The sequence below is a fragment of the Selaginella moellendorffii genome, unplaced genomic scaffold, assembly GCF_000143415.4.
Source record: "Selaginella moellendorffii unplaced genomic scaffold, v1.0 SELMOscaffold_52, whole genome shotgun sequence".
Taxonomy (NCBI): Eukaryota; Viridiplantae; Streptophyta; class Lycopodiopsida; order Selaginellales; family Selaginellaceae; genus Selaginella; species Selaginella moellendorffii.
Window position 1 is genome coordinate 850,186 of NW_003314313.1, and position 129,875 is coordinate 980,060.

Genomic DNA, 129,875 nt, shown 5'->3' on the forward strand with positions numbered 1-129,875 from the left:
TCTCTTCTTTTTCCTCTAGGCGATCTTGGTTGGATTAGAGGGAGAGAAACCAGTGGAGAGCACTGGTGGTGATATTCTCGCTGAACTGGGAAGCAGCTGGAGGCTGGAGAGCATTGGGGAACTTATGCAGCGTGGAGCTTCACGCAGTGGCACCGAGTTTGCATCTTCAAGCTCGGGCTTTTAGACACGGCCAGAAAGCTTATCAAAGGGTGAGTCTTCGTTCCATCTTTATCCCTCCTGTGTGGTGAGCTTCCAGGTTTTTTTGAAAGCTTGAGCCGGGACTAAAACTTCGTCATGAATCCAGGACGTTTTGTGTGTTGTCGATCGATCCATACCAACAAAACGACAAGGTAATAATCGAGTTTTCTCTTTTCTTCTAGTTGAGGTAAACCAATGGCAAAGTTGATGGCTCGAAACAACGATCTAGCCAGGGAAGATCTGTGATCTCATCACCAAGGGACAGGTTTACTCCAAGATCTTCGCAAGCGACGCTCACTCGAAGGACATCTACCTATTGAACTTGGCTGTTCTCATGTTTTCTAAGTGTTCTAGCGTCAAAGATGCCCGCATCAGCATGCTGGGAGCTATTAACTGTATGATAGATGTTTCAAAACTAAATGATACATATCAGTCTCATTCACCTGAGTCAGCTGATTAGATGAATGATAGCCAAGAATTGAATTTAGACGGGGCGTTGCCGCCATTGCTCAGAGCGCCTTCCGGGCAGTGTAAGTGTGAATTTGTTTGGTCAAACCAATATGGTCAGGAACATCGCATTGGTCGCAGCCATCATCCTCCCTCTGTTGGTAACCTTAGCTTATATCAAGCTCGAGTCTTAAGAGACATCAGCTACTAAGGCATGCACAGCAGCCAGTTCTGGAGTGGTCCTCTTTGATTGGAACCGAGCCAATATCCTGGAAAGGATTACAGGCGGTTCGTCTACTTGTCCAGGTAGATGGTGACCAGCCCCACCAAACAGTCGACTAAGTTCGTAAAACTTTTCCAAAGAGTTGCGAGCAACCTCAAAGATTTTGCATCAATAATTCTTCTTTCGCAGCGAAGAGTTTCCCTCGTCACAAAGCCCACCAAAGCTCCCATAGCACTGCTAACGTTGTTCCTCCAGAGCAAGTCCGGATGGAAATCCCCAGTACGGAGTTTGGGACTTGGATTTAATGGATGTCCAGCAGCAGCCAAAGAATCCGAGGCCTCGAAGTAGCACCAACGTCAAAGGATAGAAAGACGAAGAAGAAAATAATGGAATATGGAGGGACTGGTTGGCCTTGTCAAGAATCGGCCTGGGATGAGACAGGTCAGCTTTGGCTTGAAACAAACGAAAGACCTTACACGATGCTGATTCATGTGTACATGCACTTTCGCAGAACGTCTTGGTGGAATCAGGTACAAAAAGAAAAGAGTCATGGTCGCGTGGGAAACAATTGCCATGATTTGTGTTAGACACGGAGCGTAAGATCGTCGCCTTGAGCTCGGCGACACTAGCAGCATCGGGAATTTGGAGCTTGTCTTTGTCAGAAGCGCATAAAACCCAATCCCATTTGATGGAATCCCAGAATGAAAGCAAAATGTGGGAAGAATCCAGAGGCCTACTCTCGAGAGACACGCAGCCAGAAGAGCCGAAATCGCGCCTAAATCTTAAAATCAGGACGTTTAAATTTAAACTAGGGTATTTCGTACAAGTAGTATCGTACATCGTTAGCGAACGATTCTAAGAATATGCTCTATCAAGTGAGAATTTTTTTTTCTTCTCTTCTGGAGTTGAAACAGCGAAACCAACCTTTTGCCAAGTTATATTGACGGCGAGGAGAATGATCCACCATAGCTTGAAACGGAAATCAAAGCTCATAGCCGGAAAAGGCTGTCCACCATATGATTTAGTTGTGGAAAGAATGAGAGGGTTTCTCATGGAAAACCAGGAGCTTGGCCATGGAAGATGTTTCTGTCATCTTATTATGCTTGAGGAAGCGGGCCTTAAAACTCATCATCATCAATGGGCGTTGCAGCCATACTTCCCTGAACTCCTTTCCAAGCTTTGTGACGGCATGACATGTGGCAAGTCCATGCAAAACAATATCATCAATTCTTTGGCCACCTTCAAGTGATAAAACTGGTCCAAAGGAGTTAGTGACGACACTCTGAACTCCAACAAAATCGAGTCCCTAGTTTGTCAATGTCCCGGTTTTGTCAAAACAGAAAATTCGTATCTTCCCAGCGATGTGCATTGGAGTTGGATTGAGCCAAAACACTCCACGCTTCTGTAAGAAAAAAATTCAAAGGAACTGGAAACAGGAGGTCTGCTGAGCGTACACCATCGCCGCGAGCAGCACCGCCATGACGGGGATGACCACATCCCGACCCGCGAGTAGAAATCCATCCTCAAGAAGGCGTGCCTTTAAACTCTTCAGAGCGTGAATCTGTCCAACTTCAAGAGCAACCGCCAATAGTGGCGACATTATCTAATTTATGATGAACATACAGTAGATCACTTTGTTACCCAAATACCCTGCTGTCCGTTCATGTTCTGGTCCACAATAAACAGACAGTTTGGAAAAATGATTTCATATAGAGAATCATGAATATATACCTGAAACTTTATGGACACACCAAAGCGTACAGCTCCAAAAATCCAGCAGCATCGGTCATGTGGGTTGAAGTTAACAAAGTGTCCAGCACTCCTTTGCCGCCCTCATTCACATTGCATGTCCGCAGAGCACCGCCAGGTAGGTGGTGGTAGAGTTTGATAGTATCTTGATGCTAACTATGCTTGCCACTCAGCTCCATCATCAAGTCCATTGAGCTCAACTTTTGCCAGCATTAGCAGAGATGCGGTATCGATGGCTGCCGAGTTGATAAGCTCTTATGGTGTTCATGGAAAACATAAGGTTCTTACACTGGAGGCGCTCTCCATGATGCACGTCAACGGGGAAGAGTTTTCGAAGTATCCAGCTTTGACACTCATCCGGTCGCTTGCCTTGGGCTATCACGACAGCCATGCCGCTCAATACTACATTCAGAACCTCAGGGATGACAAAGATGTCCATCAGGTGATCAAGATCATGTGGAAGATAGTTCGGGGTGATAACAACAGAAGGCTTTATCTGGTGCTGGACGATGGTCTGAGATCTCTGCTGAGCATGCGGTTTTACTCCGGCGTATTGTTAGTTTTGGTGCTGTAGTCTTGTGTGGGAAGTGGCAAGAGTTTCTGAAGGAGGAAGATCGCGCACTTTTCGTCAATGGCGGATTCAACGTAAGCTTGATCTTCACATGTGAAGTTGCCTGTACTAAACTCTATCTGTTTGATTCAGGAGGTTGAAATAACAAACTACTTGGCGTTCGTGAAGGCCGACGCTAATACTACGAAAGAAAGTATTTGGTGGAAGACTGGCTGGGTTCCGGGGTTGGTTGCCACCAGGAGCGATCGAAAGTACCGTAAGGCTCTTAAAGAGTACATCCAGAATCTGCCTTCGGAAGATTGGCCTCGTTTCTCCAAGCTCCTTTCGAAAGGAATTGTTGAGGATGACGAAGATGATGACAATTTTTGCAGAGCAAGCTGCCGGGCTGTTCTACAGGGGTGATGACGGGATTGCGAGATGTCTCTCAGAGCAGCTTCGTTCCTACGCAGCAAACCAGTTCATGCTGGTGGCAAGTCCGGTGGATAACTTGGACCAGACCGATGAGCAGATTCGGTTATGGACACCAGTTATCCAAAGCGACCATCGCGGTATTTTCTCACGAATTGGTCTGAAAACACAGCAGGCATGCATTCTTGTGACGCGGTACAAGCAACCCGTCATAAAGTATGACCAAGAAGGCTCCGTGACTATAACTCCGACAGCAGTCTGCAATTTTCGTGGGAGCTTTACAATGGCGATGACCAAAGAGAGATCTCCGTTTCGACGCTTTTCATTCCTATTCATGGGACTGAGAAAGGACTCGGTTGCTACTATGTTGCAGATTCGCACTTCGTAGTCATCCAGTTTGCAACAGGGGCTTGGGCGATTGAGGATCACGAGCATGCCAGGTCGAGAGCACGGGAATTGTTCATGTCAGATGACAAGTCGAGGTCTCACGTCCTTGCGTGGGTGGTGTACTGCATGAGTCCTTGGTTTGAGACAAGGAAGTTTGATGTGGCGGGAGGTGGTGAACTAATCTACCAAGAGGCCTATCTTAATTTCAGGTGCTTTGACAAGATCTTGGCCTGTATCGATGAGAAGCTGGGGAAGCTGAGGGATGGTCGGTACGGTGGAGAGGTAATCAGCTTTCGCTTTCAGTTTTATAATTTATTTTTTGATGCAGGCAAATCCTAGATGTTGTATTTGTAATACTCCCGAGGACACGCTGTGGGTGCAATGTGAATTCTGTGAATGCTGGTATCATCAGGCTTGCGAGGATTCGAAAGACCATTGCTCACAAGGAGGCAGTGAAAGCCAAGAAGGTAGCCCATCTAGAACAGGAGGCACTCGAGGCAATTGTTGAGGCAGAAGTGCATGCAAGGGATGGCAGAGGTCAGCTTCATACATGGGCATGCTCATTGCTGTTCAAAGCTCTTTATGCAGCCACTGAAAAGCTCGTAAACGACGTCTGGGTTCGAATCTCGCAAAAGTTGGCAGCCCGAGTTTAAAAATTAGCGCGATCGAGGTTCCGAACCAAGCTTTGATTCCAAGACACGATCTCGATGCTGGAGAAGAAGAGAAGAACCCATTTGAGTCCATCCTTCTCATGGCTTTCCAGCTAAACTCCGGGCTGTTTGGTTTAGGGTTTTACATACGCTGCTCTGGCGCGTTCTCCGTCTCCATCCAGCCGCATTATTGAGCGTGACAAGGTATGCTCTGCTTTATTGATCTTTGATCTTCTCTGGGCCTGGGGCGAGTTACTGCTCTGCGGGGCGCCAGTTACGGGGGCGAGTTACTGCTCTGCGGGGCGCGAGTTACTGGGGCGAGTTACTGCTCTCCAGGGCGCGAGTTACGGGGGCGCGAGTTACTGGGGCGAGTTACTGCTCTCCGGGGCCCGAGTTACGGGGGCGAGTTACTGCTCTCCGGGCGCGAGTTACGGGGGCTAGTTACTGCTCTGCGGGGCGCGAGTTACTGCTCTGCGGGGCGCGAGTTACTGCTCTGCGGGGCGCGAGTTACGGGGGCGAGTTAGTGCTCTGCAGGACTGAATTTTGGCGTAAGAAAGTGGTGATTTTTGGCAAGACCTTTCATATTGCTTTCAGATTTTGCTCGTGGATTCGGTCGTTGTTGTTTACTGCTTGAACAGAAGGCTCGTTCCTGGTTCTAGCTCCTCGATGTCGATCGTTCTTCTTGTTGAAATGCTTTTCCCTATAAGTTTTCTGTGCCTCCTCCTCCTTTGGATTGTTGTGACTAGCTTGCAGCCCCTGTTTCTCCAGTTCGCAGCGATGGTGCGACCGGGGTGTGCGAACTTGGCCGGACAGGAGCTTTTGCAAGTGTTGCCCTCCACGGAGCAGACATTGTTGCACACGGTGTAAAGAACACAGCAGCGCAAAGCTTTCCCAAGTTCGCGTGTCCTGGAGGGACTGCCGGCCTCATCAGCAGCATGGCAGAATACTCCAGCAGGGTGGAGCTCCATGATCGGACAGTGGTGTAGAGCTGTCGAGGCTTTTGCAGGAGATTGGAAGTAGCAGGATTTCCTGAAGCTCGAAGAATTCTCGGAAACTCTTGAGCTCTAAGTTCTCTGTGCCTCCTTCTCCCTTGGATTGTTGTGACTAATGCCGTGCTCGCAGCCCCTTTTTCTCCAGTTTCTGCTTAGCGACTCCAGTTTCTTTTCCTTTTACAGTGACTACTTTACATAGATCCCTTTGGTAGCCCTCTAAGGGTATTTCCCTTTTCGATATTTAGGGTTCTTGGTTTTGCGCTTAGGGTTTGCGGCGATTTCCGGCGATGGCGATGGTCGGAGTTTACCAGAGCGCGCAAGGGACTGCTGCTCCACCGCATGGCAAGGAGATGCTACGCAGCGGGCAAGACATCAAGATCGTGGGCGGGAGGGCGTTCAACGTTTATCCCGGGGAGGAGTATCTTCACATCCTCCCCGAGGATAAAGAAAACAAGTAAGGATTCTTTATTGTCTCAGAAATTTTTCTCAAAAATCTTTGTTATACTCAGGGGGTTTCTCTTGAGGAAGGATGGCTTCCCTGACGAAGCAGTTCGCCATGCTGCAGCGATGGAGTACATCGCAGTGGAACTAGCAGACCAGAAAGAGAACCTGGAAAGGTATTTCTCCTCTTTTGTGGTTTTTCTCCTCTTTGTGGTTTTTCTAAACGGTTTTTCTGATGGTTTTTTATTTTGCAGGGTGGTTGGAGCTCAACGAGGCATACAGGTGCGACTCAGCCGTCAAATCGACGAGGGGAGAACCAAATGGCAGGGACAAATGCTGGAGAACATCCGGCTAAACGCGAGTAATAAAAGGCTGCAGGAGCAAATTCACGTCCTTCAGGCAAAAGTCGACTTCCTCGAAGCCGAAAACAGGGATCTGCAGGCGAAGAATGTGGGTCTTGAGAAACGCGTACTTGACCTCGAGAACGATCTCTCCTGCATGGGAGCTGTGCAGAGAGAGATCCTTCTGAGTCTTCAGAAGCTGCACTTGGCTAGTGGCTAGATGCACGAAAGAAGCGGGGAAAGTATTCTAGTGTTTGCTATTTCTCATTTTTTATTTTTTTGCAGGTGGCACTTTTTTTGTAACCTTTGCGAGTTTGAGTAAAGCCATAATTCGAGATCTCTTTTGTTTTTTGAGTCATTGAGCTTGCCTGAAAATCACTGCAGGCCTGCATTGCAGCGGATCTCTGACCAGGGTTTGTCTCTCTCGCGTTTTGCTGATGCAGGGTCCTTTTCTTGTGAGTTCCAAAGCTATGCTTGCAAAAGGTCCATAGCAACGAGTATAGCAACGAGCATCGTGTAAGGTACTGCACTGACTTTGAGCTTCTTCTTTTTCATTTCCTCTAATCCCAGCTTTCCTTCTCGTGACAGCATCCCGAGATGTTTGGCGAAACTGTGACAGACGTGAACTTCCAAGTTGGGGAGAGATACTCAGATTTCCTCAAGGTTTTAAAACTTTATTTATATTGTACTGTATGGGTGCGTCTCAATGATTTTTCCTTTCCATTGTTTCCGGTAGGAAGCCAAAGGTCTTACTGAAGGGGAAGCTGAAAAGCGTTTAGTAGAACTTGGTCCAAATGAAACGCCGCTCATGATGTTTATGGTGGCACTGGGCGCTGCGATAACCATTTACAATCGACGTCGAGGCCAGTTCATGATAGCCAAGGTAAAGCGTTGTGAATCAGTTTCAGATGGTTGGGAAACGTCCTTTCTTGTTTTCAGATCACTGAGTATGATACGCACGCAAGTTGAAGCTCTGCAAAGCCGTCAATGGATAAACCTTGCTTCGCGAAACTTGGTACCCGGCGATGTGATCAAGCTGAAAAGCGGCCGGGTGCTTCCGTGCGATCTACTGATCATCAAAGGTTTGAAACCGTCTGTTTCTCGGTTTTTAACTAGCTTCGAAAAGGCTCCTGTGTTTGTGACGAGAGTGCTTTGACTGGTGAGCCCATGCCAGTGCAAAAATACGCTGCTCCCAAGGCCGACGTGATTCGAGCAGGACAGGACCATGATGATGCTCTCGCAATCGTCGTGGAGACAGGTATATGCTTTTGCCATGGTTTTTTTCTTTTACTAAGGAACGTATTTACGCATTTTTCTGTGACCCGGTATGCAAAGGCGAACTGCTTGCGACGATTCTGTGCCCTCAAAAGCTCATCTTCAAATACGATGAGGAGCTTCCCTGCCTCCATGTTATCTACGCTTTGGTGTGTCCATAAAGTGTCAGGTATATATTGATGATTCTCTATATGAAATCATTTTTCCAAACTGTCTCTATTGTGGACCAGAACATGAACGGACAGCAGAGTATTTGGGTGAGAAAGTGGATCTACTGTTGATGATATTCTTTTCCTGGACTGGCCACATGTCATGAAAGTTTGGAAAGGACTTGGTTGGAAACCAGGTTTAGTAATTTTCCCCAGAAAAGTTTGGATGTTAAGTCTCTGCCTTTTGTGACAGGTGGTAATGTTCTCAGCTGTGGGATGGAATTTGATAGAGTCCGTAAACAGTCCCCCAGTCGTTTCAGATGGTTCCGGATCACGGACCTTTAGAATCGTGAGACGAAACGAGTTTGATCAATCGAGAGCAATAATGTGTTGTTGTGGAGGACAACGCTGGAAACTTTCACATCTACTGCAAGGTTCTTGCGTCTAGCATTCGCAAGCCTTCACTCATCAATATTTCCGTTCAAGCATGGCAGGGTTCTTTCCAAAAGATTAAGGAGCTGAGCGACGCTCAAAGGACTATGAGGACAGAGCACGGCTCCAAGCTCTGCGCGGTTGTTATGTTCTTGGTTTAAGCTACAGGTGCACGCTGTTTCCTCAGTCTTTCAGGCTTTTTATACTGTTTTCTTCCAATGGCTTATTGCTGAACCTTGCAGATACGTTGGCTGATATCTGGCATTTGAAGATATGTAAGGAATGAATACCTGAATTTTATATCTCTGGTCTTGTTTAGGAACGAGCTCAAGCCGGATAACTCTGCAGCTATTCAATGTCTCAAAGCTGGAAAGGTACGTTGTCTATATTGATTATGCTGGAAAACGAAATGCTCGTGGTCGATAGGTTCGTCCCGTGATGGTTACCGGTGATAATGCTCAATGCGGCCACTATATTGGTAAACAGGCTGGTATGCTCTCATCTGACTGTAAGATACTACTGGGTGATATAAGGGACGACAACAGATAGCTTTGTCTCTGTAGCGTGGTATGGTCTCCTCTGGGTGGTAGTAAAGTGACTACGGGTATAAGCCGCATGTCCACCGAAGAATTACTTCAAAGTAGAGCGAGCTCACTTGAGGACGGGACCTTGGAACTTGCGGTTACGGGTAAAGCGTTTATCGCTTACAAGAATCCAAGGATGGACGACCTACTTCTTTACACACGAATCTTGCAAGATTCACTCCTTCCGATGAGGTCCAGTTTGTTCTCTTATTATAATAGTCTCATGCGGTTGTGGACTTGCAGGAGAAAGTGGTAACTATGCATAGAAACCGTGGCCTAATCGTGCGAATGTGTGGTGACGGTGGAAACGATTGTGGAGCGCTAAGGGCCGCTCACGCCGGCATTGCTTTAAGTGCTGCAGAAGCATCGGTGGTGTCTCCATTTACTGCCAGAACAAATCGGTCAGTTCAAGCTTTTTTTCTCAAGCAATCGCGCAAAGTTGATGTTTTCTTTGTAGGTCCAAGCCGTGGTATATTTACTACGTGAAGCGCGAGGTGCTCTCCATACGTCGTTCGCATGCTACAAGTTTCTGATTATTTATGGCCTCCAGTTCTCAATATTTAAGCTTTGTTGTTATTGGTAAGCTTGGACTTCCGAGATCTTAACGCTTTCAATCCAGGTTTGGGATCATAGCCTGCCGAATGGACTTCATATTTATTGATGGCGTAGCTGTGCTTAGCATTGGTTATGCCAGGTCTCGGTGCAATGCTGAAAAAAATACTCAACAAGGTTCCTACTCTTCTCTCACCTTGAGTCTATGAAATGTTTAACCGTAGTTTGCTTGGGCCTTTGAATGTAGCATCGGTGTTGGGGCTCTGGGGAAGCAGTGTTCCTGGTGGCTTCAATTTTTTTCATGGCAGGCCAGAAGAATTACGTGAAATGGCCAGCACAGTAGGTGATTGGTGTTGTAAAGTTCGTGCTTAAAGTGTCGTTTGTTTCAGATACTCTCATGGTGCAAGCTGGTGGATGCTGACCACAGCGTTGCTCTTCACAATGTATTTCCAGTTCATCACGTCCGCATTCGTGGTCTCGTTTGGCTCCCAAGTTTCGAAAGAACGTATTCAAAAACTTGTCTTTGATGATAAGTCTTCTAATTTCAAGTAGTTTCAAGCACTTAAGTCTTTTCCACGCAGGTTTCGTACTGATCATGCTCTTGTCTGCTTCTTCCTCACAACAAGTTCAGGGAAGTATGGCTGCAACGCCCATTGATGATGATGAGTTTAAGGCCCGCTTCCTCGAGCATAGTAAGATGACGGAAACATCTTCCATGGCCGAGCTCCTGGTTTTCCATGAGAAAGCCTCTCATTCTTTCCACAACTAAGTCATATCTCTGTGTTTTCTTCCAGGAAAATGGTGGACAGCCTTCGTCGGCTATGAGCTTTGATTTCCGTTTCAAGCTAAAAGCGGCCTGAGCATATTCTTAGAATCGTTCGCAAACGATGTACGATAGTACTTTAACGTCCTGATTTTAAGATTTGGGCATTTTGCTTTCGTTCTGGATTGGATTTAGCTAGGTTTTCTTCTGCGCTTCTGACAAAGACGAGCTCCAAATTCCCGCTGCTGCTAGTGTCGCCGAGGTCAAGACGACGATCTTACGCTCCGTGTCTGACACAAATCGTGGCAAGGTGAGATTTTCTTTCCCACGCTTCTCTTTTTCTACCTGATTTCACCAAGACGTTCTGAGAAAGTGCATGTACACATGAATCAGCATCGTATAAGGTACTGCACTGACTTTTTTCTTTTTAATTTCCTCGAGAACTTCCCTCGCTAATCCCAGCTTTCCTTCTCGTGACAGCATCCTGAGATGTTTTGCTCGTGGAACTTGCACTCCCGACTTTGATTCGCGATCCTCGAGCTTGATTAATCTGGGAAGGAAAAGAAAGAAGAAAGCAAAACGGTGAGTTCTTTCGTTTGTTTCGAGCCAAAGCTGACCTGTCTCGTTCCACAGGTAAACCGATTCTTGACAAGGCCGACCAGTTCCTCCGTATTCCATTATTTTCTTCTTCGTCTTTCGATCCTTTGACGTTGGTGCTACTTCCGGGCCTCGGATTCACTGGCTGCTGCTGGACATCCATTAAATCCAAGTCCCAAGCTCCGTACTGGGGGTTTTCCATCCGGACTTGCTCTGGAGGAACAACGTTAGCAGTGCTATGGGAGCTTTGGTGGGCTTTGTGACGAGGGAAACTCTTTGCTGCGAAAGAAGAATTACTGATGCAAATCTTTGAGGTTGCTCGCAGCTCTTTGGAAAAGTTTTACAGGCTTAGTCGACTGTTTGGTGGGGCTGGTCACCATCTACCTGGACGAGTAGACAAACCGCCTGTAATCCTGTCCAGGATATTGGCTTGGTTCCAATCAAACATTACACTGAAGTTACCTGTCCCGACTGGATCGTTTATATGCGTTGAAAACTATGCACGCCCCGGTCGCAGCATCGCAGCAAACTTAGAAAGTGGACCCACGGCATTAGTTGTGACAATCCAAAGGAGCAACACAGGACCAAGGCACAGAGAACTTAGAGCTCAGCGTCTCAAACGCATTTTAGATCAAGAGAAACAAGCACAGATGACTGTGGAAATGCATTTAGACAAGAAGCACGATCTACATCGAGGAACTAGAATCAGTAAACTAACCTTCTGTGCAAGCAGTAAAGCATTATAACGAACGGAAGGATCTCCATTTCTTTCTGCCAAAATGTTCGACAACACACAAAACGTCCTGGATTCATGATGAAGTTTTAGTCCCGGCTCAAACTTTAAAATAAACCTGGAAGCTCACCACACAGGAAGGATAAAGATGGAACGAAGACTCACACTTTGGTGAGCTTTTTGGCCGTGTCTAAAAGCCCAAGCTTGAAGACACAAACTTGGTGCCAAGTTTCTTCTTGTTATTGTAAAGTCTGCTAAGGATATCATCATCCTTTGAGTACTTCATTTGGAGTTCCACTCCCACTCTCGACTTTCCAAATCAGAACCTTAGATCCAAACATATTACACTTGTTGGACTTTTGCTTTAACCACTACTAATGTCTCAATGGAGTCTCTAAAAAAGGACATAAAGACTGACACATGATAAGTGTTGTGACACAGGAAAGTGTCAAAAACAAGTCTAAAATGGAGTCTGAGATGAAGTCCGATATGAATTCAAAATGGTCTTAATATGGACTTGAGATGGAGTCCGAGATGAAGTCTAAGATGAACCTGAGATGGAGTCCAAGATAGACCTGAGATAGAGTCCAAGATAGAGTCTAAGATTGAGTCTGAGATGGATCTGAGATAGAGTTTGAGATGGACTTGAGATGGAGTCTGAGGTCGAGTCTAAGATAAAGTCCAAGGTCAAGATGGAGTTTGAGGTCAAGACCGAGACCGAGACTGAGACCGAAACTAAGACTAAGTCTAAGACCAAGTTTGAGACCGAGTCCGAATCTAAGTTTGAGTCCGAGGGTGAAAGCCTAAAGCGTTTGTCTCGTAGACCCTGAGGGGTTTGGTGAGCTTCAAAAGTATGGTAGGGGGAAGACTCTAGTGGAATTAATTTGGCCAAGAAAAACCAATGTGACCAAAGAAAGCTATACTCATATGTTGGGTGATGATAAAACCATTAAAGAGTCCAAGGTTAGAGTGAATATAGACAAAAGGGTAAGTTTGGTGAAGTGTTCAAAAGTTGACTCTAGCTCCCTTGGAAAATCAAATGGTCGATGCTCCCAATCCAAGTATGGGTGGCACTATCTATTTGGATACCTAGCTTGGCTCATTGGAACCTCGCTCTAGCCACATAGCTAAGGCACCTAAAGGTGGAAGGTGAGAAAAGTACTCACGAGGCTTGTATAAGGCTATGATGTTTTGAAATGTCATCCCAAAGTCCTAGACTATGGAAAGGAAGAGGTGATGTCCTCTAATATAGTGACAAAGGATATAGTCATATAGTGAGGAAGTCCCAGAAGTCAAAGAGACTTAGTGGTCGGGCTTTTGAGCTCAAACCCAATGGTGGTGTTGGCAAGCATTGCCAGAGACAAAAAGGGAGTTGGTAGGGATTAAAAAAAGGATATGGAGGAAAGGTGTTTCATGTCTTTGGGCATATTAAAGATGCTAAAGTGTGGTTATTGGATGACCACTTATGGATAGATGGTCTAATTTGGGGAGATGGGATTATGGTGCAGGTGGTCTTGGACTATATATGTGACAAAAGGGGAATGGACATGGTTTTAGCATAACAAGTAGATATGTCGATGGTACCTTTGGGTGTCAGTCATGGGATTGGACAAATTGAGCACTTGGACCAAGTGCAAAGGTTAAGTGGAATAAATGCCATTTATGGGGATAGCAAATCCTTAAGTCCGAAATAGGATTTATGGAGGTTGTGAGTGAGACTCCTCCAAGTAGTTGGTGGTGTGGTTAAGTGACTAAAGTAAAATGGTATCAAAAGTATTCCTTAATCTGACTCTTATTGGTAATCAAATATATCACCACTTGATATTGGCATTGGAAAGTCCTAAGAGTGGGTTTTCCTCAAAGAGTAGTATGTCAAAAGGGCATGATTCTCCACCTTAGTTCATAAATGAACATATTGGCAATATGGTCAAATTGTATATCTTTTAGCTTAAGCTATGCCAATCCCATTTCCATTGGGATTCCTTTGGAAAAGGGTTCTCATGAAAGGGGTTAATAAGGGAACAACTTTAAGATCTTTGGAACAATAAAAGGTTTTGCTTAAAAAGTTGAGGATATAATCTATATAAGCGTTTGATTTAGCAAATTGGTTAATATGGTTGTGATAAACAACTACAATTGGGATCACGAGAATGATGGAAACTCCTAGATGATAAAGGAGTTATGAGATTATCCTCATATAATTGAGGATGGTGCTCTAGAATTTGAGATTGGAATTAGTGACTATAAGAGGTCAAATATGGATGAAGACACTAGTCCTTGAAATGGTAGTTGGGGCTACTTTTAATAAATGCTAGAACAAACCTAAAGAATTGGGGGTATACTTAGAGGATGAGTTAGTATTTTTATGATATGGACGGATAGTCCTAATGGGCAAAAATAGCCCACAGAAAACAAAAAATAATTAAATGTTAGAGTAACACTTGCTGCAGATGGTTCTTATAAGTAGGACATGAATACAAGAAGTTGTATTTCAGAGAATTGACACATCAAAAATATATATGAGGCTAAGACTTTATGGGTTGTCAAATTAGCAAAGTCCAAAAAGCTAGATGACTCGAGTGGAGTCAAGGAATGGTCCTAAAAGACTAGTGGAAGCATTTGGACGAAGGTGTGTTACATCTTACGAAAGATGAGAAGGATCATAAGATCCAAGTATGAGAATAATGGGTATTTTATTGATGGCAAAATGTGCCATACTAAAGTCATGGGAAATGTGTTCCCGGAAGAAAGCAACTTTGGCATAGAGTTGTGTGTGAACACCATAGTGTAGTGTTAATTGATAGTTGGCATGAGAAACAACTGCTTTGGTCCTGGCAAAGACTTAAACATAAGTGGAGAGTATCGTGAAAGTAGGCTTGTGAAGCTGACCCCAAATGTCTCAAGAGATAAGGCCTTAAAGTCAAGTTAGCTAGTTGTGTGTGGACCTAAATAATGATGGAGATATGGAAACACCAACAATGAGTTGTATATGGCATAATTGATTGGATTGGTAGAAGTTAACTTCCCAAAACTTTTTGTTGGGATAAGAAGGTTAGATATATCCCAAGGGGGGATAAATTGTTTATGTTAGGATATAATAAATTAATGTTATAAAGGGAAATGCTCATTATCAAGGAAGGTTATCATTAGGACACTTAAACACTCTAGAACACTAGGAAATGATGTTTGATATCATGAGGGCCTTAGATAATGCCCAAGGGACTAAATCCTAATGAATAATAGATAAAAGGTGCTATTTAATGTCTAAAGTTGTGGAAGTATGAGAAGTCCGTTTATTTGAATTGGACAAAACCAAAAAGGGATTTTGGCATGGTTAGCAATGGGTATAAAGAGGCCCATGTAGAATGACATTAATCTTAGTGTGTGGGATTATAAGGTGAGTATGTTTGGATTTATGAATGACTCTCTAAACTATAGGGTAAATCCATCCCTAAGAATACTCTAAAGCATGGTAGATAGTGCAAAGTTATCCTTCTAGTCTGGAAGAGAATAACCAAAGAAAACATGTGATAGCAAAAATAAGTAGTAAAAAGATAGAACTAAATCATAGAAAGCGAAGGGCATAACTAAGGGTGGTTATGAAAATTAGGAGTGGAGGATCAAGTGGGTGCTTGAATATGTTGTTATTATCAACCATAATGCTATGGAGAGTATAATGAAGACATATGTGAAACTCACGCAAATATCGAGCATCATCCCAAGAATGATATGCTCATTGCTATAGTTTCAAGGTTCCCAATTGGTTTTATTGTAGATCGAATTGCATAATCCATCTAAAGTTAATCCCATCATCTATGTGAGCTTGTGACTAGGAAGTCATATGGATGTTATAACAAATAAATATGCCACTAAATCCTCAAGATTTGGTCCATTTCCTATAACCTAACCTTTCATATAAGTATGTATAAAGGTTTGTTGTAAAATAGAAATGACTAAGTCATTCAAGCAAGTTTTACATAGAAGTATACATTTAGAGCCACTTCTTTTTACTAGCCAGATCATATAGTAACTCTTAGTGAAATTTGTTGTTGGAATTTGGGTAGCAATTGTTTCAAAACTCATCTACAATAGAAAGAGAATTAATAAAATAAAAACAATGCTAATACTTGCTCACCTAAGAAATAATTAGAGTCCCCCGATGTGAAAAACAAGTAAACCACCATACTAACTAAGTTTGTAGTTTTGGAATTGCTTTCTCATAAGCATTACCTTTAGCCCACCATAAATGTATGAATTTATAATTTTTTTCTGCATCTTCTAAAGTGTTTACAGTTTTTAAACTTTAGCACAACTATTTATGCTTATCATAATATTCAACTTGAATGTTTTTCTCTATGTGTTCATGTAGACTCTACTCCTAATGGAATAGATAACTCCTCTTTCGGCCAAATAAAACCTTGTCTGGACCACTATTGTAGACAGTTGTAATAACTTGTTAATTTACTTGTGCTTTATCACTTATTAAACTATAACACATTGTTGGTATTGAAAATCCTATTTCATCTTAGTATATTTTATTTAGTAGTGTCCAATAAAGAATTTGAGTTGGTATATTTTTTCATTTCATTTCACAAATAGCTATGATCATCAAGGATTGCACTCTATATAAAAGAACATTATTAATATAATAACTGAATAAATGCACATTTATCTTGGATCATATATAGTGGCAGTCATTGTAGACCATTTGGGAATTTTGTGCATATGATCGAAACACACTTAAGAGTATTATAAATCCATATATAGCTACATTTGCTTAACAAGAACAACTCTACTTCTAATACCATCTATCAACATCTTGAAAACATCATATCATTCTTTGGCTTAACCTTGAATTAGTCCTCAAAAAGCAATGCTTTGGAAGAAGTTGTAGATAAACTCATTTTTAAGCTTTAAAATTGCATTGAGACTTGAAGAATTTTTTAAAAAAAGAGAGATTTTCTTTTGGAGTTTTCTATCATAATTCACATTCTACAAAGATATTTTAAAGTAAGTACAAAATAATATTTCAAATTGACTAGATCTTACTTTCATTTATTAGTAAGTGCTAAAAGACTATTTAGTGCTTTGCTCAATTGTTGGGGTGAAAGTGTTATAGTGTTTGAAATTGATCATAAGAAATTTTGAGGAATTAAGTTGTTTACTACTTTAGTAGTTATAACTGCAAGTCAAGCTCTTGGAAATTAATCTACTACCTTTGAAACAATAGATCTAGCCACATCAAAAGACTCCAAACATGTCCTACTCGCCACTTGATGGTTATGCTGACTAACGTGAATTACTGCTCTTGTGAATGTCACATTGTTTGAGACAACATAAAAGATGTGAGCTCCACATTCTCCTTCACATCATGGAAACTTCTTGCAAATATGATATTTTATAAAACCAAGTTGCTATGTAAGTACTTCATATTGTTTAGGTTGAATATGTAACATATCATAAAACTGTTTGCAATTGAACTCTTGAAACTGGTTGTAGTATAGGCAATTTAAGTTGAAGCATTGAAAGAATCTAACACAGTTACTCCTTTGAACTCTTTTAGTAAAGTCTCAAAGCTATAAGTTTCACCCAAACATCTCTATCTTGATCTTAGCACATCCCCTTTATAGAATTTTTAAAAGGTGGAAGCTTAAAAACAAAATCCCCCTTATTGGTTTTATAAAGTCTAAATTGATTCACAAAAGTTTCCACATTGATACTTTAAATCATTGTGCTTGTAACTTTTATAAGCTTTAGTAGCTCAAACACAAATCCACTTCCCACATATCCTTTTGTATCTACATTTTTTATTGAGCTTGCCACTAAAGAGTTTACTATTGCCAAGGATGCACATGACTCTTTCTCATTTGTTGTTGAAGAAAAAACCTCTTTACTCTAAGTTGCTACATCACTTAAACCTACCATAAACTCCTTTAATTAAAACTCTACTTATACAATTGGATTTAGTGCAAAATACATTTTCCCACGTAAAGAAATCTTTGTTATTGTACCTCATACCTTTAGTTGTTTGTAACAGTTTAACCTGATCAAAATAAAGCTTAAAGAAAGCATACAATGATCCTTTCTCTCTCACCGACTCCATTTCTAATGACAACTCTCTCCCTTAATATTTCATTATAACATCACTTGCTCACTCTTCAGCTATACTTAAAATGAGGGAAAACCAAAACACAACTTACAAGAAAAATCAAGTCATTAATGGTAGTAAATTCTTATAGCTATAACTTTATTTTGTTCTCTAAAATTGATTTAAAACTTTAAGGGGATCTAGGGCTGATGTCAGCATTAAAATTGGGTTAGGGTTTTTGGCAGCTAGGGTTTTTAAGCGAGAGATGGGTTCAGCATGGCGAGGAGCAGTAAGTACACAAGTAAGAAGCACTCTCTCACTGCCATGAGAATTGCCATGCCATCGTTCGATCTGTTGCAGCAGATTGAGCTTGCCTAGCTCAGGCCGCCATGACCGTCGTGTGATGGGGTGTGGCGCTATGGCTCCCCCCATGGCAACATAGGCTGTGGCAACACCATGCACTGTAGAAGCTTGGACAGCACTATTGTGATTCTTGCAGCAACAGGAATCAGCTGCAAATCTAGCTGTTGCGTGAGAGTGAGCGACACCATGGCTCCTCCCATAGCAAGTCCAAGTGGTGGCACTTGCCACCACTTGAGCTGCCATGTGAGGGGGAGTGGCACCATGGCTCCCCCCACAGCAAGTCCAAGTGGTGGCGCTCGCCACCACCCGAGCTGCCATGTGAGGGGAAGAGGCACCATGGCTCCCCCCATGGCAACTTGAGTGGTGGCAAGTGCCACCACTCAGACTTGCCACCTAAGTTGGGGCGGGGGGGGGGGGGCGGCTTATAAAGAAATATGACAATAATGATCCAATTTAACTTTATTTAAGTGTTAGTTTTGTAAATGAATTTTGTGGGACTTTCAGCTGGTGTTTAGCCTTTGGGATGGCATTAGAGACAATTGAGATGGCGAAAGTGTTTTCTTAAGCTCACTTTATTCTAACTGAAGACTATATACTAGAGTCACGAATAGACTAGGGTTTCAAAGGCAAAAGTAGGTATTTTTTAGTTCTTGTGTTTCCTAATTAGTAATTGATTTTGCAATATAGATCAAAATTATTTCAATGTTATTGTTCCACAAGTGAATGGAAGCAAGGGAAAACATGGCTTTGCTTTTGAACCTTTCGTTAAATCTCCTTTAACATGAACCAACCAACTTTGCCATGGATAACATTGAATGCAAAGCTTGGTAAGTCATTTCTTTTTAAACAAGAAAAATACCTTTAATATTTTTTACAAGTGACCTCTTTCGCAAAAGTTAGAAGCTTTGGCAGACATGGTTGTGCGACACCTTTGCTATAAGGGTGGTTGTATCCTTGACTTCTTCAATGGTACAAAGGCTTTCTTAATTGCTGCTTGACACAATGATTGCAATGTCTTTGGATTAAATTGTAATCCCAACATCATGCATTAGTTTCAATGCATTATTATGAAGAAAGCTCCTAATGATATGCCACTCCATGTGAAGGTTGTACCTAAGTTTATAAAGAGGCATCTGGAGCATTATAACATACACATTAAGGAAAAGTCAACTTTTATGTCAAAGCTTATTAATGATCATGCACAAGAGAAAAGAGAAAAATAAAAAAGATGAGAGAGAAGAAGAAAGCAACTTAGTTCTTCTATATGTGTGGATTGTGTATGGATTTGAGTTATAATTTATTATAGTTATAATAATATCTAATATTATATAATAGTTTATAGTTACAACATAAAGCATAGTAATTACATGTTGTAGTAATTACATGATTTAATAAATAGTTATAATGACTAAATATTTTTTAATATTAAATTATTACAAAATAATATTCTTTGCATATTTGGAAACAGCAATAAAAATTGGTAATATTCTTCAAAGTATTCTTTAAATGATAATGCATATTGTAATATAATCTTCTTTAGTCAGCTATTTTAGCTCCCCTAACTCCCTGTTGACTTGGCTCCCTCTTTGCCAAGCCCCCCTTGCCTGAGAGCTTTACTTTGTTCTTGACTGTCAGACAATATGTCTTTTGTTAGTTGATGATCTACAATTGTAATTTGAAAGGATCTAGGAGCTTACATTTGACAAGTGATATACTCATACACCTTGATATCCTGTGCAGAGGACAATCAAGCATGGGAATCTTGAAGCTCTCTTACCTTTTGTAAGTGCTTTGGAACATTCTTGTCTACTCAACTGAATGACCTCATAGAGATCATTGACACTCCCCAGTCTTGCGAGAAAAGAAAGCACACATGACTTCACTGTTCACTCCACTGCACTATACATGAGTTCGATCAGAAACCAATCAGTTCTCTGGTGTAGAGGATTTGAATGTGGATTCATCCTCACAAACCTGCATTATACAAACAATAATCAGTCTTTTACGATTAAAAAAATTCTAAATTTATCCTAAATCCATCCATTTATGGCTTAATATCTGTCTATTTATGGCTCAATTTTTTGTCCATCAATGGCCCTAACATTGTCCATTTGTTGCCGCAATTCTCCACATAAGTACAAGCAAGCCCAGAAATATTAAAGTGAAAACAAACAAATTTGTTCTTTGTTTTTGGTGTTTGCTTGGCATTAGAGATTCCAAGACTTCATTCTTTCTCTTAATTTTTTTTTTTCTCATTGCTTCCTCTTTTTTCTCCTTTATTTTTTTTAAGGCTTCCAATTTTTTCTTCTCTATTGCTTTAGCTTTTCTAGCTATTACTTCTTCCCTCTCCTTTTTCTTGATGGCTATTGCTTCTTTCTTTTTTATTGTTGCTTCTTTTCTTTTCTTTTTCCTTGCAACCTTTTTAATTGCTTTCAATTTTTTTTTTGCTTCTCATGTGCTTCTTTTGCAATAGCAATTGCTTCAACAACACTGGTGAATTCTAAACTTGTTAAAACAGTTCCAACATTAGCTTGCAACACTGGTCCAAGTCGAGGATGACTTTGCACCCCTAAAAATAATTTTGCATGCAAGTATGCCATCTTGTTGTTTTCTAATTGCCATCCAGGCACATCCATGTGTTGCTCACGCTGCTCAGCTCAATGCTCTAGCAAAGCTCCTGGGAAACAAAGTTGTAAATGAATGAGAATTGAGAAGTGCTTTTTACCTAGTTGCTCAAGTTGTCTAGGAAGTTCAGGATGCTTAAGCTGGTCATAATCATTGCTTGCTTGCTGCTCAGGCTGTATTAGATGCTATAAATGGGCATTGGATCCTTATGTTGCTCAAGTTGCACTAGATCTTGCTCAAGTTCTAGTTCGTGATTGAGGTGGCTGCCAATCTCTTGGTCTCCCAGCTCCAAAGTGTTTTCGAAGTCTGCTTCAAAGTCATCAAGAGATACTGCATGGAGTGTACTTGGACCAAAGTGAGTGTCCATAGCATTTTTGTTCAATGGCCATAAACCATTTGCTCTAAAACCAGACTAGATGTTTGCAAGTGTCGGAGCTATAACCATGGCTCTATTGGATAATTGTGCGAGATCTTGACAATTGACTTCATGTCCTAGATGTCCAAGAGTGTGTTCATCCACGCACTGCTTGAAGTAACACTTGTATGGCCCAAAATATACAATGTCTAACGGCTGCATGTGCTGAGAAGTATGTGCTAGAAGAAGAATCACATCCACACCTAACATTCTTGTTGTGTTAAGTGCAACCTTTGTGACATGGGATCCGTGGCCATCAACAATGAAAGCATGGTGGTTTGTAGGTGAGCATCCACCAGGTACTGATTTCACAAAGTGTTCAAGCCACTGTGGCCACAAGTTGTCTGTCATCTAGGCTTTCTTGCTGATGGCGAATGCAGCTCCAACTTCACAATTTATGATCCAATTTTGCATCTTTCACTCACCTTTAAAGATATAAAAGCCAAGTATTTGTCCACCTACTGCATTTATAGCCAATAGAATAGTCATATGCTCTATGTTCTTTAGGACGATTCGGTAATAGAATCTTGCACCTCGGGCAGCCAACACTTTGACACCTTTAGAACGATTAGCTCGAACACCAGTTTCATCAGCATTCCAGATGTAATCTGCCTCATAGTTGTTTCTAATGTAAGTTGCTTCCAAGTTTTTGTAGAATTGTGCCACAACTACTTGATTCAAGGATGCAACTCTAAGGCCTCAACAACTTTGCTACTGATCTCTAGATGTCTTTTCATAAAACCTCTGCACCATTTTTGACTTGGTCCTCCTTCTATCTAAGTAGTTACTCTGCCAACAACTAACAACTTTGCTGCTGTGAGACACAAAATCCCTAGGCCTCAAAGAGTGCACCCCCTTTTCCAATCGGTCAAGGGTCTTGGGATAGTTAAAGTTAAGCGTCCTTGGGTTTGAATAGTATTGGGCTGGGTGACCTCCCGAGAAGTCTAAACTTAGGAGTTTACAGCTGCATCTTTCAGCTGATTGAAAGTGAGTGGATAACCAATTTTAGCTCGAGCTTTCACCAGAGATGCAAGAGACTCTTCTTCCGATGATGTAAGAATGGTGGGAGGACCTGGTCATCCTATGCTACGTCCCTTTAACCGATCTCACAAAGTTGTCCAAGGTATGTTGAATTCTTGAGTAGATTTTCTTTCAAACATGCCATACTCTTCCACCTCATGCATAGCCTTCTTTATTGATTCTTCATTCCATGTTCTAGTTGCATGTTTCTAGCTACGTGCTTTGGCTGGAGGCTGACTTACAAGACATGGATAAATAGTAGAGAATTTTGACATTTCTTTTTCTTTCAACCTGACGATATTTTACCTTTGTAGTGCCAGGACATTGGCTTTCAAGTAGACTTTCAGGGACAGGAGCTACCAGACTTCTTTGCACCACAGGCTGGAAGCAAGTTCAATTAAAAATCTGAAATGGAAACAGATAGTTACCTCTTTCTGCAAGGACAGCCTAGAATGGGACAGCCTCTGGGAGCTACAAGTGTTTGCACACAAGCTCTTGAAAGTTGTGTTCTTTTGCCATGTAGTATGCTGGTTTCTTGTTATAGCTTTTTGACCAAGCAAGGAAATAGCATGCAATGTGCTTTGTGTATGCATATTGTGCTGGTTGAGCTTTGTAATTGATTGAACAGTAAATCTTGTGGTAGGATCTAAGAAATTATTAAAAAATGAATGTTTTTCTTCTTCAAAAGAGTGGCATACCTCAAGATTTGATGTGTTCTTTCCAACTTTTTCATTTTTCTTACCCACTCTTGAGATATTTTGACCCTATGATAAAATGCAACTTGATGAATAGTTGAACTCAACAAATCTCTTGCTCCTACAATTTTATTAAGCTTTCTTATAAACTCAAGAATACAGATGAAATAGAGCAATGGAATGAGTTCCTTTTCTTCTAAATGGCTAGATTTGTGATCGAAAAAAGTGATGAATGCTTGGATGACACTCAAATTCATTGTAACCTAGAATGCCATAGAACCTGCCAAAAAATTGCTGCGCAATTTTCCATTTATCACATGGACATGGTTGGGCCAGAGGTGGCCGGAATTAAGGACCCAGGCAAGAATTGGGCTTGTTACCCTATAAATTGTTGTTTAGGGTTCTTTGCTTTTTTTGCGCGTAAAGGTTTGCCCAAGGCCAATGTTGGAGCAACACTTGGAGGGGAAGATATAAGTTAGTGGGCAAACAAGTTTTCAATATGTACTTTGAAAAGGAGTAAGTAATTTCATATTATATTGTAATTTGAAATTTATATTATATTCAGTGAGTTTATGAGCAAGAAAGTTGATAAAGATGAAACTCTGAAAAAAGTTATAAATATAACTATAAATTTGGTAGACTAGAAGAATAATCTAGAAGAGTATTTATTCCCTTCTTAGCAGATTTTCTTTCCTTACAAAAAAAACTTAACTTTCTTTCTTTTTTTTCTTCCAAGATGGTAGTAGACCATGAGAAAACAAAACTGAGGCTGATCCAACTTGAGGGAAGTATAATTCAATTTGAGGCAAGAAATGATAATCTTTTAAAGTGTATGACCAACATTCAAGAGTGTGTTGATAACCTAAAAGCAAGTAATAAATCTCTCCAAGACCACATTGGCAAGTTGGAAAATAAGCTTTTGAACATGCGAAATATGGGAGCCATGTAGAACCTCAAGGGGTGCATTAACAAGCTGGAGAATGAGCTCTTGAGCAAGCTAAACATGGTAGATGTGCAAAACCTCAAAACTTCAGAACCTCTAGAGGCATATTTGCAAGTTTGAGAATGAGTTCTCAAACAGACCAAACATGGCAATAGTGTAGAGGGAAATATTAGTCAACTTTGAAAAGTTCCTTGTTCGTGACTAGTGGTGAGTAAGCATTTCATTGTGCTTGTTTAGTCATTGTCTTTTGTGGCAGATGCCAAGTGTTTCCTCTCTTTTTTGTGAACTTTTCAGTTTCAGTAAAGCTGTCTATGTTCTTCTCCTTTTTCTGGAGCAGATTTGAGAACTCTTCTTCAGAATTCCCTCAAAGCTTCTTCTAACTCTTGGTCAGAGATCTCACTGTGATAGTTTCATGGAGAACGTTCTAGTGGACATGTACACTGCTGCAGTGATTTTCCAGCAAATGACTTGTAACAAGAGCTCAAGTTTGTCTCTCTTTTTGCTGATGCAGCTGCTCTGAGCGGCTTTTGAGATTTTGTGAGTAGTTTTTTCTAAAAATTAGTTTATAAGCAGTAAATCATATAAACTTTTATTTTACATACAAAAATTATATTTAAATAAATAAATTTGTAAATTATTTTATTAACCCTAGCGGAAAATCACCTAGTGTCCAGCAGCAAAAAAGACACGAAATTCTTAAATTCCAAATTCCAAACGCGCCAACAGCATTTAGAGCTGATCCCCACTGCCTGACGATAGCAAGACTGGATCCTTGTGGTGGAGAGCAACGGCCAGGTAGCCTGTGGAGAGATGCACACTTCCCAGTAGAGTCGAAACCTTCCTCTAGAGATGAGACCCTGTGCTTAACAACCCTCCAAGCGAAATCCCGTTCAGGCCATGAAGCGTCGCTTGGCTTGGAAATAGGGGCTGAGCGCTGGGGTGTGATCCAGATCGTAGCGCTCGTTCAAGAACACCACCATCCTTCCCAGGCTCATCTTCATGGTGAAGAATCTCTTGTCGGATCACAGCAAGCTCTCGAGATCCTGGCGTTGCTCGTCAAGCCCCAGCTCCTAAGATCCAACACCGGATGTGGTGAGGCTGAGGAACTCGTGAATCACGCTCACCTTGCGGTGCCGCTCCAGCTCCTTGTAGAAGCGCGATTCGAATGGAATGGTTCCCTCAAAACATTGATACCTGCACACCGAAGAAGTTGCAGCAAAACGTTGACTATCAGGCCAGAGTCACGACGCAGGCTTTTCAGGACCTTTAGTAGAGGCCTTGGGAGCGGAGCCTTTTTGCTGCTGCTGCTGCTGCTACTCGTCGAAGGCAGCGGTCTTAGAATCGCCCAAGCACGATGTCTTTCGGATTGCGGACCTTGTTCCAGCTTTGATACATCCTTAAGCTGCATATCGGAGTCTCAGAAAAGCCAAAATGAAATGAAGGATGAGGAAAGTACTATACCAGTTCGATGAGTCGATCGATGAGCTTCAATGCTTCTGACTGGACCTTCGTCGTCCTTGACTGGTGCTTGACAACAAACTGGATAAAAGAGTAGCTTAGCAGCGTTTTTCCAACATAGAAAAGAAAAGAAAAAAGCTTGCACCTTCAATAGGTTTCGATGCCATGTCTGCTTTCATCTCAAGGTCTCTCTCCTCCTGAAAAGCTCATGAATGAAACGAACCATGGAACGTGGAAAACTCACGATCTTAAAAGTCACTTGAAGCTCTTTCAGGTCACTCAGCCTTCGAGACTCCAACTGCATTGCAAAGAAGTTAGCAAGCCAAGAGACGTACATTCGTTTTCTTGCGTTCTTTCTCCCTGGCTTTCTCCTTGTACTTCTCTTTCTTGTACAAGTTTGCAGACAACCGGTTCCTCGCCGTACAAGAAGAAGCGCGAAGAACAAGACGCTTAGCTAGGATTTAAGTTAGGATTCTTCCAAAATGTACAAGAGCCAGCTCCAAGAATTCGCGCAGAAATCCGGCTGGACGGTGCCGAGCAAGGATTCCAAGCTTATGTGAATGGCGTCAAGTACGAGTCCGAGGATGGATTTCCCACTCTCAAGGCCGCCGAGCACAGCGCCGCCAAGAAGGCGCTGGATTCGCTCACTGGCGGCGCCAATGGCACTTCCACCGTTGCCCCTGGCTCCTCCATGGTGCGATCGCGTAGCTTACATTCTCTTTCTCTTCTCATGTTCTTTCTTTTCTTCGTGCTTGTTCTTGGGTGTTCTAAAGACCGGGCTTTGCAAGAATGTGCTCCAAGAGTACGCTCAGAGCAATGGCTTCTCTCTTCCAATCTACCAAATGGAGATCACTGGGCCGAGCCACAATTCAGTGTTTACAGCGACTGTGGAGATCGGTTGGTACTGCCAGGAGCAAGAGAGAGGCCGAGGTGAAAGCCGCAAGAACTGCGATTCTTGCGATCAAAGGACTTGCAGGTAAGGAAGGCTTCTCTTTTCTCGTATCTCTCATTCTCTCTCAGAGGCTGCTCCTTTAGACGATTACGTTCTCTGGAAAAAAGCGAGTGAGAGCTGCCAAGAACAAGGTCGAGAAAGAATCACCACGACGCAAACCACGGGTGTGAGGCAGCAAAGCTGGTAACGTAAACCTCTATATTTTGTCTTTGTATCTGTAGCGATTACCTCGATGAAGAACAACTGGACCTATTCGTGTTTATAGCGAGCACAAGGTCTGATGAGAATCTATTCCTTCACATTTCTTCCTCGTTTAGCAGCTTCTGGAGCTCTCTTGTTGCAGCAGTGAGTCGGGCCTCATCCACAAACGGTAGCTTCACAACTCCTTTCCAGGCCTTCGATCGGTGTAATCGACTTCGAAAGCTCCCGGGTAGAAATCAGCGATGGGAGAGGCTGGATCGAGCATTAGCTTCTGGTAACAGGCTGGAAGAGCAGTGGAACTTTGCGGTGGTAGCACAGCCAGGAGCGGCTCCAGAGGCTTGAGTGGCTCCGAGAGTGGGATGGAAGACAAAGCCAGAGATTCTTCCGGAGAAGTCCGAGGCAAACGGTGCGTAGTAGTAAGGGTAGTACCATCGCCAGGAGCTCACGCCGTGGTAGTAGTAGCGGAGGATCCATGCAAGGCCTTCCAGGTACTTGAGCACTCTCGCTCTCGGCCACCTCGAGCTTGAGGGAGTAGTACCTCGACTTCCATCCTGGCCAGCCGAGATCACTCTTGTCCATCTTGAGCTGGAGGTTGAGTTCGCGATCTTGGTTCTTGGTAAGTTGCGTCCTCACTTTCAGTTTTAGCAGCGTCAAGGTTTTGTGCTGCTCGTCGAGCTCGTGATTTTCAGAACTGGATGGCTGCGGTTCCTTACTTTGCTCGAGTTCCAAGTGATCTACGACAGTGTTATCCAGTTCCAGAGCTACGTCTTCACCGTTTTCTTAGATCCCAGAGCTCTTCTTGGTCTACTCGACTTGGAGCGCCAGCAAACTCTCGTCTTCTTCTGGTACGTTTCGGCCTTTTCTTCCTCTCTTTCTTCTTCTACTTGTTCTTATACAGGAAGCCATCTTCGCTGGCAGCTAAGGCGGAGAAGTGTGCCACACTCGGTAAGTTCATTTCTCCGTTTCTCGTGAGATAGTCACCCATTTACGTGAACTCGGTTGTGTAGATGGTGATCATCGAGTCGATAGCTCCATCGTCAATCAGCAAAGTTGGAATGTGAGGGAGAAAATCGTTGCCGATCAAGCAGCACATAAACACAAAGTCGTCTATCACCCGCTCGTCATCAATCTCAAACGGTGGACACTCGGCCACTCTCATTCTCTGGACGAGGCATTCACGTAGCAGCGAAAGATCGAGGAACTCAAATCCAGTAGCAACGTTTTCCTGCCGCTGGCTCGTCCACTCTCGAGATGAGTGGCGAGTGTCAGGAGGATCAATTCAGCGTCGGCTCCAAAACACAGTGGCTGGTCTCCGGATCATGGTTTTTCCTTTTCCCACGAATGAAGCTCATGATCTTGTGCTCTCCCTCTCCAGGAACGCTCGAGTCGGAGAGTATCACTTGGAGGCCCTTCCACGAAGCGCTGGTGGCGAGACGAAGATTTACGTACTCTCGCATAGCAGCGGAGAGATCGGCCATGAACTTCGTCCTGGGAGTGATCACATTCGAGTCCCGGGAGGCGGGGAATACCTCGTCTTGCGTGGTGGGCAATGGACGGCCATCGCTGCCGCTGGGATGAAAGCACGAATGGACGACGGAACTGATGTCCAAGTAGAGATTGTCGTGGCACTGCCCGGAGCTCGCCCCCAAAGCCATCCAAAGAACGAAACTTTCAGTTAAAATTAAAAATTGAAGGGCACAAAATAACCGGTATATTCTAATAGCTCTAGAGAATGAAAAGGAAACAACACGTATGTAATTATAAAGTAGAGGAGGCGAAAAAATGCTGCCTTAGTGCCTTAGTGTTTCAAATCATATAGCAAATCATAAGGTGGCCATTTCTAGCGTTTGTTGATCAAGCTCGACCTCTCGATTCTCCACAAAGTTACGATCGAATCTCGGAAAACTTGGCAGCCCGAGTTTAAAAATTATTTTACGGTTTTAGCGAGAAGGCGCTCGATCGAGGTTCCAAACAAAGCTCCCAAATCTTTGATTCCAAGACGATCTCGATGCTGGAGAAGAAGTTTAAGTCCATCCTTCTCATGGCTTGAAGATCCAGCTAATGGGATGACTTCCTTCTTTGTGAAAAGTCCGTGATGGCTGTTTCTTGAGCCCTGGTTTAGGGTTTTACATCGTGATGCTGCGCTCTTGTGTGAGTGGTGGTAGTACACTGGCACGTTCTCCGTCTCCATCTTTGTCTCCGCCGCATTATTGAGCGTGACAAAGGTATGCTCTGCTTTATTGATCTTTGATCTTCTCTGGGCCTCCTTGCTGTTTAAAACTCTGCAGGGGGAGTTACTACTCGCTTACTGAATTTTGGCGTAAGAAAGTGGTAATCTTTCGCAAGATCTTCCATACAGTTTGTGCCATGGCAGTTTTTTATTCAGTAATGCGAAGCACAAGCAAGCAACCAATTTTGAGGTACTGATTTTTTTTTTCTTTGCTTGCTTTTCTCTTCCTTTAGCTTTTTGTTGTCGTTGCTGTTAACTTACGTTGCTCGTGGATTCGGTCGTTGCTGTTTACTGGCTTTTCTGATTCCAGTTCCTCGATGTTCTTGTTGAAATGTTTTTCCCTAGTCAGAAACACGGGAGACGTTGAGCTCAAGTTTTCTGTGCCTCCTCCTGCTACGTTGCTCCTTTGGATTGTTGCGACTAATGCCGTGCTTGCAGCCCTTTTTCTCCAGTTCGCAGAGATGGTGCGGCCGGGGTGTGCATGGTTTTCAACGCATATGGACCGGACAGGAGCTTTTGCAAGCGTTGTCCTCCACGGAGCAAGATCTGGTTGACATAGTTGCACACGGTGTAAAGAACACATGACGGTAATGCAGCGCACAGCTTTCCCAAGTTCGGGTGTCCTGGAGGGACTTCTGGCCTTATCAGCGGCACGGCAGAATACTCCAGCAGGGTGGTGATAAACGCGAGCTCCATGATCAGACAGTGGTGTAGAGCTGTCGACGCAGGAGATTGGAATGGCTCTTGCTTCGTCGCCTTATTGGAACGGGATTTCACTTGGAGGGCATGGAAGTTCCTTGTTAAGGAAGTGCCATTCACGTCACCAGTATATGAAAGCGAGGACGATAGTCGTTCTAGCGACGGACGAAGACTTTAAATGCTGCCAAGGTCTGAGTTCTAGGAGTGATTGACTTTGTCACTGCAGCCGATATTCAAGAGATCGGTGAGAAGTGTCTGACGTAAATCAAGAGAGCGATGCATGAGTTTGGTATTCATCGAAGTACAAAGTCATCTATAGAGCATGGACGAAGTAGCAGTGGAGACAGTGTGAATGATTTCATTGGATTTCTTGAATCTCAAAAAAATTCTAGGTATGTGCTGTTTCTGCTTGATCAAACAGTAGTGACTCATTCTTACAGTGACTCTAAGTAACTCTAAGTAGATCCATGTATTGGGAATGTGGAAGACTTTAAAGAGCTCAAGTGGCATTATGACCAGTCATGTGAGTATGTCCTTTTTAATATTTGGTATATATAGGGTTTCTAATGTGTATGTGGAGTGGGCAAAATATTAAATTTGTTGGAATAAATTATTAAATTTGTTAAAGGTAAGGGTTTTAATGTTTATTTTGTACCAAAAACTCTTTTAATATTTGTTATATTTAAGAGGATTTTCTTGAGGAAGAATTACTTTTATGATGAAATAACTTAGCATACCTTACAATGGAATTAGCACATCAGAAAGAGAGTCTCAAAATATTTCTTCTTTTTTCTATTTTTTCAAAACAATTTTTCTTATGGTTTCTATTTTAAAAGGTAATTACAGCTTAAAGAGGCACGCAAATGCAATTAAGCCATTAGATTGATGAGGGGAGAATAAAATGGCAGGGCAAATATTTGAAAACATCCAATTAAATGTCAACAATGTTTCAAGGAAGTCAACTTTTGCTTGAAGATTCAATTTTTTGCTTCAAGGAAATTGATTTGCTATTATAACCTCATGTGGATCTTTAAGAAAAAATTGATCTCTCTGAAGTAAAAAATGTGAATCTTCAAAAACAAGTAGTTGAATTGGAGAAGAACCTCTCCTGCATGGGAGCTATGCAGAGGAAAACCACAAAAACATGTCCATAGCCTTTTTGAAAAGCTTGCGGGTAGGCTCTCGGGTAATCTTGTTATCTCTTTCTTTTGTGAGCTTTATTTTTTCTTGGACAACTCTCATCATCACTATATTTTCTTTCAGGGTGGCAGCAGGGTATGCTTGGAATGCAACCTTTCCTACGGATTTGAATTATCCCATCAAATTATCCTTATGTTTTCTTCTTTCTTTTGCAGGTCTTACATACATGAACGTTAATCAATCTCTTACGAGTCAAGAGCGCCTCATTTACTGCCAAGCCGAGAAAACTGCTACAGCAAGTGGTTTGTGACGATGCATCGTCACGTTCATGGAGAGCGTGGACACAGTCCCAGTGATGGCCTGGCAGTGCATCAGCTCAGGCGCTCAAACTTTAACGTTGTGCTCGAATCAAGAAAGACTTACAGCGTCCGTGCTGCGTCTCTGTTCCTCTTTCTGGAGGTTTTTTCCCCGGCACACGGAAGGCTGATGCATGTCAACGGGGAAGAGTTTTCAAAGTATCCAGCTTTGACACTCATCTGCTCGCTTGCCTTGAGTTATCACGACAGCAATGCCTCTCAATACTACGTTCAGAACCTCAGGGATGACAAAGGTGTCCATCAGGTGATCAAGATCATGCAAAAGATAGTCCGGGGTGATAACAACAGAAGGCTTTATCTGGTGCTGGGCGATGATCTCTGCTGAGCACGCGGTTTTACTCCGGAGTATTGCTAGTTTTGGTGCTGTAGTCTTATGCGGGAAGTGGCAAGAGTTTCTGAAGAAGGAAGATCGTGCACTTTTCATCAACAGCGCATTCAACGTAAACCCGCTTCACATGTTAAGTTGCATTTACTAAACTCTCTGTTTGATTCAGGAGGTTGAAATAACAAACAACTTGGCGTAATACTACGAAAGAAAGTATTTGGGGAAGACTGGCTGGGTTCCGGGGTTGGTTGCCACCAGGAGCGATCGAAAGTACCGTAAGGTTCTTAAAGAGTACATCCAGAATCTGCCTTCGGAAGATTGACCTCGTTTCTCAAGCTCCTTTCGAAAGGAATTGTTGAGGATGACGAAGATGACGACATTTTTGCAGAGCAAGCCGCCGGGGAGTTAGGATTGCGAGATGTCTCTCAGAGCAGCTTCGTTCCTACGCAGCAAACCAGTTCATGCTCGTGGCATGTCCAGTGGACCAGATCGATGAGCAGATTCGGCTATGGACATCAGTTATCCAAAGCGATCATCGCGATATTTTCTCACGACTTGGTCTGAACACACAGCAGGCATGCATTCTTGTGGCGCGGTACAGGCAACCCGTCATAAAGTATGACCAAGAAGGTCTGTGACTATAACTCCGACAGCAGCCTGCAATTTTCGTGGGAGCTTTACAATGGCGATGACCAAAGAGATCTCCGTTCCGACTCTTTTCATTCCTATTCATGGGACTGAGAAGGGACTCGGTTGTTACTATGTTGCAGATTCGCACTTTGTAGTCATCCAGTTTGCAACAGGGACTTGGGCGATTGAGGATCACGAGCATACCAGGTCGAGAGCACGGGAATTGTTCATGTCAGATGACAAGTCGAGGTCTCACGTCCTTGCGTGGGTGGTGTACTGCATGAGTCCTTGGTTTGAGACAAGGAAGTTTAATGTGGCGGGAGGTGGTGAACTAATCTACCATGAGGCCTATCTTAATTTCGGGTGCTTTGACAAGATCTTAGCCTGTATCGACGAGGCTGAGGGATGGTCGGTGCCGTGGAGAGATAATCAGCTTTCGCTTTGCGAGAAAAGAAAGCACGCATGACTTCCAGCACAGATGACTATGGAAAAGCATTTCAACAAGAAGAATGATCGACATCGATGAACTAGAATCAGAAAAGCAAGAGAGAACCTGCTGTAGCACTACAACGACCAAATCCACCAGCAAGCAACGACAACAAACAGCTCAAGGAAGAGAAAAGCAAGCAAAGGAAAAAAAAAAAAGTACCTCTAAATTGGTTGCGTGCTTGTGCTTCGCATGGCTCAATAAAAAACTGCCAATGAAATCTCTTGGGCTGGATTTCCACTTTGTTACGCCAAAATGCAGTAAACGAGCAGTAACTCGCCCCGCGACGCCAAGGGGGCCCGAGGAAATCAAAGATCAATCAAGCAGAACATACTCAATAATGCCGCAGGACAGTGATCACGCAATCACCTGGAGGTAACGCGCAAAACTATGAGCTTACTGACAAGAGCGACGTCTGCAGCTTTGGAGTGGTGTTGCTGGAGCTCATCACGGGGCAAAAGCCTGTTGTTGAGTAATTTTCAACTATAAAAAAAGATGGCACCATTTTCATGCATGCCTCAGTGTACTACCACCACTCATACAAGAGCGCAGCATCACGCATCTTAAACCCTAGAAGCCGCAAAAAACCAGCGCTCAAGAAATCGGTTAGTTCGCCAGCCAGAGCGTTAGACTGTCTTGGCTTGGAAAAAAGGAGACCAAGTTGAGACAGAGTGAAACCAGACCAAGCTTGATTTCCCGCTTGATATCAAGCTTGATTGAGAGTGTGTAGATACGATTGATCGAACAGCATGATAACAAAATCGTGCTCAAGAATGAAATGCACAAGCTTTCCTTTGCATCATTTGAGATTATAGCAATTGTTGAGGTGAGCTATAATGCTATCCAAAAACTGGCTCATTCCTTTCTCCTTTTTAAAAGCATTGTGGAGTTGACGAAGCAAGGCGAGATTTCTACAATGTGCTACTCGCTGATTGGCTAAAGCTGTGCTTTTGTCGTCTAATCGCTGGATGTAAGTTGAAGTGGGGAATATGCCACTGACGTGAGGAGCATCGCCACCGTCCGTCGCCTTCCAATTTTTGAATATCCTGGGGCATTTAATGGTCGCCTCCATTTTACGAGGTCACGGGACCCGCCAACGCGAATCCCCGCCGTCGGATCTCCCCATCGACGGCTCCCCTGCCCCGGCCAAGTGCCTCTAGTTGTTCTTCCCGGCTATGGTGGCCACGGACTCGATGCCATGGAGGCGTCTAGCAGTCAGCGCTACCGCGGCGCCATTCTTTTGTGGATCTTCGCCTACATTCATCCCGGCAATGGCTAGGTAGCGCACCGGCGGCTCGAAATCTCCAGGTATCGATCGAGAAGATCGCCTCGATCCAGCCAAGATCCAAGACTCCGGCATGGTAAACAATGGCACCTCGGCAGATTTCACGAATCCGAGCATGAGCAGGGTCGGCCTCGGCTATGGCATCGCAATCGCAGTCGGGATTCTCGTGCTCGTCTCCACGATCATGCTCGCCTCCTACGTTTGCGTCAGGGTTCACGGCAGGGCGCAGCTCAATCGCGCGGCGGCAGCGGCGGCGGCGGCGGCACAGCGGCAGCAGCAGCAGCAATCCAGCAGCAGCTCCGCCAGAGATCGCAGCGATGGGGAGTGGACGATCAGTGGCTTGGACCAGGTAACGCTGGAATCCTACCCCCGGATCGTCTTCTCGGCGCAGCAGCCACTGCCGCATCCGCAAGACACCGCTTGCGCGATCTGCCTGGCGGATTATCGCGAGGCGGAGATGCTGCGCGTTCTTCCCGACTGCCGCCATGTCTTCCACGTCCAGTGCATCGATTCGTGGATGCGCCTCCAGGCAACGTGCCCGATGTGTAGAACATCGCCACTCCCGACGCCCCAGGCGACGCCAATCTCCACGCCACTCTCGGAGCTCATCCCTCTCGCCAGGCATCCCAGGTAGAGAAATCTCGAGAAAATCTTGCTAGAACTCTCGCCATTCTTTGTATGATCCTCCCTCTCAACGAGAGCTCTTCCATGATCTAGATGGCCTTCATCGCAGTGGCGCTGCTCTCCTCGATCGTGATGAGATCCAGGAAGCGTCGCTTGGCTTGGAAATAGGGGCTGAGCGCTGGGGTGTGATCCAGATCGTAGCGCTCGTTCAAGAACACCACCATCCTTCCCAGGCTCATCTTCATGGTGAAGAATCTCTTGTCGGATCGCAGCAAGCTCTCGAGATCCTGGCGCTGCTCGTCAAGCCCCAGCTCCTGGTGGAAGTCGTGAAGATCCGACACCGCCGCGCTCTTGGATCTGGTGAGGCTGAGGAACTCGTGGATCACGCTCATCTTGCGGTGCCGCTCCAGCTCCTTGTTCACGACCGAGAAGCGCGATCGATCGTAGGGCGAGATCATCGGCTGCCGGTATAACCTCGCCAGCTCCTGTGGCGATTGGATCGTCTCCATGCCGCCATCGTTCTCCAGTGGGATTATTCCACTTCCAGCTCCAAACATTTCCTCCTCTGGAACCTTGCGGAGCGTCGCTAGGGTCTTCTCTCGCGCCGTGATGGCGAGCTCTGGATCCCAGCTTACGAGCCGCAGCCTCCCCCAAAGCAATCGCGCCCTGTCCCAGTGGAAGAAGCTGGGATTGTGGGAGAAGACGCGCGTGAGCTCCGGGAAATCGAAGCACTCGCATCGCAGGAGCTTGGCGGTGGGCAGCATTTCTTTCTGGGACAGCATCAAGAGCTTCCGGATCACAAAGGCCGCGTAGGGCTCCTTGGGGATCTGCCGCTCCTGCGAGACGAGATCCCTGGCGGTGCTTGAGAATTTGACGTCGCAGCTGACCATCGGGAAGGCGCCAGGGTTTTGGAGGAGAAACCTGTGCACTGCCTCTGCATCCATCCCCAAGTCGCTGCCCAACGCGTAGCAATGCTCTACCGGCATCGTCCATCGGTGATGGAGGACGATCGCGCTGCGAATCCGGAGAGCCAGGCGTTGGGCCTTCTCCAGCTCGCGCATTTCCCAGTGAAAAAAAGGAAAAAATTAGGGTTCTTGGAAAAAAACTTAGGGTTCTTGCGATGGAGGCAATGTTTCAGCGTGCGAGGCACGCCATGGAGATCGCGCTAGAGAAATCGAGGGAGCAGGCGCGGGAATTGGCGATGGAGGCCTCCAAGAGAGCCGATCAGATCAAGGATCTCGCGCTCGACAAGGTGAGGGCTTCTGTGGCTGCTGCATCGCCGCCCGACGCTTCTGCTACTAGAATCGATGAGGAGGAATACCAGCGCTATGGCATTACTCCGGAGCTCAGGGATTTCGTCCAGGGATTGACGATCGATACATTCCGGGATTTTCCCATGGAAGACCAAGAAAGTAAGTCGGGCTTTAGCATTGCTTTCTCAATCCCGATTAACAAAGGTCTAGTTTTTTCCCATCGTTTCCAGTCGATGGACACAGTGGCAGCAACGATGAAGGTTTCGACGTTCTTTCGCCATGGAAGGAACACCATGCATTACTCGTTCTCTCTGCTGTGCCGGTAATTCTTTACACTTTAGTAGTGGGAAGTGTTGGTTGATTGATTCCCACTCATTTCTTTTCTTTTCTTTTCTTCAGGAGATCTCCGAATTTCGCTACAAGCTCTGTCCGAAGCACATCAAAGACAAGCGCTTCTGGAGGATCTATTTCACGCTCGTAGATGGACACCTTGCAAAGTAAGAGATATTCTTATTGCCTCTATCTGTCACTGTTGCCTTTTGGACGAGGTAGTGCTCACTCATTCCTTTGAAACCCACTGTTTTTCTTTGCAGGTACAATGCTCCTGCTCAGGATCCTCCTCGTGTGGAATCTCAAAGCGATGGGCATCACACACCAGACACGCTGGCCTTGGCACCTCCGGCCACTGCACCAAAAGAGCTTGAGACGCCAGGAAAATCCATTGTGGATGATGAAGATCTCGACAATTATTTGCTGGGTGCCCTTGACGGCGACGACGACGAACATTCAGGTACAAAAGGAAAAGAGCCCCCCTTTTTTTTTGCTATGATCAAATCGCCCACTTAGCACTTACATTCTGTCGCAGACGGGGATGATGGAAGCCTCGACGCTGAATTCGAGCAACTTGTCAAAGATACGGTAAGCTCTGCAATGCCACTCGTCAAAACTCCTCTGATAATTGCGCAGGCAATGGATAGCGATACTGAAAAGCTGTGATCGTGGATAACTCCGAACAGTGTGAGTGTGTGCGTGCGTGTATATGAGTGTGCGCATATAGATATATAGACATATATACGTGCATCATGTCAGGGGGCATCTCGTTTCTTGCATCTTGCTCCGACGCGTAGCGCGACTCGAACGCAAGTGGACATATTCTCTCCCCAGACTGTGCACAGCAGCAACAAGGTCCAGGTTTGTTGTATGAATTCCTCATCAAAGTCTATTAAACAACACTGCACATTTTAGCAGGGATTTGGAACGATGTTTTTTTATTCTCATGCGCAACGATTTGCAAAAGCTTCCACGAATGTTTGAAGGTTTTTTGTTCTCGTGTAAGTAAGAATGGCGTGGAACCAACCATTAACAAAGATTGATTAGAAAAGTTATATAAGTTGCCTAACTTTGAGGTTAGAACTCAATAGAATATGTTTCCGGCTTGACTCTGGGGTGTTCAGAAAGAAGCCAGATTCTCCCCCGAAGTCCACCGCAACAAGACAATAATTTGATGGCACGAAGCTTCACCTTTGTCGCTGTATCCAGATACGCAAGTGTCACTCGTGGCCGAATTCGCCTGATAATTGAGCATGTACGCGGAGAAAGGCTGTATTTTGCTACGGTGGGTGATATCATCGCGAGCTGGCACACAAGAGAAAAACCAAAACAACACGGAGCTCTTCCGGACTGTGCGCGGTACGTTTTTTCCATGCCAAGGGATCTTCTTTTCCACTCTGGAGATGGCTGACAGTCGGTCGGTCGAGGTTTTTGCTTCGCTCTTTTGATTCTCTCTCTCGTTGTAATCCTTATCCACCTCACTTTCGACGAAAAAAGGAGGCGATAAATCCAATTTGGCATATTTGGTTTTTATTTTGGATAGTTTTTTCTATCTATTTTGTGGGCCTGCAGGTGTGGCTGGACCGAAACAATACACATCACCCTTTGAGGCCATGTGTAGAAAAAATTTTAACACACTTTTTTCTGTGGATAGCTCGAAGAAGAACACTGAAACACCGACAAAAGCAACCAAACCATAGAGGGGATGATGAATCATGTTCAATGTGGCCGGTATATTCACAACAATAATGTCGCAACATCTGTCAAACAAAGGAATTTCCCTTGCTTTTCTACCCGACTCTTTCAATACTTTTCTACTCGAGTCAGGTGTGCTTAGAGAGATTAAAAAAAGGAAAAAAAAAAGAAAAAGAAAAAGGAAATGGAGAGGCATCCAGATAAGACTTCTGCGTACGCCCATGCTCTCCTGTGGAGATCCCAAAAGTTGCTTCAGGCCCTTTGTGGTGGTCACGGGTGTAAAAAAAGTAAACAAAGAAATCTCCTTTGACATTTTTATATGAATATTAACATTGTAAAAAAGTCAAAAGAAGATTTAAAACATGTCAAAATTTTTAGAAAGGTGAGTGCTTTGCTATATCATGTACGTGCTACACCACCACCACCACCACCACCGCCACTACCAGCAGCAGCAATAATAATTCAGATAAAAATGCTGCCGCCACCGTCGCCAATGAAATGGTCAAAACATTGAAAGTTCTCTTCGCAAAAGGTTTCTATGTTCTTCCGGGCTTTGCACATGATTCTCCTTTGCATGCAACTAAATTATTGCAACCCACGCTTGCTTATTCCTCCATCTATTTTGCATTTTATTTAAGCTTGTGTATCTCATGACCGCGACACAAGAGGCAAGGAAGCAAAGCGAGGTAGTTTTTTAAGAGATTGCAAGCTTGTGGCTTTGGGGGATCTTAGAGATCCCAAAATCAAGCCAAAGAAGAAGCCAATCACAAGCGCCGCCTATATTCATTGGGAGGCGCGCCCAAACTTGTTACCAAAAAAATATTACGCGATCCACAAAACCGACAAGAACCATATAACTAATAACGAATTTGTTGACACTGCGTACGGAGATCCTTCCAGAGCCTGGTGGACACACATGTGTACGGCGTACGGGCGCGGCATCTAGGCAATCTGTACGGCGGCGCTTGGCCGGGGAAGCAAACAAAGCACACAAAGATGCCGCTGCCAGCACTCGCAATGGGAGGCATGGTGACGTGGCATGGCACATGGACACGTGTCCGCGGCTGGCGCGCCGGACCGGCATCTGCCGTGCACGCCTCCGCTTTTCACTTTGGAGAGTTTTACATTTACTGCGCACGGGCAAACCAAACTCACCCGTCCGTACGCTCCTGGCCCCTGGAACCGGATAAGGGCCAGCGGTACAACCGCTTGGTAGCAGAAGAACAGAGTGGAGACTTCTTCTTTATAAGCGGCGCCTCGTCTCATTCTCAATCACCATCAATCCTTCCATCAATCTCTCTCATTAGCTACATTCGTGGTCGATCGCGAGCTAGGGATCGAGCAAAGCACGCGCTTCTCTCGATCCGTGCATCCACACCGATCGGTCGCTCGATCGAGGCGGTGACGCAGGAGATTCTTGTTCCTGGCACGATATCGGGATCGATTCTCTCCATCGGCTGCTCGGTCGATCGAATCTCGCGATCTTTCCTCCTCCTTGCGCCAGCGGTGCCCCGATTCTTCTCTCTTCTCTCCATCAAAATGCCGATTGCGACGCGCTCCACCATGCCTAGCAGCACGCCAGCGGCCGAGTTCTTCGCGGCCTACCTCCAGGACTCCGTCACGCAGAAGCTCGATCTCAATGCCTTCGTGTGGCCCGAGGGTCTCCGCCCCGAGACGAGCAGCGGCGGCCAATTCAGCAACGACGTCCCGGAGATCGACATCTCGGCCGCAATGCTGGCCAAGAACGAGGGCGTCCGCGCCGCCGTGGCCGCCAAGATCTCCAAGGCGGCCAAGGAGTGGGGATTCTTCCGCATTGTCAACCACGGCCTCCCGCCGGATATGATGAGCCGGGCCGAGCGCCAGGCGCACAAGTTCTTCGCGCTCCAGCTGGATCAGAAGAGGAGGGCCGCCGGGAGCTCCTCCAACCCTTTCGGCTACGCGGCCGCCGGCCCCAGCCGCGCCATCATGCGCTCCTGGCACGAGACGCTCTACATGCTGTGCAATCACGCCCGGATCGATAATCTCGCCAACAAGGTCTGGCCTTCCGCCAAGGAGGCGTCGGATCGCAAGGAGTTTTGGTAAATCTTCTCCTCTCCATTGAGAATCTCCTCTCCATGCGTGTCGGTCTCTCCTTCTCCTCGCCCGCTTTCTTCTGTTCCATAGACGAGAATATATTCCGGAATCTTTCCCGACTCTCCCCTCCTTGATTGGATCCTCTCTAAAGCAAACGAATCTCTCTGACTCTCCCGTGCTTGCTTTTCATTGCAGCATGGCTCTATCCGATTACACGACCGCCATGAACAAGCTTGGGCTCCAGCTCCTGGAGCTCCTCCTCCAGGGGCTGGGCGTGGATCGCAACAAGCTCACACGGCACTACTCTGTAGAGGGCTCCTCCTCCGCCCGGATCAACTTCTATCCGCCATGCCCAAAGCCCGACGTCACATTCGGCCTCCCTCCACACACCGACTCGGGCACTCTCACCATCCTCCACCAGGACGCGGTGGGCGGTCTCCAAGTCTGCCGCAATGGCAAGTGGATTGGAGTCCAGCCCAAGCCCAATTCCTTCATCGTCAACATTGGCGATTGCCTCCAGGTACTGCCCTCTTTGCTGATTCCTGGCCATCATTCTCACTTTGGTTTTCTTGCACCAGGTGTGGAGCAACAACATCTACAAGAGCGTCGAGCATCGCGCGCTGGTCAACAGCTCCAGGGCCCGCATGTCTCTGGCATTTTTCTACAATCCCACCGATGACACCATTGTTGCTCCGATCAAGGAGCTGACCAGCGCCAAAACTCCCGCCGTTTACAAGCCATTCAGCTGGGCCGAGTATCGGCTCTATGCGGGAACACACAAGAGCAAAGTTTTGAACGCCATTGACCATTTCAAAGTCCGTCAATGAGGCGGACCAACGGCTGGGATTGGATCTCTCCATCTGATCCCACGGACATGAAAAGCTGTAGAGGCAAAAAGAATTTTGCAACTTTTACTAATAAAAACTGATCGTTTGATCTCAACCGCTAAGCTCTCCTGGGCCGTTGGATTGGTACGTCGCCAACACCCGACAGGGTATCTTGCAGTGTGGCGACTAACAATCTTAATCGCAATCTTTCAATTCCCAATTCTTTTGTATGACAAAATAGTCAACATTCCACCCCCGAAAATATATGACACGTTTGACTTCTTGCGGAGACATTGACAAATAGCCTGAATTTTATTGATGTTTGTCAGTACGAGTGACCATTGTCACAAATCCATTCTAGCTTTTAAAGATGCTTTTCTTTTCTTCTTTTCTTTCACCGCCGTTGCTGCGTGTATGCTACAAATGGCAATGCTGTTACTGTTCAGTGGGAACCGTGTCACATCTCGCTCGAATTTGAAAGAAAAAATGAGAAAGGAAAGAAAATGTGGTTTATTCCACTCAATAATTCTCCTCAAAGAGCAATAATTTTTAGTGCGTTCTAAAGGGTTGACATTTTCACAATCATAAGGTCAACTTCTTTTTACAATCAGAATAGTCAGCGTGTTCCCTTTTTTTGTTGGAGTTTCCTTAATGGGTTGGAATCTGGAACACAGTAGGTCCTTGTATTCAAAATGCTAGAAAGAATTTGCTAAAGCCAACCATGATCCAGAATCATGGCGGTCAACGTCCAGATTCTTCGTCCGAATTGCATGATGAACACCAGCTGCACATAAGAATGCAGTCTTAACGGCTGAATCTGGCACAAATGGCATGTTTTGGAGAAGATCCTGAGCATGATTCAGCTGTCCAGACTTGCATAACACGTCAACCACGACACAGAAATGCTCCTTCTGAGGAGATATTCCATGCTCCAAACTCATCAATTTGAAACACTTGCAACACTCTCGAACCATTCCGGCATGGTTGCATCCCACAATTCCAGAGTGAAAAGTTGCCTCGTCAGGCTTGACGCCCTCAAGAGAAAAATCACAAACCAGGGAATCAATTTCTCTTTGTAACTCCTTTAGATGCCCTTGATGGGCATATGCGGCAAGCATAGAATTCCATGACACAAGATTTCTCTCTGGCATGCTGTCAAACATTAAGACTGCCAAATCTATGTCATGGTTTTGGATCATTGTGTTCCAGGAAAATAAGTCTTTTTGTTCCATTCTACCAAAAAGAAGCTTTGCTAAATCTATAGAACCATTCCTGCAATATGCTGCGAGCAAAGCATTCGTGGCCACAAAATCTTTCGCTGGCATCTTTTCGTACAAAATTCTAGCCTCGTCTAGCTGATAGTTTCTGCCGTACTCTACAATTAAGATCGTACAAGAAGATGGATCCTCTTGTTTTCTTGATTCAAGCATTTCAATCGCTCGTTCTTGGTGTCCGTTCCGGACAAATCCTTGAAGCATTGCTCTCCATGCGATTGGATCGCACTCTGGCATTCTCAGAAATATCTCCTCCGCATCTCGAATTTGGCCGATCTGAGACAAAGCTTGAATCATTGTAGTGAATGACACGATACTTCTGTGATTCATGGCCTGGAAGAGATCTCTTGCCCGATCAATTTGCCCGTTTTGGGCAAACGCCTGGATCATAGCATTGCAGGTAACGAGATCACAAATGGGCATTCTGTGGAAGAGATTTTCCGCCTTTTGGAGCTCGCTATTCTCGCCATAGGCAGAGATCACCGCATTCCACGCTTGGATGTTTTGCTCCGGCATTCCATGCCGTAATTCGTCTGCCAAATCCAGGTTTCCCATGCGGGCATGTGCTGCAATCGCAACGGTACATGCGATTGCATCAACGACGGGCATCGCTTGGAATGTGGTGATGGCCATTTCGAACATTCCATTTTCAGAATATGCTTGCATCATGATCGTGAACGACTGGAGATTCCTCTCTGGCATCTCGCTGAACAAACGTCTTGCTTTCTCCAAATGCCCTTGCTTGGTATATTCTGCTATCAATGTGTTCCAAGATGCCAGATTCCTTTCTGGAGCTGCCTCAAACAGAGCAGCGACTTCTTCTAGGGAGCCATTTCGAAGAAACGCCTTTAAAAGAATATTCCAAGACTCCACTGTCTTTTCTTTCATTACCTCAAAAGTGGATCTCGCATGACACATTTGCCCATTTTCGGCATATACGCCAAGCATCGCATTGCAACACACGAGATTCCATTCGGGCATTTGGCCAAAAATCTCTCTTGCTCTAGACAGGTTCCCTGTCCCGGAATATGCTGGCAAAACCGCTGTGCAAGACACTAGATTCCTAAAAGGCATATGCTCAAAGGCATTGATTGCGTCCTCCAGATACCCAGCTTGGGCAAACGCGACAACCATGGTAGTCCACGAAACCATCGACTTCATGGGAATTTGATCAAACAGCTTCTTACTCTCTTTAAAGTTTCCAGCTTGAGCATAAGCTTGCAACATCAAGTTCCAAGAGACGATAGTTTTTTCTGGCATGCTTTCGAGCGTCCACCTTGCTTGATCGAGATGCCCATTTTGGGCATAAGCGCCCAGCATGATGTTCCACGAGTAAGTGTTCGGGTGCTGGATGCCCTGGAAAACAATGCGGGCATCTTCGACGCTGGAACACTTGGAAAACATGAGAACAGTCAAGTTCAAGAGGTAGATGTCCTTCGAGTGAGCGTCACTTGCGAAGATCTTGGAGTAAACTTGCCGCCCGGTGATGAGATCCTTGGATTGAGCACAGTTTCTCAACAAGGAGGCCAGATCTTCCCTGGATAGCTCGTTGTTTCCAAGAAGAGCTTGAGCCATCAACTTTGCCTGGAAAGCATCCTTTTATGTCACCAGTTTTGGAGAAGGAAAGAAAGAGAGCTTACGTTGTGGTTGCTTTGGAACATACTCAATCGACAACATACAAACGTCCTGGAATGACGAAGTTTTACTCCGGCTCAAGCTTAAAAACAAAAAGAAGTGGAAGCTCACCACACTGCCGGACGCAAATCTCTCGAACTCGCTTCAATGCTCCCGTCACAGCGTCGCTGTACACTCTCGTCTCGATGCTGCCCTCGAGGTAGACGTTGGTCCTGCAACAAAATCGAATTAGACTTGGATCTCTGAAAAAACAAAGATCAAAGATGGAAGGAAGAGTGACCCTTTGGTGAGCTTTCTGGCCATGTCTAAAAGCCCGAGCTTGAAGACGCAAACTCGGTGCCACTGCGTGAAGCTCCGCTCCGCATAAGTTTCCCAATGCTCTCCTTCCAGCTGCTTCCTGTTGTTGCGAAGTCCGCCAGTTCCCAGCGAGAAGATCACCACCGAGACATTGGTGGCAAAAACTCTCTCCACTGGTTTCTGTCCCACTGATCCAACCAAAATCGCCTAGGAAAACGAAAGGAGAAAAAGGAGAGAACCATTTGATCAATCCCGACTGATCAAGCAAAAAATGAGAATCACGGGCTACCTTGTAAATGCCGGGCCCATAGTACTTGTCCGGTGACGCGAAAACAGCCTTCTTCATGTATTTGGTCTCCTGTGGATGTGGTTCTTCCTCGTCCGTGTCCGCGGCGGGCAACCCGCAGTCCCGAATCTCCTCTCCATGATCCTCTTCCACCTCTTCCACTTTGGTGCAATACGCGAACCGATCCTTTCCAAAACCTGTACCTCTGCTGCTGGCGGCCAGGAATCTACTGCAGCTAGATCGCAAACCTCCATTCCGGAGCGCGCGGCACAGGTGCAAGAGCGCCATAGCTCGAAATGCCCTGCTTTTTTAGGGCTTTCGGGAGGTGGATATTCTCCGGATATTTGTTTTTGCCATTTGAAATTTCCCGCCCTTTAACATTAGGGCTACCAAATATTCTCTAATCAAATAATACCATATTTGGTTCCTCTTCAATAAGGAAATATCCATACCTGGTCATCTGTAAGCTTATAAAAACCCTATTCTTGTAAACACTAACACAGACCAGTCAAGATGAAAGTTATTAGCTTTATTGTGTTCTTCCTCATTGCATGCTTTCCACTATCACAAGCTATTAGATCCAATCCCAGTGAAGATCTTGGTGCCGTCCAGGGACTGTTTATCTTTGGAGATTCAGCTTTAGATGCTGGGCAAAACACTTACATTCCAGGCTCTAGGATTATGAGTGCTGTTCCACCATATGGGAAATCATACTTTGACAAGCCAACAGGTCGCTGGACAGATGGCCGCACAATAGGGGATTTTCTTGCTCAGGCTCTTGGGCTTCCGTTGCTTCCACCATACCTCCGACCTGGAGCCAACTTTAGCAGTGGCGTCAACTTTGCATCTGCCGGAGCAGGCTTGTTGGATGCAACAAATGCTCATCAGGTAAAACCATAGTTTCTTATGATCTAGAAAAGATGCTGATACTTCTTTTGTATTAGGGAGTTGTTTCCATGAAGCAACAGCTGCATCAATTCCGTAATATCACAGATGGCTACAAAAGGGTCAAAGGAGTAGACTCTACTCAATTCTTGAAGAGCTCAATAGCTATGTTCAGTATGGGAGCGAATGATATAGCTAATAATGCACCTGGAAACTCACTATTCTTTCAAGAGATGTTAGAAACCTATTCTAATGCCATCCAGGTAAACACTATGCTATGTTGTGATTAAATATTTATAATGTTTGGATTTGCAGGAAATTTATAATTCAGGTATTAAATATATTGTCCTTCTTTTAGTACCACCGTTGGGATGCACTCCAAACTTGAAATCCCTTTCAGCACAAAATGGAAATACAAACTTAACTCCAGAAGGTTGTGTCGGTGGTATCAACTCTATTGTCAATTATTATAATACCCAAGTTCAGAATCTTGCTATTAAAATTCACAATGACTACCGCGACTTGAACATTGTGACGTTGAACCCAACAACTATTGTCTTGACTATCTTGAGCAACCCTGATAAATATGGTAAGTTCAACTGATTTTTTTTTTCTTTTCTGATTTCTGATATGATCCAATGATCTCATCTCAGGTTTTAAAGAAGCAGAGAACGCATGTTGTGGTGGTGGTCCATTTAACGCAGCAGAGTTTTGTGCTGATGTTGATAAACATGATTGGAAGCCAGATCACAAGAACAAGTACCAACAATTTATATGTAGCAATCCAAAGGACTACCTATACTTTGATAGCAATCACTTCACTGAAGCTGGCAATTGGATGATGTTGAAAAACTTCTGGTATGGATCTTATGCTATAGCAAAGCCTAGTAGTCTTAGTTTCTTCCTCTCTAGATTTACAATCCCAAATCCACCACCAAAGCCTTAGAAAGAGTTTAGTTTTTTATATTGCAAATAAATATAAATAGGTTTCTTCTTTGGTAAACTCTTTAAGTTTTACATGATTTTCAACAATGACTTAACCTCAAATTTTCTCCTAATTCGCATCTCTGGTTTAAAGTTTTCTCGCAAATTCAGTGGTTCTCTTAGTGCTAGCATCAACATCCAGAGCAAACTTGGAGGATTTATTCGAGCAGCTTCCCGGAACACCTTCAGGATTTTCATCCATGCGCTTCCTTGACTAAGAACTCCGCCAAGAGGAACGTTTGCAATCTCCTGGCAGCGACAAGCAAGCAATCTCCCCTTAAATCGCAAAGCATCTCCTCCAATCTCGACAACTCCACTGCTCATAGCTTCACGAGGATGAAAACGGGCCATCTCTCCCCCATCGAGAGATCCCCCGAGCTAGCAGAATAAAAAAGCCATTCGGGGGCGTGTAGTTCTCACTAGACATTAACTCTAGATATAGCAACATGCGGACACGAACTTCTCCACATTCAGCCGCCTGTTCTCCATGACCAACATCACTGCTGAGATACGCTCCTTGCTCATCCCGGACAACTCTATCCTCGACAGCTAACGTGGGGACCAACCTCGAGGCACGGGCTTGACATAAGAGATCATGGAGATGACCAATGGCTCGCAAAAGAGCTTCTCCCCGCTGCGAGATGATGGCGTACAGGGCCAAGATGAGCGACATGAGGTGATTGCCCAGGCCGAAGGTGCATAGCGATTGAGCAGCGCTATAACAACAAACGCCACCTTAGTGTGTCATGAATTTCCCAAACCATCAACCACTAACCCTGCTTTTGGGGTGTTTAGCGTGTTGGGCTCAAAGATTTCCAATAGAAATTTGACTTTAGGGAAGGAGTGCTTGCATTAAGATCTCCCCAAGAAAAAGAGATTTGCAACAAGAGAGTGTAGGCCAAGGCAAACGACACAACTCCAGGTGGAAATAGAAAAACTAGGATGCACAGGTTTCAAAACTCTTTTATCGCAGGAACCCTGAAAAGTTGGTGTGTAGCACCTCAACACAGATCAAGCTGGTGCAGCGTCTGCCACGAAAGGCATGCACTCGCCCGCGCAAGCTGAGCCAATGCATCGATCAAACACACGTAGTGCTCCAGGCTCGCAGCACCTCCAGCAAAATCCCTCCCCCGCAACTGCGGCAAAGAGTGCCACCGCATGGACATAATGCACAGCTTGCCTGCAAGCGGCCAGGAGAGACACGAAGGTCTGCCTAGATCCCTTGCAGCTGCATCATGCCGAAGAGCTGCAAAGTCTGCCCCAGCGCTGCTGTAGTGAACAGGCTGAGGCATAGGCAGAGATGAGCGTGCTCCCAAGTGGCAAAGTGCCGCGAGATGACCTGGCAAATCTTAAAACCAAGAAGCAACGGTCTTTAGTTTTTTCCATCCTGCATGAGCTGTGAACTGGATCAAAACAGTGTAAAGACGCAAAACCTGTTTCATGGTTTTGAGGCTGACGAAGCTCCCCTTCGAATGTGCTTGCAAGAAGTGCCAGCTGGAGCGGCGGCTCGACGCGGGCCTTTTTTTGGGAATTTTTTAGCATATGGACCTGCTGGTTATGCTATCTTCATCGCTAACTTTGAGTTCCGGTTGAAGGGAGGGACAGATGTCTCCAGGATGGTGGCGAAGCTGGAGCAAGTGTTGGCGACGAAGCTCCAGGACGAGGAGGAGAGGCAGTGCATGAGAGCAATCCATTAGTCGGCTTATCTCATTACTACCAGCAGGTCGAGATTGGAAGGATGTGGCGATTATTCTGGCGGGCGAGGTGCAATGCACAGGTCCACAGGGGGAACGAGGGGAGCAAAGGGAGCCTTCAGATGATGGCCGGGTACGCACAGGACACGGAAGTAGCGAGGAGGATGATGGAGGAGTGGAAGGTGAAGTTTGGGAGCCATAAAGATCTCTGCTGATGGGAGTTCTTTTGTGTTCTTCTTGACACAGTTAAGTGAAATTCCACTTGACTTCGCAGAATCCGTGACTGCTCCTCCCATAATCCGACGCTGGAGAGATGTGGAGACTCGTGAAGATTGACGACAGAGACAAGGCAGCGTACTCTCTCATGTCTTGGGACGTCCGGCAAGCGGCCAGGAGTCGCTTCCGACCCCATGCTAGTCACCATTGCCAGTGCGTTGCTAAGCTGGTTGGCCCGGCCGAGCATGTCTACCACGCACGCCTTGTGCTCACACCTCGGACTCACTCCATACTTGGAGAGCATTGCGTCAAAGTACCTCCTGCCTCTAGTCACCATGCCGGCGTGGCTGCACGCAGCGAGGAGCGTCACACTGTCCGGCTCAACGCCTTCGTCGTCCACAGCCCGGTGAAACACATCGAGGACCTTCTCAGCGTCGCCCTGGCGGCTGTATCCAGCTGCGAGAGCGTTCCATGCTACCAGATCTGGAGTTTGAGCTGCGTCAAACGCCTGCTGTGCGTCGATCATACTTCCGGCTTTTCCAAACACGTCCACCATGCTGTTGGAGAGCATAGTGTCTTTCTCGCTCCATATCTGTATACTTCCCCAACGATGGCTTTAGTGACTTCCAGCGATCCCTCAGAAGATCTTCCCTTGAGCACGGGGACGAAGACCCGGGCATCTAGAGCACAGAAAGCCGGACCGAGTTTCAGTTTCATTCCCGCAAAGAGTTCCAGAAATTTTCTCCATCACCAGAGTCCGCGTACCACATGTCCACGAGACTATACCACGGTGTGGCATCCCGTCGAAAACTCCCTGAAAACTCCCACACTTGCATACATCTCCATCAAACTACTGGCCAAAACGAAGTCCCAATCCCTTTCTCCAGCGACGACTCTTTGACAGCCTTTCCATCCACCTGAGTGGACTCTTCCATTGCAGCGGCGCGCATGCAAGCCTTGTGTGCCGCTGTGACGATGCTCGAAGACGTGAGCTCAGGAACCTCTCCGCAATGATCAACACAGGCCAGAACCAGCGAAGTCCACGACATGACGTCGTGGGAGCACATCTGGTCGAAAACTCCTCGAGCATTCAGCTAAGGTGCTAGCCTTAGTCGACGATCACATCCGTCATACAGTATTGTCTCAAATCTTCATGAACTGCCAGTGTTCTCTCCAAGCTTGACCAGTTTTCCATTAACTTCCACGGCCCCTTCCTTGGCCGCCAAGCCGTGACAGGCCTTCGACGCAGTAACTGAAAGGGCCACTGTTTTCCATCTGAGAAAACAAATCCAAAACTACCTCTGCTTGCGATCTCCACGTATCCCAGCATGGGCACCGTCCGGCTGTGGCAAATCATGCTCCTAAAAACTCTGTCAGCCTCCACCATGCTTCCACACTTGGCATACACGTCTACGAGAGTGTTCGCGAAAAACTCGTCCCTCTGGTATCCTTTCTCCGCAGCTTGGATGTGAATTGCCATCCCTTTCTCCAGAGGATCCGCTTTCACCATCTTCCCTTTGATGCTTGTGGCTTCTTCTGTCACTGCTAGTCCAATGCAGGCCTTCAAAGTGTCGACAAACGTCAAGGCATCCGCTGTAGTAGCGCTCCCAAAGCTTTCCAGTCCCACCACTAGCGTGTTCCATGATACCACACTGTGGCAAGGCATCCTGTCGAAAACTCCTCGGGCATCTGTTTTGGCAAACATATCGTTTCCAACGAAAACATCCACGCCCACTTTCATAGCCGTTCCATCCAAAGCTTCTCCCCACTTTTCTCTCCCAAAGCATCGAGCATCCGGCTTGATCTCTCCAGCTTCTATGCTATCGAAAAACTCGAGAGCTAGCTCACTCTCCCCGTCTTCTACGTACCCGAGCACTATAACAATCCACGAGATCACACTGTGCCGGGAGCTTGGCGTACATTTCCACCAGCGAGCTCGCTACGCAGCTCGAGAGTGGATTCTTGTGCTTTGTTGTAGAGCTTTCAGCTCACCGATGAGTCTCGCTTCTTCTCTGACCGCTAGAGCCGAGCAAGCCTTGACCACCGCGAAGAAAGTAACGGAATCCGGTGCGCAGCCTTGGCTTTCCATCCATGAGAATGTGGCCCAAGATCCAGGCCACTACATTGTGGAAAGGCATCCTGTCAAACCCGGGTCTTCTACTTCCGGTCCACCTCTACACTTACCTGATAATCTACATTTACCTCATAACCAATTCCTCGGCAATCGGGTTTGCATTATTTTATTATCAAACCTTCTACAGTTCCTCCCTCGCAATCCCGATTCTAAGACGATGGGCTCGGATAAATCCACGCCTTGGGTGGCGAGCAAAGCCCTCAAAGAGCACCGTCCAGGCTTCAAGATTGTTAGTAAGCTAGCCACCACAAACTGCGTTGTAATTTGCTTTTTGATTTGGAGTGGCCAGTTCTCTTCTTTGCTTTCATGGACTCAAGCTCGAAGAGAAAAAAAATCTGGATCAGCTACTAGCTAAAGACGACATCCAGTCGATTACACAGCAGCCAGTTTCAAGTCCTCAGCGCCACCGTCTCAAAGCCCTGCGATCGAGTGACAAAAGACGTCCTCTTTGATAAGAACCGCGAGACAACCGCACCAGCTGCTGGCAGACGATCCACGGAGCTCCCACTTTCTTGGACCCAAAGTCCATTTGCTGGAGCAACGCAAGCATCATGACGAAGGGATTAGCAAAGCAAAAGTTCCAAGGAAAAGCTCTTGAGCAAGATAGTTTATACGGCCACCAACATGATCGTTCTTTGTGAAGGTCAAATTTCTCGTTGGACGTAGCATGACTTCCATCTGGAAAAGTATAATAGAAACGAGAAGATGAGAGAAGGCATATTTCTTTCTCTGTGAACTCACCCAGGCTGACGACTCGTCTTGAAGTTTTGATCGCTGAATCCAATCGAGATCACTCCTCTTTGTCCTCGATCGCACACGGCCATCTCAAAGCAGTAGCGAAGCCTTCTGGATGGATCCAGCATATTTCCTGGACGTCCCCACTCGCTTCAATGCCCCAGTTGCTGTAGACTCTCGGCCTTCGACATAGACATTGGTCCTGCAACAAGCCGATACAAAGTTAGGTTCAGGGAAAAACGAAAACTCTCGATCTCTCAGGGAAAAACGAAAAGATGAGCAAGACTAAAGATGGAACGAAAACTGACCCTTTTGGTGAGCTTTCTGGAAAGCCCCAGCGTGAAGACGCAAACTCATTGCCACTGCGTGCTCCGCATAAGTTTTCCAATGCTCTCCTTCAAGCTGCTTCCTGTTGTTCCAAAGTTCGCCAGTGGAATGATATTGGTGGCAAAAATCCTCTCCACTGGTTTCTGTCCCACCGATCCAAACAAGATCCCCAAGGAAAACAAGAAGAGAAAAAAGCATTGAGAACGATTCATCAAATCAAGCAAAAGACGAGAATCACACACTACCTCGTAAATGCCGGGCCTTGTTCATGTATTTGGTGTGGTTCATCCTCGCCCGTCTCCGCGGCTGTCTCAAATCTCCTCGTCATGATCCCTTCCAGTTTGGTGCAATGAGCGAGCCCAGAAACTGTAGCTCTGCTTCTGGCGCCCAAGAATCTAGCAGCTAGATGGCAAACCTCGATTCCGGAGCGCGCGCCATAGCTGCTCTTTTAGGGCTCTTCGCGAGGTGGATATTCCACAGATAATTTTGAGATTTCCCGCCCTGCCAGAAAGCCCTAAAATATAAAAACGTTTAAGAAGGTTTATACGGACGCAAGCGCACTCAAGGCGATCCTTCTGCTTTGCAGCAGTGATTCTTTCTCTGCTGCAATCCTGTGTGAGTGGTGGTAGTACACTGGCGCGTTCTTCAGGTGGTGACGTGATCGCGGCATTATTGAGCGTGACAAAGGTGTGTTCTGCTTGATCTTTGATTTCTGGCCCCCCTCTCGCTGCTTAAACTCTGTCCGAGCCAGGTTCATTGATCGCGTCGCGGGGCGAGTCACTAGTGCCACTACTGCGCTCAAGCGGGTCCTTGGAGCTCGGCTCCCACGGCTTGTACTCGGCCCCTCGGTTCCTCTTCCGTGGAGATCCTTCGCAAGACCTTTCATACCTTTAGTGCCGTGGGAGTTTTTTATTCAGTCATGCGAAGCACAAGCACGCAACCACTTCCGAGGTACTTCTTTTCTTCTTTGCTTGCTTTTCTCTGCCTTTAGCTTCTTGTTGTCGTTGTTGTTAACTTACACTGCTCGTGGATTCGGTCGTTGTAGTGCTACAGCTGTTTTCCAGATTTTACTGCTTGCATAGAAGTGGGATCTTTCTTTTGTCTTTCTGATTTAATTTCTCGATATCGATCATACTTCTTGTTGAAACTATAGTCATCTGTGTTGGTTTCTACGGATCTGAAAACTCAGAAGATGTTGAGCTCTAAGTTTTCTGTCCCAATGCTGCCTCTTGCTGCTGCGTTGCTCCTTTGGGTTCTCGCGACTAATGCCGTGCTTGCAGCTCCCCTTTCTCCAGTTCGCTGCGATGTTGCGACGGGGGCGTGCATGGTTTTCAACGCATATGGAACTTGGCCGGACAGGAGCTTTTGCAAGGTAGGGGAAGAAGCGTTCCCCTCCACGGAGCAGGAGCTGGTTGATATAGTCGCACATGGTGTGAAGAACAGGATGAAGATGAAGGTTGTGAGTAATTCAGCTCACAGCTTTCCCAAGTTCGCGTGTCCTGGAGGGACTTCTGGCCTTGTAATCAGCACGGCAAAATACTCCAGCAGGGTAGTGATAAACGCGAGCTCCATGACTGTAACGGCAGACAGTGGTGTAGAGCTCTCAAGACTTTTACAGGAGATCGGAAGTCATGGCCTGGCTCTTCCTTCGTCGCCTTATTGGAACGGGATTTCGCTGGGAGGGCTGTTAAGCACAGGGTCTCATGGAAGCTCCTTGATGGGGAAAGGAAGTGCTGTCCACGAGTATGTGAAAGCGATGACGATGGTCGTTCCAGCCACAGAGCAGGAAGGGTTTGCGAAAATTGTCAAGATCACTGACCAGGACGAAGACTTTATGAATGCTGCCAAGGTCTCACTCGGAGTTCTGGGGGTGATATCACAGGTGACTTTGTCACTGCAGCCGATATTCAAGAGATCAGTGACAAAGTTTGAGGCATCCGACGTAAATCTGGAGAAAGAGATTCTAGAGTTTGGGAAGAACCACGAGTTTGGAGACGTCTCCTGGTATCCATCGAAGTACAAAGTCATCTACAGAGCAGACGACCGTGTTCCTGTGAGTACCAGCGGAGACGGTGTGAACGATTTCACTGGATTTCAACCGACGCTTGCCACTGCAGTTGAAGCTCAAAGAATTCTAGGTACGTACTGTTTCTGTTTGATCAAACAGTAGCGACTCAATGTTCTTTTCTTTACAGAGGAAGGTTTCGAGATATCAGGTGACCACACTGGGAAGTGTGCCACTGGATTGGTGCAAACTCAAGCACTTTTCGCTACAGGGGAAGGCTTCAAGAGCTCAGGTGGAGTTTTCACTGGCTACCCGGTCGTTGGTTTCCAGCACAAGATCCAGTCCTCTGGCGGCTGCCAAGCCTCACTCTCTCAACAACTCGTCTGTCCATGGGATCCCACAGTGAGAGGCCTGTTTTACCATCAGACCACCGTCTCCATATCGGTGGACAAGATCCAGGAATTCATTACCGACGTCAAGACACTTCGAGCTCTAAATCCCGCCGCTCTGTGTGGAGTGGACCTCTACAATGGCTTCCTCATGCGCTATGTCCGAGCTTCATCTGCATATCTGGGAAAGCAATCCGACGCAGTGGACGTGGACATAACTTACTACCGAGCTCGCAGTGGAAACACTCCCAGGCTGAACGAGGACGTCCTGGAAGAGGTGGAACAGATGGCTTTGTTCAAGTATGGAGGTCTCCCGCACTGGGGGAAGAACAGGAACATCGCGTTTGGGACTCACACGGCTGCCAAATATCCCAAGCTGCAAAAGTTCCTGGTGGTGAAGAGCAAGTTTGATCCGGATGGTTTCTTCTCGAGCGAGTGGTCCGATTTTGCGCTTGGAATCTCTGGTGGAAGTAGTAATCTTCCACACTGTGCTCTCGAGGGTGAGTGTGTTTGCTCGCTCGACTCTCACTGTGCTCCCGAGAACTATTACTTTTGTAGGCCAGGGAGAGTTTACACGGATGCGCAGGTTTGCCGCTTTGTCCCGCCTGGGACCGCCTGAAAGAATCGTTGGTATATTCCAATCCTGCCAGGATCAATGACGATCTTATCGGTGACCCTCCAAGTTTATGACCTGTGAATTTAAATCGCTACGCCCTGTCTCCGGCAGTGGCGTTGATTGTGCCGGACCATGAATCCACTAAGCCACGTAACCGAGAAGGATTACTTGCATCCTGTGATGAGTCTATTCAAGCAAGATCGCGCAATTTAGGTAAAAGGAATCTTTCTCAGTCTGTAAGGTTCCGAGGAAGAAAGAGAGCGTCTAACCAAGAGCTTGAGCTGCTAGCTGCTGAAAGTTGAAGAGCAGGATGGAAAATCATGAAGTACTCTTCCCCTTGCCTGTAATCGGGCATATTCAACTTGGAGCTCGTCTTATCTCGCATGGCCTCGCAGTGACTTTTGTTACCACCAATAAGCGATACTATGGACGACGCCGCAGATGTTTTCAGGCTCGCAATCAATCCTAAAGATGCCAACAACACTGGGTCTGGGACGCAGTTCTTCTCATGTTCAAGCTTCGTGGCGAATTTGAGAGGTTGCCTGTAGATCATGGTTGTTGCCTGAACGCTGATTTTATCAGGGAGTGTGGCATGGTTTGGGATCCCGAAAGCCTCCTTCTGGACGTCATCTGCTACATTTCTGTTGTGCTTGTACCAGTCGCAGGAATTGCTTGACAAGTACGATTCACGTTTTTCCTGCTTCCGGAGTTCGCGTTTGTGCATACCAGCTGAAACGGCAGATGAGTTTGTTTCTTGCTTCGAGGGGCTTCCAAAGCTGCGGGCCCGTTTTCCACGTGGAGAGATCCTGGACGGCAAGGTATTCTGATGAACACATTCAGCGAGCTGGAAGCGGAAGCTGAAGCTGTGGAAGTTATCCACAAAATGGTAAAACATTTCGTCGCTGCTGCCCTCAGCTTTGAGCTCAGCCGGTGGCGAAGTTCTTAAAAATGGCTCGACAGCGTCGCATTCGGCACACTGGCTGGTTTGCAATCCATGCTTGAGGAGCTTGCAAAAGGCAGCCAGTAGAATTTCATATGGGTGTTCAGAAGCAATCTTGTGCAGAACAAACAAGAGGTGTGATGAACAGTTTAAGCACCTTAAATTTCTCCTAATATATTTTGCCACCCTCTTCAAGCTTTATTAGGGTTCATTTTCAAATCGGAGTCTAATGGAGATGAAGCCGCTTTTGTAAGTGAACCGGCTTTGAGAAGATCAGGGGCGGCGGAAAGCAGCAGCAAGAAGCGGAGGATGGCTTGGGCCGCGACCAAGAGGTTTGCGGAGGGTAATGGTGTTGATAGGGAGAGGAACTACTACATCCCGCCGGATGGGGATGCTCAGGAGCTAATAGATGGGCTGTCCAGTGGGGAGTATGTGGTTCTATATGGTGCCAGGCAGACAGGAAAGACGTCCATGGCTTTCTACAGCATCGAGATTCTCGCGTCCAGGGGTTTCACTTGCATTTACATCGATTTTCCTGCACAGTCTTCCACCTTGTCCTCGCTGGACGATTTCTGGAAGCTCTTTACACAGCGGGTCTACGAGTCGAGTGGTGACGCGCTTCCCGCACCAGACTTTTCTGGCGTTGACAGCGAGGCCTACCTCCGCAGGTTGCTTGCGGGTGGCAATAAGGATATCATTCTAGTCGTTGATGAGGCCAACCATCTATCCCGCATCCCGAACACTTACAAGGTCTCCTTCCTTAACAACCTACGGCATCTCAAGCAGCTAGGGAGGAGTCGCCTGTTGTCGCTCTTGTTCGTTGGCACTGCTTCACTTCTAGACGACCTGATGATCGCGAACAAGTACAGGAAATGGCTCGACATAAAGCCGTCATTTTCTGGCAACGTGTATTCACCCTTCTCCACCGACGGCTTGTACACATCTAAGAACTTCACAAAGGAGGAAGTATGGGAGCTCATCTCGCAGTTTGTGGCTCACAAGAAGGTGGAGGTGGAGAGGGATGTATCCGACAGCATCTTCAGGATCACAGGGGGGCGAAAGGGGCTCGTTGGTGTTTGTTGCGCGCTACTGGCAGGAGACAAAAGCATGCGAGACTTTGGGCACAGGAACTTGGGGATGTGGAGCAACTTCAAAAAGGTGCACCTGATAGAGAATGTTTTTGCAAGGCCGACGTACAACGCCATGTGGGAGAACTGCTACGCACTGCAAGGAGACAAGAAGCAACTCTTGCTCAACATGCTGCAGAAGGGCGGCAAGCTTGAGCTCCAGTGGGAGGACCGGCATTTACTCGGAACGGTCAACTTTTTGGTGGCGGAAGGAATCCTAGTGGACTCCGGCGACAGGGATGGGTTCTCTGTGCTGCACTTTTCGTCTGAGCTGCTGCACTCTTTGCTGCTGAAGCAGATTTGCATAGAGGAAGATGATCTTCTAGTGAAGACAGGTCCCTTGCCTTTCAACAGGCTGTGGGTCATCCAAAGAACTATAATGTTGCTGGACCTGGATATTCTCCTGCAGGAGGAGTCGTGCAATGTGGATGGGAACACGTCAGAGTATGGCCTGCAATTTGAGTTCTTTGTCAAGTTGAAGAAGGTGCTGAAGCTGGGTTACCCGTATCTCAAGTGGAAGGTCATTCCAGAGGCCACGCATGAAGAGAATTGGAGGCGGAGGCTGGACATACTCGCCAAAGACGGGGACATAGGCTGGTTTGGCTTTGAAATTCTCAGGCAAGGTTCCATGGATGACCTGATCGAACACTATAACCGAGCCAAATGGTACGCAGATGTGCATTCCTGTGTTGTGTATATGATCAATTTCGTGTTGGAGGGGGAGGGGGTTGAATTCAAGGGGGAACCGGGGGGTCCAGTCACAGTTTACAACGTTTACATCCGCGGCACTGAAGCAAACATGGTTGGAGGCTGGTATGCTGATGCTGGCCAGCTGGACGTCAACCTGCATCTTGCTAACGTCAGATCGACACTCACCTGGGCTTTTGACTAGTCTCAGGATGCTCAGCGTTTAGGCAAATTCTGAGAAGCCCAAACTCCAAGTGGAACGGAATACGTGCATCCAATCTTGTAACCCAGAATCATCGAACTTAGAGCAGCATATTTGTTGCGCGCTGTTGGCAGGAGACAAAAGCATGCGAGACTTTGGGCACAGGAACTTGGGGAGTTCGATGTTGAGCTGAAATTACACTAAAATTTACTTTTTGAAGTAGTTTTTATTTCAAAAAGTAATTGATTTTCATTTTAAAATTTTATTACAACCACTGTAGCATGCAGATAAAATAAATGAATTAGTAAAATAATCCTGATTAGTTCAGCCTAGGAGTCAATGCATAGGAAAAGAAAAATTCAACTTTGACAAGCTAGCTGCATAATGGCAGATTATTTGCCCAGGGCTACAAATCAATCCAAGAATACTGTTACCACATTATTTTGCCCTTCTCATGTCATTTCCTCTTGACAAGGATCAGATTTATGTTAAAAGTGGACCTCTGCAATGGCTTCCTCATGCACTATGGCCTGCATATCTGGGAAAGAAATCCGACACAGTGCCACCCTATGGCAAGATCCCCAAGACTGTCACACACCGGTAAGAAGATGACCACATCTAGCTCCAGATCGATGGTATCCAAGAGCTCCAACACCAATATCCAGTCCAGCCTCTGGCATATGCCACTAGAACTACATTCCAGAACACCACATTCTTTCCCTGGCTCTGATCGAATGCCTTCTTGGCCTCGTAGATCCTTTTGCTCATGGGCTGTGTGAGCACAGCAGTCACACTACCGGAGCGAAGCTCAACAACACTCCTCCAAACAGCTTGGGGCATGTCAAAGGGGGAAAAAAAGGATTCAAGAGAGGGGAAGCTTGCAACCGATTTGCAACATATTATTGTATAAACTTCCTACAAAATTTCTAGATAACTTTCTTGAGATATCTGAAACTAGACGGCCACTGGCTCGGGCCTCTTTGCATGCTCTCCAACCTGGGTAAATGAAAAACGAAGATTGGATCACACGCTAAACAAAAACTTGAAGCCAGCGAACCTTGGCCGACTTGAATAACTCGTCCAAAACTTCCGAGAGGGTGGGATGCGCGTGGACGGCAAACTTGATCTCCTGGACGATTCAACCATGTAAGAAAAGAAGAGTGTGTGAGGGAATTATCACATAGCAAACCTGGACTCTAGTTCCCAAAGCCATGGCGTTGGAAGCCTCGTGGATGAGATCAGCTGCGTGTAAGCCAATTATGTGAACTCCCAAGATTTCCCCGGTATCTTGGCGATAAATAAGCTGCAGGAATCAAATCAATCAACCGTGTTACGACGAATTATTTTATTACCTTGGCCATTCCATCGCCTTCGTTCTCGGCCAGCGCCTTTGTGTTGGCCTTGAAACTCGTCTTCGCCACGCTCACCGTGAATCCTTGCTCTTTGCCCTTCTCCCTCGCTTGAGGCTGGAACGCATGAAGTACACTGCTTACAAAAAGCGAACTCCGAGAGAATGCGTATGTACCTCAGTCATGCCAGTCATGCTTATCTCTGGATGTGTGAAGCAAGCTGCTGGTATGCTTAAATGGTTTAGGACATTGTCGTTTCCAGCAAGTCTCTCAATAACTGCAAAAGAGACACGATCACGGTCACATCATACAAAACATGTTTCTCTCGAGATTACCTGAAATGCCCTGAGCACTGGCAGCGTGAGCAAGCATCAGTTTGCCATTTGCATCGCCGATGCAGTACAAATGAGGTACCTAAAGCAAGACAAAAGTCATGTATGTAACTTGTCAAACGAAGACAACCAACCAGTTCGCCTCTCCCATCTAGCACTTGCATTCGCTCGTCGACGGGAACAAATCCTCGTTGAGTTACAACATTAACCTGTCAAACAGTGCACAAGATGAATGGATGAAACACGAAAAATAAAAGTATTCACTTACATTTTCAAGGCCCAATCCTTTCGTAAATGGTGCCCTACCCGTTGCGATCATTGCTGCATCGACCTGAAGCAACCTCAGTCCTCAGTTATTAGTCGTTTGAGAGCTGAACAGTTACCTCAAGTGTCTCCTTGGGCTCCTTCGTCTTCGTGTCGACAAGTTCTATTAAAACTGGACGCCCGTCTTTAGCTGGAGTTATCTGCATACAGATAGTTGAACATACACATGCCAAGCAAAGACGCAACAAAGCTACCTTCTTTGCGAGCACGCCAGTGTGGAAATCAATTTTTCGAGGATTGATCAGCAGCCTCTGAGCAAGCTTCCCGATTTCAGGATCAAAGCCTGGCATCAGTTGATCCAGAGCTTCCACAAAAGTCACCTGCACATCGCGTATTCTGTAGAAAAAGGAAAGAAGAAAAACTCGCAAACCTCGCTTCCAAGGGCAGTGTAGACGTCACTGAATTCCAAGCCAATGTAGCCACTTCCGACAATGGCAATCCAATCTGGTATCCATTCGAGCTTCAAAGCGTGGTCGCTCGTGAAAACGGTCTTGCCTGAGTGTAGTCAAGTAATAAATTCGTTTAGTGATCGATCTTAAAAGGAGTGAAACGCTCACCATCTATTTCAATCCCCGGTGGAACAAATGGAACTGATCCGGTAGCGATGATGATATCTTTGGCTGTGATAACTTTGTCAACATAGCCGATCTTGCCATACCTCACTTTTTGAGGTGCCTGTAGAAACACAAGCATTGTGAGAACCTTAAGATACGAAGAGTTGAAGATACTGACCACAACGCTGCCAACACCAGTCAAGATGTCCACTCCCAGAGCCTTCATAGAATTCGTGAGGTTTGCACGGATTCTGGTGGCGAGATTGTTTGCGTGATCAGCGACGGCTTGTCTGTCATAGCCCGCCGCAGCAACCTACGGAAAAAAGCGAAAGAAGAAATTCACGTAGAGCTTCCTAGAACTCGATCCAATACCAGCTAGAACTTACTTGAATTCCAAGAGCTTTGAGGTGGTGCTCGCTCTGGAGCTCACGCATGCGTCCACTCACGGCCAGGAGCGCTTTGGAAGGAACGCACCCTCGATTCACACAAGTCCCTCCAACAATGTCTGCTTCGATGATGGCGGTCTTGAGCCCCTGGACGAAGAGAAAGAGATCTCTCGCAATTCACTTCTCTCCGAGGCTAGACGCGAAGAAAAAGAAGGAACTTACTTGCTCTACAGCGTGAAGAGCAGCGCCATGGCCGCCAACGCCAGCCCCGATGATGATCACGTCGTAATCGAAAGGCTGCGGCCCTCCATTGGACGACGAGGCGCGAGCAGCCATGGATCGCCTGGCGCCGGATCTCGATCTCCTCGCTTGCAAGCTCTGGATCCATGGATCGGAAGCCCGGAGGCTCGCGATCTCCTTGCGAAGGCCACAGAATCCAGCGCGGCGGCCATGCGAAACCCTGGCACTGTAGGATTCCGAGCAGCAAGAAGAAGCGGCCATGGATTCCATGGCGCGCACGGCCATTGGAGCGGCAGCGGCAGCAGCAGCCATGGATCGAGCGAAAGAGAGGAAGCGCTGCGAGCGATGGCTGGGAAGAATCCGGGGCCTCTTTACATGCGAATGTGAGATCGCCTCTAAACCACACAAATTTTTTTAGGCAGTCCGCTTAAACCCTTGCCCCTGTTCGTGGTAAAATTGGGCGGAGATCGCGACTGCCGAGATGCGGCATCCGGGAGAACCGATGCTTGCCTGGAAATGTTTTACAACAAGGAAGAAAAGAAACAAAAAACACGCACACCATTTTGATTTTATTCTCCGGTCGCTCAACCACCAGGAAATCTTCCAAGTTCCAACAGGAATGGAAGCTTCTTTCCGATTCCTCGCAGTACCGTGCGCGAGTTCTTCGACGATCGAATCGATCGAATCGCGAGGAATATTTCGATGATCGATGAGATAGAACCCTAAAAATCAAAATGATTTGGCGTTTCGGCTTGCGCCAAGGGTTCCCGACGGGGATGGAGGCGCCGCGATTCCTCGTCGTAAGTGTGTGAGATTTTGGATGCGCCCGCCAGGATTCTGGCTGGCGCCTCGAATCCTGGCAAGCTTTCCAGCAGTTTTTCCCTGGATTTTCGATTGATTGATCGATTTCGTTAGAGGGATGGTTTTGACCTAGCTATAGTTTGGTTTTAATACGTAAGGCAGTTGTGCTAGCAGCACTAGATAACTGACTGCTTGCATTGTTGGAGGAAAAATTGTTTTTTTGTGTGCTCGTAGCAGAGGATAGAATTTAGGAAGACAATGGGGCATAGGAGGAAACAAGGAGAGGAGAGTTCTAGTGATAGTAGCTTATCCACAGACACCTCAAAGTCTTTCGTTTCCTCGGGTTACTCCAGCCCCGATGCGAGGAGACGAAAAAAGAGGCGACGAGAGAAGCGCGTGAGTGAGAGTGAGACGGATTACTCCTCTTCCGACGACGAAGCCAGGCAAGTGTCTAGAGCTTTTGCTTTTGCTCGAGTGGTGTGTGTTATTGTTCTATCCCATTCCAAATGCTGCTGTGGCAGGAAGAGGGAGAGGAAGAAGCAGCGACGTAAACGAAGGCAAAAACGAGAGCACCACCGAGCGCACAGAGAAAAGAGTAGCGGCGAGAAGAAGAGGAGGAAAGAGAGGCATGAATCGAGGAGGCCGAAGAAGTCTCGCAAGCAGCACCATCACGAGACGGAGGATGACGAGGAGCACGGATCAAACAAGGCAGCTACGCAAGCCAAGCTCCAGGTAATTTGATCTTGCGTTTCGTAGCGAGGTGTAAAAGGTTTCCTCTTTTCATTTTCGATGCAAAGGTGACGATGGAGGCACGAGAGCAAGAGAAAAATCTCATCTATCAAAACGCTCAGCTCGCAAAGGTAAATCAAAGTAAACTCTTATTTCTTTTGCAAGGACAAACTTTACATAGCCACTGACGAATAATGTGAGCAGGCCAGGCTCAATGGAGAGCTGCGAGAAGTTCAAGCCCAGCAAGCCAAAATGCAAGATATGTACGGAACAATCGACTGGAGGTAACTTCACAGAAGAAAAACCTTTCAGTGCTTGCTCTTGATTTTTTCGGTTGTCTCCAGAGCCCGGAAAAAACTGAGACTTGAGAAAAAGGTAAGTACGCATTGTGTTGCAAAACAAACCAAAATCTTCTCATTTCCAGAAACTAGAACGAAGTGTAGCCGCGGGTAAGAAGCTGGCACAGATTGAAGAGGAGGAGAGTGCTCGCATGGATGCCTTCCGCGTTGCGGTGAGCGCCTTGACTTCCCTCTTCTCTCGTCTTTGCGCTGCCAAAAAAAAAAAGTGTCGAGATTGGAGAGATGCGTTTAGGATTAATACATGTCGTTTGTGATGGTTGCATGGAAGCTGGGCTTGCCGACTGCTGAAGCCCAGCGTCAAGCCGAATGGAGGGCCGAAGCTACCCGCGCCTTGTCGTCACAACAAGAGCCTTCTCCTCCTACGCCCTCCAAGCCTCCCAAAAAAGCCATTATCGGGCCTCAACTTCCTCGTTGATTTGAAAAGGTTCGTTGCTCATTCTCACTCTTTTTTTTCATGGCTCATCTGAGTTTTCATCGCAGGTCGTCTCGTCCAACTGGAGGTAGAATTTGTTATCAGAGAGCAACAGCGAAACAGAGTGGTTGTCTTACCATCTTAAAGTTCCCCGGCACCGAGAAGCAGCGTTCCTCTAGAGCAAAGGATGTAACTGCTTGCTTGCTCCACAGGCTGAGATAAAATAACCACGATCTGTGCGGAAAATTCTTTCACCAGATAAATCTTCAATCATTCATCCATTCGCATTTAATCGCTTTTGTTCAATTGCTTTTGTTCGCACCAACAGAGAACTGCCACAAGGACCATACCAAGAAGGAAACTACAAGATTGCACCAACCTCGAGGCTATAGAGTCGTAGCCATGTCTTGGAACGCAGTATCACTCAAGAGGGCCCATGTAAAATTTGTCACTCGGTCTTAAAGGAGCACCAGGTTTTAGAGTTGCAGCAAAAGACTTTTCCCTGGCTTTTAAAAGCTGTAGTCTCGAAGTTGCGAGCTGCAAAAACGCGATCAAAAGAATCTAAATACATCCATACCTGGCAGAGTGCGTTTTGATTGTCTTAATAGCCATCGTCCACACTGCAAGGAAACGCTTCTCTCTGCTGCTTCCTTTGCCTCATTCCCTCCTCCTCCTCAAGGAGCTCAGCGTCTCAGAGTTCAGAGGTATGGCTCTACAGACGACAGCAGCACTCCAGAAGTCCGAAATTAACGTCGAAGAGCTTTGCCTGGTTGCTCCTGCTCAAGCCACTGACGATCAGCCGCTCTACCTCTCCAATTACGATCAGCAAGTCCTGTTTAACCTCGAGTCTGTGTACTTCTATCCCCCGTCACCGCACAGGAGCGATGAGAATGTTGTCGACGTGCTACGAGCCGCACTGAGCAAACTTCTGGTCCCGTACCACTTCATGGCTGGAAGGCTGAGAATGAACGCCCGAGAGAAACGTGTCGAGGTAGATTGCAACCGAGCAGGAGCACTTTTCGTCGCAGCCACCACCAATGTCACACTCGCAGATCTTCAAGACGGCCCGACTTTGGTCAGTCTTCTCAAAGACTTCATTCTGCACTCGCCCGCCTCGCACCAAGTTTCCGATGCCCCGCTTCTCACACTCCAGGTGCCTTCTTCTCTTGTATACTAAGCTTCTTGAGCTCATCAAATAGTGCTTCCTCAGGTGACCAAGTTCAAATGCGGAGGCTTTGTCGTTGGCATTTCGAGAAACCACGCTCTCGTTGGCGGGACTTCGGGGGACGACTTCCTTGCAAACTTAACCGCTGCTGCAAGAGGACAAGAGTTCCCAGTGAAGCCGGTAGCGGATAGGAGGCTGCTCAGAGCCAGAGATTTACCCAATCCCAGCTACGAGCACTTCGAGTATATGAAAGTTGACCAAGTACCCCAGGACAGCTACTTCACGACTCCCAATTCACTGTCTCAACTGAAGCTGAATGGTAACTTTGGAGCACACTTTGGACTCTGGAAAACCTTCAATTTTCCCACCGAAGTGCTGAATTCTCTGAAGGCCCGAGCTCTAGCAGACGGTTTGCTGTCCAGGTGCACAACCTTCGAAGCGCTCGCCACCAAAGTCTGGCAAGCCCGAACCCAGGCTCTAAGCATGGATCCTGATCAAACTTCCAACTTGGTCTTTGTTGTCGACAGCCGAAAGGTACTGACTCCATCTCTTCCGGTAGGATTCACTGGCAACACCCTCAGCTTAGCCTGTGCCAGAATGCCACCTCGAGATCTAGCTGAGAAACCGTTCTCGGCCTGTGTCGAGGAAGTCCAAGTTGCCAAAGCCAGAATTACGGACGGCTACGTGAGGTCTGCAATAGACTGGCTGGAGCTGAATCACGCTGTCCCGGCTGTTAACAGTGGCATCTACCTTTCGTCCTGGGCGAATTTTTCCTTCCACAAAGTCGACTTTGGCTGGGGACCTCCCAGCCATACAATCTTCATCCCCGGCGAGAGAGGCAACAACTGCGTTATTTTCCTTCCCAGCAAGCAAGGCCTCGATGTCTGCCTCGCTCTAGAACCGCATCAAGCGTCGGCCTTCCAAAACTGCACAGGGAGTATCCTCAAATGGCCACCACCTCCCCGTTCCCGTGCCGAAAGCTATGCGACACAACAACGAGCTGGAACCGGTAACCAAGCACGTTACTACTCCACTTCTAGTAATATCATAGGTGCCTTGAGAAAGAACTTAAAAAGATGGCGAATCTGAAAGTCGCATGTGACAAAAAGCTGTGGAAAGGAAAAAGAATAATCCACTCACAACTATATGCTTTGAGGTAGCGCCAAAAGACCAGGACGGATTTTAATCGTATAGAATTCCCTGCAAACTGACATCCATAAGCCGGAGCACTGTAGGACATGGTCCAAAGATAAGCTACCGTCTAGACGGCAGCATCTGCATTCTCCAGCTCATCGAGCTCCCTCTGTTCGTCCCTTTGTTCCCGAACATCACTATCAACCATTTGCCGAACTTGTCTGCGAGACGTTCTTCGATGTCTCTTTAGCTCAAGCATCGGTTCGGCCTGCTTAACTCCGGATTCTCTTACCTTGAACCTGCAACCAGCCAAATTCCAGAGTTCAACATAACGAAAACCATCGAAAACAAATTTACCTCATGTCATTTTCTTGCTTTGTGCCAAAGACCGCTTTCTCGTGTTCTTCTCGTTTGTGAACTTCATTCCACAATGAAACGTAATACGGATATCTTTCCCAGTCACCACCCACTACACAGTCCGGTTCCGATATATGCTGGCAATCTGCAAATCCGCAGCTAAACTCGCTCTTCTCCAGGCGCGCCCGCACCTACAAAAACTCTTGCATCACGATAAGAAGAAGCTGAACAAAAATACCTCGGGGAAAAGCGATGCTAATGAGTTAATCGTCACCATTGACAAGCTGGGATAGCTGAAACCTGGAGTATCAGCGAGCATAGCCCCTCTAAATGGCAGATGCAAGAGAGAAACGTGCCGCGTCGTGTGTCGTCCGGATCCAGTTCGATACGACACCTCATTTACGCGAATGACTTCATCGTCAACTTCGTCTAGTGCCTGTACACGCGACAATTGAAGTTAGTATCAGGCGAACTTCGAAGGTATACAGACCTGGATGTCATCTGGTGGAAGGCAAGACTTTCCGCGTAGAAAGTTGATCAAGCTCGATTTTCCGACTCCACTTGGGCCAAAAACGACTGATGTTTTATCTTCGAGGAGAGGAGCCATGTCATGAAGCCCCATACCAGTCTCTACACTGCATATGTATGGTTTATATCCCCACTCCGTCAGCCGCTTCTCCCAGCTATCTTTCATCTGAAAACTAAAAATGATCCTTCTATCAGCTTTGCAGAAGCGAAAAGAAAGAAATAAAACGGGTACCTCCTGAGTAACAAGATCCGCCTTGTTGAGCACCACTGCTAGAGGTATTCCAGTCGACTCGGCTTCGACTAAGAACCTATTCAGTATCACAGGATCCAAGCGCGGCCTATCGAGTGAGAACAGCACCAGTAACAAATCAACATTAGCCACTGGTGGATCCGAAGTCTCCGATCGTCTCTGTAGAACATCTTCAATCATCCCGCGTTTGTCTGTCCAGTCTATTCCAGAGACTAAAACACTATCACCGACCATGACTCTTCTCCTGATCTTCTTGAGAAGTGCTCTCACCACGCACAGAAGCTTAATCCCTGCTCTAAATCCCTCTTCTCGCAAGCCATCGTCGGGCGCTCCAGCTCGTTCCACCACGACAGTCATGAAATTCGCCTGCGCCGACGTTACCTGCCCGACTGCTCGATCCTCAGTTGAAAGACTGTCGAATCGCTTCACATCGGGCAATGTCGTTACATCACGCACCTGCTGATTCCACTGGCGAGACACTTGCTTGGAATCGCCCCGCCGCTGCCGATCCCACTGCTTGTGGAGCTGCTTCCTGGCCGGGCCGTGCGCATTCTTCCTGCCGCATCGCACCACCGGCAGCCGCTGTGTCACGAAGCCTAGACCTAGAACACACGACGAACGCCTCAAGGCGCCAATCTCCTTGAGCTCCATTGCTCAAGAACCCTAAAAACAGAGCGCTTCTTTACCCTAAACTATTTTCTTTTTGGGCGCCAAAATCAAAAGTAAAGGGGGGATTGGTGCCCTAAAATCAAAGTTTTAGGGTTTTTGGGCCCGAGGGAGGGAAAAATGGAATGCGTTGTGCAAGGGATCATCGAGGCTCAGGTTTGTTCTTCGGTTCCAATCAAGCAATCGATCGATTGACAATCGGCGCAGCACGTAGAAGCTCTGGATGTGCTGCTGCAAGGCCTGTGCGAGGGACAGCGCGAGGCTGTCAAAACCCACGAAATATGCCTCAAGAGTAAGCCCATTTCCTTTCTTTCACGGATGCTAGAGCTTTAGAATCTCTTGAAACAGGCACTGTGGCTTCGGAGCTCCATCTACTGTGTGATCTCTCCAAACGACCTCAAATTTGGTATGTTGTTCTTTCTCCGTGCAAGAAGTAAGAAGTAGACGTTACTCATTCTCAGTTTCTTTGTTTTCTTCCTTCCTCGAGGACTGTGAAGCACATAGGAGGAGCAATGAGAGGCACTGGTGCCGAGCAGCTGCCCGCCTTGGTACGCAACATTGTGGAGTCCAAGATGAGCAACAATGCGCTTCGTTTCTTCTATGCCGTCGGCTACAAGATGGACTACGAGCTTCTCCGCGATGGTTTTGCGTACCGCTTCCAGAGAGCCTTCCCGATCACGGTCACGGTAACTTCAGTGTGTAGGCTTCCCAAGCAGCACTCGATCGACGAAGCGACACCCGTCACTCCAAACATCCAGCTCGTTGAGGTTACGGCTCCCGCTACCGCTGACAACTTTAGCGATGTCGTCCCGGCAATCTCCTCCTTTGCCGAGCACCTCTCCCCGTAAGCTTTCGTTTCTTCGTTTCCTTTTCCTTTTTTTGTTTTGTCATCGCTGACAAATTTATCCAGGCTTGTGAATTTGTCCAAGCCTGGAAGTTTTGCAGGGATCGTTTCCACGGCCTCCACGGCGGCCGCGTCATTGCTTTCGCGAAGTGACAGGCTTGAGCATCGCGTTTGAATCATTGCAAAGATATTTGGTTATTATTAACTTTCCTCGCATACATACATATTGACATACATACACATACATATCGACGGTCCTAGCTATTTAAGTTGGCGTAGGGTAAGCTTTTCTTAGAGAGGAAGGAGCGATGGACTTTTTGAGCCGGGATAAGCTCAAGGAGACGATCGAGCACACGCAGCTCTTCATCGACGGCCAGTTCGTGGATTCGGCGTCAGGTTTGGAGCTTTTCGTGTTTCCTTGCGTTTCTTCTTCTTGGATCTTACATCTTCACATTTTCAGGGAAGAAATTCGCGGCTTTCGACCCGAGTACTGGAGAAACGATCGCAGATGTTGCCGAAGGCGATGAGCGGGACGTGGATCTTGCCGTCCAAGCCGCTCGCAAGGCTTTCGAGGAGGGTCCATGGCCTCGTCTGGCCGGAGCTGTAAGTAGCATTTCTGGATGAGAGAAAGCTGATTTCTTTCGTGGTCTTTTTCTTTTTTGCTTTGCAGAAGAGGGGCAAGATCCTGGCCAAGCTTGCTGACTTGATGGAGGCCAAGATCATGGATCTTTCCACCTTGGAGACCCTCAACAACGGGATGCCGCTACAGGCGACCATGTTCATGACGAATGCAGCCATCGACGTTCTACGATACTACGGAGGTATCATCGGCTCACTAACTTTGTTTTGCTCGTCTCTCCGTCCTTCCTCCGGTCTCCTTTTCCTAGTTCTTGGATTTTTCTTTCGAGTCCTGACAGTTCCTTGTAGGCTGGGCCGATAAGATCGCGGGAAAGACTCTCAAAGGTGACGGGGATGTGCACGCCTACACGCTGTACGAGCCGATCGGCGTTGTGGGAGCTATCGTTCCCTGGAACTTCCCAGTATATCTTCTTGTGTGTAAGATTGCTCCAGCTCTCGTCTGCGGCAACACTATGGTTGTGAAACCTTCGGAACAAGCACCTCTTACTGCGCTGTGGATTGCGAAACTTGCGCTCGAGGTAAGGAAAAGATGGTATTCTGGGAGGCCCTGTTTTAACTTTGAGTTTGGTCCTGTTTTCTAGGCTGGAGTACCAGCCGGCGTGCTGAATATCGTTCCAGGATTCGGTCCCACAGCGGGAGCCGCGATTGCACGACACATGGACATCGATAAGGTACATAGCAAGTAGTTTTCCTTGGCTGTTTTCCAGGATCTCATACAACAATCTTTTGCAGTTGACCTTTACCGGATCGACCAACGTCGGAAGGCTTGTGATGAATGATGCCGCAAGCAGCAACCTGAAGCAGGTTACGCTGGAGCTGGGTGGGAAGTCACCCTTCATCATCTGCGAGGACGCAAACCTGGAGGTTGCTGCCTTCTTTTCACATCTGGCCATATTCTTCCACCAGGTAAGAACTCGCAACTGACATTACATGACTCATTGTTTACGCTTTTCAGGGACAAGTTTGTCTCGCGGGGTCCAGAGTGTTCGTCCACGAGAGCGTGTACGATGCCTTCGTTGAAAAGGCAGTGGCGATGGCCAAGCGGCGAGTTATTGGTGATCCGTTGAAGATCGAAGTCGAGCATGGCCCCCAGGTGTGTTTTATCTTTGTGATGATGGTTCTGACGTATGTGCTCGTATGTGTTGCAGATCAACCAAGCTCAGGCTGACAAGATCTTGAGCTACATCGAAAGCGCTCACGCTGAAGGAGCTCGTCTCGTGACTGGAGGAAAGCGTATTGGTGACAAGGGATTTTACATCGAGCCGACCATTTTTGCTGACGTTACGGTAATATCTTTCTCTTGATTGTTTCAACCTCCTTGACTGACTCCTGACTTGTCTCTTCCTTTTACAGCAATCTATGACGATAGCGAAAGAGGAAATCTTCGGCCCTGTCCTCTCTGTGCTCAAGTTCAAGTAAGTCCCTACTTCTGTGAGTTTTTTTCTTGTTCATTCTTCTTTCTTCGTCATTCTTTTAGGACCCTGGACGAGGCTGTCAAGCTCGCCAACAGCACGAGCTATGGCCTGGCAGCGGCAATCTTCGCGAAGGACATCGACACGGTGAACTTCCTGTCGAGGTCGATCAAGTCGGGGATTGTCTTCGTCAACTCGTACTTCAGTGCTGGACCGGGAATCCCATTCGGAGGCTACAAGATGAGCGGAATCGGCCGGGAGAATGGATACGAGGGCCTCCTGCCATATCTCCAGACCAAGTCCGTGGTCATGCCACTGGCAAACTCGCCATGGCTTTGAGAGGGTGAGTACATTCATTTTGGTTTAGCTATCTTCATGTCACGTAAAAGTATGAATCTCTTTCCAGGAACTCTCAACTCAGAGCCGCTTAACAAAGCCTTCAGGCCTTTTTTTCTTCCATACCATGTGACCTCTTGCTTTCGACATTAATAAACCACCACAGACTCTCGAGCGAGCTTTCTACATTGATGAGATGAGCGAAGGATTTACAGTGTTGTTTGGTCCCTTTCTTATGTTAACTCTCCACGCAAAACTAGCGTAGCGCGCTCTAAAACCCTGGACACCCTCCATATTTGATGCTGGACCGCATCCCACTTGTCTGGATTTGTCGAGCCAGAGGCCTCTACAATCGCATCGAGCACAGCGGGGAAGGCTTCTGACTGATAGCCATTGTTTTTGGATGGTCCATAGATCTGGAAACCAAAACAGTTGGATCGCTTGATTAAGAAGATTAAAAGCTTTACCAAGTGCTTGTGCCATGTTCTTCCGGGAATGCCACCTTCCTCCAAAAAAGCACGCTCGGCCAGCATCAGCCTGTCGTTTAATGTTCTCCTCGGAAGCAACAAGGATATCTCTCTCTCCAGTTTCTTCACAAAACCAACCAACAGAGAAATCAGTGATTTTTAAACTAAGTGTGGAGCGTGACTAGAAAAACCTTGGAGTCGTGACCGGCTTGCTTGGCTCCCTCGACAAAACTCGCCAGCGACGTACGCAGCGGCGACGCTGTTACGTTGCGCGGTGCTTTGGCTGCTCGCAATGCATCTTCCACCGCGTTTCCATACACCTGCATTGCATGGATCCAGCCAGAATGGCACAAACGGGTCACATCGATTGCGCTAGCCGGCAAGCAACAAAAAGAGTCTTAAAGAACCTGTGCCTGCGTTGCATAAGAGCCATAGTTAAATGGCAGAACGAGACAATCCGCGAGGCGTAGAGCCATCAATCCCCATATCGACGAAACTGCAAAGCTTGCAATAATATAGGAACGCTTTGTCAAGAGAGAGTTAAATATAATCACAGCTCACCGGCTACATGCCGATGGAACAACGGGTCTCCATATCGCTTCATCCAGTCGTAGTTGTCATACAGCGAATGATACACTGGATAAGCTGCACACACACACACACACAGAGACAAGCGAAAGCGCGAGCGTAAGCACTTTAGGAGACAGAAAACTTTTGCATCGATCTCACGAAAAAGATAACCTGAGAGAGTCCATACATTTCCCAAAGTACATGTCAACAGCTGGAACACCAGCGCGCTGAAGGAACGCAACGAAGTCAGAGTCTGTGCCTCCCAGCCTGTCAACCTGCGGAAAAAGAGTTACATCTCATCGCCATTTGCACAGACTATTCCACAAAATTTCACGTACCGTAGGAGAGGATTTTCCTCCTCCTCCAATTGGGCTTCTAGAGGCCCAAGAATCATAAACAGAGCCACGCCCCGTGTCAGGGTCCCCCACCTGTTGTGTCAAGAAACACACGAATCCCGAGTTAGATACAAGCTTAGCTTTTAGCCGGCATTAGCTTAGCCACCTCTTTTGTCACGTCCACCAGCAGATCATCGAGCTGTGGCGTTGCTCCAGCGAAGAAACCGGGACCGCTCACAGCGCAGTCGACGTTGAGGTACGCTACTGCTCTTGCTCCGAGAAGGTCCAAGTTCTCTTCCACCCATTCAGTCGATCCAACCTGGAAGAGTACAGGGGACAGTACGTTATCAATGCGACGCGCTCGAAAGCGATGTCTAGATGGAGATGTTGATTGTAACTTACGGAGCCAAACTCTTCTGCGTCCCAGCTCGCCAGAACAATCGTCCGGCGTGGCTTCCACCCGGCTCTCACAAGCCTTCCAAGCCTGGAAGCTATCTACAACCAGCAAAGTCAGCTTAAAAGCAATATGCTGGAAAAGAAAAAAGGATTACCTCGAGCAATGCTGCGGTGCCGCTGTTTGGATCCACAGCTCCAAAGGTCCATGCGTCCCGATGGTTTCCCAGTAAGATAAACCTGGCCAAAACACACAAGCACACAAGCACACACACACACACGGGTCAGTGACGTGTAAGCGAGAATGGCCACAAGGATATGATCCAAAATGCTCAATCACATGAATCCCTTTACGAGAAAAGTTTAGTACAACACACACTACTCCCTCGCAGCCCAAGGAGCAGAAAAGAAAGACACCAACAAAAAGAAGGTGAATCAACTACTTTGTGTACCTGTCCGGCTCTTCGTATCCTTTGATGGCACCCAACACATTCCGAATAGAGGCCAGTGTTTGATTTGCCTGCGATGAAAGCCAGAAACAACAAACGTCACCAAAGATTTCCACTTTGCTATCAAGGCACGTAGGCCGCTTTCCAGACCCTGACATGCAAGCAATTTGTCCCTACAAATCATCCGGATGGAATACTTGACAAGACCCGCACTCCTCGCTCCCTCTCCCTCTCTCTCTCTCACACACTCACTGCTCGATCATACATTGACGTGACAAATCATTCCACCCCCTCCAATGCCGTGAAAAAGCTGGCAAGAAAAAAAAAGGAACCAAGAATCTCTATCCCTGCGAGCGATCGCGAGCGACGCAGCCAACTTCTCTACGAGTCCAATCTCACACAGTAAAAATTCCACTTAAAAAGAGAATTTCTTCTCCCCCACCAATCACACAGACTCGTGCACACTCTCTGATCACAGACTTTTCAAGCGTGCCCCACAGTCACAGCTAAAGAACTCTGAAAAAAAAAAAAAAAAAAAAAAGAGGAAGAAAAACACACCACTAGCGAAGTAAAGCAGTGGTCAAGAACAACCAAGCAGAGAAGAAGAAAAACTTGCAAGAAAAGTGTAAGTTACTCACAACGTAATGGAACCGTAGCTTTGCCGGTCCTCGTCCAGTCCTGTACTCCATCGCAAATCCTCCTCGCCATCCTCGCGGAGCAACTTTACCACCCAAGCTCTCGAGGATGGGCCGAGCATCCCGAGCCGAGATTGGCAGCGATGGAATCGTCGGCAAGCCAGCTCGCGACTCTGGAATCCTCTCGGAATTGGCGGTGCTGCTCGGCCATCCAGGCGTGAGCGGGTCTCCATTGCCTTGAAAGACGGTACCTCTTTGGACGCCAGTGGGAGTGAGCCAGCTCGAGTCGGGGAAGTATCCTTGCGTTTGATTAGCAGCGTAATCGCCCGGGTCGGAAAAGATGATAGCCGCCACCGCGCCTCTCGAGGCGGCGTTCTCCACGATATCTCCGCGGAAGATCTGGCCATAGCGAGCGAGAACGATGGCTCCTCTCACGTCCACGCCGAGCAGCTCCAGCTCTTGGTAGTCCTCGCTACGTCCATAGTTGACATAGACCACCTCGCCTTGGACGTCGCCGGATGGAGAGTAAGCGTGGTAGGAGCTGATCACTGCTGCCGGACCGCCACCGCCACCATCGCCCCCTCCGGGATCCTCCTCCCGGAGCGAGAGCTCTAGCTTGAGCGAGCCATCCGGATGGAGGAGCGAGAGGTTGCGCTCCACCGGGTAGCTGAGGAGCACACTGTAATCGGCGAAGTGTGGCGCGAGGCCATAGCTCTGGAGCGCCGAGAAGACATACTCGGCGGTGGCGAAGTCGCGAGGGAGGCCGGCGACGTGCGGGTGGCGAGTGAGCTCGCGGAGGTGGCGATCCACGGTGGTGTTGCAAGCCAGGTCGAGGAAGGCGGCGTGGAAGCGCTGCGAGGAGATGGATTCGCGGCGGCGGGACCAAGCGGAGAGGGAGCGATCGATCAGAGTCGCGGAGAGGGCGATGAGAATTGCGCCGAGGAGGATGAAGAGCGCGTTGAGGAGGCAGTGGCGGAGGATTTGCTTGTGGCGGGCTTGCCTGATCCGGCACAGAGGCGATGTGGTGCTGCTGGAAGGATCCTCCTCCATGTCGAGAGGGATGAGACCCGAGCGCGCCAAGGTGTGGTGGCCATTCTCCTGTTTCGCCCACCAATGTGTGTTCCACATCTCCAAGAAAAGAAGAAGATCACCACCGCCCTTCTTCTTCTTCTTCCTCGCGATTTTTTCTTCTTCTCTGCCTTGAGAATCAATCACAAGAACGCTCCTTCTTGCCTAGAGGAGGATCGATCAAGGGAGAAAACACTCTGATCCTCACAAACTCTTCTAATCATCGAGAATTCTCTCAAAGAGGGAAGGAAAGAGCTCGCTCCAGTCTCTTCTTCTCTTTTAGAAATGGCAGTGGTACGAAAAGGAAGGGAGGCATGCATGAAAGACAAGCGCATAAAAACGCACCCCAAAAATAAGAAATCTCTCAAGGCTGCAATCGAATCGCCAAAGCAAAGCCAAGCAATTCAATGCCAGCCTTCGATCTCTCTCTCTTCTCACCCTAATCTAATCCCTTCCTTCCCTCCTCGCGATCGAATTGAAAGAACAAAGAGAGGATCAAGCACACCAGATTCTTCCTACGAGCTCTAGAATCTCGCAGAGAAATGCAAACCCTAGGAGCGCCAAGCCCTCGCCATCGCCAATCTCTTTCTCTCTCTCGCTTGGACACAAGGTGGAAGAAGAGGAGGAAGAACACAAGGCGCAACTAGGAGCAAAGTAAATTTCGTTTTCACCGTATAGCTGGTTTATTCCCTTTTTTATAACCCAGGGCGCCGGGAGGGAAAGTGAAAGCATTGCCCGGCCCGAGGTAAAAAACAAATCCGGTTTTTTCACACGCGTCTTACCTGGCGGCAGCACGGCGCCGGCCGGCGGTTAAAAACGCTGCCAATTTAAATGAGCCTTTTATCATGGCTTATGATGGAAACCTGCGAATCAATCAGCCCTAAATCATATCAAAACCATTGGAATTGGAAAACGTAATGATATTGGATCAATCGATTTCCTGTATGGTTGTTGAAGGTTCAACATCAACGTGTCTTTTGCTAGATTAAATTTTTATTTGGGGGTGTCATGGGTGGCGGGAACAAGCGTGAATGAATGTGATCCTTTCTGTCTCAAACAACAACGATCAAAGAAAAGAATATTCACTTTTCAACAACAGCGGCGTTTGATGCAGTTTGGCTTCACACACGACGTTACACTGCATTTTTCCACACAAAGTTAAAAAAAAAAGTAAAAAAGTGAAAAAGTAAAAGAGACGGGTTTTCTTTCTACATTTTTTACCAAAGCCAAATCTAGCTACGCCATCTAAGCTGCCACGCGGCCGGCGCTTATTGACGGACAGCGACGGCCTTTGAGTCAATGATCACAGGCCGGCGTGTTATGTTTTAACATACGCCACGTCACGTCCACGTCACGTCCACGTCACCGTACACCTGGTGACAGCTCGGATGGGGAATGGCGACAAAATTAAGCTTTGCGTGGGGAGAGAAAACTCCCTTGGACCATGCAACAACCACGTGAAATCGGGGATTCTTTCGGTCATGAAAGAATAGCTCTTGGTTTGTATGGTTTGGTGGCCCACATATTTTAATGATCGCTTGCCTGCCATGGTTTGGAGAGGCCTCTCCATCGCCGAGATAATGAGAGTTGCGAGCTATCTATCATCATCCATCGATCTTTTCATGTCTGTGTGTGGGTGATCGCCGTATATCTGTGATATCTTTCCTTTCCACTATTACATATGTACTCATGAATTCAAACTGTATTAATGTGGAAAGTGTATCGCAGCTATCATGGATGTCGATTAGGTCGGGTCTTCCAGAAAAACAAACAGCCGTGGAGCCCCATGGTTCACGCTGCTGTGACCTTGTCATTGATTCGTACCCTTGAAGTGCCTTTGACAATCATGAAGGCATCTCTTTCGTGTATGAATTGTAATCACTTTTAAGTAATAATACAGGATTCCACATTGTGAGCTTATCAGGCCACGTCGAAGTTGTGTTGGTAATATAAACACCTTCTCTCAAATGACACAATGTGGATTCTTAATGGCTTCCCAAAAGGCATTTATCTGTGCAAAGGTTATAAGATTGTGTTTACTGAGCTATTGTATGTGAATTAGCTAGTTGGTTGACTTCATATTCATCACAGATCCTCTCCATCTCCCTCACGGTCTGTACGCTTTGTCTTCCAATCTGTGACTACATTGTTGTGGCAATCTGACTGGAAGATATGATATGCCATTTCACGCAGTCTTTGACACCTTCTGTCCATGTTACTTCCAGTGCTCCAATGTATATTGCAAGCAACGGAGGTGAAGTGGACATCCTTGTCAAACACCCATGGTGGATGGAATGGGGTTGCCACTAAAGATTTCTAGCTTCACCAATCTATAAATCTCAATGATGATGGCTATAAGCTGTCTTGGGGCATCTATTTCCAAGAACTGAATGATCAGCACGTCTAGACACCATGTCAAATGCCTTTGCAAAATCAACGAAGCCACAAAATATGACTTGTGATGCTTGTCTCGTGCTTGTTCTAGCAGCATTCGTAATGTCAGGATGTGTCAACGCCGGCATAATGCTTGTGAAAGCCTGCTTGTCCTTCTGCATGGATATATCTCCATTTGTTTGCACTTTAGTAAAGATTCCTGATACTGCTATTGAGAACAATCTGATGGTTGCATTACATCACCTGTGGTACAATCTGATTAACTGGTTTGGATTGGTGTGACAACTTTTGCTAGCCATTGCAATTTTGTTGCCCTGAGCAGTGCAGTTATGCCATTAGCATCTGATGCTTTCCCAACCTGAATTGTGTTGACATGAAGCTATGTTGGGATATTTATTATTGAACAATGAACAACATCATAAACTTAGGTAGAGTCAAGGGGTGAAATTCAGTAAAGTTGAAGATTTAAACCTAAGACCACCAAGTAATATATAATTATCATAAATAATAACTTCTAATTGTAATGAAGAAAACATAAATAAATCTCTCATATATAACTTTAAAACTATAAAACATCAGAACATTTTAAAATTAAAATAACTAAATTTATTTTCTTCATCACATCTAAATCTATTGTCCTGAAAGTTTTTATCATTTTCTCAAAACAAAAATACTATATAATTTCTCTTTTGAATTATTATATTTTAATATTATTATATTTTAATATTATTTTTAAATATTTAATTATTATCATTCTCTATTTATAATTAATATTATTTACTATCACTCAATTTTTGTTGTTTTTTTGCCTTTATTTTACTAGATTATTTCAAAATAATCATCCAACTTGAGGATGTTGTATTTCTCTATGAACTGGACCCAATTCTTTCGCTCATTCACAAAATGAAACTTAACATTCCCTGCTACTTAAAAGAAATAAAGATAAAAATATATAAATTAAATACTAGATAATGAAACTTGAAGTATTAGTGTATGAATTTACTCATGCTAAATTCTTTGAAAGTTGTAAGTGAATATGGGAGGAAAGAGGTATTATAAATTTTTTAGTAATATATAAAAATTTAATATAATATAACTTGAAAATCAAAGATTTGCTATAAATATACTTATAATAAAAATTCATAAAAATGAATTACTTTACAAAATTTATAGCATTTTAAAATAATTAATTATATATATTTTCTTAAACATTGAACATGTATGATTAAACATAATTTTGTATTCCATGCATTCACATTGTTATATTATATTTTATGCAAATTAAAACTAATTTATTTTTCTCATATTTTTACAATGTACTATTAGTAGGATTTTTTTGGGTAAGATACCTTTATTTTATGTTATTTCATAAGTAATAAAATCTAGGATAACACAAATGATTATGTATTGTTTAGAAAGTTTTCTAAGTTTTAAATCCCATTTTCAATTATAAAGATATTAAGTTACCCATATATAAATTGATAATATTTTTTTTTTAGGAGTATGGTGAGCTTTTGTCATAACTAATATCATAAGAAAGGTATTATAAACTCTTTAAATTTATTAAAGTAGTTTAAAATATATTACTTAGTAAATAATAATATATAAGGAAAAAATACAATCATAACAACATAAAACCAAGAAACATTCTAGTAGGCTATGACAACAATGCCTTGTGTTGGCAAATGTTGCAATTAATGAATTCCATGAGGACAATAATCTATAAACTAGATGTAGCTTTAATAGTTTATAAAAAAATTATAAATATATATTTTAATATGTTGAAAAAGCAAAAGAAATAATAACTATCAAATTTCAATAGTGGTTAAGATTTATGTTTTCTTCAGTAATTCTAAGATAAAAGAAGGAAAATTTGAGAAGTAAAATAAAAAGTAAATAAAAAGTAAAAATAAAGAAATTAAAGAATAATTATTTTACAAAAAAATTAAAATACTCAAATCTGATTAAAAGTTCATCATAATGTCTATTTGATATAAATTTATAAAAATTATCTTCATATATATTTGAACTGTGAGGGCCAAGTGTACGGTTACGATGCCGTATACTAATATTAGCATAGTGGGATTTTGGTAGCTGTCGGATTGGTTTCAATCTGGACCACCTGCTCCTGTATATAAGCTAGGGTTTTTGAGCTAATTGATATGCACATTTCTGTATTCCCTTTCCATATTCCAAGCACTCACATTGGTGGAGATGAGGGGCACCTTTGATTGCCCTTGAGGAGTGCTTGAATTTGGGATTTTGGTTTAGATCTAGCTTTTTCCATTTCCTTCTTTTTGTTATTTCCTTTCAGGATTTTGGTTTAGATTTAGCTTTTTGTATTCCCATTTCCTTCTAGCTTTTTGTCATTTTCTTTTGCTCTTTCTTTTTCATTCTCCATGGCAGATCAGCAATCTCCTCCTTTGACTCTCGAGCAGCAGTTGGTCCAGTTGCTTGATGCTATGCGCTTGCAATTGAACAACCAAACTCAATTGATGGCGGCATTCACGGCACGTGGTCCAACTCCTCCTGCTCTTGGTGCCAATCCTCACGTTTGGCCGGAGTTCTTTCGTGGGAATCCTGGGGATGATGTGTACCATTGGTTTAATCACTTTACGGTGATTGCCACATACCATTCTTGGGATGATGCTCGACGGTTGCGTGAGTTTCCCACGTGTCTCCAAGGGACGGCGTTGCAGTGGTACAATGGTTTGAGCGCAGCCACTCGTGGGGATTGGAGTGTTCTCCCGGACGTCTTCAAACGCGCCTTCGGACATGCCGATGATTGTGATGATGCTTTCCAACAATTGCATCGTCTTCGCCAAGGGCCATCTGAGTCGGTGATGCAATTTGGCGTTCGTTTCCGAAGTCTTTTGCTTCGTGCGGAGCCAACTATGTTGGAGCGGATCAAGCTAGGAATGTTGTGGCCAGCACTTCGTCAAGATCTTGTTGGACTTGTGCATGCCCTTGCTCCTGCCACCCTTGACGATGCTCTTCGCTTGGCACAACGTTATGAGACGTCGCCTCTTCCACTTCTCGCTGCACGTCCTTCTGCTCCACTTCCTATGGGTGATGGTCCTATTCCAATGGAGGTTGATGCTGCTGCTGCTCGAGTCCAAGGACAAGCGCGAGGACGTGGTCGTGGTCGTGATGTTCGCTGCTGGGCATGTGATGAAGTTGGTCATACTTATCAGCGTTGCCATCGTTTTCCGGATTGGCGACCTCCATTTCCTGGGTGGAGACCTTGGCGTCAGCAACGTCCCGTGGGTGCTACTGCAGTGGAAGGTCTGGACACCGAGGTGCATCTGGGAAACGAGGAGTTGCGCGAGTAACGGAGGGATCTTGCGCGAATAAGTTAGTGACCCCTCCATCTTTCTTTCGGGAGTATCATCAAGGGGTTCACTCGGCATCGGTTCATCTAGTGTTTACTTTCCAAGCTCGTTTTTATAACAAGAGGTCTCCTATTATTCTCTCTATGTTGGTTGATACAGGTTCGAGTTTATCTTCTATTGCTCGACCTGTTGCCACACGTTGTCGTTTACACTTGCGTCGTGCGGCGGAACCAGTTTTCATTCTTTATGGCAACGGCCGTACGCATGCATGTGCACGGGATGAGGTGGATCTGGTTGTGCGTGTGGGCGATCTCGAGCTTGAGTTGCAGTCGTTGCGGGTGGTGCCGAGTCAAGCTTTTGACCTCATTCTTGGTATGGATTGGTTGCAGCGCAATCATGCCAAGTGTGACTTTGAGGCTTCTCCCCCTTGTCTCATACTTCCTTATGTTTCATCCATTCCTTTCACTTCCATACCTCTTCGTCCCTCTACTTCTACCTTTGCTTTCATTACTTTTGTTCCCCCACTCTTTCCTTTTGTGTTTCCATCTTGTTCTGCTTTTCCCTTTTCCGATCCCTCCGACGATCTTTGTGTTGCAGCAGTTGACCGGCTCATGAAGGAGTATTCTGATCTCTTTGAATTTGACTTATCGTCTGGGGCCAAGATTGCCACACGTCATCCGATTCCAACCGGGGATGCTCGTCCAATCAAGGTTCCTGTTCATCGTCAGTCACCTAAGGAGATCAAGATTTTATGAGCAAACGTCAAGGAAATGCTAGAGAAGGGTGTTATTCGGAAGTCGCGGAGTCCTTGGGCATGTGAACCTCATCTTGTGACGAAGCCTGATGGGAGTATTCGTTTCTGCATCGATTATCGTCCGTTAAATGAAGTAACGATCCCAGATGTGTATCCTCTTCCTCACACTACTGATCTCTTGGATCGTCTGGGGCGAAGTCGTTGGTTCACCAAGCTAGATCTTGCTTCTGGGTATTGGCAAGTACCGATGGCCGAAGAAGATATTCCTAAGACTGCTTTTCGTACACCATTTGGTTTGTACGAGTTCTTGGTGATGCCGTTTGGTTTGAACAATGCTCTAGCAACTTTCCAGCGGATGATGGACGAGGTTCTTTGCGATATGCCGGAGGTGACTGCTAACTTCATTGATGATGTCTTGATCCACTCGGAGGGGACGTGGGAGGAGCACGTTCGTGATGTTTGTAAAGTGTTGGATCGGCTACGCGACGTTGGTTTAAAGCTGAAGCGGTCAAAGTGCGTGTTTGGGTCCAAGGACACAACTTATCTTGGGTACCGTATTTCTCGTGAGGGTTTGCAAGTTGATCCTGACAAACTTGTGGCTGTTCTAAAGTTCCCTACTCCGAAGAGTGTGAATGATATGCAACGCTTTTTGGGTAAGGTGCAGTATCTCGGTCGTTTTGTGGATCATCTTTCCGATCGCACTACACCATTGCGAGCGTTGCTAAAGTCATCGACGTCATCTTTCATCTGGTCTCCGGATTGTGAGCGAGCGTTCGTGGATCTCAAAGAACTATTGACGACTCCTCCGGTTTTGGCATATCCTGACTACACTCGACCTTTTATTTTGCGCGTGGATGCTTCTGACATTGGTCTTGGAGGTGTGTTGATGCAAGAAAGCTCGAGTGTGCCGGGTTAGCGCCATCCCATTGCATACATCAGCCGTACATTACAACCAGTGGAGATGAACTACTCCACGACGGAGAAGGAGTGTTTAGTAGCAGTCTGGGGTTTCGAGAAATTTCATGCCTATCTACATGGTTCTCGGACGTTACTTGAAGGTGACCATGCTGCTGTTACTTCATTATTGAAGCGGAAGAACCTGGTTGGTCGTACGGCTCGGTGGGCTTTGAAGTTTCAGATATATGATTTCGATGTTGTTCATCGCCCAGGGAGTTCTATGGCTGATGCTGATGCCCTTTCTCGAGCTCCTCTTCCTTCTCCACTCACTTCTCATATTTCTGACGAACCTGTTGTTCCAGCATCTGTGGATTTTTTAGATGAGGATTCTGTGCCGTTGGCGGTTGCTATCCTTGACGTTCAGTGTCCACAAGGTGCAGAGCAAGATCTACCTTCTCTTGATGAGGTTCGCGAGGCTCAAAAGATTGAGCCGTGGATTCGGAGGCTTCGAGATGGGTTTGAGAATCCTACATCACTTGCTGATGACTTCCCTTTCCGGCATTTACATTCTCAATATCGCCTTGACGATGGCCTTCTTTATTTTGTGGGGACAGATCCTGATGATCATTTACGGCTGGTGGTGCCTTCGGTGTTTATTCCGCGGTTTTTCCATGCCTACCATGATTCTCCTGTTCTAGGTGGGCATATGGGACACCGTCGTGTCACCGAGAAGCTGCGCAGGTCTTTCTATTGGCCAGAGATGCGACGTGATATTATCCGGTATGTGCGTAGCTGCGTTTGGTGCCAAGCTCGTAATACTTCCCCTCGTGTTGCGGAAGGACGGTTGGAGTCAATTGCGGTTTCCCGTCCGTTTGAGTTGGTGGCATTTGATCTTATGGGACCTTTTCCACGGTCAACTGCTGGCAATGAGTATGTTATTATTGCTTCTAACTACTTGACTCGTTGGGTGGAAGTTGGTGCTCTTGCTAGTGCCTCTGCAACTGCTGTTGGATACTTCCTCCTCAATCGAGTGGTGTTCCAGCATTCTTGTCCAGAGCGGATTCTTTCAGATAATGGTCCCGCATTTATGGCTGAGGCATTTCATGTTTTGACATCTCGGTTGGGGATATGCCACACTTTCACGAGTGCTTATCATCCACAATCAGACGGTCTGGTGGAACGGCTTGTTCGGACATTCAAAGGGATGATTGCGAAGTATGTGAACTTTCAGCATTCGGATTGGGATGGTTATTTGCCGTCTCTTCGGTATGCATATGTTACAGGGGTGCAGAGTTCTGTTGGTGCTTCACCATATAAACTTTTATATGGTCATGATCCAATATTACCAATGGAGCTGGGTTTACCTTCGCGATTGCCACGTGCTGCTGATGCTAGATCATGGGATCAGTATTTGACGAGCATTCTTCCACTTGTCCAAGTAGAGTCTGCCGAACACTTAGGCCGCGTACAAGTGGGACAACAACGGCGCTATAACTCTCATCATCGTCTACCTGCGGAGTACAAAGTGGATGATTTGGTGTTAGTCCGTTTTCCCCATCTTACGGTACGTGGTTTATCTAAGGGGCTTCTTGCGCAATGGAAAGGACCGTATCAAGTGTTGCGACAAATTGGACCACAAGTTTATGAGGTTCGGCATGACATTCAGCAAGCCGATCCTCCAGAGATTGTGCATGTGCAGCGGCTAAAACGTTTCGTACAAAGGGATCAAAAGGAGTTAATACCACCTCCAGATCCACCGATGCCTCCTCCTAATGTTCCTTCGGATCCCGGCCCATCCTCAAGAGAACCCTGATGGTCTTCCATTATCCCGAGAGGAGGGGATGATGTGAGAGCCAAGTGTACGGTTACGATGCCGTATACTAATATTAGCGTAGTGGGATTTTGGTAGCCGTCGGATTGGTTTCAATCTAGACCACTCGCTCCTGTATATAAGCTGGGGTTTTTGAGCTAATTGATATGCACATTTCTATATTCCCTTTCCATATTCCAAGCACTCACAGAACATTATAGATACATAGGTAATACAACAAAATTAATATAAACTATTAAAGAAATAAAGTCAATATATGATAGAATTAATTAAAACATTAAATAATAAATAATAACATTAGACAACCTTTAATCCTATATAAATAAAAGTTCACTAGAATATACAAAACTAAGTAGCATATACTCACGTTTCATAGAAAAAGAAATGTTATTGTTATTTCCCTACAAATACGACATTCAAGCATCAGGTTTGTAGCTAGTGTTTACACTATTTTTACAAAGAACCAAAGCAGAAAAAACTAGACGAACGAACGGGGACTTTCCGAGCCATTGATTTAATTGGAGGTAGCGTAGAGTTGGGTCCACTCTCTTGCTGCAGAGGAAAGTACCAATGCATCTATCAAATTCTAACACCAAAAGAGGATTCTTGTCTCACCAGTTGCGATTGCTCCTCCTTGGTCTGTCTTCCAGTGCTTGGCGATGTTCTCGTCCAGGGGATCCTCAGGATTTGGAGCACTCAAAAGAGCTTGAATACTGTCAGACACAGAGCAAGGAGCCTAAGCATAATAACAACGGCAAGTGATTCAGTCACCTCAAGAGCACAGTGCGAATCTGAAGAGCGGGGCTCCATTTGTCTTTCAAAATGTCTAAACAGATCCGGCCCAGCTGCAAAGACGGTGTTAAGAACAAACGCAAGCGTAGCAGTGAGTCCCACCTTGTCGATGTTCGGGTGGTAGATTTTCGTCAAGAAGCGAACCTATTGCAGTTCTTGTCAAAACAGTGAGACCTCAAGTCAGTAAGAAATAAACCAGCGAGGACAACCTTCGTACCTTTGGGGCAGCCATCGGGTATTCCTCCGGAAGAAAGAGCTCCAGCCTGAACGCGCCACCTGAGAAGAAACACAGTAGCTCAGAGGAAGAACAAAGTAACAATGAAATCTTGCCTTCATACGGTGACTGAGCGGGGCCAAGAATCATCACACTGAAGTATCGCAAATTATCTTCGGCAGGAGAAGCGCTGATACCTTCAGCTGGAAGAGAAGCACAAAACCACAAAGAAAAACATTTAGACATTCTAGGAATGGAATACGAAATGTCCCGACGCAATCGATCTCACCTGGCTCCGTCAGTAATCGCTGAGTTTCCTGCGGATCAAACGAAACATGAGCTCTCACGGGAAATTATCGGAGCTACTACTGACCTTGATGATGCGCCGCGGGAGATTGCTGTTAGCAATGGCGCCCGCCATGGCGGCAAGATCTGGAGAGCACGGAGATGGATCGACGGCGCCGGAGCTGATGGCGCGCAAGCGAGACGATCGCCTGTCGCGAGAATCTCTTGCCCTAGAACGCAAGCACCTCTACTTTTAGGTTGTCATCGCTAAATTCCAATATCGACGGTCAGGATCGCTGGAGCTGAATTATTAGGGTTCTTGGATGAGGAGCGTTGCCCAGTGGAGGAGCCGCGCGAGATCACCTGCATTGCCGGCGCCCTGGCGATCGCGCGCTTCGGCGGTGGCGTGGGAGAGCACATCGAGCGATTCCGGGGACAAATCTGGTGAGAAATCTGGCGATGAGGAGGAAGGAGGAGGAGGAGAGGGAAATGAGGGCAAGGGGCGCAAGATTCCATACTACAGGGACGTGGAATTCCACAAGAAGGCGTGGGACAAGAGGATGAAGCGCTGGGGCGAGGCGGAGGGCGCGGGCAATTCGGTGTACACGTTTGGGAAGCCCGAGCCCGATTACACGGCGTGCCTGCTATCGGATGCGAGCAAGGAGAAGATGTACCAGATGCACAAGGAGAATCCAGAGGTGAATTCGGTGGACAAGCTCGCGGCCGAGTATCGCATCCGGAAGCAGCGCGTTCATGCCATTCTCTGGCTCAAGGAGCTCGAGAAGGAAGAGGAGGCGAGGCTTGGCCATCCTCTCGATGATAGCGTGGAGAAGTTCTACGAGAACATGTATGGGTAAGTGTTCTTCCTCTCTTCCTTTTCCTTCTCTTTCGTTTGTGGCAATGCTTGTTCTACCCCATCTCATAGTCTAGAACGTCAGTGATCTCCATTCTGATCGCATCGAGAGAGCTTTCTCTTCCTTTTTCTTCTCTTTTGTTTGTGGCAATGTGTGTTCTTGATTCTCTCATTCTTTTCCTCGTCTAGATTTCAGTGATCTTATTCCTGATGGCATCGTGAGAGTCTTCGAGTTTTTGTTCTAGGTTCCATCTAGGAGTCTAGAACTTTGTTCTTCGTTGCTCATTGATGAACGTCCTTGAATTTTTCAGGCCTGTAAGTAAGTCCTTTTTCTTCTCTTTCATTTGTGTCAACGCATCTCTCACTCGTTTCCTCGTAAATCTCATCCATCTAGGGGTCTAGAACTTCAGTGATCGCCTTCCTGATCGCATCGAGAGAGACTTCCAGTTTTGTTCTACGTCCCATCTAGGAGTCTAGAACTTTGTTCTTCATTGCTTTTACTTTCTCGCTGATGAACGTCCTTGATCTTTCAGGACTGTGCAGAAGGCACAGAAAGGCGAGAGGCACACGACGGACATCGAGATTGGTCCCGACGGCTGGGAAGGCAAGTCCCAAGACCAGGCATTGAGAGAACAATCCGAGAAGGAGGAGCGAATTCTGGTGGAAGAATTCGAGCGGAGGATGGAGTTTAACAAAAAGCAGGCAAGATACCAGTTCTCTTCTAGCTTCCATTCTTTCTTTCGTGTAGTAACACTCAACACTGGACGGATGGCAGATTTATGGCTTCGTCAAGACTCACATCATGAGCCGGAGGCGGCCGATCGATGGCTGGAGCTACATGGTCGAAGATCTGGGCCTGGAATCCAAGAGGGGACGAAGCGGTGGAATCCGGAGTGTGACGGAGCCCGACGGTACCAGGAGAACTCTAAACGAGGAGGAAAGAATGTGGACGAAGCGTGAGAGAGTCGTGGCTAGGCGGAAACCATAGCTCTAGAGTTCCTCGCGGTTCCTTGGATCATCTTCGTCAAGGTACTGTTTTTTATTCTCTTCTACTTCTGCGATTGATCGAAAGTTTGGATGTTCTTCCAGAAAATCTTTCTCTACTCCAGTGATCCTTGCGATTGATCGCGTTCTCCAGGAAAATCAAGCGGGATGTTTAGGTTTTTTCTTTAATGCGAGAAGGGTCAAGTGAAAATACTAAGAAATATTCCAGGGCTTAAATAAGAGATCCCTTGGCTATGGCCAATGGTCAGCGAGAGAAAAGAATCCCTAGCGCGCAGAGAAAGGTCGTTGGCTGCGCTTTTTAAGCGCCCCGGGAGGCCACGCAGCTCTTCTTGACCCATCGATTCGATCGATCACAGGTATTTCCTCGTTTTCCTGGCCGCATTGCGCTGTAGCTGAGGTCCACTCTCCTCTCCAGGCAGGCGATCGATCTCATGGCGCTGCATGCAGTGGGACATTGCTTCCAGGTATCCATCGATTCTCTCTCGAAATCTCTCGAAAATTTCTCACGATCGATGATTCTCTAGGGGACCGTGCTAGCGCCTGCTCATGGGGCCAATTTGCGCTCTTCGTCGCCATGCGTCAGCGTCAAGGTGAGAAATCAATCCATCGGGCATGATGAGCGCTATAGAACTCTTGTCTCTTTGCTTGTTCTCGAACAGATGCCTGCCGCGGCTCAAGGATTCTCTCTGGATCTTCATGCTGCGGCATACTTTGGTGAATCCAGGAAAGCTGCGAGGAGAGATTTCTTTCGAGTGAATGCCAAGGTTGCTACTACCGCTGCTCCAAATCTTGACACCGCCAGCGACCCTCCATTGAATCTGTTCAAGCCCAAAACTCCATACACCGCGACCATCAAGTCAGTGGAGAGGATTGTTGGCGACAAAGCTCCTGGCGAGACCTGTCACATTGTGATCGATCACGGTGGAAACGTTCCTTACTGGGAAGGCCAGAGTTACGGTGTCATTCCTCCGGTAAGTTCCAGCTCTCTTTTCTCTCCTGTTCGCTATCCAGGATTTTCTTTTTCTTGTTCTGAGTTTGATGACTACTCAGGGTGAGAATCCCAAGAAGCCTGGAACTCCGAATGCCGTGCGTTTGTACTCCATCGCGTCGACGAGATATGGTGACGACTTCGATGGTAAAACAGCGAGCCTTTGCGTGAGAAGAGCAGTCTACTGGGATCCAGAGACGGGGAAGGAAGATCCTGCAAAAAAGGGAGTTTGCAGCAACTTTCTCTGTGACAGAAAACCCGGAGACAAGGTCCAGATCACAGGCAAGCTTTTCCTATACAGTTTTTGTCTAGTTTCTTCTCTCACATCCAGTGTCTACAGGGCCTTCGGGGAAGATCATGCTACTACCAGAAAGCAACCCCAAGGCAGCACACATTATGATCGCCACTGGCACTGGTATCGCACCATTCAGGGGCTACTTGCGAAGGATGTTCATGGAGGACGTGAGCTTCAAGTTCGGCGGCTTGGCGTGGCTCTTCCTGGGCGTTGCCAACCGTGACAGCCTCCTCTACCACGACGAGTTCGAAGGCTATCTCAAGGAGTACCCGGACAACTTTAGATACGACATCGCGTTGAGCCGAGAGCAGAACAACAAGCGGGGCGGGAAGATGTACGTCCAGGACAAGATCGAGGAGTACAGCGAGGAAGTTTTCAAGCTTTTGGACGAGGGAGCGCACATATACTTCTGCGGCTTGAAGGGGATGATGCCGGGCATCCAGGACACGCTCAAGAGAGTCGCCGAGGAGCGAGGAGAGTCTTGGGAAGAGAAGCTGTCGATGCTCAAGAAGAAGAAGCAGTGGCACGTCGAAGTCTACTGAAAGATGATCGAAGAGAGAGAGAGAGAGAGGCATTCTCTTTTGGTTTTAATCCTTTTTGCCATTGTTTTGTAACAAGGCAGGAGAATTGTCCTCCTGCGCAACCCGAAAGCAAAAAAAATAAAGCAAAACTTTTGCTCACCGATTTGAATGAGAATATTCTGATATATTCTGTATATGAGGTGGCAAATATATACATGTTTTGGTGTTGCGGTTGACGATTTTGCCCAAGGTGATGGAGCTCAAGGTGATGGTGGCGAAAGGGTGGAAAGAAAAATTGAATGGGAAGAGAGTATTCCCGTCACGAGAATACAGGAGTAAGTAGCTAGAGACGCACGACACTCTTGTGTATTGATAAGATTGTTTTCTTGCATTACACAGGGTAAACGTCCCCAGAAGTCTGGCCAGGCCTTGCGACTTACAGGCGCATAGACGAAACGCACAGGAAGGTGAACTATCGAACCAGCAACACAGCCAACGAGAGATGGAAGCCTGAAGAGACGCAACTCTTCTACAAGGTGAGTTTTCTCTCTTATCAAGTTGTTTTTTTTTCTTGCCGGCTGTTGAGCAGTTTGGGACTGATTTTATCTCATCCAGCGACTGATACCCTGGCAAGTCAGAAGAACAAGTACAAACGAGAAGGACGGCATCCAACAAGAAAGAGGTGAATCTGTTTTAGCTCGTGCTGAGTTTTTCGTTTGCAGCTTTGAAGCAGCACCTTTTGGAAGATGTGCTGAAAGATATTGCAGAGTTTGCCTTTATGTGGGATGTTAACAGTAACGAGGTGGGATAGCTTTGCACTCAAGTTTTTGGATCGAATCTATGTGTGTGATGTGTGCCAGGGAGAAGTGAGTGTTTGTGATCCAGCACCAAACTTGGAGAAGAGCATGAAGATCACGAAGAGCTCCAGGAATACAAACGCTAAGAACATAACTATTGTGCATCGGATGGCAACTGTAAGTAGATGGCTTTCTAGTTTTTTGAGCGGATACAGAAAGCTTAAAGGTTATAGTGGTGGAAGTGTAACTTTCCTGTACTCCGCCGCGACGAGATATGGTGTGGTAAAACAGCGAGCCAGAAGAGCAGTCCTCTGGGATCCAAAGACGGGGAAGGAATATCCGGCAAAATTGAAGCTTGCGGCAACTTTCTCTGTTGGAGACGAGGAAAGTTCTCAAGCGGCTTGAAGACATTCTCTTTTGGTTTCAATCCTTGTTTTGTAACAGGTTGTCCTCCTGCGCGACCCGAAAGAAAAAGAAAACAGCAAGCTTTTGCTTCGCTCACGATGAAAAGTGTACACCCGCCTTGTTGAAGGACGCGAGCAGCGTCAGAAAGTCGTCCTGGGTAAGCTTGGAAGATCTCTTGTCCAGATATTTCCCTTTCTCCAAGATTTCTAGCAGCATCTCCTTGGTCTGGCATTTCGATCCATCATCGTCTACGTCCATTCCATCCTCGTTCTCGTTGTCACCGTCTTCTTCCACTTCCATCCCAGTTTCTTCTTCTTCTTCTTCTTCCTTGGAACGAGAATTCTCTCCCAGCATTGTGATATCACCACCCCCTCCCTGTTCCTGCGCTACCGCCATCACCGCCTTGCGATTCCTCTCCACGAGCTGGACGACGTTTTTCTGCCGAAATATCGATCCCAGCGTCTTGTTCTTCCGGTTGAAGCACAGCCGGACGAGACCATCCCACTCCTTGAAGCTCACTGGAGGCAAAGGATTCCGGGGCTCGATGCGTACCACCGAGGAGTCCACCTTTGGTGGCGGCCGGAAGTTGTTCTTGCCGACTTTGAGGAGGTGATCCACCCGCGCGAGGAGCTGCGTGTTCACGGACAGGCGGCAGTAGAGTGGATCCGCGGGCTTGGCGACCAAACGCATCGCGAACTCCTTCTGGAACATAATCACCGCTGCTCGAAAGAGTGGCCTGTGCGAAAGGAGCTTGAATGTGAGGGGCGATGATATCTGGTAGGGAATGTTGGCAACGCACACATCGAAGTATGGAAGCTCGGTCTTTAGAACATCTCCCTGGATGATCTACAAGCATAGAAGAAAAATCACTCATAGAATCGATTGACACGGACCAAGAAGTAGAATTTCCTACCTGGAGATGATTTGCTTGGGGAGTGCCTTGGACGCGCCTCTGGAGCTCCAGCACCATTCTGGGATCCAGCTCCACGGCAATCACCTTCTTGGCGACCTCGAGCAGCTTGACGGTGAGATTTCCAGTTCCGGGGCCAATCTCCAGGACAATGTCTGTGCTCTTGAGCCCGGCCTTCTGCACGATCGACTGGACAACGAGAGGATTCTTGAGGATGTGCTGGCCCCGCGACTTGTAGAACTGGATTCCGCCCTGGAACTGGAAGCGCTGCTTGCCGGACCCAGCCGCGGTGGCGGCCGCCTTCCTCATCTTCCCCATTCTCCCTCTCTTCTAAGCCCTAAGCCCTAACTCTTTTAGGGCTCTTTAAGTATTCGGCATTTTGAATAAGTATATTCTGTTAAGGTTACTCATTAGGCGGCTCCAAAGAGGAAGTTTTTGCAAAGGGATTACAAGAAAGGACCTTTCTTCCAGTCGGAAAATGAGCTGATTTACAAGACGGACTTTTCAGAGCCGACTGGTGAGGACAAGCCAGACAAGAGGTTGCCCAAGGAAGTTTGGTCTTTAAGATTAGCTTTTTGATCAAAACCAAGAAGGTTGTTAGGTGAGTTTTCACAGAAAAGCTTAAATAGGACATTTTTCCTTACCTTTCTTTACAGAGCTTACTTGAAGCTGCAAAAAAGGAGTGTATCCAAGCATGAAATTAAAAAGAAACTTGTGTAGCATTTCATGTGATGGTCAGTAATGTACCATATAACCTGCCTGTACTAGAGGGCTTCAAAATTCAAAGTGCAGCTTAGAGAGCCAGAAATGCTGCCATACGGGATTGTCATTTTTGGATGAGGTATAAAAAAATTCTCTGTAAAAGAAATAGTTTTACTTACAACTATACATGCAGCTAGAGGAGCTGTTTAGAGCAACAATACAAGTCACTAGACAATCTACTCACACAAGAGCCAAGATCCAGGAGGTATAGTTGAAGATTCTATTGTGGTTTTTATTTTCATTTGAACGTGTAGAACACAGCCTTGGCACAAAGTACCAATGGTGCTAAGCAAAGAGTAAAGAGAAAGGTTGCCACTCAACATACCTGTCCCAAGGTATTACAATTAAAAGCAATTAAACTTACCTTTCTTATAGCATATATACATGGCTCTTAGCTAGATATTCCCAAAAATGAGGATTAATCTAAACATGAAGAACAAGAGCAGCCTGAAACTAAGAGTAGACCAACAGTCCTGAAGTAAAAGCAAGTGAAGTCTAGAAAGGTGACAAATGTATGAACATGGACCAATGCACAACTTTGTGAAGCCATGGTGGTCAGCTATTAGAGAGGAAGGTTGGGATACCTCATTCCACACTAAATGCTTGGGTGGCTAAGAAGAGGAAGGATATGAGACATAGTCCATCTTTACATTTGAAAAAGAGATATTTATTGTTGTGTTGAAAGTTTCAGCAGAAGTTGGCTACCCTATGATGTAAAGTGAGCTCAAAGATGCAATTGCAAGCATTGTATCAGCAAGAGATATCACCTAGAATCCTGGTCATAAATGGTGTTTGACTGTTCATGAAGAGCATCCAAATATAAAACTCAAGACTACTCAGCCTTTGGAACTACAACAAGCTAAGAGTTTATGTCAACAGGTTGTTCAATGCTTCTATGATCAACTTGAAGCTACATACCTTGTGAACAAATACAAAGCCAGCAACATTTGGAATGTCGACAAGATTGGTGTTTGTGCTAGTCAAAATAGATGTGCCAAAGTCCTAGCAACAAGTGGAATGCAGAGTTTGTTTCAAGCAACATTTCACATATCACTATTCTAATTGTTGTGAATATGGAGAGAGTATCATTATTTAGTTTCCATATCTTTCAAGAGGAGTGCCACATGCAAAATTAGATATCTAGCTGTGAACTTGGGAGTGATATTTGCAATAACTCCAAACGTCTGGATGCTAAATGAGTTGTGGTCTCAATGGCTTCACCACTTTGTAAAACACATGCAAGCTACTCAAGTGAAAACAAATATGCTCTTATCATTGACAATCACACCTTTTATTGCTCTTTACACCTCATAGCTAAAGATCTTATCCTCCTACTAGCACACTCATCATATAAGTTACAACCATTGGATGTGGGCTACTTTGGCCTATTCAAAATTTACTTTCAATAAGCTATTCACAAGTTCATGTATAGAACAGTGGGAGCACAAGCATCAAAAAAGGATCTCGCAATGCTGTCTAGCAAGGCAATGGTTTTAGCTCTATCACTTGAAAACATCAAAGCCAGGTTTAGAGCAACAGGGAAATAGCCACTGAATAAGGAGGTAATGAACTCTCACTCTGGTCCAAGTATTCTACACTCAACAAACTTGGATGACTTTGATGCTATAGATGCAATTCTACAATTACATTACAATGTTAGTAAAGAAGAAGAGACTAAAGAAATAGCAATAAAGGAAGTACCTACTATACAGGATCAAGAGTTTGCATAAGAAACACTAGTGGTTCTAATTTCAACAATGCTAACACCATCAACTTCAACAAATAATGATCAACAAGAAAGTGTGTCGCAACCATCAACTCTAGCAAATGGTGGTGAATAGGCAAGAGTGTCATGGTTAGCAACCTTCTTGTGCCACCATCATTAGTTCCACTTTCTAAACCAAATATTGTGTTACAAGTATTAGTAAGATTCTAGCTTCCATTACCAACTCTCAAAGCACAACAATTTGTTGTTTAGTTTTCTTTTGTCTTTGTGGTGGATGAAGCTCATCTTGCATCTCATAGAGCATTCTTCAACTCTGCATTAATTCATCATGCTTTTGGAATTGGTGAAGTCTGTGATTACATTGAAGCACATAAAAACCTCAAGAACTGGCAGTATAGACTATCCACATCCTTATGTAGTTCATGCAACTTATCAACCTCATCCCTATTATGACACTAGAGCCTACAAACATATAAACCACTTGCCATAAGAAGGCAAAAAGGTAATGGCTTACCCTTAGTCATGAAACCATGTAGCAATCATCTCATAACTGGCTCTCATTCTTGCCAATATAGCATGGAATTAGTGTTGAGGACGCATCAGAGGAACTGCTTCTTATTAAGCTATTTGAACTCCTTATGGTCTCCTAGGATTTCTAAGCAGTCCTCATCTTCTTGTGTTAACAAACCATAGTTTCCAAGAATTTTGTGCTTAAGCCAATGTACATGTGCCATGAGGTCAAGATCATTTGCTATTGCAAGCTGCATCTTCTATAAATCCTATTTCTTGGGAATTAATGATATTGTTAATAGCCTCAATTTGCATGACCAGCTCCAACTCATTGTTGTAAGCCATGGTAGCATCTATCCATGCACTTGCTTCAACTCAAAACCACATGAATCAACAATATTATACATTGAGCACATGTTCCACAACTAGACCACTTACACTAAAGTTGTTATTGAGTAAAACATTTTTGCTAGTGGGAGTGGTGTTTAGCAGTCCTTGTTGCCAAAAGGTGGTGGTCTCTTTGTAAGATCTTCTGACCCAAAACTGTCATCACTGGCCAAGACCACCATAGGCCATGTTGCAAGTGTAAAATGTGCCTTTAGTGAGGACTTGGGTGAGGAAAGAAAGAGAGACTTACTAACACTAACTTTTGGAAATGGGAATTTTTGAGATAAGGAAGTGTTGTGAATGTGATTGCAAGTATTGAAAGTTACCTATTGGTAGGTCCTTTTAGATATTCTTTCCTTACTACCATGATAGCAAGAGGTTAGTATTGCTAAACCCTTTATTAATTTCCACTTAAGTTAGTTGAGAAACTGGTCTTTGCATATGCACTTGGTCAAATGAGCATAAGGACAGAATTCCTAAGTGCTATTAGTCAAGTATATTTGACCTAGTTAGAAAAACTCATTTATTCACTAGTGTTGGGTCCCTTAATATTTACTAGATGATAGTTTACCATATTCAATATCATGCCCCATATATTTGTCCTGTTCAATTTCATTGGCTATTTATAGAAAGTGTCTAAATTTGCTAATTTGGCATATCAATGGAATGAGATTATCTTGAACATAATGGTGTTGGTTCCGTATCTAAATTCATAGTCTAGAGTCATTCTATATTTAGTAAATTTTCATAACTATCCTAGAGGCTAACTTCTAAGACTAAAACTGGGGTGAAAGCCCAAAGTGTGCATTCTTCAAGAGGAGGGGGGAAGGAGCTATAGAGGGTTCTAAATATATAGTAGGGATAGTGGTAGGTTGGGTATAATTCACCAACTGAAGGTATAATTTTAGCTCCCATTTGTGTGCCTATCTTTATTTTGCATTTGGCTTGGGTTAAAGCTTAAATTCCATACCATGTTAATTAGTAAAGTACTTATATCCTACCTTATTGTACCAATGGTTCACTCAGCAAATTATGGGAAGAAGTTGAGTATGGAAACACAAATGGACAATGTAGGGGTGGGGTGGCTGGAAGTTCTTGCAAACCCAGACGCAATTAAGAACTAATCTAAAATATTTGGAAAACACTTATATTAGCAAGTCTCTTTGAGGAAGAACATGGTTTAAATCCTCTTTGGGATGCTATGGTTGATTGGAGAGTTGGTCTTCCTCTTGAGCCAGATTGGGAGAATGTAAATTAGGCATCTGGAATGTAAAGGGGATGTGGTGACTTTAGGCTCCCCTCAACATGGATTAGGTGGCAAACTTGGGCATCTAGACTGCATAGGAGCTATTGCTATCTAGTGCAGCTGATGGCCCCATGCCTCTAGGTAGTATGTTGCCTGCTAGAGGTGGTGTTTGTTGCAACTGAAATAGTCATGTAGGGGTGTTATCAATACCTGCTAGTGGTGGTATTTGTCACATCTATAACAGTTGTGTTCGGGTGCTACTGTGCTACTACCAATAGATTGGGCTCTTTAGGCTGGTGAAGCATTGAAGCTTTTGAGCACATGTCCAAATCCTAATGGAGAGCTTTGTGAAGGGTTGTTAGCTACTTGAGCTGGTGCATTGACAAACTATGTTCTACATGCTCGTACACGGACAGGATCATTGGAATTGAGCCCATAGGTGTGGTTTGCAAATTGGAGGTGGAGGGAAGACTAAGAGGGTTGCTTGTATCACCTGGAGCATTTATGTTCCATGGTTGAACACCTCCACTATTATGTATTCTTGCTAGGTTCTTGCTTCTTGCCTATGGGAAATAAAAAAACAAAGAGGAGAAGCTTGCCATGGAGAAAAGAGGAAACAAGGAAAAGAGAAAGAGCAAAAGGCTTTGGTAAAACGTGAGAGATCAAAGCTCCACTTCCTCCATAAAAACAAAACAAACACATGATAGTTCAAACCCTAGAAAAACATGAAAGGAATAATAATTGCTGCAATAGATCACAATTTCAAGATGTATTAAATTGTTACTGGAATTTGATTGGTAAACCCAAGACAAAGACAAACACCCTAAAACAGGGCAAAAAAGCTTTTATTAATAAAAAGAATTAACCAACTGTTAGTCGACTTAAAACAACATTAGTTGCAATTTCTTGAGCACTCACCACTTGACTGGTGTTTCAGAAGGAAGAGCAGTGTCAATATAAACTAGAAGAGCCAACATTAGCTAGTGCACATTTTATAGACAAATCCAAGTGACGAAGATATTACTAATCAAGATTAAGGTTTTGCTGATACATTAGAAAAGACCAATTCCTCACAACAACAAGTTCCTAAAACATCAAGCATGCTTTGGTTGATAGAAAAAAGGGAATTAATACTTGAGGGAGCATTGCACCTTCAACATTCATAAGCATTGAACTTAGCATGTCTTTTATATCCCTTGAAGATAGTGGCCAAGCAATTCTAGAAGTGGTGTGAACATTTATGCATATCATCTCCAAAAAGAAGGCTTACCCAAGCTTGTGCTCCAAGGGCTAGAACAAGTTTGTTAGTACGTGAGATAGCCTGAAGAACTTACCACACCGATATGAATGCACCTTGTGTAAATTCCATGTAGCAGCCTAGTGAGATATGTCTTTGGCAAGATACAGCACAAAAACACATCACAAAATCTACTTGTGCCATGTATTGGAAACACCAATATGCCAATATCCTCCATAGGTGTTTGTAGAACCACATCATGCACTTGTATAATTCATGCCACAAGTGTTCAATGCATTGCAAGGCAGTGATGAACATGTGCAAGAAAATATTAGAGGCAAGCCTGTTTCTTGTTGATGTCCCACTAATAAAACTCCTTTCCTAAGGACCCCAACAATGTTCCATATCATCCTCTACCACATTATGTTCAGGAGCATTGCCACTCCTAATGCATGTAGGCCACCCAAATCTGTGTACAACCTATGCATATGTGTTGAAAATTGCATGTGTTTGTTTCATGGTTGACAGCTCACAAAGTGACTATATAATGAGTTGCCCCACATATTAAAGTGTGAACATAGAATCCATATGATACAATCTTGCAGTATTCTGCCACGGAGAATTGGCTAAAACTGACAGCCCAAAAAAGTGGATGGATAGATAGATAGAGTTTTGGCCAAAGATAATGGGGTGTTTTGATATAAAGAGCCTCAAAAATTTGAGCAAGATACATATTAACGTTTAATATTATGAAAATCTCTAGAAAGTCAATTTTCTAGAAGTTCTTTGCCTTGTATTCCATACTTTCACATAAATGGATCCCATATGGATGTGGATATTCAAAATCTATATTAAGCACCATCTTAAACAATATTTTTTTCAAAATACCACAATGGAATATTGCACTTTATTGAGCAAGAATGGTTTTCCAGAAAATGTGACAAGCTGGAACTTGGTGGTCCAAGGATTTAGTCACAGAGGATTCCTTGAAGATGGGAAGAGATTGGAGCAAACATCCAGAACCAAATGCTGTGACGTGGTCGATGATGCTCGCGTCTTACATCCAGATCAGCCAGCTGAAAGAGGCAACGTCAATCTTCCACTAGATTCCTCACCGGAGCATTCTCAATGGTTCAAGCTTTGGAAGTGTTTGACAAGATGGCGAGATGTCATGGAACATCGTCATCTCAGCCGATGCCATATCTTTCGTGGTTGTTCTCTCTGCTTGCGGCCACGCATAGCGTGTTAACCTTCCAGGAGATCACGTCTTTGCAAGGCATCTTGTGGAACTCCACTTGACCAGCAAGAAAGTAAGCTTGGAGCATGGAGTTCCACGAGACTATGTTCTCCACAGGAACAGCGTAAAACATTCGTTTCGCGTCCTCCACGCAACTATTCTCCGCATAGGCCGTGAGCATGGTATTCTACAAGAGGTTCCACTGCGGCATCTTCCGAAACAGGGAGAGTTCTAGCTCGCCAATCTCGCCATAAGCCTGCATCATCCGCGAGTAGATCCGTTAAGAGTGGCGCATCCACGTAGCAAACGAGCCCAAATCTTTTCCAATCCTGTCTGGGCTAATGGGCATGTAGATCTCTAGCACTCCATGCTAGAAACTGGATTTCACTGCTTTAGCTCAAAGCTTTGAGATCTTCCAAGAATGCTTGGAGGCCACGAAACGATTTCCCATGCTCTTTGTCCATAGCTTTTCTTGCAAGGATCTTCAAGTTCTCCACTCTCTCCTTCATCTCCTTCCCCTCGTCGCTATCCATCACCTTTTTTATGCCATCTTCGATCTCTTCTCGCCCGATCAATCCCTGCACCACTGTCTTGGAGAATCTAACCCCGATCTTCCAGTCCTCCACGACGAACTTCGAGTTGGTGATTTGATCGCCCCCGTAAGGCCACCCCAGCATTGGAATGCCATTCGCTATGCTCTCCTGGACAGAATTCCATCCGCAGTGAGTGAGAAACGCTCCCATGGAGGGATGGGCGAGAACTCTCAGCTGTGGCGCCCAGGAAACGATGAATCCCTGGTTCTTGGTCCTCTCGTAAAATCCATTGTAAGATTCGGTGGAGAGTCCGCCGGCGACGAGCTCGGATCGAATCACCCACAAGAATGGCTTCTTTGATGCCTCGAGAGCTCCCACGAGCTCCTCGAATTGCTCCATGCTCAGCACCGCGATGCTGCCAAACGAGATGTAGAGCACCGATCCATGCTCCTGCGCATCCATCCAGCGAAGGCAATCCTCATTCTCGGGGCGAAGCACCACATTCTTCCTGGAATCGTCGAGCAAGAACAGTGGCCCCGCGGGGATGAATCGAGGTCCCAGCTCACTGGTCATGAAATCGAAGGTGTGTGCCTCGAGGTCGTAGAAGGAATTGACGAGGACCCATCGCGCGCGCTTCACGACTGGAGAGCGCTTGATGCAAATCTCCTTCCACACCTCCTGGCCCTCCGAGGCCAGCAGGTAACCAGGCAGATCGGCCAGGCGGAGAGGCTTGACTCCTCGGACATAATCGATGATCACGGAATTGGCCTCGTCCGCGGAAGCTCTCCCTGCATGCGAATTTCAGAAATTTGAACAGAGGAAAGGAAAGAACAGAGGAATGTTAATTCCAAAGGAGGGGAAATTTGAAGGTCCAAGGGAAGAACAGGGTAAATCCGAGGGAATAATAGGGGAAACGTTCAATGCCAAGGGAAGAACAGGGAAGAACGGAGATTCGTACCTCTGCTAGATAAAATGTGATCTTTCTCCAGAAGCTCTGGAATGTGATACTCCAAGCTCGTCCATGCCGCGTTGCCCGACCAAAGAATGATCCTGGGGATTCCAAACACATCCGCCACATCCTGGGTCCAAACGCAACCGTAATCCGAGACGATACAGCTGACCGGATCGCCCTCCTCGCCGAGCTTGCGGATCAAATCCTCGAGGCCTCCGGGGAGCTCTCGCGCAGCTGCCGTGGCGTAGTCGGCATAATTTCCCATAGTATGGGCATCGGCTCCTTGGGGGAGCTTCCACGAGAATGGGATGGAATGGAGGCGCAGATCTTCCAGCCCCGCCGGCGCCACCCAGTGCTTGATGAATTCGTCGTGGAGGCTGTCGATATTGACCAAGGAGATTGTGAAGCTTGGATCTTGAGCGATGAACTTGCAGAGATGGATCATTGGGGAGATATGGCCTTGCGCGGCCGCTGGAACCGCCAAGACATGGACCTTGCTGGAAGCCATGGTTTTCTTGGCAGGGAGGGCACAAGAAGTTGTGGTCTGTATTCCACTTTGGTAAATGTAGTGTTTTGGTCAATTTGTGGAGATTAAGATCTGTGGTGGTTGTCCAAGGATGACTATCCCCTCGCTTGGGATCACAAAAGGAAGATTAGGAGCACAAGCATTGTGAGAGGCAACAATGCTCTTGCCCATTCTGCTCTAGAACGATTTTGTGCCGCAATGCTTGCTCGTCCAAGCTCAAATTCAGGGACTGTGAAGCTCGGTCTTTAGAACATCTCCTTGAATGATCTACAAGCATCGAAGAAAAATCAATCATAAAATCGATTTGACACACGATTTGCTTGGAAGTGCTTTGGACGCGCCTCTGCAGCACCTCTTGGCGACCTCGAGCAGCTTGACGGTGAGATTTCCAGTTCCCGGCCCAATCTCCAGGACAATGCTGCACGATCGACTGGACAATGAGAGGATTCTTGAGGATGTGCTGGCCCCGCAACTTGTAGAACTGGATTCCGCCCTGGAACTGGAAGCGCTGCTTGCCGGACATTCTCCCTCTTTTACGGCTCCGAATATTCCGCAAAAATTTGAATATATTATATTCTTCTATTTTTCTGCTGACGTGGCACTTCCAGGGAAAAGGGCATGGATCCTTAAATATCCCTATCAAGGATTAGGGTGCAACCATGGCGAAGAGTGAGAGTAGCCCAGCTCCAAAGAGGAAGTTTTTGCAAAGGGACTACAAGAAGGGACCTTTCTTCCAGTCGGACAATGAGCCGATCTACAAGAGGGACTTTTCAGAGCCGACTGGTGAGGACAAGCTGGATAAGAAGTTATTGCCCAAGGTGATGCAAGTCAAGGGTTTTGGCCGGCGTGGCCGCGTCAAGTGGACGCATCTCGTCAACGAGGACACAAGCCGATGGGACGCACCGTAAGTTTTAGTTTTTCTCCTTTTCGTTTCTTTTGTTTTCTTACCATGCTTCTTTCAGGTGGAGCTCGAATAACGAGTTTCGTGCCCAGTATGACAAGAAGATGGACAAGCCGATCGAGAGGCCCCGGGGCAGCAAAAAGATGAAGACGAGCGTTCAAGACTTGTACGAAGTGTAACAAGCAGTCGTCTCAAAGGGTAAAAACGCTTTCCCTGTATTTACATATCAGTTATTGAACTGAGAGAAATTCAAGACTCACCTTGATTGAAAATGGGAACCAAAAAGGCAAGAAATTTAGAACATCGATTTTTTCTCAAGAGCTACCTGTTCCATCATAAAAACAAACCAATCCTGTTGCATAAAGAAGGGAAAGAACACCACAAATTACCTTGCGACGCTCGGATGCCTTCACAAAAACAGGACGTATTTCTTCCTCGGTTTCTGCTTCACTCGAGCTTGGAGTAGGATCGCTAGGATGATTTTCAGCCCACGGTTTCTGCAGCACATTCAATAGCTCGTGTAGATGACTTCTTCATCTAGCTCCATGTTGCCCACGGAAAACCCACAGCCGGGAAGATCAAAGCACCGAATTTGTTTCGCTAGCGGTTGAAGTTCTTCTTGGACTTCGGCAGCTGTAGATTGAGAGATACCGTCACAGAAACTGAAAACGTCGCAACCTCCCCCTACTTCTGGGTGACCCTTTCCAGAGGCAATGATGCTTTCTATGAGGAGCTTGACCACTTCGATGTAATCGCCTGTCGAACGAATCTCTGCCTTGAGTTTATTCCGAGAACGAGCCAGGTGCCATGCTGCTGCCTCTCCTCCACACCCAGCGTACACTAGAGTAGGTTCAACAGGTCCCTTTATCAATTTCATCCCCTTGTTGGATCCAAACCCTGTTATGCACCTGATTCCCAGGGGCCCCATGACGATCGTCTGCACTCTAAAATTTTCTGGATCTTCATCTGATTTTGCAAGAGCTTTTCCCATCGATGTTCCAAGAACTGCCTCGGCCTCGTCGATAGACCCATATACTTCTCGAAACAGCCCAAGAGCCTCATCATACGAACATGATATCTGCATAAAGTCGCCTGAAGAAGCAGCGATAGTCTTGGGTCCGACCCAGCAGAGCTTCACAAACCCCCCAGCCGGACGGTTGTTTTCAGTGACAACAAGTCGGTCGGCGCATACAAAAACACTTTTTCCCACTTCAAGTGCAGTAGAAGAACGTTCCTGTCCGGAAAAAAATAAATAAATAAACTTCGCAGAAGAAGCAGTTCTTACCTTGGAGCAATATACAGCCACGGGGACCATCCGAAATTGCTTGTCAAGTGATCGAGCAGCTCTCAACCAAGCTAACATGATAACCAACAGCACCATGCAAACGTAGGGAGTTGAAAGTGGTCCTAACATCAAGACCAGGGCAGCTCCCAATGGATTGCAAATAATGTCAACGATAGCTTTGCTTTTCACCTGAAAATGGAAATAGAAACACAAATATTATCCAGACAATTAGGACCAAGTTACCTTTGTATCTTCGTCAAGAGGGATGTGAGTCATTTCTTTGCAAGGATCAAAGAGGCTGTACTTTGCGTTTTTCTTGACTATATGTTGCACAATCCCAACGTAAACAGCTACTGTCACTCCAATACCTCTGACGAATGGAGTTTCTGAACCATTGGATAACGCCAGCGATAAAAAGGTGATTCCAGGTATCACGATTGATATAATAGCAGCCAAAACACCCCATCCGAAATTGTTGAAGATTAGCCTGCTCAGCAACGTCATACTTAAACTCATGATTCCAATCCAGGTCGAAAAATCTTCCAGGAATGTTGAGTTTGGAAGCTGTGGTAATAGAGTATAAGCGATATAACTATCATAACCACCTCACTATCCCACGTGAGATTCGCTGAGGTTGATACTAATTTCGTAGGCAATGACGAGTGTTGCAAGATCCAGGATATATCTCGACTTGACCAACAGCTTTACACTCTCACCCACGCTCGTTGTAGCCTTGATCTGCTAGAATGGTCCAGCATTAGCAAAATGCTCCCTACAGAACTTTGAAACTGCCTTACCTTTTTCTTCCTAGGAAGATTGCGATCGTTAACAACATAAGCGTTCATCCACCAGTATATGGTACATATGGTGAAGCCAAGCATCACAACGATGCTCATCATTCCCTTGAGAGAGAACCCCCAACCATCAATGTCGGGTCCAAGGCGTCCTCGTAACTCAGCAAAGAACTTGACAGTTCGTTCTGCGAAAACAAGCGCTACGTTGGCTGCCAACCCGAACAAGGGATAAAACCGCTTTGCTTCATCCAGAGAGGTGATCTGGAAACGAAGAAAGAAAACAAATCAGGACAGAGAAGAAACAAACGGCGTCTTACCTGGTTCGCGAATCCCCAGAAGAGGACTGATACAACGACGCTTCCCCATAACTCGGCCATGACGTAGAAAAGCACGAACGCCCAGTTGCGAAAGAGAGCAATCGGCCCCGAGAGAAGATCGTCCGCGAGAGCAGTCGTGTGGAGAATGCCTCGTAAAGGATATAGGACGAAGGCAAAACTCCCGAAAATCCCGACAAATGAAAGGACGCAAGCGTAGAAGAGAGCTTCCCTGGACAAAACGTTGGAGAGCTTGGTGTAGACGACCGTGAAGCCGATAGCCACGGGGAGATTCACCCAGGTCTTGAGGAAAGGGATGATCTCGGCGTTGCTTCCCTTGGCCGCCACCACCAAAGCGTCCTTGGTGTCTCGCAGGACGCCATAGGCGAAGAGGATGCAGAAGAACATCAGGCACAGAGCTATAATCTTCTTCCTCTCCCCCCGGGGCACCGATGCCTCCGCCTTCCGGACCCCAGATTTCTCGGATGAAGCATGCGATCCTGAGCTGTGGAGGATGGATTTGGCGCTCGACGACGTGACTGTAACCCTGGGAGAGCATCGGATCGAAGGAGAGGCCTCATTCTTGCAAGAATACAGCGCGGCGCCGCGCGGTGGGGACGACGACGACAGCATCGCGAGTGATATTTCGACCTGGATCGAGCAAAGGAGCCATCAGCTCACGAATCCATAGCAAGATCGATCCATCCGATCGCATTACCGTGAGAATGCGGGATCTACATCCGGCACGCCGGCAGCGACGATGCTCCTCGACCTAAAACTATCTCAGGGTTTTGGGGCCCTTTAAAATTTGGGGGGAAAGCTCAACTTTTGAAGGGTTTTGTTTTAGGGCAAGATGGCGATAGATTTGGAGGAGGTCCGGGAGTGGCAACGCAAGCTCAGTAGAGCGGAAGCCTTTGTCAAGGTAATGGTCTTGACTATCTTCTTACTGGGCTCTGATTGAAATCTTGGACAGGAGAGTAAAGAGTTGTTTCCCAGGACCAAATTGATCCCAGACTACTGCCTCGTAAACCTAATCGCGGACAAGATGGAGCAATCGAGGCAAAGGTTAATGGCTTATTGGGATCCAAAGGATCCAAACAAGAAACTGGATGATGCCGAGTATGTGTTTCCTTTCTTTCTTTTGCTTTCTTCCTTGACAGTTTCTCTTGCAGACTGATTCGTAAACTTGGCTTTCTCTCGGGAATGTAAGTACTTTCGTTTTTTGCTTTGCTGTCGTGCTTCATATCCGTCTGTAGGAAGGAGGAGGTTGACCTTGCGATATCTACAAACAACCAAGAGAGGCTTTTTGGCCTTATCTTGCGACTCTTAACTCGTCAATCTTCGCCCATTCTCGGCATCGATGTGAAGGAATTGGATACAGCTTCTGCCCTGTAAGACTCATCTCTTGTTTCAATTTTTAGATCCTTTCTTAACATGGTGAGCCAGGGAAAGTGAGTTCCAAAGGGCCAGGGAAAATGGCTACGAAGGCGTGCTCATCCAAGCACTCTGCACGGCGATGTCTTACCCCGGGTAAACATCGTACTGAAACCTGTTTATGGCAGACACTGGGAGCTGAAATAGTGTGGAGAGCAATCCTGCTTCATGGTATGTTTGATCTTAAAAAATGATTAGCAGGTCGTGGTGGACAAACTTGTTCGAAGTAGATGAGATCTAGAAACAATGCAAAGATTATGAAATGTCTCCTTGAAATTTAAACAGGACAAAGAACTATTCCATTAAGTCTCTCATCGGCCAACAGGATATACTCCGAATCTTATTCTCGCATTCTCTTGATATTTTATAATTTTCTTCCCGATACCGAGACGCATTTTCAACTCAAATGCCTTGATTACTTCAAGTTCTTTGACTCGCTCGTGAGTGACGATGCGTTTCTCGAGCAAACTCTTATAATGCATATCCTGGACATGAGAAGATTTTATAATATCCCTCCAAAATATAAGTTTATGAACAATATCCCTTACGCCCTAACCCAATATGACTTGGTTTTCAGGCTAGTTCATATCAGAGTGCATTTATTTGGACCATCGGATTTTTTTTTTTTTTCATAGCAACCAGGATCTTTTAAGCTCAATTTCCCAAAAACACTCTTTATAAGAAAGCCTGTTCTCCTTGTGCTTGATCTAATTTACTTTCTGGTATAGAAGTAGCAGCAGCATATTTTCTTTAGGACTGTATCAGTTTGAAAAAACAAAAATGTAAAAAGAAAAGTCAGGAGAGCTCTAGGAACTTTCCTTGTGGTACTAATCGTTAATTGGCAAGTAGCTTGAGGGTCGAGCAATGAAGGATCATCCAAAATGCAACCATTATAAACTAGAGCCATTTAGATCTTATAGAAACTGTGAATTCTGACTTGGATCACAATACGCTACTGTGGTAAATCCTTCGCCATGCATGGGCGAGCCTCGCTCCAAAACCAAACGTTCGAAATGCATTCCCGCCAATCTGAGGCCATATGTTTTACCGTCATACAGATGACTCTAGTATGACTTTTAATTTATAACTATAAGGATTATAAAAGAGGTTTGTCGTACACAGAAAAAGTGCGTATTGCAGAGATTGATAACATTTCAGATATCTTTTGTAATGAATTTTAAAACGATTCTAGTTCTCTTCATGCTTATGCAAGGAGGAAATACTTATTCAGCAGGGTCATTTCAGCACTGTTTGGAAGATTTTAAAGTAAAAACGGAGGCAACCGACTATTGCAACTGCGCAGCAGCAGCTTGGGGTAGATTTTCTCAAAATGGATACAAAACTGGCACTTACACAGCTAGGGTTGGGCCCCTGGTTGTGGTTCTAGTCATTAACACATTCCATGCACGCTCGCTTTCTGATTTTCTTGAAGCTATTCGAAGTATATGGGAGTTATGCTTCTCTGATAACTACAATGGAAGTGTGGTTCTCCTTAAAGATGGATCAATGGCGGTGAGGGTGGAACATTCTGGTCATGATGAACTGTTAGTTTTTACTCCACTAAATTGTCAGGATAGAATCCCGTTTTGCATTTGCTGAGGTATTAATATATGTGTTTTTAGTTTTTTTAATCAAGAACCCTCATTTTCATATCTACACACCCTTGCAGCTGTGAAAACTCTCCCTGGCCGACAGTGGTAACTCTTCTCCGGTGCGCAATGCTCGTCTCTCGAGCAAATGCACAGACCCTCCAATGCACACCCAGGATTTTTCTGCTCCTCCATAGCTTTGATCCCGAGAATGCGATCGCTCCAGCGGGTGGAGAAGAGTCCACTGGGATCCATATTCCTCATCTCTTTCACAAATCTCTCGAGCCTTAGAGATCTGCCAGTCCCAGGATTCGAGAAGGTGACCGGTGTGTTTTTCCCCCAGTGAGGAACGCCTCCGTACTTAGAAATGGCCATTTGTTCCACCTCTTGCCACACGTCCATGTTGAGCCGCGGCATGCTCCCATTTCGTGACCGGTAGTACGTAAACCCCAGATCCACTCCGTCGAATGGCTTGCCGAGCAACGCCCGGGATGCGGCCACGTAGCGCAAGAGGACGCCGGTGTAGAGGTCGATCCCACACAACGCCCCGGCATCTGGGTGGGAATCTCTCAGATGCTTCACGTCCGCGATGAAGGCCGCGATGCTCTGGGCTGGGATTGTGATGCCGGATTCGAGGTAGAAGAGCGCATGCTTGGCGGAATCCCAGCCACAGATAAGCAGCCGCGATGTGGATTCCTGGCAGCCACCGGCGGTTTGGATTTTGTGCTGGAATCCCACCACTGGGTAGCCCGTGAAGAGCCGCAGGCCATGTGTGTTCTTGAGGCCGTAGCCCAGGCTTTCGAGCAGCGATACCTGTGCCTGTGACGCGATGCACTTGCCATTGGACGATCGCTTCGCCTCCAGCGTCTCCTCTGTCCGGATCGATGGAGCATTAGCGTGGGTTCTTGGCTAGGATTCTTACCGAGAGCTCTTTGGGCGACGATGGCAAGCGCCAATGTGGGCTGAAAGCCAACGAATTCGTTGATTCCATTGCCGGGCGTGTTGGCGGGAACGCGATCGTCGATCCGGTAGACGGCCTCTCGCTTGGATGGGTACCAGGTCACGTCGCCGAATTCGTGCTCGTTCCCAAATGCCACGATCTTGTCTTCCAGCCCCGCGTCGGAGGTTCTCATGTTGGTGATCGATCGCTTAAACATGGGCTCCAGCTCCAGCGTCACCTATAATGGATAGAATTGATCGATCGCGAAGATGCCACTGCCAGATCTAGAAGAAAACCGAGAGCTCGAGTGAGAAAAGACCTTTGAGATGACTCCCATCGTTCCAAGTGAGACGATCGCGGCATAGAAGAGATCGCCATCGCCGGGGGTGAGAGTGACGATCTTCGCAAACTCTTTGTGTGAGGAAGAGGAGGAGGAATTCTTCCCGGACGGTACCACCATGCGAAGTTTGAGGACGTGATCGTGGAGAGCTCCTCCTTTGCCACGCCAGGAGCTCCCATGGGATCCAGTGCTGAGGATCCCAGCGACGGAGAGGCCATTCCAGTAGGGAGACGCGGCCAGTGCCAGGCCGTGCCGCGCGGCCTCGTCGAGCACCGCCTGGAGCTGCGCGCCACCATCCACTTCCACGGCCTTGGAATTCACGTCCACGGCAATCCCGCGGCTGTAGTCGGCGGTGCTAATGGCGAGGAGGCCAGCGGCGCCGCTATGACCGCCACCATCGCCATCTCCTGGGCATGCCAGCGGAGGAATGCTGTGACTAAACTTGGTCACGGCTTTCATCTTGAGCTTGTTCTTGGCTCCATAGCTCACTGCTTCCAGGAGCTCCTCCTCGTTGGATGGATACACGATCTGGGAAACCTTGCAAACCTTTTGGATCGAATCGATCATGAGAGTGGTTTTTTTGGAGAAGCGATGAATTTACCTGTCTGGTGTTCCATGTCCCATACGAATTGGTGATGAAACAATCTCCAGAGGCGTCGCAAAATACTGGATCCGGAGGAAACGCGTCAGCCAGCAGCAGCAGCGTAGCAAGAACAAGGGGGAGCAACATTCTCATTCTCCGCGGAATCGATCCAAATGACTGAACGAGAGCGCAAAGAACATCTGTAGAACAGTGAAAGAACTTTAGAAAAGCGGGTCCTTTTGCAGTGTAGTCCAAGCGAGAAGAGAGAGAGGGAGTGGTCCACTCATCATCTTGAAAGCTCGTTGCAATCACTGGAACTTCATGCTTTCTCTTTGGATTTGGAGCTCACCACCTTTAAACGTCATGTCCAACTCAAAGAGACAAATACAGTGGAGAATGGCTATGGCTTCCATCAATCTCAAACAGAGCCTCCATCCATACCTCCAAAAGATTGAAAATGGCTAGGAAATCCAAGAAGAACAGATGGATTCTCGGCTTAAAATAATGGTTTCATAGGTCAGCAATGGCAACTAAGTCCACTGCTAGAAGTAAAGGCAAGTGAATGGCTGCTTTCTCGCCCCCGCCCAGACTCTTGCTGCTCAAGCCACTGTCGCTGTCCAACGGCAGCACTCGTGTCGCGCCACCGCCGCCCTCTCTCGTGGCGTCTTGGAGATCATCCCTCCTCAAATCCAGAAACCAGGTAAAGTTCTCTTTTTTTGCTTCAAGCTTGGTTTTCTAGAGATTGAAAGAGGAGAACCTTGTAGACTACTCGCAATTCCATGGATATGGAGCAGCCGCTAGTCGATGGCGATGCTCCGCCAGATCGATTCAAGGAGACCAACTGGAGAGCTGTCACACTTCCGTAAGTCCACCTGTCTGTGGATTAAAATGTGAAGTCCATGTATCTTTTGGATGCTAGATTTTTGTTTCCAGCTCTGGGTGGGCTCTTGTTTGGCTATGATATTGGAGCAACCTCTGGAGCTTCCATATCTTTGACGGTAAGTTCCCTTTTGCCTTTGTGGAGAAGGAAAAACGAGTCTAAATTATCTTCGGAATTGCTTGATTTCTTGCAGTCTCCAGAGCTGAGTGGCACAGATTGGTACCAGCTTACGTCGATTCAAACGGGGCTAGTGGTAAGTTTGTCAAGTTTTTTCTTTTTTCTTTTTTCTTGGCAAGGAAACCTTTTTTCTTTTTCCAGGTGAGTGGTTCACTCTATGGAGCTTTGCTGGGATCCATTCTAGCATACAATGTCGCAGATAGGCTTGGTATGTTCATGCCTGTTTTCCTCTCAATTCCATTCAACTGTTTTCCTTTTTTCGTTTTGGTTTGTGAAGGACGACGAAAGGAGCTTATCTCCGCTGCTGCTATATACTGCATTGGATCACTAGTCACAGGTCTAGCTCCAAACTTTCCTGTCATTCTCGCTGGAAGGCTGGCTTTTGGATTTGGCATTGGACTGGTAGGCAAACAAACACAAGTTTTCTCGAAATGTCCTGAGAAGTTTATTCATCTTTCTTTTCTCTCACGCAGGCAATGCATGGAGCACCAATGTACATCTCCGAAACATCACCATCTAAAGTACGAGGGACACTTGTATCTCTGAAGGAAGCCTTCATAGTTCTTGGCATTTTGGTAAGCAAGCCACCACCTTCTTTCGTGTTTTAAGCCACTTTTTGCAGCTTGGATATCTAGCCGGCAGCGTAGAAATCTCCACTGTCGGAGGCTGGCGATGGATGTACGCATTCGCGGCACCGATCGCGATCATCATGGGAATTGGGATGTGGTGGCTGCCACCCTCGCCGCGATGGCTACTCTTGCGAGCGGTGCAAGGCAAAGGTGACATGAGCGAGCTCACGCGACAGGCTTGCGAGGCTTTCAAGAGGCTTGGAGGGGGATCAAGCAACATCACCCAAGAGGCTGTGGATTTGCAAGTGGATGAAACTGTCAAGTCGCTGGAGAGCTTGAGCAGGGAATCTGAGAGCGCGCAGCAAAGCGTCTGGGAGTTGTTCCGAGGAGGCAACTTGAAAACTTTGACGATTGGAACCGGCTTGGTCTTTTTCCAACAGGTTTGTTTTCTTTGTTCATGCTCGAGCAAAGTTTCATATTTTGTTCTGGTTTCTCTGGGATGTTTCTTTCAGGTGACTGGCCAGCCAAGCGTCCTATACTATGCAGCCACGATCCTCCAGGTGAGTGGCAGCATGTCCTTTAGTTTCTTTTTCGTTTTCTGAGTGAAACTTCGATCCAGAGTGCTGGATTTGCTGCTGCAACGGATGCAACACGAGTCTCGGTTCTACTGGGTGTTTTCAAGGTTTGTTTTTCTCTTATAACTTTTGCCGAAAAACTTCGAATTGTAACAGCTTATTATGACTGGAGTTGCGGTTTTCAACGTTGATAAACTCGGACGAAGGCCTCTACTAATCGGTGGTGTCAGCGGCATTGTAAAGTTTCTCGCTTTTCTCTACCTCTCCGTGAAGATCTAACACGAAAATCCCGCAGGTTGTGAGCTTGTTCATGCTGGCGTCTTTCTTTGTCTTCGGAAAGGGCCTCTCGTTTCTCGCAGTCATTGCGTTGCTTCTCTACGTTGGTTGCTACCAGGTAAATCCCCTGTGCATCTTGTGATCATGTGCTTCATCTAACTTCTTGGAGCAAACAGATATCATTTGGCCCGATTTCATGGCTCATGATCTCGGAAATTTTCCCACTTAGAACACGGGGTCGAGCTCTCAGCATCTCGACTCTTGTCAACTTCGCAGCCAATGCTTTAGTCGCACTGGCATACTCACCACTACAGGTAAAGAGTATTCTTTCTCGAAACAAATAACCAATCAATCAAACCACGCAGGAACTTTTGGGAGCGCCTCTGACTTTCGTGGGATTTGGAGTGATTGGAATCGTGGCGCTCGTCTTCATTGTTTCCACGGTCCCAGAGACAAAGGGACTAAGCCTGGAAGAGATAGAACAGCAGCTCTTCGCGAGTAAGCAGTGAGTGATAGAATGTCATCTGAAAGTATAAAATCTAACTTTTCCATCTTTTGTTTTGATGGGAAGCTTGTAAACAAGAAGCTCTGTGCAGTGATCCTTTGAGACAGATATTTATTCTTCCATCGCTAAACCTTCCTCCAAAAACTAATCCCAAAAAACTAGAAAAGAGATATGGGGTGACCTTGAATTTTTCGCGTTTGTTTTCTTGGAGCTCGTGTACGTGATCTTCATGCTCTTCGTTTTCACCGTGCTCCAAGTTTGGTGCTGCTGGATCAGCAACACTCTCTTCTCCCTGGCACACATCACACGCATCGATTCAATCCAAAAACTTGACTGCAAAGTTATCCCACCTTGTTCCTGTTGCCATCCCACGTAAAGGCAAACTCGTCCTCTTTTTCAGCAGCAGCAGCAATATCTTGCAGAACATCTTCCAAAAGGTTCTCGTACTCCAAATCTGCAAACGAAAAACTCAGTCGAAGAATGCAACGAGCTAAAACAGATTCACCTCTGTCTTGTTAGAGGCTGACTTGCGATAAACGCCGCGGATTTTGACGTCCATCTCTGCTGTACTTGTTGTTGATCTGTCTGCGTGACTTGCCAGGTATTAGCCGCTGGATGAGATCAAAATCAGTCCCAAACTGCTCAACAGCCTGCAAGAAAAATAACTTGATAAGAAAGGAAAAACCTCGGAGGCTCCTTACCTTTTAGTAGAGTTCCGTCTCTTCAGGCCTCCATCTCTCGTTGGCTGCGGTGCTGCTTCGGTAGTTCACCTTCCTGTGCGTTTCGTCTATGCGCCTGTAAGTCGCAGGGTCCTCCTCATTCAAGGCCCTGGCATCTATCGTCAAACTTTTGGGATTCGATGGCAATGCTCCCATTGATGATCCTCACTTGTGGAGCAACGTTTACTCTGTACAATCCAAGAAAACAATCTTATCGATACACAAGAGCATCTTATGTCTCAGCTACTTACTCCTTCTGTATTCTCGTGACAGGAATACTCTCTTCCGGCTTTTGAACTTTTTCCTTTTTCTCCTGAACAGAACCAAGATCACAGTAAGAAAGTTTTCAGAAACTAGAGCTACAAAGTGTCTTACTTTCTTCATCCTCTTCCTTTGCCTCGGTGATTTTGATGAAATCTCTCAAGAACGCCTCTTTGATTAATGTCGGCAAGTCGATACTCACAGCTGGATGTACAATCAAAACCACGTCAAAAGGAAACGTAAGAGTTTTCTACCTGGCTCTTGTTTCTTGCGTGAAACCGACCGCTTGTTTCTCTTTGCCTTTGAACACTCGCTGGTACAAGTTTCAGTGCGCTAAAACACAAGAGGAGAGGAAAAGTAAAACAAGAAACAAGAAGAAGAAGACGTACCGATGAGGGCATAACCAGATCTGGCACTGGAGCCGGCGGTGCCAAAGTTGGCACAGAGTCACTTGGTGCTTCTTGCAGAGATAGAGGTTCTTCGCACTGATGATCGACTATTGCATCCAATTCCACCTCGCTCAAAGTTTCGAGAGGGATTTCTGGATCTTTCTTCTCGGGCACTCTCTCCTCTTGAGCTGGCGTTTTGATTTCGCACTCTCTACGAGGTCGGAGCTTCACTTTTGGATGAAAGGCGGAAGCGCGACTAGCTACAAAAAATAGTCATTCTCCCGTGAAGACCTAGCGCAGCGCTACATACCATTGCCGCGCCCGCCTCGAGCGCTTGCCAGCATTGCGCCCAAGAACCCTAAACCCTAGAAGAGGCTATTATTTGACATGTTTTGTTGCCACATAAACTGTCTAATAACGTGGGATATTAAATTAGATTGAGCCAACATGATCCGATGATCCACGCGGTGTGAACTCCATTTTCCTGCTTGGTGAGATCTCCTCCGCTTTGATAACCTTTGACTTTAAGCATCAATCATGCTATTTCCTATTAGTTTTCAACCTCTTCTCGCGGCTTGGAGCAGCAGAGCACTTTCGAAAACTCTATAGATGTTCTTCGCGCTCATCAGATAGATTCCACAACGAACGAGAATGTTGCTGGCGCTTGCTCTTGCTATCCCGCTGCTGCTGCTGGCGGACGCGTTTCCTCCGGATCCAGCTTTTTGCGACGACTCTGGAGATTGTTTCATCACCAATGCGTATAGGACATGGAACACCAGACAGGTAGATTCATCACCTCTCCAGAGAAAACAATTCTTCTCATGATCGATTCGATCCAAAAGGTTTGCAGAGTTTCTCAGATCGTGTATCCATCCAACGAGGAGGAGCTCCTGGAAGCCGTGGGCTATGGAGCCAAGAACAAGCTCAAGATGAAAGCCGTGACCAAGTCTAGTCACAGCCTTCCTCCACTGGCATGCCCAGGAGATGGCGCCGCCGCTGGCCTCCTCGCCATTAGCACCGCCAACTACAGCCGCGGGATTGCCGTGGACGTGGCGTCCAAGGCGGTGGAAGTGGATGGCGGCGCGCAGCTCCAGGCGGTGCTCGACGAGGCCGCGCGGCATGGCCTGGCACTGGCCGCGTCTCCCTATTGGAATGGCCTCTCCGTCGCTGGAATCCTCAGCACTGGATCCCATGGGAGCTCCTGGAGTGGCAAAGGAGGAGCTCTCCATGATCACGTCCTCAAGCTTCGCATGGTGGTACCGTCCGGGAAGAATTTCTCCTCTTCTTCCTCACACAACGAATTTGCGAAGATCGTCACTCTCACCCCCGGCGATGGCGATCTCTTCTACGCCGCGATCGTCTCACTTGGAACGATGGGAGTCATCTCAAAGGTCTTTTCTCACTCGAGCTCTCGATTTTCTTCTTGATCTAGCACTGGCATCTTCGCAATCGATCAATTCTATCCATTATAGGTGACGCTGGAGCTGGAGCCCATGTTTAAGCGATTGATCACCAACGTGGGCCTGGAAGACAAGATCGTGGCGTTTGGGAACGAGCACGAATTCGGCGACGTGATCTGGTACCCGTCCAAGCGAGAGGCCGTCTACCGGATCGACGATCGCGTCCTTGTCGACATACCCGGCGATGGAGTCAATGATTTCATCGGCTTCCAGCCCACATTGGCGCCTGCCATCGTCGCCCAAAGAGCTCTCGGTAAGAACCTTAGCCAGGATTCCTGAAACTAATGCTTATCGATCCCGACAGAGGAGACGCTGGAGGCGACGCGATCCTCCATTGGCAAGTGCAGCGCATCACAGACACAAGTATCGCTACTCCAAAGCCTGGGCTACGGCCTCAAGAACACACGTAGCCTAGGGCTCTTCACGGGCTACCCAGTGGTGGGATTCCAGCACAAAATCCAGACCGCCGGTGGCTGCCAAGATTCCGCGTCGAGGCTGCTCATCTGTGGCTGGGATTCCGCCAAGAATGCGCTCTTCTACCTCGAATCAGGCATCACAATCCCAGCCCAGAGCATCGCGGCCTTCATCGCGGACGTGAAGCATCTGAGAGATTCCCACCCAGATGCCGGGGCCTTGTGCGGGATCGACCTCTACACTGGTGTCCTTTTGCGCTACGTGGCCGCATCGCGGGCGTTGCTCGGCAAGCCATTCGACGGGGTGGATGTGGGGCTTACGTACTACCGGTCACGAAATGGGAGTGTCCCGCGGCTCAACATGGACCTGTGGCAAGAGGTGGAACAGATGGCCATTTCTAAGTACGGAGGCGTTCCTCACTGGGGGAAAAACACACCGGTCACCTTCTCGAATCTTGGGACTGGCAGCTCTCCAGTGCTGGAGAGATTTGTGGGAGCGATGAGGAGGATGGATCCAGATGGGCTCTTCTCCAGCACCTGGAGCGATCGACTTCTTGGCATCCAAGCTTTTGGAACTGTAATGGCAGCTGGGTGTGCATTAGAGGGTTTGTGCATTTGTGCAAGGGATGAGCACTGCGCACCAGAAAAAAGTTATTACTGTCGGCCAGGGAGAGTTTTCACAGCTGCTAGGGTGTGCAGATATGAAAATGCTTGATTACACCAAGGACTGATCAAACAGAAGTATAGCAATTTTGTTGTTGAGTAGTAATTAATATTTTAAACGTTATGGTTTATATAGCCCATTAGCATAGCAATGAATATGTGCCTATTATATGTTATATATTTACATATGTGTGGATTTAGTTTTTTCATTTTGAGTTGCATGCAAAAATATTATGCACACAACACTATATAACCAATCAAAATGTGATTGTATATATAATATTTTTTTCATAGAATATGCCATGTATGGATGGGGCATAACATTTCAGATTGTCACGCAAAACTAATATCACATCATCTCATACAATATGACATCACCATGAATTTAGTGATGTTTTTTTTCCTTCTCAATTTTATATTATTGAGTGCAAATTTCTGATCTCTTAATTGTGACCATCTTTCTTGTAATTATACTTTATTTCTTATGGCTTAGAAGTGTATTTCAATTGCAGTCAAAACCACCGTGCTTTAACTGCTCTTGCAAGTGCCTCACATTTCTTGTGGCTTATTTGTGGTCTATCACATTAATTTAGGTTAGTACAAAGGTGAACACAATCAATTGGAGCGCAAAGGTGAGAACAAAGCTTTTCTTTGGGTTCTTAGAGTGTTGAGTATGGTAGTGCTTTTAACAAACAAGTGGATCATGTTATAGTTGCAATTCTATTGATTTCTTGTGTTCTTAATCATATGTATAGCTTTTTGGAATTGTAGTGGTTTATTTCATTTAACACATTACAAAGCAATAATGTAAGCCTTTTTTTCTTGGATTTTTGCTTCTTCATTTATGATTTATGGTTGTTTCAGTGATTGTGTTGGGTTTATAATGTAACATTTACTAATAACACTTTATTGCACTTCAGCACCACTTGGCTTGTTTGGATTTTTATTTTTATTATATTTTTATGATATATTTGATATTTATAATTGTATACACACACAAATAAATAAATAAATATTTATTTATTTATTTATGTGTGTGTGTATATCTATAATAAGCCAACTGGTGCTAAAGTGCAATAAAGTATTATTAGTACTTCATTTTCTCTAACTTTATTCTCTAGATATTATTATATCCACCATAGTAAAACAAATATAACAACTGTTAAAGTTTTAATTTTAAATTTTTTATTTAAAAATAATTATAAATAATAATACCTAATCATAAATTAATATCTATAATCATGAATTATTATTTATTATTTATAGTTATATTAAATTTTACAATTGGTATATTATCTGATGAGCCATGTGGTGGATGGATTAATACTTGTAAAATTCTAACACTTGAGCCTTTGTACTTAAGTGTTAGTGTAAGTTGTAAGAAAATTGATAAATCTTGGCATCCATCCATTTTTGTAATTGGTCTTTGTAGTTATGAAATTTTATATTGTAATTTGTATCCAGAAAGGAAAGAAAATAATTTAATTTGTCATGATTCTCAAGGACAGGAACTTAAACTTAATAAACTTGCAGGAAATAATGATGGGCATGTTATTTGTTGCTCACCTCCATAACAAGAGCCAACATTATTTTCTCCATAATATTTAGTATTTTTATTTATTTATAATTATTTTATAAGATTATTTTTACATTTACTAATTTTAAATAATTTTATATCTATATAAGGTTTTTAAATAATTATATATATTACAAATGTTTATTTTTTTATAATAGTTTTGAGTATGGTAAGCAATTTGTGATGATAGTTTTTAGGAAGAGGTACACCTCCCAAAAAGGGAAGTACTTGTAGTTTGGCAAAAAATTATACAAACCTATAAAATTTATAAAATATAAACACATATGTATGTATGTATGTGTGTGTGTGTGTGTGTGTGTGTCTATATATATATATATATATATATATATATATATATATATATATATATATATATATATATATATATATATATATATCTAATATTCGTATTAATTCCCCAAGCAATAGTGTATCAGAGGCTAGAATTTTTCTTTTTAAACAAATCTTTGAAACTTAATTTTGTGATGGGAAGGAGGAAAGAAATATTTTTTCTCTATAATTTTTCAAATTTTCACTTTTAAATGTTATTTATGATGTCCACAATCATATCCTCTAAAATGATCTAGCTTGGGACATATACAAACTTTTATTTTACATCATACTTTCTAAATGCCATAGTAGCTTTGCTTATGAAAAATAGAAGAAAGTTTAAAATCTTCCTCTAAATAAACTTCTTTCAAATACAACTCTTTTTATTGTAACTCCATTAGAAATCATCTCATATTTATCTAGTTTTTTCTTCTGCACTTAATGCAAAACTACAAGATAAGATATTTGTAGCGCACCTGAATTTGGAGCCGAACTCCAAGCCCGTTGCACTACGAAACGAGGGTCCGGTACAATCCCATGAGCACCAACTCCCCGTATCCAGCACCTGCACGCAAAATGGTGTCAGACGGAGTCTGGCACAATTTTGGCATACCGGTGGCCTAACGTGAGGAGGAGGGTACTCTACCGACTAGAGCAGCATGGAGCTTGGGCTTAGACCCAAGCTGGACGCAGAACAAGGAGCGACACAACCCAGCGGGAGCCAAACTAATGTCTCAGGTGGTCGGACATGCATTCCAACCACTATCCCTACTATACATTTGGAACCCCCCACAGCCCCCCTCCTTTGAGGGACACACGCTTTGGGCTTTCACCCCAAGCTTCCCTTAGTACCAGGAGTTAGTATCTGGGACAAGTCCGAAACTTACTAAATATGGAATGGCCTTAGATTGCGAATTTGGACACGGGACGAACACTATTGTGTTCAGGACGATCTCTACATTCTGTAGATATGCCAAATCAGAAAATCTAGACACTTTCCATAAATAGCATATGGGACCGAAATGAGACCAACACTAAGGGCATGATAGCGAGGGTGTTTGGCAGACACGGTAAGCTATCATCAATTGAATATTGAGGGACTAGTCTCAATATCACGAGGGTTCCCAACACTAGCAAGTGCAAGTCAGCGAATGAGTTTCTCTAACCAAGTCAAGTATGTTTGACAAATAGCATGTAAGAATTCCGTCCTTATGCTCATCTGATCAAGTGCACATGCGATGACCAGTTTCTCAACTAGCTTGAGTGGAGACGATAAAAGGGACCAGCAGTACCGACCTCCTGCCGTTGTGGCAGTAAGGAAAGAGTGCCCATAAGGACTGGCCAACAAGTATCTTTCGATACCCGAAGTCACATTCGCGACACTCTCCCCCCCTTGGGGAAGATTGACGTCCTCGTCGATGCATACCTGAGTCTAATAAACCGTCAAGGAAACAACTTCGAAAGTTAACGGAAAGCACACTATGTGGGAAATACACCGACTTAAATGAGTTATGGAACGCCCTCTCCTCTACGTCCAAAGACGTTAAGACCCAGACACCCTCCGGCCGTCGCCGACAAGGAAATGACCAACGGAGTTAGCCACCCTTGCTGCTCCGAGTACCACTCAGCTTACAAAGGAATGATACATCCCTGCCCGCAGGGATATAGGGAGAAGGCCAGAGGCCCAACTTCCCCTGAGCAAGAAATCAACCCCGTCGGGAAGATTTAGACAACTATTATAAACTAGCAGATTAAGTTGTTTACACGACCACGCCCCTTTTGCAAAAGTGAGTCATCGAGAGAGAGGCGGGGACTTGTGATCAGTCTATAATAATTATCCCCACGGTTATGGATTGGACCCATGCACCGAAGTGCCGAAGTCAACCTGCCAAAACTGACCCAAGTACAAATGATCGAGAGAAATGACACTTTGAGTGATAGAAATATTTTACTTTATTAATTTGCAAGATATATTACAAGATTTACAAAAGCTAGGCTTTATTACTATTCTCATACTCCGTGACAAGCTCACGAGCATGGGTAAGATTACTAAGAGGTTCCCAAGTTGATTCACAAGTCGGGTAACCTTTCCACTTAACTAGATATTCCTTTGTACGACCACCACGTTTCCGGCGACAAGCCAGAATGCTTTCAACTTCGTATTCAGGTTCACCGTCCACAACATCTGGTGGAGGACGAATCTCCCCTTGACGTGCATCATCCATAGTGTAAGGAGCCAATAGATTGGCATGAAATACATTATGAACATTAGACATCTCCGTAGGTAGATCCAACCGATAGGATACATCACCAAGATGTTTTAACACCCGATAGGGTCCAACATATCTCAGCAAGAGCTTCCGAGACAAAGAACCCTTAATATTCAAGTTTCGGGAAGATAGCCACACCTGATCTCCCACTTGATAGGATACATCCCGACGATGCTGATCCTTATCACGTCGATACCTATCCTGAGCTTTGCCCATTGCCGCAGTAGCTCTAGACCAACCTTGGCGTAGCTGTTCCGCATAAGTTTCAACGGCTGGGACCAACACTTCGGTCATTGGTTTTGGGACAACGATCTATTGAGGCACCCCACGAGCATTTCCTTGCAGCATCTCCCATGGAGAACAGCCTATAGCGCTGTGAAATGTGTTGTTATAACATATTTCTGCTGTATCCAAATGCTCAACCCAGTCGCGTTGGTCCGCCGTGACATAGTACCACAGATAATCCTCAACTTGAGCATTCACACGTTCGGTCTGCCCATCAGTTTGAGGATGATAAGCTGTATTAAACTTCAACTTGGTACTGAACAACTGGAATAGTGTGCCCTAAAACTTCCCCGTAAACCTCGAATCCCTATCCGAGATCATCTCTTCAGGAAGACCACGAACCCGCACTACTTCATGGAAAAAGAGCTTTGCTACTTGTTTCGCATTCACTGTTCCCACAGTTGGAATGAAGTGTGCAATCTTCGACAACCGATCCACAACCACCATCAAAGTATCATAACCCTTAGATTTCGGCAAGCAAGTGACGAAATCAAGTGTCACACTCTGAAATGGCCATGCCGGTGCTAGAATGCACTGCAACTTTCCAGCCTGCTTCTCAGTTCTACGCTTACATTGCTGGCATATAGGGCAGGAACGGACATAATCCGCTACATCACCTTCCATACCAGCCCAGAAAAATCCCTTTTTCAACGAAGCAAGAGTCTTTTGTTGTCCACCATGTCCCGCTGCTGGAACATCATGATGTTCCCGCAGAAATAACTGCTGCAGATCCTTAGAGGGAAGATACAATCTTTCTTGCTTATAGAATATAAGCCCATCCCGAACTGAGAAGTGAAGCTTCGCATTAGTGCGACTAGCAACTTTCGCTGCTTCGCTACCAGGGCTCTGCTTCAACAACCCCGCATGGCATAAGATTGCCTTCGCCAATGGATCATTTCCATATGAAGTCCGAATGTCCTCCGACCAGTCCGAACTGATGGCTGATATTGCTCGGAACTGAGCCTGTCGACTCAATGCATCCGGAACAATATTGTCTTTACCAGGTTTATATATGATTTCGATATCATATCTAGCAAGATTCTCTTGCCAACGCCTGCTTCGGCGTAAGCTTAGGCTGCGTAGCAAAGTAACTTAGTGTTACTATTTGTATAAACCTTGGTGTGTCCACCCAAGTAGTGTCTCCAGTGTTCCATGGCCGACACTATAGCAAACATCCCTTTCTCATGCGTTGGCCATCTTCGTTGAGTTTCATCCAATTTCTTGGAGTAGAACGCAACGGGACAACCATGTCGCCTTAGCGTAACACCAACCGCTTTGTCACAATCTTGCTGCAACACGGCACCGATAGCATAGCCAGATGCATCACAATGCACTTCGAAAGGTTTATCAAGATCTGGGATCCTGAGAATAGGAACCGTAGTCAAGATCTCCTTCAACCGTGCAAAATCACGCTGGCAAGCTGGTGTCCAATGAAACGGAATACTACTCTTCGTCAACTCAGTCAATGGAAGAGCAATCCTTGCAAAATTGCGGACAAACTTGCGATAGTATCCCGCCAAACCGAGAAAGGATCGAACATCTGATACAATGGTTGGAACTTCCCAGGACTTCACTGCTTCCACCTTCTTTAGATCGACTTCAATCAGGCCACCACCAACTATATGTCCGAGAAAGTTTACGCACAATTGTCCAAAAGCGCATTTACTTTCTTTAGCATACAGTTTGTGTTCGCGCAACTTCTGAAACACCAGCTCCAAGTGTTTCAAATGATCCTCCAACGTTTCACTAAAGACTAGAACATCGTCGATATATAGGACAACAAATGCATCCAAATAATCTCCGAATATTCTATCCATCATAGTGCTGAATGTTGCTGGAGCATTGCATAACCTGAACGGCATAACAAAGAACTCATAAGATCCGTACCGAGTCTTAAAGGCTGTCTTCTCCACATCTTGATCCCCCACCCGTATCTGATGATACCTAGACCGCAAATCAAGTTGCGTAAAATACTTAGCCTTTAAGAGTTGGTCAAACAAGTCATCAATGCGAAGCAAAGGATAACTGTTTTTAACAGTGATTTTATTGAGTGCCCAATAGTCAATACACATCCTCATGGTTCCGTCCTTTTTCATAACGAAGAGGACCGGTGCTCCATAAGGTGACTTGCTTGGTCGGATATGACCTTTGTCAAGAAGCTCCGTGAGTTGCTTCTTGAGTTCAGCCATCTCTTTGATGTTCAACCAATATAGAGCTTTCGTAGGTGGTTTAGAACCCGGAATAACCTCAATCCAATGATCAACCTCACGGCTAGGAGGTAGCCCTAGCGGCAAATCCTTCGGGAAGATATCCTGATTCCTCGCCAACAACTCCAATATCTTCTTTGGTACAGGATCAACCCCGTCACCAATTCGAATTGAGTCACCAATACCCTCAGCTTCCATCACTTGAACCCAAAAGGTTTGACATCCCCTCTTAGCTACTTTTTGAGCGGCCCTCGTAGTCAGGAACTTTGCATCCCAATCTTTTGAGGAACGCTTTTGCAATTGAAAGGATACATCAGGATGTCCTTCTGACTTCAACGTGATACGACTTTGTCCAGCACCATAAATCCCTTTTATATACTTGTTGAAGAAATCTATACCAAACACCATCTGAAAATCTGGTATCTTCAACACTACCAAGTCCACTCTTTCTTTCCACTTGGATATCTTTATTGGAACATCACTCACAAACTTTCTGGCTACTTGCCCACCTTCCGCAAACCGGAAGTGCATAGGCGACATTTGCTCAGCATTCAATCCTAACAACTTAACTAAGTCTTCGGATATCACACTATGCGTAGCTCCCGTGTCAATCATCACTCGGATTCGGTGTCCACAGACAAAGCCTACCAGATACATCAACGGATCAGTGTTTGCATTGACTGCAAGAAAAGCTTGAGGAAAGCAACGAAAGTTACTCACCTCTTCTTCCTCATAGTCTGCATTGACCAACTCGTCAACCCCTTCAGTTTCACCACCACCGTCTTCCCTCATGACATTAACCCAAGACCTTGTCTTATGCTTGTTGGGACATTCCGAGGACCTATGTCCTGACTTTCCACAATGGAAGCAATGACCCACACTACCCATTCCGCTAGGAGCAGGTTTTGCAGGTTGCTACTGCTTGTACCCACCAGGAGGAGGAACAGAGGGCCTAGGACCAGAAGAAGCTGCTGGTGGTCTCCAACCACCACCACCTTTATTCACCGTAGCTTGTGAGCCCCCAGGGCGGTACCTACTTTCCACCCTTTGTTTCCGATCACCTTTCTTATTCCCAGAATTCCTATTCTTATCTGAGTTACCAGCATAAGGTTGCTGATATTGTTCCATGAGCGAGTGACTAAAGGCAACTTGCTGCGCTGCCTCCTTACACTCCAGGTATGTCTTCGGCTTAAACTTCAAGATCTCATTACGAGAAAGTGAACTTAAACCCTCCAAGAAATAACTCCGAGCATCTTCGTCACTCATATTTGCAATCATAATGTGCTTTTGAGCAAACGCATTAACGTAATGCATAAGGTCCCCTCGCTGCTTTAACCGCCACAACTCTGCGCGAAGTCTCAGACCAAGATCATCTAACAAGTATTCCTTACGGATACGAGACCGCATCTTGGTCCAACTTCTAGTCTGCCCTTTTTCAGTACACACCTGGCGCCACCAAGTTTTGGCATGATCGGTGAGAAAGGATTGCGCGCACACAACTTTCGTACGATCATCTACGTCTGCTGCTATGAAATAGTTTTCCATATTGTAGACCCACTCTTCCAAAACTTGATAGTCCCACATGCCTCTGAAATTGGGTGGTTTTGGAGGCTTGAACTTTAAAACTCGTGCAACCGGGGGCGGCTGCAGAACTTCATCGTCCTTAGAACTAGAGAAGGAGTCCGGTTGCTTAGGCTTGGCTGGTTTAGCTGCCTCAGCTTCTTTCTTCCTCTTCTTGTTCTCCTTCTTCAATTTGCGAATCTCCTTTCGCAAATTCTCGATCTCGACTTCATGAGCCGTGTGCTACAGTGCTGCAGCATTTAGCTCATCCTCTTTCGACTCGGCCTCAGCCCCTTCTGCAGCATCTCTAGTAGGAGTTTCCTCCTCTTAATTCGCCCGTCTAGAGGTTTCAGCGTCATCAGCATGGTTCCTCTTCACCATCCTGCTAGCTGCATGCATGCCTCTATCAGTAACTGAACATGCGTACAACGTTGTTACCCAATGGTGCTATCCAACTAATCCTACACAGGTCGCTTCGGATCTACTAGAAAAGTCTCTGCGTATGCAACTTGAGTCAGAAAATCCGACAAAAGTTGGGTAGAAATTGCTAAGACAATTCCTCTGATACCAAATGTAGCGCACCTGAATTTGGAGCCAAACTCCAAGCCCGTTGCGTTACGAAACGAGGGTCCGGTACAATCCCACGAGCACTAGCTCCCCGTATCCAGCACCTGCACGCAAAATGGTGTCAGACGGAGTCTGGCACAATTTTGGCATACCGGTGGCCTAACGCGAGGAGGAGGGTACTCCACCGACTAGAGCAGCGTGGAGCTTGGGCTTAGACCCAAGCCGGACGCAGAACAAGGAGCGACACAGCCTAGCGGGAGCCAAACTAATGTCTCAGGTGGTCGGACATGCATTCCAACCACTATCCCTACTATACATGTGGAACCCCCCACAGCCCCCCCCCCCCCCCCCCCCCCTTGAGGGACACACGCTTTGGGCTTTCACCCCAAGCCTCCCTTAGTACCAGGAGTTAGTCTCTGAGACAAGTCCGAAACTTACTAAATATGGAATGGCCTTAGATTGCGAATTTGGACACGGGACGAACACCATTGTGTTCAGGCCGATCTCTACATTACGTAGATATGCCAAATGAGCGAATCTAGACACTTTCCATAAATAGCATATGGGACCGAAATGAGACCAACACTAAGGGCATGATAGCGAGGGTGTTTGGCAGACACGGTAAGCTATCATCAATCGAATATTGAGGGACTAGTCTCAATATCACGGGGGTTCCCAACACTAGCAAGTGCAAGTCAGCGAATGAGTTTCTCTAACCAGGTCAAGTATGCTTGACAAATAGCATGTAGGAATTCCGTCCTTATGCTCATTTGGTCAAGTGCATATGCGATGACCAGTTTCTCAACTAGCTTGAGTGGAGACCATAAAAGGGACCAGCAGTACCGACCTCCTACCGTCGTGGCAGTAAGGAAAGAGTGCCCGTAAGGACTGGCCGACAAGTATCTTTCAATACCCGAAGTCACATTCGCGACAATATTGCATGATGCTACCAATTGTAATTCCTCTCACTAGACTGATCTTGTGTACTCTCTTCCAATGGTATGCATTTGATAATCTTGCCACCCAAGCTGTATCATCACTTTCTCATTTTAATAAATGGTTTCCATTTTTTCCTTCCTTTGATCAATTTAGGCTTTATATACATTCCTTGTTTCATGTGTGTTTCTTATGCTTGGAATGTTGAATATATTGATGGATAGAGTGATCAATCAAATTTGTTATTATCAAGATGATATGAATGAGGTTGTTGGAGAGATGGGGGAGAAGTTGAGTATGCTATGGTGTGGATTCATGAGCACATCAAACCCCTAATAGGATTATTTAGATACATGATTATTCTAATTTTATATAAGTTGTTACTAAATATCCAAGCATACTTTAGATATATCTATTACCATGAATTAATAAATTATAAAATAATAAATGTATTCCTCTTATCTATATAGAATAATATTTAAGCATGTTTAATGAGGTGAAAATATAACTTATGTGAGGGCCAAGTGTACGACTACGATGCTGTATACTAATATTAGCATAGTGGGATTTTGGTAACCGTCGGATTGGTTTCAATCCGAACCACTCGCTCCTATATATAAGCTAGGGTTTTTGGGCTAATTAATATGCACATTTTCTATATTCCCTTTCCATATTCCAAACATTCACATTGGTGGAGGTGAGGGGCACTTTTGATTGTCCCTAGGGAGTGTTTGGATTTGGGATTTCAATTTAGATCTAGCTTTTGCATTGTCTAGATCTAGCTTTTTCCATTTCCTTTATTTTGTTCTTTTCTTTCAGGATTTTGGTTTAGATCTAGCTTTTTGCATTGTCTAGATCTACCATTTCCTTCTAGCTTTTTGTCATTTCTCTTCTTTTGCTCTTTCTTTTTCATTCATCTCAATAGCAGATCAGCAATCTCCTTCTTTGACTCTGGAGCAGCAGTTGGTACAATTGCTTGATACTATGCGCTTGCATTGAACAACCAAACTCAGTTGATGGTAGTGTTCACGACACATGGTATAACTCCTCCTGCTCTTGGTGCCAATCCTCACGTTCAGCCGGAGTTCTTTCGTAGGAATCCTGGGGATGATGTGTACCATTGGTTCGATCATTTTATGGTGATTGCCACATATCATTCTTGGGATGATGCTCGACGGAGATTGGAGTGTTCTCCTGGAAGTTTTCAAACACGTCTTCGGACATACTGATGACTGTGATGATGCCTTTCAACAATTGCATTATCTTTGCCAAGGGCCATTTGAGTCAGTGATGCAATTTGGAGTTCGTTTCCAAAGTCTTTTGCTTCATGCAGAGCTAAATATGTCGGAGCGGATAGCACTAGGAATGTTGTGGCTAGCACTTCATCAAGATCTTGGCGGACTTGTGCATGCACTTGCTCCTACCACCCTTGACGATGCTCTTCACTTGGCACAACGTTATGAGACGTCGCCTCTTCCACTTCTTATTGTACGTTCTTCAGCTCCACTTCCTATGAGTGATGGTCCTATTCCAATGGAGGTTGATGCTATTGCTACTCGAGTCCAAGGACAAGGGCGAGGACGTGGTCGTGGCCGTGATGTTCATTGCTGGGCGTGTGATGAAGTTGGTTATACTTATCGGCATTGTTGGCGCTTTCCGGATTGGCGACCTCCATTTCTTGGGTGGAGACCTTGGCATTAGCAACGTCCCATTGGTGCTGCTGCGGTGGAAGGTTTTGACACTGAGGTGCATCCGGGAAACGAGGAGTCGTGCAAGTAACGGAGGGACCTTGCACGAATAAGTTAGTGATCCCTCCATCTTTCTTTCGGGAGTATCATCAGGGGGTTCACTCGGCACCGGTTCATCCAGTGTTTACTTTCCAAGCTCGTTTTTATAACAAGAGGTCTTCTATTATTCTCTCCGTGTTGGTTGATACAAGTTTGAGTTTATCTTCTATTGCTCGCCCTGTTACCACACGTTGTCATCTACACTTGCGTCATGCGGCAGATCTAGTTTTCATTCTTTATGGCAACAGCCGTACACATGCATGTGCACAACATGAGGCAGACCTGTTTGTGTGTGTGGGCGATCTCGAGCTTGAGTTGCAATCGTTGCGGGTGGTGTCGAGTCAAGCTTTTGACCTCATTCTTGGTATGGATTGGTTGCAGCACAATCATGCCAAGTGTGACTTTGAGGCTTCTCCCCCTTGTCTCATACTTCCTTATGTTTCATCCATTCCTCTCACTTTCGTACCTCTTCGTCCCTCTACTTCTACGTCTGCTTCCATTACTTTTGTTCCCCCACTATTTCCTTCTATGTTTCCATCTTGTTTTGCTCTTCCCTTTTCTGATCCCTCCGATGATCTTTGTGTTGCAGCTATTGACCGGCTCATGAAGGAGTATTCTGATCTCTTTGAATTTGACTTATTGTCTGGGGCCAAGATTACCACACATCATCTAATTCCAACCAGGGATGCTCGTCCAATCAAGGTTCCTGTTCGTCGTCGGTCACCCAAGGAGATCCAGATTTTACGTGCAAATGTCAAGAAGATGTTGGAGAAGGGTGTTATTTGGAAGTCGCGGAGTCCTTGGGCATGTGAACCTCATCTTGTGACGAAGCCTGATGAGAGTATTCGTTTCTGCATTTGACTATCGTCCATTAAATGAAGTGACGATCCCGGATGTGTACCCTCTTCCTCACACTACTGATCTCTTGGATTGTCTAAGGCGAAGTCGTTGGTTCACCAAGCTCGATCTTGCTTCTGGGTACTGGCAAGTACCGATGGCCGAAAAAGATATTCCTAAGACTGCTTTTCATACACTGTTTGGTTTGTACGAGTTCTTGGTGATGCCGTTTAGTTTGAACAATGCTCCAGCAACTTTCCAGCGGATGATGGATGAGGTTCTTTGTGATATGCCAGAGGTGACTGCTGACTTCATTGATGATGTCTTGATTCACTCAGAGGGGATATGGGAGGAGCACATTCGTGATGTGTGTAAAGTGTTGGATCAGCTATGGGACATTGGTTTAAAGCTGAAGCAGTCAAAGTGTGTGTTTGGGTCCAAGGACACAACTTATCTTGTGTACCGTATTTCTTGTGAAGGTTTGCAAGTTGATCCTGACAAACTTGTAGCCGTTCTAAAGTTCCCTACTCCGAAGTGCGTGAATGATGTGCAGTGCTTCCTGGGCAAGGTGCAATATCTCGGTCATTTTGTGGATCATCTTTCTAATCGCACTGCACCATTGCGAGCGTTGCTAAAGTCATCAATGTCATCTTTCATCTGGTCTTTAGCTTATGAGTGGGCGTTTGTGGATCTCAAAGAGCTGTTGACGACTCCTCTAGTTTTGGCATATCCTAACTACACTCGACCTTTTATTTTGCACGTAGATGCTTCTAATATTAGTCTTGGAGGTGTGTTGATGCAAGAAAGCCCGAATGCGCCTGATTAGCGTCATCCCATTGCATATATAAGTAGTACATTACAACCAGCAAAGATGAACTACTCCACGATAGAGAAGGAGTGTTTAGTGGTAGTTTGGGGTTTCGAGAAACTTCATGCATATCTACATGGTTCTCAGACGTTACTTGAAGGTGACCATGCTGCCGTTACTTCATTATTGAAACGGAAAAACCTGGTTGGTCGTACTGCTCGGTGGGCTTTAAAGCTTCAAATATATAATTTTGATGTTGTTCATCGCTCAGGGAGTTCTATGGCTGATACTGATGCCCTTTCTCGAGCTCCTCTTCCTTCTCCACTCTCTTCTCATGTTTCTGATGAGCCTGTTGTTCTAGCATCTGTGGATTTTTTAGATGAGGATTTTATGCCATTGACGGTTGCTATACTTGACGTTCAATGTCTACAAGGCACAGAGCAAGATGTACCTTCTCTTGATGAGGTTCGCAAGGCTCAAAAGATTGAGCCGTGGATTCGAAGGCTTTGAGATGCATTTGAGAATCCTGCATCACTTGCTAATGACTTGCCTTTTTGGCATTTACATTCTCAATATTGTCTTGAAGATGTCCTTCTTTATTTTGTGGGGATGGATCCTGATGATCATTTACGGCTGGTGGTGCCTTCTATCTTTATTCCGCGGTTTCTCCATGCCTACCATGATTCTCCTGTTCTAGGTGGGCATATGGGACATCGTCGTGTGAGCGAGAAGCTGCGCAGGTCTTTCTATTGGCCAGAGATGCGAGGTGATATTATCCGGTATATGCGTAGCTGCATTTAATGCCAAGCTCGTAATACTCCCCCTTGTGCTGTGGAAGGACTGTTGGAGTCAATTGCAATTTCCCGTCCGTTTGAGTTGGTGGCGTTTGATCTTATGGGACCTTTTCCACGGTCGATTGCTGGCAATGAGTATGTTATTATTGCTTCTGACTACTTGACTCGTTGGATGGAAGTTGGTGCTCTTGCTAGTGCCTCGGCAACTGCTATTGGATATTTCCTACTCAATTGAGTGGTGTTCCAGCATTCTTGTCCAGAGCAGATTCTTTTGGATAATGGTCTTGCATTTATGGCTGAGGCATTTCATGTTTTGACATCTCGGTTGGGGATACGCCACACTTTCACGAGTGCTTATCATCCACAATCAGACGGTCTGGTGGAACGGCTCGTTCGGACATTCAAAGGGATGATTGTGAAGTATGTGAACTTTCAATATTCGGATTGGGATGGTTATTTGCCGTCTCTTCGGTATGCCTATGTCACAGGGGTGCAGAGTTCTATTGGTGCTTCACCATATAAACTTTTATATGGTCATGATCTAATATTACCAACAGAGTTGGGTTTACCTTCATAATTGCCACGAGCTCCCAATGCTAGATCGTGGGATCAATATTTGACGAGCATTTTTCCACTTGTCCGAGCAGAGTCTACCGAACACTTAGGCCATGTACAACAACGGTACTACAACTCCCATCATCGTCCACCTGCGGAATACAAAGTGGATGATTTGGTGTTAGTCCATTTTCCCTATCTTATGGTACGTGGTTTATCTAAGGGGCTCCTTGCACAGTGGAAAGGACCATATTGGGTGTTGCGGCAAGTTAGACCACAAGTTTATGAGGTTTGACATGACATTCAGCAAGCCGATCCTCTGGAGATTGTGCATGTGCAGCAGTTGAAACGCTTCATACAAAGGGATCAAGAGTAGTTAATACCATCTACAGATCCACCAATGCCTCCTCTTGACGTTCCTCTAGATCCTGGCTTGTCTACAAGAGAACCCTGATGGCCTTCCATTATTCCGAGAGGAGGGGATGATGTGAGGGCCAAGTGTACGGTTACGATGCTGTATACTAATATTAGTATAGTGGGATTTTGGTAACTGTTGGATTGGTTTCAATCCGGACCACTCGCTCTTGTATATAAGCTAGGGTTTTTGGGCTAATTGATATGCACATTTTCTATATTCCCTTTCTATATTCCAAGCACTCACACTTAGAGCTTCAAGGAACTAATCATTTGTAATTGCAACTTATTAGAGTGAGATAAGAAATAGTTAATAATCCTGGATCCCACTCTCCCAACCACTACTTTCTAGGCTTCCCACTTGCCAAGGCTCTGTATAACTATTAAAATGCTCATTTATATCTAACTATAGTATATATGGTTTTTACCCTTTACCTATGGTAATTTAACCATTAGACATGTTGAACCACTAAATGAAAGGATAGAGATAAACTCCTAAGCATACAATCAAGGAGTGAAAGAATAAAAAGATGGAGAAACTCTTGAGTATACAACCAAGGGGCAAAGCAACTAGAGCACAGGAAACAATCCTAAACCACTCAACATCCTAATGGGAACAAGAAGATGGAGTAACTCTTGAGTATACAACCAATGAGCGAAGGAACTTGAATTTGGACTTCCAAGAGGTCACTCAACTCAGTATTATTTAAACCTAATGACACTTCACTTTTAAGTATCACAAGATCTTTAACAAATTAAAAAAAAAGTACACTTTTATTCATTAACCTTTTCCTTTTATATATGAACTTTTTTGGACCGTATCTCAAGTTGTTCTTTTTAGCTACTTATAGTTGGATATAAAAAAAATCTAGAATGCACAATCTATAACTAGCTATTCTTGAAGTTAAAGAGGCAAGAAGCTACATCTAGCCATGAACTTAAAATAATTGACTTCTCTTGTATTGAGGCTCATAAAGTAGCATAATCTATGATAAGGAAGTCTACTGTCAACTCGTACTTATGCACTAGAGCTCAAATGTCTTAGCAAATCTCCATTAAGGTTTTGAGGACAACCTTTGAATGCTCCTTGATTTCAAAG

The 129,875-nt window shown here is 45.7% G+C and overlaps 27 protein-coding genes, 1 long non-coding RNA gene and 1 pseudogene across 30 annotated transcripts; 18 read left to right on the plus strand and 11 right to left on the minus strand.

The window, feature by feature from the left end:
• The first annotated feature begins 5,845 nt into the window (after positions 1–5,845).
• LOC112350665 lies at positions 5,846–6,761 on the plus strand. Its single transcript, XM_024687271.1, has 3 exons — positions 5,846–6,079; positions 6,135–6,242; positions 6,321–6,761. Exons 1-3 carry the CDS (start codon positions 5,913–5,915, stop codon positions 6,625–6,627), a joined length of 582 nt encoding a protein of 193 aa, XP_024543039.1. The 5' UTR covers positions 5,846–5,912; the 3' UTR covers positions 6,628–6,761.
• A 1,329-nt stretch (positions 6,762–8,090) lies between these two features.
• Positions 8,091–10,339, plus strand: LOC9635910 (annotated as a pseudogene).
• Positions 10,340–10,375: 36 nt separating this feature from the next.
• On the plus strand, positions 10,376–11,226 carry LOC112350650. The gene is made up of 4 exons (XR_002993833.1): positions 10,376–10,472; positions 10,556–10,566; positions 10,643–10,744; positions 10,796–11,226. It is a non-coding gene; the product is annotated as an uncharacterized LOC112350650 (long non-coding RNA).
• Positions 11,227–32,876: 21,650 nt separating this feature from the next.
• Positions 32,877–34,137, plus strand: LOC9635239 (putative RING-H2 finger protein ATL69). The gene has a single exon (XM_024687219.1). The coding sequence runs from the start codon at positions 33,499–33,501 to the stop codon at positions 34,057–34,059; it is 561 nt and encodes a 186-aa protein (XP_024542987.1). The 5' UTR covers positions 32,877–33,498; the 3' UTR covers positions 34,060–34,137.
• Position 34,138: 1 nt separating this feature from the next.
• LOC9635240 (protein WHAT'S THIS FACTOR 1) lies at positions 34,139–35,035 on the minus strand. The gene has a single exon (XM_002982165.2). It carries the CDS (start codon positions 35,033–35,035, stop codon positions 34,139–34,141), a length of 897 nt encoding a protein of 298 aa, XP_002982211.2.
• Positions 35,036–35,066: 31 nt separating this feature from the next.
• On the plus strand, positions 35,067–36,739 carry LOC9635912. The gene is made up of 7 exons (XM_024687218.1): positions 35,067–35,461; positions 35,533–35,624; positions 35,702–35,799; positions 35,896–36,092; positions 36,168–36,220; positions 36,269–36,493; positions 36,551–36,739. Exons 1-6 carry the CDS (start codon positions 35,170–35,172, stop codon positions 36,296–36,298), a joined length of 762 nt encoding a protein of 253 aa, XP_024542986.1. The 5' UTR covers positions 35,067–35,169; the 3' UTR covers positions 36,299–36,493; positions 36,551–36,739.
• A 1,901-nt stretch (positions 36,740–38,640) lies between these two features.
• LOC112350649 (probable 2-oxoglutarate-dependent dioxygenase At5g05600) lies at positions 38,641–40,340 on the plus strand. Its single transcript, XM_024687211.1, has 3 exons — positions 38,641–39,405; positions 39,596–39,920; positions 39,979–40,340. Exons 1-3 carry the CDS (start codon positions 38,867–38,869, stop codon positions 40,225–40,227), a joined length of 1,113 nt encoding a protein of 370 aa, XP_024542979.1. The 5' UTR covers positions 38,641–38,866; the 3' UTR covers positions 40,228–40,340.
• Positions 40,341–40,731: 391 nt separating this feature from the next.
• Positions 40,732–44,007, minus strand: LOC9635913 (pentatricopeptide repeat-containing protein At2g35030, mitochondrial). Its single transcript, XM_024687119.1, has 5 exons — positions 43,723–44,007; positions 43,470–43,640; positions 43,248–43,348; positions 43,142–43,187; positions 40,732–43,085 (listed from the first exon to the last, which is right to left on the minus strand). Exons 1-5 carry the CDS (start codon positions 44,005–44,007, stop codon positions 40,923–40,925), a joined length of 2,766 nt encoding a protein of 921 aa, XP_024542887.1. The 3' UTR covers positions 40,732–40,922.
• A 225-nt stretch (positions 44,008–44,232) lies between these two features.
• On the plus strand, positions 44,233–45,446 carry LOC9635914 (GDSL esterase/lipase 5). Its single transcript, XM_024687120.1, has 2 exons — positions 44,233–44,607; positions 45,258–45,446. The coding sequence occupies exons 1-2, from the start codon at positions 44,233–44,235 to the stop codon at positions 45,444–45,446; spliced, it is 564 nt and encodes a 187-aa protein (XP_024542888.1).
• Positions 45,447–51,100: 5,654 nt separating this feature from the next.
• LOC9635242 (L-gulonolactone oxidase 3) lies at positions 51,101–53,835 on the plus strand. The gene is made up of 4 exons (XM_002982057.2): positions 51,101–51,159; positions 51,446–51,645; positions 51,975–52,832; positions 52,890–53,835. The coding sequence occupies exons 1-4, from the start codon at positions 51,101–51,103 to the stop codon at positions 53,705–53,707; spliced, it is 1,935 nt and encodes a 644-aa protein (XP_002982103.2). The 3' UTR covers positions 53,708–53,835.
• A 3,692-nt stretch (positions 53,836–57,527) lies between these two features.
• On the minus strand, positions 57,528–60,240 carry LOC9635243 (dihydrolipoyl dehydrogenase 2, chloroplastic). The gene is made up of 15 exons (XM_002982168.2): positions 59,828–60,240; positions 59,606–59,752; positions 59,398–59,532; positions 59,223–59,340; positions 59,036–59,160; positions 58,860–58,985; positions 58,725–58,805; positions 58,610–58,672; positions 58,476–58,550; positions 58,345–58,423; positions 58,186–58,286; positions 58,013–58,126; positions 57,850–57,963; positions 57,718–57,789; positions 57,528–57,656 (listed from the first exon to the last, which is right to left on the minus strand). The coding sequence occupies exons 1-15, from the start codon at positions 60,155–60,157 to the stop codon at positions 57,615–57,617; spliced, it is 1,722 nt and encodes a 573-aa protein (XP_002982214.2). The 5' UTR covers positions 60,158–60,240; the 3' UTR covers positions 57,528–57,614.
• Positions 60,241–60,568: 328 nt separating this feature from the next.
• On the plus strand, positions 60,569–62,403 carry LOC112350666 (nucleolar protein 58-like). The gene is made up of 8 exons (XM_024687278.1): positions 60,569–61,089; positions 61,168–61,378; positions 61,444–61,506; positions 61,580–61,659; positions 61,720–61,750; positions 61,800–61,886; positions 62,003–62,158; positions 62,215–62,403. Exons 1-7 carry the CDS (start codon positions 60,905–60,907, stop codon positions 62,147–62,149), a joined length of 804 nt encoding a protein of 267 aa, XP_024543046.1. The 5' UTR covers positions 60,569–60,904; the 3' UTR covers positions 62,150–62,158; positions 62,215–62,403.
• A 433-nt stretch (positions 62,404–62,836) lies between these two features.
• LOC9635915 (omega-hydroxypalmitate O-feruloyl transferase) lies at positions 62,837–64,455 on the plus strand. The gene is made up of 2 exons (XM_002982058.2): positions 62,837–63,299; positions 63,357–64,455. Exons 1-2 carry the CDS (start codon positions 62,853–62,855, stop codon positions 64,398–64,400), a joined length of 1,491 nt encoding a protein of 496 aa, XP_002982104.1. The 5' UTR covers positions 62,837–62,852; the 3' UTR covers positions 64,401–64,455.
• Positions 64,456–64,478: 23 nt separating this feature from the next.
• Positions 64,479–66,233, minus strand: LOC9635244 (small ribosomal subunit biogenesis GTPase RsgA 1, mitochondrial). Its single transcript, XM_002982169.2, has 5 exons — positions 65,563–66,233; positions 65,293–65,496; positions 65,041–65,238; positions 64,803–64,993; positions 64,479–64,744 (listed from the first exon to the last, which is right to left on the minus strand). Exons 1-5 carry the CDS (start codon positions 66,229–66,231, stop codon positions 64,573–64,575), a joined length of 1,434 nt encoding a protein of 477 aa, XP_002982215.2. The 5' UTR covers positions 66,232–66,233; the 3' UTR covers positions 64,479–64,572.
• Positions 66,234–66,347: 114 nt separating this feature from the next.
• Positions 66,348–67,326, plus strand: LOC9635916 (mediator of RNA polymerase II transcription subunit 18). Its single transcript, XM_024687279.1, has 5 exons — positions 66,348–66,402; positions 66,454–66,538; positions 66,595–66,652; positions 66,734–67,090; positions 67,157–67,326. The coding sequence occupies exons 1-5, from the start codon at positions 66,367–66,369 to the stop codon at positions 67,263–67,265; spliced, it is 645 nt and encodes a 214-aa protein (XP_024543047.1). The 5' UTR covers positions 66,348–66,366; the 3' UTR covers positions 67,266–67,326.
• On the plus strand, positions 67,290–69,663 carry LOC9635245 (aldehyde dehydrogenase family 2 member B7, mitochondrial). Its single transcript, XM_002982060.2, has 11 exons — positions 67,290–67,486; positions 67,551–67,693; positions 67,761–67,911; positions 68,018–68,247; positions 68,311–68,400; positions 68,462–68,635; positions 68,685–68,822; positions 68,878–69,015; positions 69,083–69,144; positions 69,207–69,484; positions 69,548–69,663. The coding sequence occupies exons 1-10, from the start codon at positions 67,399–67,401 to the stop codon at positions 69,478–69,480; spliced, it is 1,488 nt and encodes a 495-aa protein (XP_002982106.1). The 5' UTR covers positions 67,290–67,398; the 3' UTR covers positions 69,481–69,484; positions 69,548–69,663.
• On the minus strand, positions 69,633–74,083 carry LOC9635246 (probable glutamate carboxypeptidase LAMP1). The gene is made up of 12 exons (XM_024687276.1): positions 72,330–74,083; positions 71,695–71,762; positions 71,401–71,482; positions 71,252–71,344; positions 71,016–71,168; positions 70,853–70,942; positions 70,702–70,789; positions 70,506–70,589; positions 70,352–70,440; positions 70,136–70,264; positions 69,945–70,067; positions 69,633–69,893 (listed from the first exon to the last, which is right to left on the minus strand). The coding sequence occupies exons 1-12, from the start codon at positions 73,452–73,454 to the stop codon at positions 69,711–69,713; spliced, it is 2,307 nt and encodes a 768-aa protein (XP_024543044.1). The 5' UTR covers positions 73,455–74,083; the 3' UTR covers positions 69,633–69,710.
• An 8,887-nt stretch (positions 74,084–82,970) lies between these two features.
• On the minus strand, positions 82,971–84,128 carry LOC9635917 (ubiquitin-conjugating enzyme E2 35). 2 transcript variants are annotated; one of them, XM_024687162.1, is made up of 8 exons: positions 83,982–84,128; positions 83,898–83,925; positions 83,725–83,811; positions 83,612–83,670; positions 83,497–83,538; positions 83,374–83,447; positions 83,218–83,315; positions 82,971–83,154 (listed from the first exon to the last, which is right to left on the minus strand). In XM_024687162.1, exons 1-8 carry the CDS (start codon positions 84,027–84,029, stop codon positions 83,117–83,119), a joined length of 474 nt encoding a protein of 157 aa, XP_024542930.1. In that variant the 5' UTR covers positions 84,030–84,128; the 3' UTR covers positions 82,971–83,116. The 2 variants fall into 2 exon arrangements, with proteins under 2 accessions (XP_024542930.1, XP_024542929.1); XM_024687161.1 differs by having other exon boundaries at positions 83,612–83,811.
• A 38-nt stretch (positions 84,129–84,166) lies between these two features.
• LOC9635918 lies at positions 84,167–85,951 on the plus strand. Its single transcript, XM_002982061.2, has 4 exons — positions 84,167–84,746; positions 85,280–85,448; positions 85,522–85,775; positions 85,836–85,951. The coding sequence occupies exons 1-3, from the start codon at positions 84,217–84,219 to the stop codon at positions 85,732–85,734; spliced, it is 912 nt and encodes a 303-aa protein (XP_002982107.2). The 5' UTR covers positions 84,167–84,216; the 3' UTR covers positions 85,735–85,775; positions 85,836–85,951.
• Positions 85,952–85,992: 41 nt separating this feature from the next.
• Positions 85,993–87,714, plus strand: LOC9635247 (ferredoxin--NADP reductase, embryo isozyme, chloroplastic). 2 transcript variants are annotated; one of them, XM_024687159.1, is made up of 6 exons: positions 85,993–86,107; positions 86,171–86,215; positions 86,276–86,341; positions 86,411–86,722; positions 86,802–87,021; positions 87,080–87,714. In XM_024687159.1, the coding sequence occupies exons 2-6, from the start codon at positions 86,183–86,185 to the stop codon at positions 87,574–87,576; spliced, it is 1,128 nt and encodes a 375-aa protein (XP_024542927.1). In that variant the 5' UTR covers positions 85,993–86,107; positions 86,171–86,182; the 3' UTR covers positions 87,577–87,714. The 2 variants fall into 2 exon arrangements, with proteins under 2 accessions (XP_024542927.1, XP_024542928.1); XM_024687160.1 differs by having other exon boundaries at positions 86,004–86,107; positions 86,167–86,215.
• Positions 87,715–88,190: 476 nt separating this feature from the next.
• On the plus strand, positions 88,191–88,757 carry LOC9635248. The gene is made up of 2 exons (XM_024687121.1): positions 88,191–88,357; positions 88,416–88,757. The coding sequence occupies exons 1-2, from the start codon at positions 88,334–88,336 to the stop codon at positions 88,755–88,757; spliced, it is 366 nt and encodes a 121-aa protein (XP_024542889.1). The 5' UTR covers positions 88,191–88,333.
• Positions 88,748–90,005, minus strand: LOC9635249 (ribosomal RNA small subunit methyltransferase). The gene is made up of 2 exons (XM_024687268.1): positions 89,671–90,005; positions 88,748–89,603 (listed from the first exon to the last, which is right to left on the minus strand). Exons 1-2 carry the CDS (start codon positions 89,983–89,985, stop codon positions 88,851–88,853), a joined length of 1,068 nt encoding a protein of 355 aa, XP_024543036.1. The 5' UTR covers positions 89,986–90,005; the 3' UTR covers positions 88,748–88,850.
• A 7,067-nt stretch (positions 90,006–97,072) lies between these two features.
• Positions 97,073–98,769, minus strand: LOC9635919 (anthocyanidin 3-O-glucosyltransferase 7). Its single transcript, XM_024687031.1, has 2 exons — positions 98,264–98,769; positions 97,073–98,093 (listed from the first exon to the last, which is right to left on the minus strand). Exons 1-2 carry the CDS (start codon positions 98,763–98,765, stop codon positions 97,165–97,167), a joined length of 1,431 nt encoding a protein of 476 aa, XP_024542799.1. The 5' UTR covers positions 98,766–98,769; the 3' UTR covers positions 97,073–97,164.
• Positions 98,770–100,192: 1,423 nt separating this feature from the next.
• LOC9635250 (ADP,ATP carrier protein 2, chloroplastic) lies at positions 100,193–102,830 on the minus strand. The gene is given in 5 exon segments (XM_024687123.1): positions 100,193–101,158; positions 101,213–101,707; positions 101,767–102,024; positions 102,081–102,728; positions 102,796–102,830. Coding segments are annotated over 4 exon segments (2,349 nt in total). The 5' UTR covers positions 102,711–102,728; positions 102,796–102,830.
• Positions 102,831–102,923: 93 nt separating this feature from the next.
• LOC9635921 lies at positions 102,924–103,817 on the plus strand. Its single transcript, XM_024687215.1, has 5 exons — positions 102,924–102,999; positions 103,051–103,196; positions 103,250–103,282; positions 103,334–103,468; positions 103,524–103,817. Exons 1-5 carry the CDS (start codon positions 102,931–102,933, stop codon positions 103,609–103,611), a joined length of 471 nt encoding a protein of 156 aa, XP_024542983.1. The 5' UTR covers positions 102,924–102,930; the 3' UTR covers positions 103,612–103,817.
• A 1,269-nt stretch (positions 103,818–105,086) lies between these two features.
• LOC9635251 (L-gulonolactone oxidase 3) lies at positions 105,087–107,152 on the minus strand. Its single transcript, XM_002982175.2, has 4 exons — positions 106,982–107,152; positions 106,360–106,926; positions 106,023–106,278; positions 105,087–105,972 (listed from the first exon to the last, which is right to left on the minus strand). Exons 1-4 carry the CDS (start codon positions 107,114–107,116, stop codon positions 105,143–105,145), a joined length of 1,788 nt encoding a protein of 595 aa, XP_002982221.2. The 5' UTR covers positions 107,117–107,152; the 3' UTR covers positions 105,087–105,142.
• A 308-nt stretch (positions 107,153–107,460) lies between these two features.
• On the plus strand, positions 107,461–110,125 carry LOC9635922 (D-xylose-proton symporter-like 2). The gene is made up of 15 exons (XM_002982066.2): positions 107,461–107,663; positions 107,728–107,825; positions 107,883–107,961; positions 108,037–108,096; positions 108,162–108,228; positions 108,298–108,422; positions 108,494–108,595; positions 108,643–109,029; positions 109,102–109,149; positions 109,209–109,271; positions 109,321–109,401; positions 109,460–109,558; positions 109,617–109,754; positions 109,806–109,945; positions 110,012–110,125. The coding sequence occupies exons 1-15, from the start codon at positions 107,526–107,528 to the stop codon at positions 110,016–110,018; spliced, it is 1,632 nt and encodes a 543-aa protein (XP_002982112.2). The 5' UTR covers positions 107,461–107,525; the 3' UTR covers positions 110,019–110,125.
• Positions 109,968–111,662, minus strand: LOC9635252. Its single transcript, XM_024687233.1, has 9 exons — positions 111,625–111,662; positions 111,315–111,574; positions 111,180–111,258; positions 111,040–111,129; positions 110,916–110,977; positions 110,647–110,852; positions 110,451–110,595; positions 110,296–110,399; positions 109,968–110,237 (listed from the first exon to the last, which is right to left on the minus strand). The coding sequence occupies exons 1-6, from the start codon at positions 111,656–111,658 to the stop codon at positions 110,787–110,789; spliced, it is 591 nt and encodes a 196-aa protein (XP_024543001.1). The 5' UTR covers positions 111,659–111,662; the 3' UTR covers positions 109,968–110,237; positions 110,296–110,399; positions 110,451–110,595; positions 110,647–110,786.
• A 559-nt stretch (positions 111,663–112,221) lies between these two features.
• On the plus strand, positions 112,222–113,911 carry LOC9635923 (L-gulonolactone oxidase 3). The gene is made up of 3 exons (XM_024687209.1): positions 112,222–112,705; positions 112,787–113,027; positions 113,079–113,911. Exons 1-3 carry the CDS (start codon positions 112,244–112,246, stop codon positions 113,900–113,902), a joined length of 1,527 nt encoding a protein of 508 aa, XP_024542977.1. The 5' UTR covers positions 112,222–112,243; the 3' UTR covers positions 113,903–113,911.
• The last annotated feature ends 15,964 nt before the right edge of the window (positions 113,912–129,875 follow it).

Excerpts from the sequence above, each read along its gene's own strand:
- LOC9635923 (XM_024687209.1), top strand. The coding sequence starts at position 112,244 with ATGAAAGCCGTGACCAAGTCTAGTCACAGCCTTCCTCCACTGGCATGC. Across the intron at positions 112,706-112,786 it reads CGATGGGAGTCATCTCAAAG|GTGACGCTGGAGCTGGAGCC; the intron begins GTCTTTTCTCAC and ends TATCCATTATAG. Across the intron at positions 113,028-113,078 it reads CGTCGCCCAAAGAGCTCTCG|AGGAGACGCTGGAGGCGACG; the intron begins GTAAGAACCTTA and ends CGATCCCGACAG.
- LOC9635248 (XM_024687121.1), top strand. The coding sequence starts at position 88,334 with ATGTGGGATGTTAACAGTAACGAG. Across the intron at positions 88,358-88,415 it reads GGGATGTTAACAGTAACGAG|GGAGAAGTGAGTGTTTGTGA; the intron begins GTGGGATAGCTT and ends GATGTGTGCCAG.
- LOC112350649 (XM_024687211.1), top strand. The coding sequence starts at position 38,867 with ATGCCGATTGCGACGCGCTCCACCATGCCTAGCAGCACGCCAGCGGCC. Across the intron at positions 39,406-39,595 it reads TCGGATCGCAAGGAGTTTTG|CATGGCTCTATCCGATTACA; the intron begins GTAAATCTTCTC and ends TTTTCATTGCAG. Across the intron at positions 39,921-39,978 it reads ACATTGGCGATTGCCTCCAG|GTGTGGAGCAACAACATCTA; the intron begins GTACTGCCCTCT and ends TTCTTGCACCAG.
- LOC9635239 (XM_024687219.1), top strand. The coding sequence starts at position 33,499 with ATGGTAAACAATGGCACCTCGGCAGATTTCACGAATCCGAGCATGAGC.
- LOC9635247 (XM_024687159.1), top strand. The coding sequence starts at position 86,183 with ATGGCGCTGCATGCAGTGGGACATTGCTTCCAG. Across the intron at positions 86,342-86,410 it reads CGCCATGCGTCAGCGTCAAG|ATGCCTGCCGCGGCTCAAGG; the intron begins GTGAGAAATCAA and ends GTTCTCGAACAG. Across the intron at positions 86,723-86,801 it reads GTTACGGTGTCATTCCTCCG|GGTGAGAATCCCAAGAAGCC; the intron begins GTAAGTTCCAGC and ends ATGACTACTCAG.
- LOC9635914 (XM_024687120.1), top strand. The coding sequence starts at position 44,233 with ATGAAAGTTATTAGCTTTATTGTGTTCTTCCTCATTGCATGCTTTCCA. Across the intron at positions 44,608-45,257 it reads ATGCAACAAATGCTCATCAG|GTTTTAAAGAAGCAGAGAAC; the intron begins GTAAAACCATAG and ends ATCTCATCTCAG.
- LOC9635922 (XM_002982066.2), top strand. The coding sequence starts at position 107,526 with ATGGCTGCTTTCTCGCCCCCGCCCAGACTCTTGCTGCTCAAGCCACTG. Across the intron at positions 109,272-109,320 it reads TTCTACTGGGTGTTTTCAAG|CTTATTATGACTGGAGTTGC; the intron begins GTTTGTTTTTCT and ends GAATTGTAACAG. Across the intron at positions 109,559-109,616 it reads TCTACGTTGGTTGCTACCAG|ATATCATTTGGCCCGATTTC; the intron begins GTAAATCCCCTG and ends TGGAGCAAACAG.
- LOC9635240 (XM_002982165.2), bottom strand. The coding sequence starts at position 35,035 with ATGCCGGTAGAGCATTGCTACGCGTTGGGCAGCGACTTGGGGATGGAT.
- LOC9635921 (XM_024687215.1), top strand. The coding sequence starts at position 102,931 with ATGGCGATAGATTTGGAGGAGGTCCGGGAGTGGCAACGCAAGCTCAGT. Across the intron at positions 103,197-103,249 it reads AAGAAACTGGATGATGCCGA|ACTGATTCGTAAACTTGGCT; the intron begins GTATGTGTTTCC and ends TTTCTCTTGCAG. Across the intron at positions 103,283-103,333 it reads CTTGGCTTTCTCTCGGGAAT|GAAGGAGGAGGTTGACCTTG; the intron begins GTAAGTACTTTC and ends ATCCGTCTGTAG.
- LOC112350666 (XM_024687278.1), top strand. The coding sequence starts at position 60,905 with ATGGGGCATAGGAGGAAACAAGGAGAGGAGAGTTCTAGTGATAGTAGC. Across the intron at positions 61,660-61,719 it reads TACGGAACAATCGACTGGAG|AGCCCGGAAAAAACTGAGAC; the intron begins GTAACTTCACAG and ends GGTTGTCTCCAG. Across the intron at positions 61,887-62,002 it reads TGGATGCCTTCCGCGTTGCG|CTGGGCTTGCCGACTGCTGA; the intron begins GTGAGCGCCTTG and ends GTTGCATGGAAG.
- LOC9635249 (XM_024687268.1), bottom strand. The coding sequence starts at position 89,985 with ATGGGGAAGATGAGGAAGGCGGCCGCCACCGCGGCTGGGTCCGGCAAG. Across the intron at positions 89,604-89,670 it reads CCCAAGCAAATCATCTCCAG|ATCATCCAGGGAGATGTTCT; the intron begins GTAGGAAATTCT and ends CTATGCTTGTAG.
- LOC9635919 (XM_024687031.1), bottom strand. The coding sequence starts at position 98,765 with ATGGCTTCCAGCAAGGTCCATGTCTTGGCGGTTCCAGCGGCCGCGCAA. Across the intron at positions 98,094-98,263 it reads TCACATTTTATCTAGCAGAG|GGAGAGCTTCCGCGGACGAG; the intron begins GTACGAATCTCC and ends ATTCGCATGCAG.
- LOC9635251 (XM_002982175.2), bottom strand. The coding sequence starts at position 107,116 with ATGAGAATGTTGCTCCCCCTTGTTCTTGCTACGCTGCTGCTGCTGGCT. Across the intron at positions 106,279-106,359 it reads CGATGGGAGTCATCTCAAAG|GTGACGCTGGAGCTGGAGCC; the intron begins GTCTTTTCTCAC and ends TATCCATTATAG. Across the intron at positions 105,973-106,022 it reads CGTCGCCCAAAGAGCTCTCG|AGGAGACGCTGGAGGCGAAG; the intron begins GTAAGAATCCTA and ends CGATCCGGACAG.
- LOC9635244 (XM_002982169.2), bottom strand. The coding sequence starts at position 66,231 with ATGGAGCTCAAGGAGATTGGCGCCTTGAGGCGTTCGTCGTGTGTTCTA. Across the intron at positions 65,497-65,562 it reads CGGATCTTGTTACTCAGGAG|ATGAAAGATAGCTGGGAGAA; the intron begins GTACCCGTTTTA and ends TTTAGTTTTCAG. Across the intron at positions 64,994-65,040 it reads TAGCATCGCTTTTCCCCGAG|GTGCGGGCGCGCCTGGAGAA; the intron begins GTATTTTTGTTC and ends GAGTTTTTGTAG.
- LOC9635913 (XM_024687119.1), bottom strand. The coding sequence starts at position 44,007 with ATGGCGCTCTTGCACCTGTGCCGCGCGCTCCGGAATGGAGGTTTGCGA. Across the intron at positions 43,641-43,722 it reads ATGGGCCCGGCATTTACAAG|GCGATTTTGGTTGGATCAGT; the intron begins GTAGCCCGTGAT and ends TCGTTTTCCTAG. Across the intron at positions 43,349-43,469 it reads GCTTCACGCAGTGGCACCGA|GACCAACGTCTACCTCGAGG; the intron begins GTTTGCGTCTTC and ends ATTTTGTTGCAG.
- LOC9635916 (XM_024687279.1), top strand. The coding sequence starts at position 66,367 with ATGGAATGCGTTGTGCAAGGGATCATCGAGGCTCAG. Across the intron at positions 66,403-66,453 it reads AAGGGATCATCGAGGCTCAG|CACGTAGAAGCTCTGGATGT; the intron begins GTTTGTTCTTCG and ends CAATCGGCGCAG. Across the intron at positions 67,091-67,156 it reads TTTGCCGAGCACCTCTCCCC|GCTTGTGAATTTGTCCAAGC; the intron begins GTAAGCTTTCGT and ends AAATTTATCCAG.
- LOC9635243 (XM_002982168.2), bottom strand. The coding sequence starts at position 60,157 with ATGGCTGCTGCTGCCGCTGCCGCTCCAATGGCCGTGCGCGCCATGGAA. Across the intron at positions 59,753-59,827 it reads CTCTTCACGCTGTAGAGCAA|GGGCTCAAGACCGCCATCAT; the intron begins GTAAGTTCCTTC and ends CTCTTCGTCCAG. Across the intron at positions 57,790-57,849 it reads CTTTGGGAACTAGAGTCCAG|GAGATCAAGTTTGCCGTCCA; the intron begins GTTTGCTATGTG and ends TGAATCGTCCAG.
- LOC9635252 (XM_024687233.1), bottom strand. The coding sequence starts at position 111,658 with ATGCTGGCAAGCGCTCGAGGCGGGCGCGGCAATG. Across the intron at positions 111,575-111,624 it reads TCGAGGCGGGCGCGGCAATG|CTAGTCGCGCTTCCGCCTTT; the intron begins GTATGTAGCGCT and ends TATTTTTTGTAG. Across the intron at positions 111,259-111,314 it reads ATCTGGTTATGCCCTCATCG|CGCACTGAAACTTGTACCAG; the intron begins GTACGTCTTCTT and ends CTTGTGTTTTAG.
- LOC9635918 (XM_002982061.2), top strand. The coding sequence starts at position 84,217 with ATGAGGAGCGTTGCCCAGTGGAGGAGCCGCGCGAGATCACCTGCATTG. Across the intron at positions 84,747-85,279 it reads TTCTACGAGAACATGTATGG|GACTGTGCAGAAGGCACAGA; the intron begins GTAAGTGTTCTT and ends TTGATCTTTCAG. Across the intron at positions 85,449-85,521 it reads TGGAGTTTAACAAAAAGCAG|ATTTATGGCTTCGTCAAGAC; the intron begins GCAAGATACCAG and ends GACGGATGGCAG.
- LOC9635246 (XM_024687276.1), bottom strand. The coding sequence starts at position 73,454 with ATGTGGAACACACATTGGTGGGCGAAACAGGAGAATGGCCACCACACC. Across the intron at positions 71,345-71,400 it reads GCACCGCAGCATTGCTCGAG|ATAGCTTCCAGGCTTGGAAG; the intron begins GTAATCCTTTTT and ends TGCTGGTTGTAG. Across the intron at positions 70,265-70,351 it reads CTTATGCAACGCAGGCACAG|GTGTATGGAAACGCGGTGGA; the intron begins GTTCTTTAAGAC and ends CATGCAATGCAG.
- LOC112350665 (XM_024687271.1), top strand. The coding sequence starts at position 5,913 with ATGGCGATGGTCGGAGTTTACCAGAGCGCGCAAGGGACTGCTGCTCCA. Across the intron at positions 6,080-6,134 it reads CCCGAGGATAAAGAAAACAA|GGGGTTTCTCTTGAGGAAGG; the intron begins GTAAGGATTCTT and ends TGTTATACTCAG. Across the intron at positions 6,243-6,320 it reads CAGAAAGAGAACCTGGAAAG|GGTGGTTGGAGCTCAACGAG; the intron begins GTATTTCTCCTC and ends TTTATTTTGCAG.
- LOC9635912 (XM_024687218.1), top strand. The coding sequence starts at position 35,170 with ATGGAGGCAATGTTTCAGCGTGCGAGGCACGCCATGGAGATCGCGCTA. Across the intron at positions 36,093-36,167 it reads CGACGACGACGAACATTCAG|ACGGGGATGATGGAAGCCTC; the intron begins GTACAAAAGGAA and ends ATTCTGTCGCAG. Across the intron at positions 36,221-36,268 it reads AGCAACTTGTCAAAGATACG|GCAATGGATAGCGATACTGA; the intron begins GTAAGCTCTGCA and ends ATAATTGCGCAG.
- LOC9635245 (XM_002982060.2), top strand. The coding sequence starts at position 67,399 with ATGGACTTTTTGAGCCGGGATAAGCTCAAGGAGACGATCGAGCACACG. Across the intron at positions 67,487-67,550 it reads GTTCGTGGATTCGGCGTCAG|GGAAGAAATTCGCGGCTTTC; the intron begins GTTTGGAGCTTT and ends TCACATTTTCAG. Across the intron at positions 69,145-69,206 it reads CTCTCTGTGCTCAAGTTCAA|GACCCTGGACGAGGCTGTCA; the intron begins GTAAGTCCCTAC and ends TCATTCTTTTAG.
- LOC9635242 (XM_002982057.2), top strand. The coding sequence starts at position 51,101 with ATGGCAAACCTCGATTCCGGAGCGCGCGCCATAGCTGCTCTTTTAGGG. Across the intron at positions 51,160-51,445 it reads CTTTTAGGGCTCTTCGCGAG|GTTCATTGATCGCGTCGCGG; the intron begins GTGGATATTCCA and ends TGTCCGAGCCAG. Across the intron at positions 51,646-51,974 it reads AGCACGCAACCACTTCCGAG|CTCCCCTTTCTCCAGTTCGC; the intron begins GTACTTCTTTTC and ends CCGTGCTTGCAG.
- LOC9635915 (XM_002982058.2), top strand. The coding sequence starts at position 62,853 with ATGGCTCTACAGACGACAGCAGCACTCCAGAAGTCCGAAATTAACGTC. Across the intron at positions 63,300-63,356 it reads CCCCGCTTCTCACACTCCAG|GTGACCAAGTTCAAATGCGG; the intron begins GTGCCTTCTTCT and ends GTGCTTCCTCAG.
- LOC9635917 (XM_024687161.1), bottom strand. The coding sequence starts at position 84,029 with ATGGCGGGCGCCATTGCTAACAGCAATCTCCCGCGGCGCATCATCAAG. Across the intron at positions 83,539-83,611 it reads ACCCGATGGCTGCCCCAAAG|GTTCGCTTCTTGACGAAAAT; the intron begins GTACGAAGGTTG and ends GAACTGCAATAG. Across the intron at positions 83,155-83,217 it reads AGGAGGAGCAATCGCAACTG|CAAGAGAGTGGACCCAACTC; the intron begins GTGAGACAAGAA and ends TTTCCTCTGCAG.